Raw genomic sequence first — 144,179 nt, 5'->3', positions numbered from 1 at the left:
TCACCTTTGAGGTTTTATTGATTTTAGAACTGCACTCGGATGATTTTCATGTCATAACAGATTTTAGCCTCAGCACAGAGACAAATTGCCAATTTTGGCTGTTTATTTGAGCTCTGTCAATGTCAGATGAAACCAAGGTCAAGCTATTGGTATGACACTGTATGAAGAAAAGGGAAGCAGGCCATTATTGCTATATGGCTGACCTCAAAGATAATGCTACTTCCTCTTTCCAAAGAAGAAATGCCATGGTTAAAACAGTGTAGAACACAGGAAGTCCTTTCAACACTCATAACTGTGGTAGCAATAAAAATGAAAGATACTTCAGTTTCACCATCATCACGTTCAGCTATGAAATATCCATTCTTTCGTAGAAATGCTTCGTATTTAGATCACAATTTCTCTTCTTCAATGATTCCTCATGTTTAGCAAAATGCTGGATTGCAAAGGGAATCTACTGTGGTACTTCTATAGTTTTACCGTGGAGAGCATTCTGACAGGCTGCATCACTGTCTGGGCTACTGCACAGGACTGAAAGAAGCTGCTGAAGGTTGTAAATCTAGTCAGCTCCATCTTGGGTACTAGCCTACAAAGTGTCCAGGACATCTTTAGGGAGCGGTGTCTCAGAAAGGCAGAGCCCATTGTTGAGGACCTCCAGCTCCCAGGGCATGCCCTTTTCTCACTGTTACCATCAGAAGGGAGATACAGAAGCCTGAAGACACACACTCAGTGATTCAGGAACAACATCTTCCCCTCTGACATCCGATTCCTAAATGAACATTGAAGCTTTGGACACTACCTCACTTTTCTTAATATACAGTATTTCTGTTTTTGCACATTTAAAAAAATCTATTCAATATATGCAATTGATTTACTTGTTTATTTATTATGTTTTATTTAATTTTTTTTCCCTCTCTCTGCTAGATTATGCATTGCATTGAACTGCTGCTGCTAAGGTAACAAATTTCACATCACATGTCGGTGATAATAAACCTGATTCTGATTCTGACTGTCTCGCCTGATGCTTTTTAAACCACTTGTTCCCAGGAGAAGGGCATTACTGACTAAGAAGGTTTATGTTGTTCATCTTTGATTGTTTCTGAATAATTGGTGATGCAAAGCTTCCAGGCCTTGAAGCATTGCAGATCTTGTGCTGGGGATGCTCTCACAAAGCTCCTGGTCAGAAAGTTTTTGGATACTAACCACTTAAGAAATTTTAGTCTGTAGCTGTGAATGATTGTATCCTCGAACCATCCCCACCTGATTGTGTGGAAATGCAATGACAGGGCATTAACACTTTGCGTTGTCACTTAATATCAGCTCCATGAAGCCTGTTGTGAAATGTGTTCAAAGCTAAAAGAGGAACTTTCTGTGGTAACCTAACAAATAAAGAGGCAATCTTACTGGCATTTATTCACATTGCTTCTGTTAAATGTCCTATTTCCGATTAAATATATCATGTGATGTTTCATATATGGCATCCTATTTGCAACTGAATCAGAATCAGAATCAGGTTTAATATTACTTGCATATGTCATGAAATTCATTGACTTTGTGGCAGCTGTACAGTGTAATAAGTGATAACAGAAGAAACCTGAATTACAGTAAGTGCACATAGAGTGCAAAAATAGAAATAAAAAGTAGTGAGGATGTGTTCATGGTTTCAATGTCAATTCAGAAATCAGATGGCAGAGGGGAAGAAGCTGCTGCTGAATCATTGAGTGTGTGTCTTCAGGCTTCTGTCCCTCCTTCCTGATGGGAACAATGAGAACGAGGCATGACCTGGGTGCTGGGGTCCTTAATGATGGACGCTGCCTTTTTGAGGCATCGCTCCCTGAAGATGCCCTCTATATTGCTGAGGGCAGTGCTTCTGTAGGATATTGTCAAACTGTATATTGTCAAAGTTTGTATTTTCCATTTAATGATTAGCGCTGGTTTTAATACCCAAGCTGCCTGGGTGCAAAAGGCGGATTCTGAGCCAGGTAACTCAGAAAATTTAGGAATATCGTAACAAAAAAAACCTCAACATTTAAACTCAGCACAAACAGAGCCTCGGCTAACTTTTGTAGCAATCTGGGCATGCGGCTGACATTTTCTACACCATCATACTAATGCAAAGACTGAGCACTTTTTTTTGGAGGGACTATTGAGAAGCATCTCCACTATATTCATGCCGATGAGGCCTTAGTGACAGGAAATCCATATGTTCCTGTGTAACCATACAGTAACACGACAGATAGGCCCGGCAAATACACGGATACAGGTACAATTTCAGGGATGCTGTTTCATCAGATTACATTGCTATTATGTACAGCATGAGGAAGTATTGATTTGTCTTTTGAAGTAAAGGAAGAATGCTCCATATTGATCCATTTCATGTTTTGCATCTGACACTTAATGCAAAGAATTGACCAATTCTGCACAAGGCTCCTGACAAGATACAGTATACCAAATCACCCTTGTTCTACATCTGACACTTGCACAGTCAGATCAAAGAGTCCAATAAAGAAAGGAATGGAGTATCTGTCTAGATGGGAGATTAGAGGCCAGACATGTGGAGGGATCTGAAGAGGTCGGTTAGTACAGGTGGTGCAGTGAAGTTCATATTCCATTTGAACCATTTCAATCTGCATATAACCTGAGGCACATTTACTACAGTGGCCGATGAGATCATGGTACTTAAAAGTAAATTTTACCAACATCAGTTCAGAAGTTCGTTTCCATTGTGCAATGATTTTGTGTGATATACAATGGAATTAATAAAGAAAATCTGAGCAAGATATCAGAGTGATGTCAACCCCTTGTTTTGATGTCAGGTGCATTTTGTACAGTGAAGTCAAACTATTGTGCGCTGAGACAGGTTGCTAAAGAGAACAGTGCATGGCTGTTCAAGCAGCATCCCCACAGGAACAGACTGTTCAAGTTTGGTTTACTTTATTCAGACTTTGAAAGAGCAATGTGTGTTTAAGACAGGCTCAAAATGGCAGCAAAGATACAAGAGATTGCAAATGCCGGAACATGGAGAAGCACACGAGATGCCTGAGTAACTCAATGGATCAGACAGCATCTATGGAGGACTGCTGTCTGACAGGAATAGCAGTGGCCAGTTTAGAGCTCTAAACGGGAAGATAGAAGGCTGTTTCACCATGGTACAGGTATCAATTATAACTGACATTCCCATGACAAACTCTGCCATCCTCATCAGGGATAATGCCTGGGCATGTCTGGTTTGGTGGAATAAATAGTTCGTCCCTTCTGATTGGTTAGTACTCATTCAATCAGGTTTCCGCTCTGCCACCTTGTTGACAATCGAATTCCAGTTCTTACTTAGAGCGAGACTTACAAGTTTGAAAAAATTCTTTTCCTTGTGCTTTATTTCAATGGCTTCTTTTACCAGGCAGTCCCAAAAGCCATTGGCACGGCACAGTAGCTTTGTGCCGTCAAAGTCAATCTTATGACCATTTCAGGGGTGGGGGGGGGTCACTTTGCTCCTGCCTGTGCATGGGAGGGGGAGTAGGGGAGGCTTTGGGGTTTGGGGTTTTAACTGTCACTCGTTCTTTGGGACACTCTTATGCTTCCATGGATGTCTGTGAAGAACAAGAGTTTCAGGGTGCATGTTGCGTACATTTCTCTGATATTAAATGGAACTAGTGAACTACTGAAGCTCAGTTAGTTTAAAGTGAGTAAGAAATAAACAGGCACGCTGGACCCTGGCTCTTGCTATGAACCCACTCATGTCCACCCTGGTGCCTGAATCCCATTTCCAGCCCTACCTGCACACATACACACATCAGGACCCCAGACCTGGCTCCACTGCGGACACCCTAACTCATTCCTCACACTCTGTTTATATGCTAGGCACACCACTCACGTACAAGACTAAAGAGTGAGGCTGATGCCAGGACATCAGGATTTCCTGTCAATCAGATGTCAGATTATCAGAGCTTTACTTTTGTTGCAACAAACAAACTATGGAACGAACATAACAGGTCGAGTAACATCTATGAAGGCTAAGGGATGGTCAATGTTTTGGGTTGAGAAACTGCATCTAGGCTTTTGTTCCCTTAATTTCAAAGTTACTGATAAACCTAGCCACCCCTGACAGACAATGTCTTCAACCTTCATGTTCATCTCAACCATCTACCTCCCCAATTGCATCCTCTTTAGTCATTCTTCACTCCTCCTCTGCAGTCTCCTCAACTGCTCCAGCCCTTCATGCATAGGAAGTGCTGCAGAAATAGATTAGGTTATTGTTTTTGAATAGAATTTACCAGCCCAGTTTTCAGTGGTGGAAGGAATCACTACTTTTGAATTTTCATAGTAATGGTTATTTAATTCTCAGCAGTTTCCAGAATACTCTCGCTATCACTTCATTCACCTGAATTAGCTTCACCCATCCTACACTTCCAAGCGGGCAATCATGATTTTCTTTTCATTGTCACAAGTAACAGATGGTGAAGCTAAGATGGTGCTGGTGAACCACATTGATGAGGTGTGGGCTGTTTACAAAACTTCTAAATATACTTCTTCTGAATTGCTTTCACTGCAATTTGCAGCCTGTAATTTCCCTTAAAGCAATGTATTTTTGAACTGTCTTAATAAATCCATAAGACATAGGAGCAGAACTAGGCCATTTGGCCCATCAAGTCTGCTCCGCCATTTCATCATGGCTGATCCTTTTTTTTCTCCTCCTCAACCCCATTTCTTGGCCTTCTCCCCGTAACCTTTGATGCCATGTCCAATCAAGAACTTGTCAACCTTTGCCTTAAATACACCCAATGTCCTGGCCTCCACAGCTGCAGTTGGCAACAAATTGCACAAATTCACCACCCTTTGGCTAAAGATATTTCTCCGCATCTCTGTTTTGAATGGACACCCCTCTATCCTGAGGCTGTGCCCTCTTGTCCTAGACTCTCCCACCATGGGAAATATCCTTTCCACATCTACTCCGTCTAGGCCTTTCAATGTTTGAAAGGTTTTAATGAGATCCTCCCTCATCCTTCTAAATTCCAGCGAGTACAGACCCAGAACCATCAAACATTCTTCATATGATAACCCTTTCATAGTGAACTAGCAATTTCACAATCTTTTGAAAGACTCAGCAGACTTAACTCTCAAGCATGCAGGTATGGCACCTTTAAGCAGACAAAGGGACAGCACCATGGCTGAAAGAGAGGGAGAGGAGGAGGACTCCAAACCAGATTGAAACACTGGGGAATGAAACTCTTGCCAGCATCTTGTTAGCAAATGTACAGTTGTTGTAGATCAAGACTAAGGACCTAAGGGCAAGGTCCTTCGGTCCTTCCTGTATCAGAAGGAAATGAGGAATTGCTGTGTTCTGTGATTCACAGAGACATGGCTCATATCAGACATTCTGAATACGTTGGTACGACCCAAAGTATTCTCAATACACAAGATGGACTGGACTGCTAATTTGGATGGCAAAAGTGAGGGGCCTGTGCTTCATGATAAACTCTTTGCAGCACCACAACAACAGCCTCTCACTCGATGTCAGCAAGACCAAGGAGATGATCATTGGATTCAGGAGGAGGAAACCAGATATCCATACGTCAGTCCTCATTGAGGGATCATAGCGAAGAGGGTCAACAACTTTAAATTCCTAGGTGTTATCACTTCAGAACCTGTTCTGGGCATTTAAGTGTCATCACAAAAAAAGCACGGCAGTGCTTCTATGTTCTTAGAAGTTTGTAAAGATTTGAGATGTTATCTAAAACTATGACAAACTTCTATAGATGTGTGCTGTACAGTACATTGACTGGTTGCATCATGGTCTGGTATGGAAACACCAATGCCCTTGTATGGAAAAGCCTAAAAAAATAATCGAAACAGCTCATTCCATCACTGTTAAAGCCCTCCCCACCACTGAGCATATCTACAAGGAGCGCTGTCACAGGAAAGCAGCCTCCATCATCAAGGAGCCCTGCCATCTCACCATTCTCTCTTCTGGCTGATGCCTTCAGGATGGAAGTGCAGAAGCCTCAGGACTCACACCACAGTTTCAGGAACAGTTAATAACCATCAGGCTCTTGAACCAGAGGGGATAATTTCATTCAGCTTCACTTGCCCCATTCTTCAAGGACACTTCATCTCATATTCCTGATACTTATTGCTTATTTATTTATTGTTACTATTATTTTTCTCTTTCTTTTTGTATTTGCACATTGTTTGTTGTCCATCATGTTGGGTGTGGTCTTTCATTGTTTTTTGGCTTTACTGGGAATACACGCAAGAAAATGAATTTCAGGGTAGTATATAATGATATATGAGGGGTGATTGATAAGGTCGTGGCCTGAGGTAGAAGGAGACAATTTTACAAAACCTAGCAAATTTATTTTTCAACATAGTCCCCTCCTACATTTACACACTTAGTCCAGCATACGGATCTTGGATCTCCAGAAAGTGTCCACAGATGGATGATTGATAAGTTTGTGGCCTAAGGTAGAAGGAGATGAGTTATACAGTTCTCGTTACATGCACTTGCAGGTCAATGCTTTGATTGATCATGCAAAAAGTTTGAAGTTAATAACTCATCTCCTTCTACCTTAGGCCATGAACTTATCAATCATCGCCGGTACATGTACTTTGAACTATGAATTTTAAGACTGCAGATGCTGGAGTCTAAAGCAACATTGGAAATGCTGGAGGGTCTCAGCAGGTCAGACTCTATCTACAGAGGGAAATGGACAGTTAACTCTTTGGCTTGAGACTCTTCATGAAAGGTGGAAGGAGAGGTAAAGAGGTGAGGGTGGAGGGTTGGAACAAGAGCTGACAAGTGATTGGTGGAGCCAGGTAAGGAAGGGTGAGAGGCAGATAGGGGAGGAAAGAGTGGAAATAATGATGGAGACAGAGAGGTGATAGGTGGAGGTAAGCATGATGGCATCTGATAGGAAAGGAACGTGGACCATGGAATCAAACGAGGGAAGCGGGGGGGGGGGGGCTGAGGGGCATAGTGGTGGAGGGCATCCTGGATGAGCAGATGGAGTTGCTGGAGGAGTAGAAAGAATGTGGAAAGAAACAAGATGTCAGGGGCTGGTGCGAGTGTAGGGGGTATATGAGGACATAGGAAAAGCAATTTACCTGAAACCAGAGAGTTCAATGTTCAGGCTTTCAGGTTGGATGCTATCATAATTTGCCTGATGAAGCGTCCAGATGAAACATTGTCTGTCTATTTCCCTCCACAGATGCTATCTGACCTGCTGACCTGGTGCATGGCTCCTGATTCCAGCATCTGCAGTCTGTTGTGTCTCTGAGCTGCTGTAGAAATGGCTTTGGAGCATTGTCAACCATGGAAACAATGTTATCATTTGAACGTCATGACTGTGTGGTGCATGCATTGTACATCCCAACTCAGTGTTCCTCTTAGACCAGCCAACACCTTTTAAACTTGTATTTTAGAATTGACTAAGCCCTTCAAAAGCACCAAGTGTCACCTGGTCTGTGTTATCGGGTTGACCCTTCGAGCTTTGTGTCAAAACCCATTCACACGCTGACCTCTTCATTCTTTACTTTCAGGGGACAATCCATTGAACTGTTTAAAATGGTTTCCTTTCAGTAACTCAGTAACAGAACATTTTATGATTCAGTTACTTTCTGCTCCTTGGTGACCATGGTGTTGTTTGAGGTCTCTGACTGTTTACTGTTGCTCAGAGCCCTGCGCAAGTTAAATCATCCGCCTGAATGAAGGAAGCAAATAGCAGTTTAAGCAAAATCCTCTGATGTTTCATCTCATGCCATTTAGAAGAATGTTATGATACTGGAAAATTATATAGTTCAGTGAACTACACAAGGGCCAATTAGGCTTTCATGGCTTATGTGACAAGCAAAACACCGCATCTAAAAATTCACATTTTTTTTCCTTCGGAGCTTGCTCAGAGTATTGGAGACGACTGATTCCTTCCATGGAAACATAGGCAAGAATGACAGGTAGGAAAGTTAGCTTAATGACTGGGAACCCTGGTCAACCATCATTTAAAGCAGGAAAGGAAGACAGTTAGAAGAAGTCTTGAATTTAGAAATGACAGATCAGTGACAAAGGTCTCTAATTACAGGTCTCAAGGCAATGATGGCTGGTGAAATTCCCAAGTTAATTTAATATTTGTTTGTTAAGATTTTGATCCTTGACATAAAACCCAAATGAGCCTAGATAATGTGATAAACTATTAAACATAATGAATAAATTACACAAGAAAATTGTAGAAAAGAATAATGTTATTATGACTCAACATGCTATCATCAAATGTGATCCACCTTTCTGATACAGGCAAAGAGTGCCTGTACAGAAAGTTAACTAACCAGTTTAGAGGCAGCACAGGGCATCCAATCTGGCCAGGTTCAGAATCAAAATCAGGTTTAATAGCACCAGCTTATGTGTGAAATTGGTTGTCTTTGCAGCAGCAATACAAAGCAATACATAGTAATAGAAAAATATGTGAATTATAGTGTGTATATATATTAGTTAAATTGAGTTGTGCAAAAATAGAAATAAAGAAGTAGTGAGCTAGTGTTCATGGGTTCAATATCCATTCAGAAATCAGATGGCAGAAGAAAAGAAGTTGTTGTCCAGGAACCGTTTGTTATTAGTGGGAATTCAAAATATCTGATATTCACTTGAGAAAACGAAATCTAACTGCAGGTGAAATAATATCCAAGTGCAGTTTCACATCATATTACAGATAGGATGTGAGAAAAACAAGTAATGAACAGAGGATTGTTGATGTACTAGTGAAGAACATCTCACTCTTACATGCACCTTCACGAACTGTGCATCGTTACATGGTGCACCGTGGTTCAGTTCAATAGGATCAATCAACCTCATTTGCCCATTTTAGTTAAAAAGATTAACAGAAGTTACATGCGTGGTTGCAGAATTGGGTGAGAGGTGAGAGTTTTGTTCTTGTATCTAGAATACACTGATTGAAAAGGCTGAGCAGTGAAATGGAAGCAGCCATTTCTGAACTTACAAAACTGATGCATTCTGGGAAAACAGTCCTTTAAGCAAGTTTTACCAAACGGAAGGCTGGGTGAAATCTATTCGACTATTGGAATGGTGTGTTCCTTGGGCGGAGAGCAGGGTAAAAAAGTCAGGGAACCGGTGAGTTAATGACATTTTAGTAGAAGTTCATAAATCACATCATCACAATTCAAGTACCTGCATACAGTATAATTAAAAAAGAAAGAAGTATAAACCTACAGGAAGCTTGTAAGAATTAAAATCATATTGGAGGCACAGGCTTAATAGACCACATTCTGAGCTAAGGAGTTTGCTGTGAACAATTTACCCTGAATACAAGAGCTTCTAAGGTAACAACAGGGTTTTAAGCTGACACCGCAGGGCAACCCCACACATCATGTATCTTGCCATTTTGGTAAAGACTTTGAAGTTTGCTCCAAGGACATCTGGGGAGAAGCTGGCTAGGATGAGAAGTATGTTTCACACTGGAGTTAATTAAAGAAGCTCAGCAGTCCTTTGGTGAACTGCCAATCTGCTGAATCGTCATTCCAGAGGATTTCCAGTGCAGCACAGAGGTCTATCACCACTCACCGTATACCTATGCTGCTGGGTTGTAAACATGCCCAGAAGCATTCTTTAATGCATTTAGACTTCACTAACACTTCACCAGAAAAGAATTAGTGCTGTGCTGTCAATCTTATTGGACAGAAGAACGACAGTGCCTGACGATGGAGAAATGGGAGGAGGGCATGAAGCCAAATACTGGTAGGCAAGAGGACAGGGAAGTAGGAGGTGGGGGTGGGGTCATTAATAGAACAGAGAACAGTATAACACAGGAACAGACCCTTCAGCCCACAATGTCTGCAGCAATCACGATGTCAAATTAAACTAAATATCTTCTTCCTGGACATGATTCATATCTCTCCATTCACTACATATTCATGTATCTATCCAAAAGGCTATTAAATGCCACTCAAATACCACTACCCCTGGCAGGTACCTCCACTCTCTGTCTGAAAAGAAACATCCCTGTGCATCTCCTTTAAATTCTCCCCTCTCACCTTAAATGCATGTCCTCTAGCATCTGACTCCCCACCCCTGATGAAATGACATCAGCTTTCCTCTGGAATACCCTTTATTTCCCTCCATGGATGCTGCCTGATGTGTATATGGCCTATAATTTCCTTTCTTCTGCCTCCCTCCTTTCCTAAAGAGTGGAGAGACGTTTGCAATTTTTCAATCTTCTAGAACCATTCCACAATATAGTGGATCATTACAAATGCCTCCATAATCTTTTCAGCTACCTCTTTCAGAACCCTGGGGTGTAGTCTATCTGGTCCAGGTGACTTATCTATCTTTCAGCTTCCCAAGCACCTTCTCCTTGTTAATAGCTACTACACTCATTTCTGTTCCCGATACTCTTGAATTTCTGGCAAGCTGCTGGTGCCTTTCACAGTGAAGACTGACGCAAAACACGTATTAGCTCCATCTGCCATTTCTTTGCACCGATGAGGGTCACCAATTCAACAAAAACAGATGGTAAGCCACAACAACACGTTAGTGCAAGGGGTTTCATTTCGTGCCAGGTGAAGGAAAATGCAAAAGCTGTCCAAGGTTTGTGAAGAAAAAAAAATTATAAATAGACAAATGAAAACAAACATGCATGTACAAAAATTTACAAACATACTGAGGCTTTCTCCACAACACACTTTGTCTTTAACTTTCCAATATAACTGTTCACCAACCATTAAATCCAACCTCCACACCTCTCTAGCAAAGCCAGACTGAGGTTTAAATCTGCTTCCACCCGGCCTTGAAGTCTAGGAAATTCTCCTGTTGGTCCGGGGGTGGGGGGGCATAATCACGTGACTAGACCATAATAACTATTTCAGATGCAGAATTGGAACATTTTAAACAGGCATTATAACATTCTTCAGTTTTATTCCACAACAAATGCCTCAGTTAAACCCATAGATCAGTGTCCACATGCTCAGATGAATATAAAAGAATAATGCCTCCCCACCAGTGGTGTTACCTGCGTAGGGTGTGGTGAGCCTGCTCCCACTAACGCAGGCTCACCAGTTATTTCAGGACTCCCCAAACTGTCCCTCAGGCCATTTGGGATTGTTCTGCTGTCTAAAACCAATGTAATTGTGTGAGTGAAAATAAATGAAAATGTTTGTAAGGCCTGTGTCTAGATTCCTTATTTTTATGAGTTATAAACCAGCAGAGCACATTAACTGAAGGGGATTGTTTTGCAAACACGAGGAAATCTGCAGATGCTGGAAATTCAAACAACACACACAAAATGCTGGTGGAACACAGTAGGCCAGGCAGCATCTATAGAGAGAAGCACTGTCGATGTTTCGGGCTGAGACCCTTCATCAGGACTCACGAATTTTGTGTGTGGGGATTGTTTTGATTAGCCAAGCTAGCAATTGTTTCACTGTTGGGGTGTGTAAATGGTGAACTCCCAAGAACTGCAGAATGAGAGGGCAAAGTGTGTGAACTACTGGGGAAACTAGACCAGGGACAGAACGAGGAGGAGTGACTAACAAGGAGCAAGGTTAGCAGGAGAACTAGCATTGCTAACTTGTTCTGTCACAGCCTCCTAAGGGATCCTTTACCTTAATCTCCCTAATCCACTTTGGTTCATTACATGACACCCAATCCAGATTTGACTTTCTGTCTGTGGGCTCAACCGCAAGCTTTCCCCGCACAATCCGGCACAAACCTGATTTTTACAATCTACATGCATATTAAAATTCCCCATGACTATTGTAACTTTGCCCTTTTAACATCACTTTTCCCTCTCCCTTTCTAATTTGTATCCCACACCCTGGCTACTGTTTGGAGGCCATCAGGGTCATTTTACCCTTGCAGGTTCTTAACTCTACCACCAGGATTCTATACCTTCCAATCCTATATCACCACTTTCTAAGGAATTGATTTGATTTTTACCAACAAAGCCATCTCATCGCCTCTGCCTACCTGCCTGTCCTTTCGATACATTATGTATCCTTGCATGTTAAGTTACCAACCATGATCTTCTTTCACCCACAATGTGATGGCCAGAGCATCATTCTTGCCAAATTCTAACTGCACTTATTCCATGTACTTGTGTGCATTCAAGATAACACCTTCAGCCCTTCCTGTATTCACCCTTTTCGATATAGCCGCCATTTTACCTTTCAACTCAGCCCACTGACTGCAACTTTGCCCCATCGGCTGCCTGTCTTTTCTCTCAGTTTACTGCTAAGTGAGTTTGTCAGATGTTCAAGACTGACTATAATTCCAGTTAAAATAGGTCAAATCTGGAGGTCTCCCTGGAAACATTAAAAATGTTAGCTACTTTTTGAAATTCAAGTATATATAAACATAAAGGGAAAATCTGTCAGTCATGGGTAATGTTGCAAGCAAACAGAGAGCAAGTTTACCAGCTCCGCTGTTTAACAATTATCCCTCGACCAAAGTCAGTTGAATCTGCCATCAGTAGGAGGTACAAGAACCTGAAGTCCCACACCTCAAGGTTCAGCATCAGCTTCTTCTGGTTCTTCTACTGACCTAAAAAACCTCAGACTATGTTTATTTTGCTTTCTCTTAACTTGCAGTATTGCCATTACATTTATTTTGTTGTTTATTTCTGTGCACATATAAGTTTTGTATAATTTACGTTAGTTTAAGTTTAAGCTAACTTACATTTGTCATGTTTGTAATGCACTGTGCTGCTATTGAGAGAGGTCATTTTCATGGCATTTATACCCTGTATATGTTTGCCTGTGAAAATAAACTTGAACTTGCACTTTAGTAGTTGTGTTTGTAGGAACCAGGAAATCGGTTTTATGTTTCCTATAAGAAATGCTGCATTTGAAAAGCATTTCATTGGCTGATAAGTACTTCGAGATCTCTCAGGAGAGGCACTATAGAACTGCATGTCTGTCCTTTTGCATTTGGTACAGAGGGAAGGACGTGCATGTATGGCAGAATGGTGCTGCTAGTGGAGACGCTGCTTCTCAATGCCAGACACTTGAGTCCTAATGTCAAGTGCTGTATATGTTCAAAGTTCAAACTAAGTTTATAATCAAGGTACATATATGTCACCATAAACAATCCTGAGATTCGTTTTCTTGTGGGTATACTCAATAAACCCAATAACCATAATAGAATCAACAAAAGACCACACCAACAGGTGGACAACTAGTGTGTAAAAGACAACAAACTGTGCAAGTACAAAAATAAAGAAAAAATAGCTAAATATACAATTAATATTGCGAACATGAGATGAAGACACTTTGACAGTGAATCCATAGGTTGTGAGAACGGTTCAGCTGGGTGAAGTTATCCCCTTTGGTTCAAGAGCCTGATAGTTGAGAGGTAATAACTGTTCCTGAACCTACAGGTGAGAGTCCTGAAGCTCCTGTACCTTCTTCTTGGTGGCAGCAGCAAAAAGAGAGCATGAACTGGGTGGTGGGCGTCCCTGATAATGGATGCTGCTTTCCTACAACAACTCTCCATGTAGATGTGCTCAATGGTGGGGAATACTTTAGAGTCCTATAAAAAGGTATTCACCCGTAAATATTCATGTTTTATTGTTTTACAACATTGAATCACACTGATCAACAGAAAAAGGCTCTTTCGTGTCAAAGTGAAAACAAATCTCTACAAAGTGATCTAAATTAATTACAAATATAACACACAAAATAATTGATTACAAAAGTATTCACCCTCCTTTAAGAGGACACATCAAATCATCACTGGTTTAGCCAATTGGTTTTAGAAGTCACATAGTTAAATGGAGATCTGTTTTTGGAGACTTATGTGCAGGCAATGTGTTTCAATTGATGGTAGCAAAATTACACCTGTATCTGGAAGGTCCATCTGCTGGTGAGTCAGTATCCTGGCAAAAACTACACCATGAAGACAAAAGATCTCTCCAAGCAACTCTACGAAAAGGTTATTGAAAAGCACAATTTCGCTGAAATTGTCCAGATGTACAAAGCTGATAGAAACTTATCTGCACAGATTCAAGGCTGTAATTGTTGCCAAAGGTGTGTCTACTGAATACTGACTGGAAGGGGTGAATACTTAGGCAATCAATTATTTTGTGTTTTATACTTGTTATTAATTTTGTAATTAACTTTGTAGAGATCTGTTTTCACTTTGACAGTCTTTTTCTGTTGATCTGTGTCAAAAAGCCAAATTAAATCCATTCTGATTCAATGTTGTAAAACAATAAAACATGAAAACTTCCAAGGAAGGAAGGTGAATATGTTTTCTAGGCACTGGTACCTGTGATGCACTGGATTATATCCACTTCTTTTTATAGGTTTTCCATTCAGGGTCATTGGTGTTTCCATACCAGGCTGTGATGCAGCCAGTCAATATACTCTCCACCACACAGTTATAGAAGTTTGTCAAAGTTTTAGTTGTCATGCCAAATCTTTGCAAACTTCTAAGAAAGTAGAGGTATTGCCATGCTTTCTTCATTGGGCTCAGGACAGGTGCTCTGAGACGGTAACACTGAGGAATTTAAAGTTGCTGACCCTCTCCACCTCTGATTCCCCATGGAGCTCCTGGACCTCCGGTTTCCTCCTCCCGAAGTCAATTCTCAGCTCCTTGGTCATTTTCTCCATGTGAAGTTTGCATGTGCTCCACGTGAATGTGTGGCTTGCTCTCTGTGCTCCAATTTTCTTTCACATCCTGAAAGCCTGCTGGTTGGATGATAGGCTAACAAATTACAGGGTGTAGTTGAATGGTAGAATCAGGGGGTTGATGAGAATGTGGGAAGTATAAGAGCAAGAAATTGAATGAATGTAACTGGGTGGTTGATGACTAGCACAGGCTCAGTGGTCTTGTTGGACGTCTCTGTGAGTCAATGACTATGTAAGAATGAAACTCTAGTATCGATGTTTATGGAAAATACCACTTCCCTCTTGGGTTTGAAAGCCTGTCTCTGCCATTCATTCTAAGCATACTTCTAGAAGTCAAGTCCATTAGTTTGACTGATGTCAAATTTCAGGAGTGAATTTCTAAGCCTGTATATTAGCATATCATAGGTTTAGCAGGAGACCAATTTCTGCCAGTTGCAATGCCAAAAGAAATTACCCTATTTTGAAAATTATTTGCTTTTGCTGATTATTTCTCATTTCAATGTCATGTTCAAATGCACATTCAACTGTTTCTAAAAATACACAAATAACACCCTCCAATAACACTAATTGTAGGTTGCCCCAGCATCCTGATTTTTCTCTTTTCTACTTTCAATCGAACGGCACGGAATTCATTGAGCATGGTAATTATCACAGGAGTGAGGCAGTGTAACATTATCTGGAATGTATTGCTTTTTATTGACTTGGCATTTCATTCTCATTTGTTAAACTGCATTTCTATCGGTTTTGTTAAGTTTTTAGGCTCTGTAGAGATGAGAGATGTCAGTTGTGGAGAATTGAACTCTCGATACTTCTACAATGCAATATAGGTCTGTCTGAGTAATCCATAGAATTGTACTCAAAGTTGCAATTGACTGATCAGTTGCCTGAACGCATGGCTCTCAGACTGTTCTAGTGATAGCACTGGAAACTACATCTGATAGAGATTGCAGAAGTAGGTAACAAGTCGGGTAACCATTGACTACTTCTGGCATTGACGCTAGGCAAGAAATATGTTCACCTGCTAGTGCAATATTGGTCCTATTTATATCCCGATCCTTTAACATCTGGATGAATATGTTGATTGGGTGCTGCTATTTAAATAATGAGTTTTAAATGGTCATAAAGAAAAGTCTGCCTCTTTAACACTTTTTGAGTGGATTATTTGTAATGTATGATTTGGTGCTGATGAGGAAGTAGATAATGGTTTTTAAGATTGGGGAATCAAGGATTGTACAGAACTGGCTCTGGAAAAGGAGATGAGCAAATCGGCCCTGATCAAGTTGAATGATGGGGCAAGTTTGAGAGACTGAGAGGCCTATTTCATCTCCTACTTTCCGTTGTGTGAAATCAGGTTTGTGGGGATGGTGAGTGGGGACAGAAGGCATTCACTACTGGTAAGTAGGTATTACAAGACAAGACAGTCACATTCAGCAAACCATTCAAGCTAAACTCAGTTACAAAAACTGACCGTCCAAAGTGGAAGGACTAAACCTACACAAGCAGCAAAGCGTGCACCTGGCACCCTTGACTACCCAAAGACTGAAAAGGGACTACATGGTTACCGCGCTCCAGATTTAAGTGCTACCGGTGCCATGACATCATCAGTTAAGCATAAGTTAGAGGGAAGGGCTGTAATGCTCCCGACACAGGCCAATCCCCACCTCCCACGGGGGAGTGGCTTTGGACGAACAGGTAAGTTAGACACTCACTACCACAATCCATCCGTCGAAAGACAGAACACAGTGGCAACAGGCTCACAGGCTAGTAACAGCTCTACAGATGCCCCACTATACTACACACAAAACATACAGTAACACAATAATAATCAGCCCACCAATTACTTCCTATTGTACATCAGCCTCCCAACGCCCCAGATTCTCCCACGGGGTATAGTAGCTATGAAGCTGGCTGCCGACCGTCCTGATCTTATTAACTGACTACTGGAGAAGGTCAGCCAGGTGAGTATGTTCCCAGACTCATCGGGGATGTAGGTGAAGCACACCTGACCAGTCACAGCACAGGCGCCACCTTTCTCTGCAAGCACCTTTCTCTAAGACCAACCATTATCTCCGCAGACACTCTGGTCAGTGCAATCTCTACATGCTTGAGCACCATGGCCATCTCATTGGCCAGCGTCTCCACCACAGAGGCCATGTGTATCAGATCCCAGGATAGCCTGGCCACACCATACGGCGGAAAGGCTATCATCCGGAACATTCCTACCTCTCTGATACGCTGCTTACTGTGTCACCCTTCCTGGGCAGAGTGCTCATCCAGGTTATTAATATGATGTACTTAAGGTACCCCTTAACCAGGATAGCAGCAGCCGTACCATCCTGCGGGGAGCCACGGATACGTACCATTTAGTATCCAAGCTTTGCTTACTTTCACAACACCATTCAATGTCAACACAGTCGTCCCAGGATACTGCTCCCACTCAAACTCACTGTTGGACCTGTTCTCATCATATCCCCTGCACCAACGCTCCTTTGCCTTCCCTGCTGGCAGAGGGATTACTCTCTGAGTCAGGACCTTGGATTAAACAAGTCGTAAGCAGGGATGTACCAGCTCTTATTCCACCAGAGGTTACTGAGACTCAAATTTTTAAGGCTATTCCCATACCATAGAGCGAGGCTGGCTGAAATGGACTCCTCCTTCCCAGCTTCCCCAAAAGCAAAATGCCAAACACAAGAAGCTGGACAAGTTCCTCCAACAGCCACGTTCTTTTTCATTGAAGAGGATCAGTATCAGTGGCACAGCTTCTACAGCATAGAGTGGTGACTTGATGCAGACCCAACGGTCTGACGTGTTGATGTGGTTTTCATTCTCAAACAACACCCATGGAAACGTGTGCAGGATCTCAGATCAACCACCATCATCGACAATGCCATCAGCATCCTCCACTTCGCCATTCTAAAATGCAGGGAGCCACAAACCCATTCCCTCTTGGTTAGTCACTAGTATTTAGGCAGACCATCGCCCGTACATCCCTGCTCAGTAATGCTATCCATCTCACAGTTCCCAGTCCGTGTGCCTCGATGTCCGCATGCCCTGGTAGCCCTGAGGGTGTTGAACTCAAATCTTCCCCGTTTCCTCCTCCAACTCCACCTCTTCCACCTTTGGAGGATGCAGCACTGCCAAGTGCCACGATGCTGGAGACCCTCCTGGGCCTGCTGACTGGGAGTTCAGGTTGTCCACTGCCTGTTGCAGCACCCTCAGCCACCCCTGAAAGGGATAGGGGGCAGGGGAAGGGATAACAAGTTAATCTGCTGTTTCAACAGCCTGTTCATGCGTTCGATCAGCCTGTGGGTAGGGGATGTAGAACACCATAGAATACTGGACTCTGCAGCCCACGCCTGGACTTTGGCCCCAGAGGAATGTGAGCCATTGTCTGAGTGGCTCGGGTGGGCGTCACCCACTGCGTGACACCTGCCGCTGCTGAAGGTCCGTGAGTGCCTTTTGCAAAGCCTCCCTCGAGGGTTAAGAGGAACCCTGAGTGGAATGAGGGAAATCCTGCTGAGGACAGAATGAACCCTAATCAGGAGAGGGCTTGGAAAATGACCCTTCTCCCTTAACAGTCTCATTTCCTCTCAGTGCTCCTTCCACATGGCATAGAGGATGGCAGTGGGAACCCCATCCACCTGCTCCCTTAGGACACCAGTTCTCAGCAATACCAGAAGCATTTCCTTATGGGTCACGTGGGGCCCTTCACCCCCAGGCCACTTGTCTAATTTGCACACCCAACTATGGGACCATCTCCCATGTACTTTAGTCCCTTCAATAATCTGATGGTGGAGTCTACAGTACCTGTTAACATTGGTCCCAATAAGTGAAGCACCACTCCCTTTAAGGCAGGAAATACTGCTGTAATGAAATATCCCAGAATGGGTGAGATTAACCTATGGTTCTCCACTGGGTTGTTACTATCATAATAGATTCCTGTGATACGAGCCCAGTGGTGAAGTGCTCTGGTCCCTTCTCACACTGCGCACTGCTCCTCCCACAGCTGTAATTTTCCACAAATTCCCACTAATACTATCACTCCCAACACCCCCTTGGGAAGAGGGGGACACTCTCAGGGCATTGTTAATTACCTGGTGGAACGACACCCCCTCCCCAGGACATGCATCTCCCTGGTGGATAGACTCACTCCAGCACCCCCTGCATCCCAGATCCTCAGCAACCACATGGGCAGAGACTCCCCTGGCTTCTGGTTATACATGCCTCCCAATTCTTCCCGTTCCCTTCAAGTTAAACTCAGTTACAGATACTTATCTGAGCTGAGTGTGTGGAGTGGCAGGATAAAACACAGAGTGGCAAATACTTATCTAAAGTGTGCACCCAGGCCCTTTTTACTGCAGCACACCCCCACTGTTTACCGTTTCCGTGGCACCCTCGACCACCCAGTTCATGGTGATCCAGAAACTGTGCACGTGCTAAATTTAAACTGTACTGCTGCTGTGACATCATCAGCTAAGTGTAAGCTAGTGGGGGAGGGGGAGGCTGCAATGCTTCTTACATGAGCCAATCCCCACCTCCCATGCTTTCAATGAACAGGTGAGATAAACACTTACTACACCACTTCCTTATGTTTTTATGTTGGTGAGTTAGTGCCAGTCACTCTGTACTGATGATCATGATGTGTGTGGATGTTAAGACAAGTATGCTGCATTTCTTTAGGAAAATTGCAATAAAGTGACAGAGTATGCATTCGGTGAAGGGTTTCTGGGGGTGCACTGGAACAGGAAGCCTTACAGTGTATGTTCATGGGAACTCTAAAGTCATCAAACAGGCCAACAGGTTAATGATGGTGCTGTGGAGAGAGTGAAGAGCTCAAATCCTTGATGTGCACTAACCTGGACCCACAACACCTCCTCATTAGTCAAGACGGCACAGCAGCGACGATATTTTCTGAGGAGATTAAGCTGTGCAAGGCTCCCTGCCCCCATTCTAACAACTTTCTACAAGAGCACCATCGAGATTGTCCTGTTTGTCTGCATCTTTGTGTGATACGGAAGCTGCAAGACCCTACAAATGATAATAAAATGGCTGAGAGGATCACTGGGGTCTCCCTACCCCATTTGTGACATTTACTGCGAGCATTGCAGATGAAGGTCTCAAAGCATTGTGGAGGTTCCCTACCACCCATGCCACAACCTCTTTGACCCATTACTTTAGCAAGGAGGTACAGGAGCATTGGGATTAGGTCTACCAGACCAGGCAACAGCTTCTTCCCTCAGGTTCTGATACTAATGACTACCCTGCCACCACCGATGTCTTGTCACTGGGATGGCAAGCTGTTTACTGTTAACCTGTGCCGGGCACTATATGCATTTTGAATTATACTTTATTGACTTATTTATGGTAATATTTTGTGGGTGCACCCTTATCCGGAGGAACATTGTTTTATTTGGTTACATATATGTACAGTCAGATGACAATAAACTTGAACTTGAGACTCATTTTCTTGCAGGCATTTATGGGAAAATAAAAACAGTTCTTTTCCCCATGGATGCAGCTCAACCTGCTGAGTTTTTCCAGAAGATGTATGTATGTACAGCAAGTATAAAAATTAAGAGCTCTTATTTCAGTTATAAGGAAGTCTAGTAAAACCATACCAGGATTGTTGTATTCAGAGCTGTTCTCCCTACCATACGAAAAATATATTTGCGATAGTTGGAGTGTAAAAAAGGATTAATCAAATTGATTGCTGAGATTGAGATATTCTTCTATAAAAAGGTTTAAATAAACTGATTTGCATTTTGTGTAGCTTAGAGGAATAGTAGGTGATCTCACTGAAACATGCAAAATTCTTACTGGCATGACAAAATAGATGCAAGAACATTGCTTCCCTTGGCTGGAGTGTCGAGAACTGGGAGTTAGAAACTCAGACTGAGTTCTCCATTTGGGACAGAGGTGTGAAGAAACTTCTTCACCCTGTAGATTACGATTCCAGGGAAGTGATGGCTCAGTTGCTGAGTACGTTCCAAACTAAGATCAATAAATTGTTGAATATTGAGGGACTCACGGCATGTTGTGTTAGTGTGAGGTAATGGCAGTCATGTGAAAGGTCAGCCATCATCTCATTGAATGTAGGTGCAGGTCTAAGGAACTGAATGGCTTATATTCATATTATAATGAAGAATAATTTCTCCCATGTTTTATGCAAATCTGTTTCCTCAAGAAAACAGAATATAAAATTGTCAAGTCATTAGTCAAAAAACTGATATTGAAATTTAATAGATTTTACCCAGCAAAAGGCAAGGACAATGAAAGATGTAAAATGAAAAGGGGGAGAGTTCTTGGCGTCCAAGTCCATAGCTCCCTAGAAGTAACTACACAGTTGATAGAGTGGCAAAGAAGGCACATGGCATGATGGACTTCATTAGTCAAGGAACTGAATTCGAGAGTTGGGAAGTTATGTTGAAGCTTTATAAAACTCTAGTTAGGCTGATTCAGTTCTGGATCCCCTGTTATAGGAAGGATGTTGAAGCTTTGGAGATGGTGCGGAAGATGTTTACTAGGATGCTGCCTGGCTTAAAGGGTATGTGCTATAAGGAGGCTGGACAAAAGTGGGTTTTTCTCAGGAGCAGGGGATGTCAAGGGGAGCGGTTTGACAGCGGTTTATAAGATAATGAGAGACATAGATAAAGTAGCCAGACAGTACCTTTTCCCTAGGGTTAAAATGTCTAATACCAGTGGGAATGCACTTAAAGAGAAAGGGGGAAAGATCAAAGGGTATGTGCGAGAGTGAAGGTGTCCTGAAATGTGCTGCCTGTGATGTTCGTGGAGGCAAATATAATATAGAACATTTAAGAGGCTCTTAGATAGGCAGATGAATGTGCAAGAAATGAAAGGACATGGACGTTAGAACATTCTTGGGGTTAGCACATATAGCAAATAACTTCAGCAACTGACTTCAGCTGCTAGTCTTCAGATGCAAATATAAACTGAGGATTAAATCTAAAATGCTTCTCTGAACAATGTGTTCCTAAGAACCGTGAACCACAGTTGATTGGAACAGGGAGGTGTGAGGGTGGTGTGGAGTTCAAAGGAAGCATTGTAAATATGGAATTGTCCTTTGATCTTTAGCATACAAAATGTCGTGTTGGGTCAGGCAGACCTCTTCCTCTCTGTTGACAGCTTATTTGTTAATGTATGTGTGTATCAAATAAAAAGACTAGTTTTCATATCTACTAACTATGCCTCGCTGTGACTTTGTTCATGCAAAAAAAATTGGGGGCTTGTCCGGGATACCTTTGCAATCCATTGTGCGGCCAGCAATCTTAGCAGTTTAACTGGGTGAGTATTGAAAAGGATCTTGTGCTTTCCTGGTGTATATGATGAATAAACTCTTCTCAGACTTCCAACTGGGTACAGGTATTGATTATAACCTATGCTTTTGATGACAAACTCTGGCAACTACTTCAGGGATAGATTTTTTTAATTAGCACTCATACTTGAACCTTTTTGGGTCAGCAGCTACAGGATCGCTTGGTATCACGAACAAGGTGGAGAGCTGAACTGATAGATATATAAGTTGTGTGTATGTGTGCATGCATGCATGTGTGTTTATGTAAAAGACTAAACTGTGTGTATTAATTTTGTGAGATGGGGTCACCATGTGTGAATGGTGGCTATTAAAGGTTTGGGACCACACTGGGGGCATGTATACTCATTCCAGGAATTGTATTTCAGCCTATGTTTGCACGTTTGTGTGCCTTGGTGTAACAGATGCAAAGGCATACATGAGGTATCATGAGTTTAGATGCACATAAGTGGCACATTGCAGTTTTAAGTGTGTACGGTTTAACTTGTATCCATCATTTATGTTTTGCATAGTATGGAAATTAGTGTGGAGATATTTCAAGGAGAGGTTTTACCCAGATGTATCTGTTGGGATGGCACATATTGAGATCAGGCAATATCAGGTTGAGAACCCTGAAGACCCAAGCAGGCCCTTGACCCTGAATACAACCTTTAATAAGCCCTTCACCCACGGGAAGAAGCAAAGCATTTTGTTAGAGATGCCTTCACTTAAAGGTGCAAAGACCAAGCAACACAACAGCAACATACTGCTGATCAGAGAGAGTGGAGGGAAAGGAGATAGTCCTCCCACTGTCAGGTGATCAAGTCATAGTGAGGGCGCTACCTGCTAAGGCAGGGTTTGCTCCCAGATGGATAGGACCACAGATGGTACTCTTAACCAATGAGACTCGGCGAGGAAGCTAGTGGAAACACTGGACTCAGGTTAAACTGTACGACTCACCTTCTTGTTGCTCCCACAGACAGAGCAGGGGATCATGTGTACTGAGTAGCTGTGTAATTACAGAGAACCTAAGAGAGGAAAACCAGCTGGCCACACCAGATCTGACCACAACAATGTTTCCATCAACAGACCCACAGCAAACGTGAAGGCAGAAGACACCGAGAGCATGACAGAAATCCGTGAATAGCATGTGATGATGACAGTACTCTGTAATGAAGGCTGGTTGCTGTAGGTAGATGATTAGTTGAATAGTATAGAATAGAAAAGATACTGGAGAAAGTAGATGGGGAGGGATTTAAGTCTCTCTGTCTCTCATGACTTTTTTCACACGACAACAATGGACATTGTGTAGGTAGAAGGCATTAGTTTAGTTGTGCTTTAGATTACTAATTTGATTAGTTTGGCACAACATTGTACTATGTTCTATATCCTATGTAATTTGTAAACTTTTATAACCTTGGGTCTATGTAATCCTTTGGGATTGAGGCTAATTTACTCTCATTGCAGTTCTAATCTGTGTGTGAATTCCTTCAAAGTGACATGGGAATTTCACATCAGCTGCTGCATGGAATTGACAAAGTTAGGTCTCAGTCCAGTGACAGTGAGGTCCAGAGTGACGGGAGACCAGAATCTGCTGCACTGACCTAGCAACGCATGAACACTGGTACATGAATAAGCCCTTGGCACCCCACCCTAATCCCAGCCTTCAGTCCCCTCTTCTCCTACCTCGATTATCTTCCCTAGCTGCTTCCCTCATTCTCCCCTGCCTTCAATTATTTCCCCTCTAGGCTCCTTTTCCCTTCATTCACATCACTCTTTTTAAGTTGAGTATTTCATTACTAATTTAATTAGCTCGATACTACATTTATGATTCCCCTGTGTCCCCCTCCAAACTCAGCCTCTACGCACTCTCCACCTGTTATTACTCACGGCCTCCCAGAGTGAGACCAACCTATTAATATGCACTCCCCCTCTTTAGGGCCACTCCTTAATTCAGGACGCAAGTACGTCTTAACTGATGTTGGTACAGCTGCATCTTCAGAAATACATCAGACAGATTCTAGTTGCTGTTAAACCTCTTAAATCCCTCTGTCATATTTCTCTCCACTACCACCCCAGGCAGCGTGTTCCAGGCATGCTCTACACTTTATGCAAAAACCCCTGCCCCGCACATCTCCTTTGAATTTACCCCCTCACCTTAAATGCATGTCCCCTTACATTTTGACTTGGTAGAAACAATACTGACTGTCTATGACATCTACTCCTTTGATGATGTTAAAAGAGGCTACTCCTCTACTTCAGGGAAAACAACCCTTTTTTTCTCCAACAAGAGAAAATCTGCAGCTGCTGGAAATCCGAGCAACACCCACAAAATGCCGGAGGAACTCAGCAGGCCAGGCAGAATCTATGGAAAAAAGTAGATACTGCCTGGCCTGCTGAGTTCCTCCAGCAGTTTGTGTGCATTGCCTTGTTTCTCTAACCTCCCCCTATAGCATGTATCCTGCAATCAAAGATTCAAAGTATATTTATTATCAAAGTATGTATGCAGTATACAACCCTGAGATTTGTCTTCCCCAGAGACAGCCACAAAACAAAGAAGAACTGTGGAACCTGTCTGAAGAAAACAGAACATCAACCTGCACCTCACCCTCATGCACAAAAAAAAGCAAATTGTACAAACGGCAATGAAAAACACGAGCGAAAACACAAAATCAAAATGCATATTTCAGTTCAGGTCTGTGTTTGTTATCTGCAGGCCGCACAGATTCAAAATCACCCAATCTAGAAACAAATAAAAGAGTGACCAGAAACTAGAACACGCCATAAACCTGAATTAGCATCCACAATCCACTAACCTTGTCAATTAAACTTTGCTCCAGCACCATCCTCCAACAGCATCAAGAGTGAAAAAGGGAGGGAGGGAGAGAGGGGGAGAGGGGAGGAGAGAGACAGATAGATATGTTATTTGAATGCAAGAACCTTCCATCAGGGACAGTGATTGAGAGGAAGCGAGAGGTCGTCACATGAAGACACCTTTCTCCAGCAGCAGTGTTGAACACTTCTTGCCTTCTGCACTCACTTCAATGATTTCAATTTTCCTCACCAGTTCTATCAGTGAGAGAGGGAGTTGATCACTGGTTTGCTTCCTGGCCTCCATGCTGCATGCTTTCCTTGTAGCCTCAGGGTACCTTCTTGGAGACAACAAATCACCAGATCACCCGATCGAAACAAAGAACACACAGCCAGAATGTAGGTAACAGTAGCAGAACCATAACTGAAATAAAAATAAGATGTAAAAGAGATGGAAGAAGTTGCTCCCTAACCTGTCTTAAGGATGTTGCCCTTGGTTGTGTTGTTCACTAGTGCGATCTGTTATCCCAATCCCAGGAATCATCCAGGTAAACCACTTCTGACTTCTTTCAAAAGCCTCTACATCCTTTCTATAATGTCCAGTATTGAATGCAATATTCCAGATTAACACTACACCATAAAACCATAAGACATAGGAGCAGAATTAGGCCATTGGAATCAGATCCGCCATTTCATCAAGGCCGATCCATTTTCCCTCTCAGCCCCAGTCTCCTGTCTTTTCCCCGTATCCCTTCATGCCCTAACTAATCAAGAATCTGTCAGCCTCTGCCTTACGTATGCATACAGACTTGGCTTCCACAGCTACCTGTGGCAACAAATTCCACAGATTCACCACTCTCTGGATAAAGAAATTCCTCCATGGCTGTGGTTAGTTACCTCCAGCAGCATGAAAAATGCCAGGGCCCTTTCAGTCTGGGTGTAGTCTGATGGACATAGTGGATATTGCAACAAGGTCTTCATTTTCTGCAAGACCCTGGAGTCACTTCCAATAGAACAATGGAATGATCCCAACGCCTGTGTTGCAGCATGTAGTCATAGGCAGAGCTTTTCCGTGTGTCCAAAGGGAAACAATCTTCCCTGAGAGGTTCCAAAGTTTAGCTGATAACTGTTATGAGATGTAGAAAATCTACAGCACATTACAAGCCCTTTGGCCAATAATGTTGCGCTGACCATATAACCTACAAATGATCTTGAGTCTGATGTTATTTTGCAACATCCTTGAACTGTTTGAAAATTTCTTGCCAGAGTGAGGCAGAGGATGACCTCTGAGGTCAGGGCAGTGGCAAATTGTACTGAGGTGCCCAGACCTAAAGAGATGAAAACAATGATTAGAAGAATATTTAAAGGATGGAATACGAATCTGGCTGATGTTTTCATCATTTTATTGAAGATGGAATGCATTCCCTTTCATTTGCATTGCACAAGGATTTCAAAGTGTAATCTTTCTTGTTTATTTGTGACTGTTCAATGACAGTGGTATGTTGCAGCTTTGAGCTCCAGTTTATGTTGGTACAGGAGAAATGGGCGTTGGAGAGGTAATGCTGACATTAGGCGTGTGCCTGATGCAGGGGAGTCATCAGACATGCTGATAGAAATAGAGTATGGATATATCTAATGGAGTCAATTTCAGCTGAAAATGATCTTTAGAGCGTGATCAACCCTGAGTTTTTACTTCATGCACAACTTGCACAGAAACGTTGAGTGCTGATCAATCCAAATTCTAGGTTGCAATTCAATGGGGTAATGTACTCCTTTGCTGGTTTCCCTGTGCCTGTTTTTATTTCAATCATACTGGGCAGCAGATTCATGTAGTGTGCCTTTCAACATAGCAACAGCGATGACAGCTAAACTGGATCTTACAGGGGCACCACTGAGAGCATCCTGACAAGCTGTATCTCCATCTGGGTTGGGAGCAATAGAACATTGGACCAGAAGTTCCTACAAAGGACTATGAGAATGGATGAGAGGATCATAGGGGGCTTCCTAGCATCCATAGGGGACATTTATCAGGAGTGCTTCATACGCCGGGCCCTTAGCTTTATTAAAGATCCCACCCATCCATCCAGCATCCTTTTTGACTTTCTACCATCAGACAGTTACCTCTGATGCATAAAGACAAGAACGGTCAGGATGGGAAACAGTTTCTTCCCTCTGGTCATTAGGCTTCTGAACTCCTGCCACACTGCGTTTGAAGGGTCACCGTTTAATTTGCTCTGTGCCCAACAATTATTTATTTATGCACTTTATTTACTTACGCATTATTCATTTGTAGATTTTATTCTTACTATCCTAAGTTATTGTGTGTCATACATGCGTATACATGTGTATAATTAAATGACTATAAACTTGACTTGACTTGTTCTGTAATGCTGTGAAAGGATTACACCTGGGGTGCTTGAGTTGGAATGGCTTTGAACCAAAATCTTCTTATTCCTGAGTCACACTGGAATGCTCCATAGGCTAACAGGTTGGAAAGTACACAAAGAAATCACTCAATCAACAAACATACCTCTGCAGTATTGCAATGAATGGCATCAAAAGCACATAATGCTGATAAGAGAGAACAATGACTAAAAGGAGGGAGAGAGAGAGGGGGGGGGGGGGGGTGGGGGGGAAGCCAGTTCTGATTTTCATAGGGAAAAACAATATGTACAAATTAGACTTTTGAACTTATTGTTATTATGGGAGCTCTTTCATATATAAAGATGTCCATAAGCTGGGCATTCTTAACCTGGGAACAGCCTGTACTCTGTTCCCATGACACTGGTTGATGTAACTGCCACACCCTTCAAGTTCCAACAGATAACACCCCCCCACTTAGTAGCTGTTCAGTTTGGACCAGATACACCACAATGGATTGGCTTGAAAATAATTTTTGCTTCCCTTTCCCACAAATGAAATGCTTCAGAGATGAATCACAATAGTTAAATTTGGTTACAATTTTGTACCTCTTATTTTTAAACTATTACAAGAATGCCTTATTTACAAAAAGCTCTTTAGTTAAAGCTTTCAATTAGCTAATGTTGCAGCCATTTACCGTAGATTCCGGACTACAGAGCGCACCTGATTAAAAGCCGCTGGCTCTAATTTTAGAAATAAAATCAATTTTTTACTTGTAAAGGCCGCACCGGATTTTAGGCCGCACCGGATTTTCGGCCGCAGGTGTCCCACGTTGTATTATGAGATATTTACACAGAAAGATATTACACGTGAGGATTTTTTAACTTTTAATTAAATCCATATGGTAACAAAAACAAATACATATTGCAAATGCTTTTTTTCGAACCGTGCCCGTAACGCGGCTACTTTTAAATATACGTTGCGTATACTTCTTTACTGAACAACATTCCAATATCTCCTAATGACTGGTAAAAAATATATATACTGCAGCCTACCAGGAAAAGTTATTGATCGCCTTTAACTTAAAAGCAGCGTTTTCGCTCCGCCGCTCCCCCCCGCCGTCCCGTTTATCGCAAACCGGTATCCCACAAGACGCGGCGAAACCGGGTGTGACGTCATAGCATCCCGCGATGTAGTACAGAAAACAAATATAGTTAAAACTCTTCTAACTTTAACTAGAAAATGAATTACTAAGCGAAAATATTATAAACTAAATAACTGCCATAAAGGCAGCACAATGCTTTTCTTCGAGTGTTTTCCATGTTGATGAGGGTGAGTACAAATGACTGATTTACAATAATTTAATTGTGAAAGTGCGCTTGATTTATCGTACAATTTCATTGGACCTCTGTGAACTACTCATCAATTTTATTGGTCTACTGTTACGAGGCAAAATGTTTTCGGCGGCATGAAAAAAAATAATACATTAGCCGCTCCGTATTAAAGGCCGCAGAGTTCAAAGCTGTTCAAAATGTGGGAAAAAAGTAGCGGCTTAAAATCCGGAATCTACGGTATTTACTTACTGAGACACAGCATGGAATAGGCCCTTCTGACTCCATGAACAACGCCGCCCAGTAACCCCGATTTAATCCCAGCCTAACATTGGCCAAGTACCTGCCACCCGGTAGGACTTTGGACTGAGGGAGGAAACCAGAGCACCTGGAGGAGAACGTACAAACTTACAGGCAATAACGGATGATACCATGTCACCCAGATTCCTCTGTACAAGTGCGCAATAACTTGAAACAGAAATGAAATATACATGGCAGCACTTCAGGTAAACATTACATTAATTTTCACTGCATGCTTTTATTGAACTAAGCAGTATTGAATTGTTGCTTAATCTAGAATCATAGTGGGGGAGGATAAAGGTAATACTGAAAAGGCATTCCATGCCTCAGATGGCCTAAACCCTGTCTCCATTTCAGTCGCAATCAAAGCAAGTAACTGGGTCTAAACCAAACCGACACAAAACAAGGATACAGACTCTCTGAATTTGAACAACATTCCCTGCAGATCAGAAGCAAGAGGGCATATGTTTAAGTCAATCTCTTTCCTCTCATCTTAAACCTAAAAGGAGAAAATCTAAAGGAGATCTGAGGAGTAAGTTTTTACACAGAGTGTTGTTGATATCTAGAAGGCACTGCCAGAGGAGGTTGTGGAATCAGGTGCAGTTACTACATCAGAATCAGAATCAAAATCAGAGTCAGAATCAAGTTTAATATCATTGGCATATGTTGTGAAATTTGTTGTCCTTGCAGCAGCAGTTCCATAAGACCATAAAATATAGGAGCAGAATTAGGTCATTTTGGCCCATCGAGTCTGCTCTGACATTTCATCATGGCTGATCTAATTTTTCTCTCAGCCCCAATCTGCTGTTCTCCCCTAATCAGTCAAGAAACTACCAGCCTTATCTTAAATATACATAAAGACTTGGCCTTCACAGACGCCTCTGGCAAAGAATTCCACAGATCCGCCACTCTCTGGCTAAAGAAATTCCTCCTCACCTCTATTCTAAAAGGACACCCCTGTATTCTAATGCTGCTCCTCTGGTCTTAGACACTCCTACCACAGGAAACATCCACATCCACTCTATCAAAGCCTTTCATCATTCGATAGGTTTCAATTAGGGCACCCCTCATTCTTCTGCATTCTAGGGAAATAGGCCCAGAGACATCAAATGTTTTTCATATATGTTGTTCAATCCTAAAATCACTTTTGTGAACCTCCTTTGAACCCTCTCCTGTTTCAGCACATCCTTTCTTAGTTAAGGGTCCCAAAACTGCTAGTTACAATACTCCAAGTGAGGCCTCACCAGTGCTTTATAAAGTCTCAACATTACATCCTTGTTTTTATATTCTAGTCCTCTTGAAATGAATGCCAACATCACATTTGCCTTCCTCACCACAGACTTAACCTGCAAATTATCCTTCAGGGAATCCTGCACAAGAACTCCCATGGTCCTTTGCACTTCTGTTTTTTTAATATTTTCTCTCCATTTAGAAGATAGTCAACCCTTTCATTTCTTCTACCAAAGTGCATGGCCATACACTTCCCGACACTGTATCCCATCTGCTATTTCTTTACCCATTCTCCTAATCTGCCTAAGTCCTTCTATAACCTCTCTACTTCATCAAAGCCAACTGCCCCCCACCTATCTTCGTATCATCTGCAAACATTGCAGCAACACCATCAATTCCATCACTAAAATTATTGACATATAACAGTAAAAGAATTAGTCCCAACAGAGATCCCTGTGGAATGCCACTAATCATCGGCAGCCAGCCAGAAAAGGCTCCCTTTATTCCCACTCTTTGCTTCCAGACAATCAGCCACTGCTTTATCAATGCTCGAATCTTTCCTGTAATACCGTGGACTTGTAGCTTGTTAAGCAGCCTCATGTGTGCAACTTGTCAAGGGCTTTCTGAAAATCCCAGTACAGAACATCAACGAATTCTAGTTTGTCTATCCTGCTTGTTATTTCTTCAAATAATTCCAACAGTTTTCTCAAACAAGATTTTCCCTTGAGGGAACTATGCTGACTATGGCCTATTTTATTATGCCCCCAAGTACTCCAAAACCACATTTTTAACTATCAACAACATCTTCCCAACTACTGAGGTCAGACTAACCAACCTATAATTTTCTTTCTTCTGCCTCTCTCCTCTGTTGAAGAGTGGAGTGACATTTTCAGTTTTCCACTCTTCCAAAAACATTCCAGAACTTAGTGACTTTTGAAAGATAATTACTAATGCCTCCACAATCACTTCAGCCAATCTTTCAGAACCTTGGGGTGGTTCATTGGGTCCAGGTGACTTATCTACCTTCAAAGCTTTTAGTTTCCCTAGATCCTTCTCCTTAGTAATGGTAACATTCAATACTTTCTGAAGTATTAATAATTTCCACCGTACTACTAGTGTCTTCCACAGTGAAGCCTGATGCAAAATGCTTATTCAGTTTGTCTGTCATTTCTTTGTTCCCCCATTACTACCTCTCCAGTATCATTTTTCAGCAGTCTGTATCCATTCTTGCCTCTCTTTTACACTTGATGTATCAGAAGAAATGTTTGTTATTCTCTTTAATATTATTTGTTAGCTTACTGTCATATTCCATCTTTAGCTTCTTAATGACTTTTTAGTTACATTCCATTGGTGTTCAAAAGCCTCCCAATCCTCTAACTTACCACTAATTTTTGCTCTATTATACACCCTCCCTGTAGCTTCTATGTTGGCTTTGACTTCTCTTGTTAGCCATGGTTTTGTGTCATCTTTCCTTCAGAATACTTCTTTCTCGTTGGGGTGTATATATCCTGTGCCTTCCAAATTGCTTCCAAAAATTCTAGCCATTACTGCTCTGCCATCATCCCTGCCAGTGTTCCTTTCCAGTCATTTCTGCCCAAATCCTCTCTCATGCCTCTGTAATTCCCTTTGCCCCACTTTAGCTTCTCCTTCTCATATTTCAAGGTGAATTCAATCATATCATGATCACTTGCCCCTGAGGGTCCAATCAATTCCAGATCTTTGCACAACGCCCAATCCAGAATAGCTGATCCACTAGTCGACTCAACCACGAGCCACTCTAAAAAGCCATCTCATAAGCATTCTAGAAACTCACCCTCTTAGGATCCAGCACAGACCCGATTTTCCTGATCTGCCTGTGTATTGAAATCCTCCTTGACTATTGTAACATTGACGTTTTGCCATGCATTTTCTATCTTCCATTGAAATTTGTAGACCACATCTTTGCTACTGTTTGGGTGTCTGTATACAACTTCATTCAGTTCTTTTCATTCCTGCAGTTCCTTAGCTCTATCTACAATGATTCAACACCTTCTGACCCTATGTCACCTATTTCAATGATTTGATTTCATTTTTCACTAACAGAGCAATGCTGCCCCCTTTGCATTCCCACCTGTTTATTTGAAATAATGTGTATCCTTGGACATTGAGCACCCAGCTAAAATCTTCTTTTAGCCATGATTCAGTGATGCATACAACATTATACCTGCTAATCTGTAAGTGTGCTACAAGTTAATTTACCTTATTACGTACACTGCATGCATTCAAATATAACACCTTCAGTCTTGTATTCACCCTTTTTGATTTTGTACACCTTTTACATTGCAACTCATCCTGTTAACTGCATTTTTGCCCATATCAATAGGGCAAAACAGCAACCTCATCTTCAGCTCTATCATTCCGGTTCCCATCCCTCAGCCAAGTTAGTTTAAGCACTCCTGAACAACTCTAGCCAACCTGCCCACTAGGATATTGGTCCCCCTTGGCTTCAGATGTAACCCATCCCTTTTGTACAAATCGTATCTTCCCCAGAAGAGAACCCAGTGATCCATAAATCTGAACCACTGCCCCCTACCCCAGTTCTTCAGCCATGCAATCACCTGCCAATATCAGCTTATTCTTACTCTCACTAGCTTGTGGCACAGGCAGCAATCCAGAAATTACTACCCTGGAGGTCCTGTTTCTTTGCTTTCTACCTAGATCCCTAAAATCTCTCTGCAGGACCTTTTCACATTGTCTACCTATGTCATTGGTGCCAACATGTGTCAAACTTCTGGCTAACCTTGAGAATGCCTCGGACCTGATCTGATACATCCCAGATCCTGGCTGCAGGGAAGCAACGTACCATCTGGGTGTCCCCATCACAGAATCTCATCTGTTTCTCTGACTATGGAACCTCCTATCAACACTGCAGTCCTCTTCACCTCTCTGCTCTTCTGAGCCACTGCACTAGACTCAATGCCAGAGACTCGGTCACTGTGGCTCCCTCGGTAGGTCATCCCCCTCAATAGTATCTAAAGTTGTAGACTTACTATTGATGGGAACAGCCAAAGGTGGACTCTGAACTGGCTGTGCATTTCCCCTCCTTCTCCTGACAGTCACCCAGTTACCTGTCTCCTGCACCTAGAGGTGCCTGCCTCCCTGTAGCTCCTCATTCCCCACATGGGTCAAAGGTCATTGAGCTGCAGCTCCAGTTCTCTCAGAAGTTGCAGCTCGATGCACCTGGTGCAGATATGTTTATCTGGGAGATTGGAGGTCTCCCAGGCACTCCACATCCCACACACAGTACAAAACACTGTCCCCGGAACCATTCTCACTACACTACTATGCCCTAACAGATGAGGAATAAACAAATAAGAACAGAAAGAGTGAAACTTAACAGATGCTTTGCCTTGCCCAGGCCTGATCTCGCCCAAGCCCGACGAGCCAAAGCCACTCTAAAACTGGCACATTCAAAAGGATGGCCGCTCCATTTTAGGATGGCCACTCAGAGCAAACGTTTCAGACTACTATCTTTCTTCAAAGTGAAGTGTTACCACCATAGTTTGTGGTTATCCTTGGGACATCTACACTTGTATGCTATGGGTATACTACCCATGAAATTTGGGAAGCCACATCAATCAGCTCCAAGGAAGAAAAATAAATGACAGTGGGACTCCTAGGCATCTTGATGTTATCTGATAGAAGTCAGTGGAAATAAAAAGATGCAGTATTATCACTTGATTGGCTAATATTCATCTTGCAATACTGTGTGAAGCCAAAATCTACCCAGGCATTAAATTCAGACCATGCCTGTTCTCACAGGTGAGCGTAAGTGATTATTTGTCATTATGTCCCCAGTATTCTAGCCAGTATCAAATACTCATTCATTAAATCCAGTATTCTGTCTTTCATATCCTTGTTTTTACTGGGACTATACTGTGAGGTTCCTTAAGGTTGTTATAGCCCAGGTAGTGAGGACAGGTTCCCATTACCTATTAGATGCTTCCAATGGTGTGCACCTCAAATAGAACTCTGACAACCAACTCGAACTCCTGGCCTTCACATGTGGCTTTGCTACTAAGCCCAGCGGAACCACTTCTACTGACAGGAGAAAGGGCAAAGGCAGGTTACTGGTGCCTTCAAATCAGTTGCTTTGGTCAGATGGGGCTCATCAGCTGTGGTTAGCAGTTCACCTAAGAGAAGGAAAAGTCTGATCTCAAAACTGCACTGCCTGGAGCTGGAGTCCCTAAAGCAGTTCAATGCTGACTGGCAACTCCTGAGACACTGCTGGTACCAAACTGCTTTGGTCTCTGCAGGCCTACATTGAGTTCAATGCTGACTGGCAACTCCTGAGACACTGCTGGTACCAAACTGCTTTGGTCTCTGCAGGCCTACATTGAGTCCAATGCTGACTGGCAACTCCTGAGACACTGCTGGCACCAAACTGTATCAGTCTCTGCCGTTCCTTTGGGTTCATCAGATGCGTGGAGAGGCAGAGCTTGTTACATGGGCAACAACTTGCTCTCCATATTGTTCCATCCAGGCTTGTGCATCTAGACACCTAGGATGCAATATCCATGGTCAACTCCAACCAACAGAGGCTTCAGCAGCAGCAGCATACTGTGTGCTAGGTCAGTTTTGTATTTATTGTATGGCAGCGGTAAATACAGTTCCAAAGTATTCGTTTGGCTTGTCCTGAGATTGTGGAAGGGTTATGTGCACGTCTTTCTTTTTCTTTCAGGGGTTGGGGCTCCACAGTTAGTGACGCATGTATGCAGGGCACACATTGATGGTGCAGAGATAAAAGAACACCAACCAACCACCATCATATTCCTTAACATTAATACAATTTTACAAGTAGAAAGATGCAAAAGTTATGTGTTCAGACTGAGTTCTCAACGCAAGTATTTAGTCATGCAGTTGTAAATTAAAAGACCCTAAATTAACACCATAGTCAGAATAAGTTGTTTATGAGGAAGTATCTACTTTAGAAAAATAGAAGAATCAACTCATATCAGAATCAGAATTGGGTTTAATATCACCAGCATATGTCATGAAATTTGTTGTCTTCACGGTAGCAGTACAATGCAACGCATAATAATAGAGAAAAAAACATGAATTATAGTAAGTATATTAAATAGTTAAATAAAATTATCAGTGCAAAAATAGAAATAAAAAGGTAGTGAGGTAGTGTTCACAGGTTCAAAGCCCATTCAGAAATCAGATAGCGGAGGGAAAGGAGCTGTTCCTGAATCATTGGGTATGTGTCTTCAGGCTTCTGTACCTCCTCCCTGATAGTATCAATGAGAATAGGGAATGTCTTTGGTGATGGGGTCCTTAATGATGGATGCCACCATTTTGAGGAATCGTTCGTTGAAAGTGTTCTGGATACTATAGTGGCTAGTTCTCATGATGGAGCTGACTAAGCTTACAACTTTTTGCAGCTTACTTCGATCCTGTGCAGTAGCCAGCACCCCCTCGCCCCACGGTGATGCAGCCAGTTAGAATGCTCTCCACGGTACATCTGTAGAGATCTTCAAGTGAAAAGTAGCAACAAACTTTGAATATTTCCAGCAGTCAAGTAGCATCTATGGAGAGAAAAATAGGATGAAAATTTGGGCAAAGTTTTTAACTTCTGATATCTAGAATCCAAAACATTTGGCTTCTGCAACTTCTATTATCAATTTGAGTTGGTTTGTAACAGAAAAAATAAGTATGTAAGACTACCCCTAAATATTTTCCTGTTTGGCATTCTGATTCATCTACCGAGCATTTGCTAAATTCCTTCCATGAAAACTAGCAGTATTGCCTGCAATTGATATATCTGCACCATAAGTAATTTATGTTACTGACAGTATAACTAATCCAGTTAAAGAAACTGTCAAAACTTTTTATATCATGGAAATAGCATCGTTGAAGAAGATAACGTAAGCTGTCATTTAGAAGTCTTTGAATTATTTGAGAAGCAAAGTGAAAAATGTGCAGGAGTTTAGCAGACCAAAAAGGTCAAAGGATTGACTGAGGAATTAACTCACAACACAACAAGCTCTGTGACTTCCTGTACTTGACGATAAAGCTACAGTTACATGAGCATGGGTTGGGTCCCTGTTGTTCATTCCAAACTGAGAGTTGTGGAATTTTCTTCAATGGGGGTTAAAGCAACATTTAAATGTTTCTAATAAGTACAAAGCATTGGTGAGTTTGCTACATCATGTATAATTTATATTTGAAATGGCGGAGGAGATTTACCAGGATTCTGCATGTTTTATGAGGAAAGGTTGAGCAAGCCAGGGCTATTTTCTTTGGAGCGAAGGAGGATGTGAGATAATTTGACAGAGGTGTATAAAATGATGGGAGGCACAGACAACCATGGTGGCAATGGCTAATACGAGAGGGCATACTTTTAAGATGATTAAAAGGTGATTATTTTTTTTAAAGAGGGGTACGCACATGGAACGCATTGCCGGGGCTGGTGGTAGAGGCAAATACATTAAGAACATTTAAGAGACTCAGAGGCACATGGCTGAAATACAGTAATAGTGGGCTATGTGGGAGGGAAGGGTTAAATTGATCTTGGAGTCGGTTAAAAAGTCAGCATAATATCGGGGACTGAGTTGCCTGAGTTGTGAGTTGTTTTATGTTATATTTATGTTTTAAAAGGTCTTGTAATTTACAGAAAAGTACTTTAGTTAGCTGGGAGTATCCACTTTATTCCGAGGATACTCGTAACCGGGGCGTTCGTGGCTGGTATCCACAATCATGGAAGCACTTAGAAAGGCAAGGGGAAAAGTGCCTTGGGGTAGCTTTTTATACAAGAGCAATGAAAATCACAGACTAAATTGGAAATGGTTTCAAATTTCTTTTTACAAAGCTTAGCTTAAGCAAATCCTTTAGGTAAATCCAGGGATCTCACGGTTGTTTTTGGGAACTAATCTAGAAAAACAAAGTAATCTGAAAGAGAAAGATGGAAGACAGAGTGTGTGACACGTGAATTGATACTAACACAGTGATGGGCGAGGTAGTAAAATGTGACATTGTGATACAGAAAATTTTGGATTTGCTTGTTGACAATGAAGATGCCATTGCAACTTTGCTTCAAGAATAAGTAATATTTGTCCTTAACTGAGGATCTGGTTTCACTTGATAAATGTGTTACAATTGTATTCTTTTCTTGATTTATTGTCATTACCATTCATGCAATGTCCATGGGGTCTCTTTATTCTTTTTGAACAAAGAGTCATAGAACACCACAGCATAGAAACAAGCCCTTCAGCCCATCCAGTCTGTGCTGAATTATTAAACTGCCTAGTCTCAATGACCTGCACCAGGACCAAAGGCCTGGGAGACCATACCTCTCCCATCCATGTAACTATTCAAATTTCTCTAAAATATTGAAATGGAACCTGCATCCACCACTCCTCACCTGAGAGCTCATTCAACACTCTCACCATCCTCTGAGTGAAGAAATTCAAGTTGTAGTCACACCCAACTTCAGTGGATAAAGCCTGCTTGCTGTTACCCTATCTGTATCCCTCATAATTTTGTACACCTCTATTAAATTTCCCCTCATTCTTCTACGCTCTAGGGAATACTTCAATAGTTCCATTAATATCAGAGGAATGTAGCAATATACATCCTGAAATTCTTGTTCTTCACAGAGCACCCCCTGCTTCCCCCCCACACACAGGCAGCAACAAAGCAATGGCCCTCCCCCACCCCCACCCACTTCCGCAAAAAAGCATCAGCACCCTCCACCCACCAAGCATGCAACAGCAAAGCCCCCCCATAAAGACCATGATCTGCAGTACAACAAAACTAATCATTCACCTGACAATTCGACATGCCACAGGTTCTCTCTCTCTCTCTCTCCCTAATAAAGGGAAACAGAGGTGTCCCTTTTCACAGCAAGAGGGGAGACATAGCAAAACAACTGGCTGATTTACAGTGTTTAAAGTCCATTATGTCATTACTTCCCCCTCTCCCCCCCCCCCCCCATCGAGTTCTCCAACAAGAGAATAGGCAACAAACTTTCTCCCACCAATGAGAGAGAGGAAGCATGATTTGCCGAGTACAGAGCCTCCAACAGCCGATCTGCTATTCCATTTTCTCCCGCAACGCTTCAGTCAGTGGCACCATCCTAGAATCAGCCCATCCACAGGGCTGTGAAACCTCTGAACCCTGATGGTGTGCTCATCTTCCAGGCAGCACCTTTGGGACTTTGAAAAGCAGCCGATCATGAACCCCTGGGATCAGGTCCCACCATCACAAAGAACCAAAGTCCAACTCCAGGTCAGGATCTTCAACCAAACCCCATCCACCCTAAAAAGAGAAATGAGAGACATCAAAGGTAGAAATTAAGCTGTTTTCATAGATGAACTGGAAGGAGTCGCTATTGAGTGCCATCATAACTCTACCTGAATAAAGTCCTAACCTATTGAACCTTTCCCGATAACTCAGCTCCTCAAGTACTGGCAACGTCCTTGTAAATTTTCACTGCACTCTTTCAATCTTATTGACAATTTCCTGTAGGTAAGTGACCAAAATCTGCACACAATACTCCAAATTAGGCCTCACCAATGTCTTCAACTTCAACATAACATTCTATTCCTGCACTCAATTCTTTGATTTTAAAGGCCGATGTGGCAAAAGCTTTCTTTATGGCCTTGTCTATCTGTGACACCACTTCCAATGAATTATAGACCTGTATTCCCAAATCCCTCTGTTCTAGTGCCCTCTCTATTGCTCACTATACAAGTCCTATCCTGGTTTGTTGTCCTGAAGAGCAGCACCTCACACGCATCTGCATTAAATTCCATCTGCCATTTCTCAGCCCATTTTTCCAGCTGGTTCAGATACCGCTTCAAGTTTGATAGTTTTTCTTGCTGTCCACTACAGTCCCCGAACTTGGCACCATCTGCAAATTTGCTGATTCGGATTAGCACATTATCATCCAGATGGTTCATATAGATGATTAGGAGGTGGGTACTAGCGGGGATGATGGCAGAACAGAGGTGGCTGAAGTTTCTGGAACTAGTTCATAAGGCACAGAAAAAGTTGTTCTCAAATGGCAGGGCCAGGTGACCATAGTGAACAAGGGAAGATAAGGACTGCATAAAAGCCAAGGATAGGGCATATAAGGTAGCAAAAGAAAGTTGGATAATTGGGAAGCTTTTAAGATCCAACAAAAGGCAACTAAAAAATCTATAAGGGAAAAGATGAAACATGAGAGCAAACGAGTTGATAATATAAAGTCAAATACGAAAAGTTTTGTCAGTTATATACAGAATAAAAGGGAGGTGAGAGTTAATATTGGGGCACTGGAAAATAATAGTGGTGAGGTAGTAACGGGGGACAAAGACATGGCAGATGTCTTTACCGTGGAAGATACTAGCAGTGTGCCAGAGGTCTGTGAGTGTCAGGGAGCAGGAGTGAGTGCCATTGCTATTACAAAGGAAAAAGTGCTAGACAAACTGAAAGGTCTTAAGGTGGATAAATCACTTGGACCAGATGGACTACATCCCAGAGTCCTGAAAGAGGTTGCTGAAGAGATAACAGTTGCATTAGTCATGATCTTTAAAGAATCACTTGATTCTTGCATGGTCCCGGAGGCCTGGAAGATTGCAAATGTCATTCCACTCTTTAAGAAGGGAGGAAGAGAAAAGAAAGGAAATTATAGGCCAGTTAGCCTAACCTTAGTAGTTGGGGAAGTGTTGGAGTCCATTATTAAGGATGAGGCTTTGGGATACTTGGAAACTAATGATAAGTCAAAGCCAGCATGGTTTCTGTCAAGAGAAATCATGTGTGACAGATCTGTTAGAATTCTTTGACAAAGTAACAAGTAAGGTGGACAAAGGAGAAGCATTTACTTAGATTTTCAGAAGGCAATTGATAAGGTATCTCATATGAGGCTGTTTATCAAGATAAAATACTATAGAGTTACAGGAAATACACTGGCATGGATAGAGGAATGGCTGACAGACAGGAGGCAGTGAGTGGGAATAAAAGGGGCCTTTTCTGGTTGGCTGCCAGTGACTAGTGGTGTTCCTCGTGGGTCAGTATTTGGACCACCACTTTTCACATTGTTTATCAATTATTTAGATAGAGGAATTGATAAACTTAGTGGCAAAGTTAGAAGACGATACGAAGAAAGGAAGTGCTGAAGAAGCAATGTGTTTGCATCAGGAACTGGACAAATTGGAAGAATGGGCAAAAAAGTGGCAGAAGGAATACAGTGTTGGGAAATGTATGATAATGTATTCTGGTAAAAGGAGGTGCAGGCTATTACTGAAATGGGGAGAAAATTCAAACATCAGGGGTGCAAAGGGACTTGGGAGTCCTCGTGCATGACTCCCAGAAGGTTAATTTACAGGTTGAGTCTGTGGTAAAGAAGGTAAATGCAATGTTGGCATTTATTTCAAGGGGAATAGAATGTAAAGCAATGAGATAATACTGAGCCTTTATAAGACACTAGTCAGGCTGCAATTGTCAACAGTTTTGGGCCCTTTATCTCAGAAGGGATGTATTGTCATTGGGTAGAGTCCAGAGGAGGTTCAAAAGGATGATTGCAGGAATGAAGGAGTTAAATTATCAGGAGTGTTTGGCAGCTTAGGGCCTGTGTACACAGGAATTTAAAAGAATGTGTGGGGATCACATTGAAACCTACCAAACTTTGAAAGGACTAGATAGGGTGGATGTGGAGAGGATGTTTCCTATGGTGGGGGTATCCAGAACTAGAGGGCATAGAGTCAAAATTGAGAAGAGACCTTTTAGAACAGAAGTAAGGAGGAATTATTTTAGCCAGAGAATGGTGAATATGTGAAATGCTCTGTCACAGACTGCAGTGGAGTCCAAGTCTGAGGGTATATTCAAAGACCAAGTGGATAGATTCCTGATTGGTCAGGGCATCAAGGGATGTGATGAGAGGGCAATTGTATTAGGTTGAAAGGGATCTGAGGTCACCCATGATGGAATGGCGGAGCAGACTCGAAGGGCTGAATGGCCTAATTCTGCTGCAATGTCTTATGGTCTTATGACAAACAAAAACAGACTCAGCACTGATTCCTGTGGCAGTCCTCTAGTCATAGACCTCCAGTCAGAGGCAACTATCTACTACTAATCTCTGGCTTGTCCCACATAGCCATTGTCTAATCCAATTTATTACCTCATCTTAAATGGCTAGTGACTGAACTTTCGTGACCAGCCTCCCATGCACAACTTTGTTAATGGCCTTGCTAAAGTCCATGTAGTCAACATTCACTGCCTTGCCTTCATCAACTTTCCTTGTAACTTACTCGAAAAACTCTATAAGATTAGTTAGACCTAGCTTATCACTCACAAAGCCATGCTGACTATTCCTAATCAATCCATGTCTATCCAAATACTCAAACTGTATCTGGTCCCTTGGAATACCTTCAAATAACTTACCCTCCATTGATGTCAGGCTGATTGACTTATAATTTCCTGGCTTATTTTTAGAGCCTCATCCAGAGCTAAGGAAATTTTAAATATCTCTGCTAGTACCCCTGCAATTTCTGCACTTGCATCCCACAGGATCCAAGGAAGCACCGTGTCCAGCCTGGGAATTTATCCACTCTAATCTGCCTCAAGACAACAAACACCTCCTACTCTGTAATATATATATGTTCCATGACCTCACCTCTCTGTCCATCTTTTGAGTAAATACAGATGCAACAGAAATCCATTCAAGATGTCCCCCATCTCTTTCAGCCGACCAATGGTGTAGTGGCCTCCACATTGGACTTCAAGGTGGTTCCCAGTTCAAAGCCGGCTGGCCCCTCACATGATTTCCATCCGCGCTGGTCTGAGCATTAAACTAGCAGCTTGCCCTAATTAAAAACAGACAAAAATGCTAAAGAAATGGCGAGGTTGCCGCCTGATACACTACAAGACATGGAAAGGAACAGCCATCTCATTTAGGTTCACGTGTAGATTACTGTTCTGCTCTTTCAGAGGACTGATTTTGTTCCCTGCTATCCTTTTGCTCATAATATATCAGTAAAATCCCCTGGGATACTCCTTCACCTTGTCTCCAAGACCAACCTCATGTCTTCTTTTAAATATTCCTGATTTACTTTCTAATATTCCTCAAGTACCTCATTTGCTCCTTCTTGCCTATACCTGCTATGCATCTCCTTCTTCTTCTTAACCAGAGCCTCAATATCTCGCAAAAACCAAGGTTCCCTATGCCTGTTATCTTTGCCTTATATTCTGACAGGAACATACTCTCAAATTTCACTTTTGAAGGCCTCTCACTTACCGAGTACGCCTTTGCCAGAAAGCAACCTGTCCCAATTCACATTTGCCAGATCCTTTCTGATACCTTCAACATTGGCTTTTCTCCAAATCAGAATCTCAGCCCAAGGGCCAGACCTATCCTTCTACACAACTACCTTGAAACCAATAGATGCAAAGTGTCCCCCTACACAAACCTGTCCTGTCTCATTCCCTAATAGGAGATCAGTATCATCAGTAGATGGGACATCGATGTAAGAAAAACTTTCCTTGACACATTTGACGAAGTCGATCCCATGCAGCCCATTTACAGTTTGAAGTCCCAGTCAATATGTGGAAAGTTAATTCTGCAAGATATGCAGAGCCCAAATGCAAACCTGTAGCTCTGTCATTTCACTTCAAAAATTGGACACAGAGCAAGTTTGGAAGAAAAGGATACAAGTACCATTAAAATAATTTCACTGACAAGCTTGCGGGAAAATGTAATAGCAGCTGTTTTATTAGCACAGGAGGATTAAGCAGTTCAATAACCTATCTCCAGTGAGTAGCAGAGCCCAACAGGTGAGCACGGTCCCATGGCTGATCATTGCTCAGTGAGAAGCTGGCTGACCTTTCACTTGGCATCACTTCTGATCGGGGAGAGTAACATTGGTCACCTGATCAGCTCCTTGGAGCTGAGTGTTGAGACAAGCTGCTAATCCATTACGTCCAGATTAGGAGAGGATTAATAAAGATCAGCCAACGTCCCTGCGTGACTTGGTTCCAATTAAGTTGTTGTGAAGGGTTATTTTAGCATGAGTGGCCTTTTCTAGGCACAAGCCATAGATGTGGTTTGTGTGACCCTGTCATACGAGCAGAAGACCTGGAATCAAACTGGCATCCTACCAGCCAGTGCCTGTAGATGGGTAATGCTTGCATCCTTATATGGGATAGATAGCTTCACCAAACTTTGGTCTGTGGATCATCCAAACTTGAGCATCCAAACTTGCACCTTTGTGTCCAGGCTTGGCCAACAGAAGCCATTGCTTGTCATGAGAAATGGGACATTTAAAAAGTGGAACTATCTATTCAGTTTTAAACTGATCAGGTTATCAGGCAATAAGAAGAAGTTAGCTTTAAGCAGAGCCCCCATTGTGAGAACAGCTATAGTTGGACGAGGACAGGTTTAGGTTTAAGAAGGACAGGGTGGAGTGCTGGGGCTTTGGTTTAAGAGGCTGTGGTAAGAAGAGGCAGAGGTTGGGTTGAGGTTTCTGACAAGTTTCTCTTTCTTTTTTATTATTGCGTAGGTAAAGCAGTGAGAATGTATCCCAAGGCAATCGTGTGCTCCTCTTGCAGGAAGTGGGTAGTCGGGGACACCTAAATGTCCCTGAAAGGTTATATTTCTGAGAAGTCCATCTAGCTGCAGCTCCTTGCAGACCATGTAGGGAAATGGAGTGGGGACTGGATGACCTATAGATCACTCAGGTGAGTGAGGAGGTGATAGATAGCAGCTACACAGGGAGGCAGTCACACCTAAGATGCAGGAGGCAGGTAGCTAGGTGACTGTCTGGAGAGGGAGAGGATAGGCAGATGGAGCAAAGTAGCCCTGTGGCTATTCCCCTCAATAACACATATACCTCTGTGGATACCGCTGGGAAGGGATAACCCTGCCGAGGAGAGCTGCAGCAGTCAGGTCTCTGGCACCAAGTCTAGCTCTGTGGCTCGGAAAGGAAGTGGGGCCAGGAGAAGGAGAACAGTGGTGATGACAGATTCAATAGTCAGGGGAGCGTACTGGAGATTCTGTACTGGAGATTCAATAGGAATCTCCAGGGGAGCGTACTGGAGATTCTGTGGATGTGAAAGAGACTCCTGGATGGCATGTTGCCTCCCAGATGCCAGGGTTAGGGATGCCTCAGATCAGGTCCACGGTATTCTTATGGGAGAGGCTGAGCAGCCAGAAGTCATGTTGCACATCGTAGGTAGGAATAAGGTTGAGGTTCAGAAGAGGAAACAGGGAGCTAGGCAGGAAGCAGAACCCCAAGGGTAGCAATCTCTGGAATGCCGCCTGTGGCATGCATTGGTGAGAATAAGATGATATGGCAGATGAATGTGTAGCTGCAGAACTGGTGCAGAGGACAAGGTTTCAGATTTGTAGATCATTAGGATCTCTTTTACATAAAAAGGGATAGGTTGCACATGAGCGGGAGGGGACCAAAATCCTTGCAGGCAGGTTTGCTAGAGCTGTTGGGGAGGGTTCAAGCTAGTCTGGCAGGGGATGGCAATCAAAGTGATAAGTCAGAGGATGGGGCAGTTGATACAACATGTAGAGAGAGTGTGAGGAAGGTTAGGCCCTGGAAAGGGCATAACGGCAGTCAGTTGGATGGGTTGAAATGTGCTTAATGTGAGAAGTATCATGAACAAGGTTGATGAACTTCGAGTAAGGATCAGAATATGGAACTACGATGTTGTGGCCATTATGGAAACTTCACTGTCACAAGGGTGAGGGCAGCTGCTGGATATTCTGTGGTTTAGATGTTTCAGGAGGAACAGGGAGGGAGGCAAAAGAGGTGGGAGAGTTACATTGCTAATCAGGGATAGTATCATAGCTGCAGAAATGGAGAACATCATGGAAAGATCATCTACCGAGTCAGTGTGTGTGGGGGGGGGGGGGGGTGCTGTGTCAGAACCAAGAAGGGAGCTATCATTCAATTGGGAGTTTTCTATTGAACCCCAATAGCAACAAAGTCACAGAGGATCAGATCAGGAGGCAAGGTCTGGAAAGGTGCAAAAATAACAGGGTTGTTTCATGGGTGACTTCAAATCCCTAATATTGATTGGCATCTCCTTTGTACAAAAGATTTAAATGGGACATAATTTGTTAGGTGTGTCCAGGAAGGAACCTTGATACAATATGTGGACAGGCCAACCAGAGGAGAGGGAATGTTGGATCTAATGCTGACAAAGAACCTGGTTAGATGGCAGATCCCTCAGCATTTTGGAGACAGTGACTACAACACTGAGACCTTTAGCATAGTCTTGGACAGGAATAGGAGCAGGTGGTATGGGAAAGTATTTAATTGGGGGGGAGGGCGAATTATGATGCCATTAGGCAGGAACTTGGTAGCACACATTGGGACCAGATGAATGCAGGGAAATGCACAACAGAAATGTGGTGGTTGCTTAGAGAGTACTTGCATGGGGTTCTGGATAGGTTTGTCCCATTGTGGCAGGAATAGGATGGCAGGGTGAAGGAACTATGATTGACAAGAGAAGTAGAAGGAAGCATACATAATATTTGCTTAGATTCAAAGAAAGTAAGATCAGACAGGGAACACGAGAGTAATAAGGTAGCCAGGAAGGAGCTTAAAAAGGGACTGAGAAGGGGGTATGAGAAGACGTGCACAAGCAGGATTAAGGAAAACCCCAAGAGGAAACATATGCCTGGAGATGGAGGGAGTAGAGCAGGGCCGTAATGAATTCTCATTGTCAATGTTCACTAGTGAGTTGGTCCTTGACAAACATGAGGACAGCATAGCATGGGCTAATATACTGGCACAAGTCGACATTAAGAAAAGGGATGTGTTGGACCTTTTGCAACTTATTAGGATAGAGACTTCCCTAGGGCCAGAATGTATATACCCCAGGTTCCTACAGGAATGGTATGTTTCTACAGCTGATGTGACATTTGCATGTCATGACCTTGAGTAAGCTTACTTTGGCACATGTGGATGTTACTCTAATTCTGGACTCCTTCGGACTGGTGAAAGGACAGTTACTTCCCAATGATATAGTTTTATTTTCACTACTGCATAAGCACCCTTACGAGCCAGCTTCACGTAGCCTTTTCTCAAGGTCTTACATTTTGCAGGGCCTAAAGAGATGATGAAAGGGTAGGAGAGAGCAGACCAAATTAGAAGAGCCTACATGATCCAAAGGCGTGAAAATATTTAAGGTCTGACAAATAAATGTTACCTTCAACTCAGGATGAATAGATAAAGTTACTGTTATTTATGGATTCAGTTACTAAACATCCACCCTGCCTCATTGAACGCACAACGCGTGATACTGGTGCAGCACCTCTGAAGTTGTGCTGAAGATCCACAGCTTGCTGTCTCTTGGGGAAGAGGGATACTGCTGCATCGTAGTTGGAGAAGGAGTAACGGCACATAGTCCTCCTGACGGGGAAGGTTAGGGCATTTTGGTAGCACAGTCGTTGATGCTGCTGCCTCATGTTTCCAGCAGTCCTGAGCTCAAGTGACGATGCTGTCATGTGAACAAAGTCACTGGAGAGACACTGAAGCTAGTGGATCTAGAAGTGTCTTATTCAGCAAAAGCAAGCCACAGGCATCATATTGAGACACTCTTAGAAGAAGAGGCTTGCTCAACCCAATATTACATGACATTTTTACATGCTAAAGATCAAAAGTAACAGCAGGACAATTCTATAGTTACACTATCTACAATGCTTCCTTTGAATTACATATAGTTTTCAAACACCTCCTTCTTCACACCCATGCTCAGACACCCAAAATGAATGTTAATCAGCATTGTCTGGTTTGCAATCAACTCCAGTCCCAGCTTCAAGAAAACTGTTGTTCAGGGATGCATTTTAAATTCAATCTACAATCCACGTTCAGGTCTGAAGTTTGTTGTTGGTGAACTTAATATTTGCTCTATACCCTAACTCCAGAATATGCCCTAACACACACTGACTGATCTATAACACATAGTATATGGTACTTGCTCCATCAATGGCTGAACTATTGAAACACATCATGACTGTACTGCTTTCTACGTTTAGTTTTCAATTTGTTTCATGAACCGTCTCACCTCTACCTGACCTCCTTCAGAGAGGACTGGAGGTAGATGCTTCAAACCTCAGAATTAGGAATGCAGATTTGAGATTAATGCTAAAAATTCTCTGGGGACAGAATCAGAGCAAATGTTTGAGACTACAATCTTTCTTCAAAGTGAAGTCTTACTACCACAGTAACACCTCCTTCTTCACTCCCACACTCCAGACACCCAAAATGAATGTTAATCCCCACTGACTCTAGGCTGCATTCATGCATATGTAGCATCTGAGGTCTAAGTGGAATGTTCCTTTGTTTTTGATTTACCCCAACCTGCAACTCCACAAATCCCATTGTTCTGAGCTGTGTTTTAAATTCCATCTGCTATCCACATTCAAATCTGAAGAATGGCTGGTGCTGAATTTAATATTCGCCATATACCCTAACTCCAGAATATGCCCTATCACTGTCTGTGTGGACTTTGCACGTTCTCCCTGTGATTGCATGGACTTTCTCTGTACGCTCTGGTTTCCTCCCACCTCTCAAAGGCATTCAGGTTTTTTGGTTAATTGGCCACCATAAGTTACTTCTAACATGTAGAATCTGGACAGAAGGTGACAGGAATGAAGGGAGACTGCAAAATTAGTGTGAAAGTGTGCTTGATGATTAGCACAGACTCCAATGGGCCAAAGGACCATTTTTCCATTTTATATGACCCTATACGAGTTCAGGGTGTTTCAAAACCTCCATGCCACAAGGACTAGAAAAGCCTAAAGATCATTGCTCAATGATAGAGTTTTATATTAATTTCACACTATGCAATCTGTATTAATCAAACTTGCTGAGTCTGCCAGAATTGGCACAAGTATCATGGTACATTAGAAAACCCAGAACCAAAACAAGCAGTCTGCCACAAAGAAGCATTCAGGATAGTGGAAGTTCAGACTTGGCTCTCCTAACAGTTGTCAGGAAACTATTAAACATCTGTTGGTTTCTTTGAAGTACCTTCAGTTATACGCTGATATTCATGTTAATTTCAAGGCCTTGATTGTTCATTATAATAACCCAAGACATGCATGGAAGTCAGCCAAAAATGGTCAATTTAGTCAGATTGTTCTAAAATCAAACAATTACTTTAAAAACCAGTTTCTGGCACTTTAAAAGTCCCAGTTCATTGCTTAATTCAAGTATAATTAACTTCAGATACAACAGATTAGCAGAACAGCCTACAGATAGACAATTAAGTTCAACATACCATGTGCACTACTTTATTTCCTTTTCCATTGCATTCAGAAGAGTCACTCAGTTTTCCCACCTACCTGGAGCAGCTGAACTCTATGTGAATATATGAATACGATCTAAGGTGCCACTTACTTAGTGGAAGTGGTCCCCTGTGCTGTGATGGCAGGCATCAGTATGTTGACATTGCAGAAGGTAAGGGTAGACACAATTCAGTCAGCTGTCTTGGTTGTCAAGGCAGTTTCCAACACTGAGAATCATAAGAGAATAGAACTTTATAGAGAACAGTGACACAAACACAAGGTTCACCTTCAGCTCACAACCTTCTAGTGCTAGGCAAGTGTTGAGCATTGTCTGTCAGGTGAAATGTTAAAACATGTGTCTGCACAGCTGTGTGTCAGACAAGCAAGACACTACTTGAAGAAGAGCAGGGGATTTCATTCAAGTTAATACTTATCATAAAAATGAGATATAATTCACTCCTCTTTTTCAGTCACTTCAATTTTAGAAAATAATCTTTCTCAGGTTTAAACTATATTTAATTGTTTCCTGTCTTTCAAAGGTAGGGGAGAAGGAGAATATTTCATGGCCAACTCCTCATGGTGTACAAGTGTGGCGGTACTGTCCCAGTCCCGTTCACCAGACCTGGAACACCACGCAATCCAGTGTCGGCCATTTTACCTACTGCGGGAGATTTCAGTGATCACCTTGGTAGTGGTGTACATTCCACCTTAGAAAAACAGGCACTAGACAAACTGAGTGATGTTTCAACTGAGTGATGTAATCAACAGGCATGAAACAACATACCCTGATGTCTTCCCCGGGGATTTTAACCAGGCCATCATGAAATAGTCTCTAAATAATTATTACCAACAACTCACTGGATCACCATTACACCACCATCAAGAGTGCTTACCATGCTATCCGTCCCCCACACTTGATCACATGGTTGTACTTCCACTTTCTGAGTATAGGCAGAGTTTGAAGACTTCAGCAAGGACCAAGAAGGTATGGACAAGGGAGGCACAGGAGAGCTTACAGGACTGCTTTGAATTGGAGGGCTGGACTATATTCAGGGATTCATCTTTGAGTCTGACTAGGAATACCACAGCTGTCACTGACTTCATTAAACCCTGCGTGGATGAGTGTGTGCCTGCAAGAACTTACTGTACATACCTGAATCAAAAGCCATGGAGGAACCAGGAGATTCATAGTCTGCTGAGGGCTAGATCTGTGGAATTCAAGTCTGGTGACCCAGGTCTGTACAAGAAAACCAGATACAAATTGCAGAGGGCTATTTCTAGAGCTAAGGAACAACTCTGAGTCAGGTTGAAGGCGGCATCAGATGCAGGATTTGCAGGCCATTACTTCCTACAAAGCGAAACCCAACATCATGAACGGCAATGATGTTTCTCTACCAGATGAGTTCAATGCCTTCTTTGCTCACTTTCAAAGGGAGAATAAAACTACAGTTATGAGGATTCCTGTAGCATCTGGTGACCCTGTGATCTCTGTCTCGGAGGCTGACATCAGGCCATCTTTCATGAGGGTGCACCCTCGCAGTGTGACATGCCCCGATGGAGTATCTGGTAGGTCTCTGAAAACCTGTGCCAAATAACAAGCAAGGGTTTTCAAAGACACTTTCAATCTCTTATTGCTACATTCAGAAGTTCCCATCTGCTTCAAAAGGGCAAGAATTATATCAGTGCCCAAGAGGAGCAGGGTGAGCTGCCTTAATGACCATCATCCAGTAGCACTCACAACTACGTTGATGGTGCTTTGAGAGATTCGCTATGGCTAGAATCAACTCCTCCTTCAGCAAGGACCTGGACCCACTGTAATTTGCATATCGCCACAGTAGGTCTTTAGCAGACATGATCTCATTTGCTGTCCTCTTGGCCTTAGATCACCTGGACAGTACAAATATCTGTGTCAGGATGCTGGTTATTGACCACAGCTCAGCATTTAACCCTATCATTCCTACAATTCGGATTGAAAAGCTCCAGAACCTGGGCCTCCATGCCTCCATCTGCATCTGCATCCTTGACTTCCTAACCAGAAGACCACAACTGTGTGGATTGGAAATAATGCCTCCACCTTGCTGACAATCAAAACTGGCACACCTCAGGGGTGTGTGCTTAGCCCACTGCTCTACTCTCTATACACCCATGACTGCGTGGCTAAGTACAGCTCAAATGCCATCTATAAGTTTGCTGACCATACAACCATTGTTGGCAAAATCTCAGATGGTGATGAGAGGGTGCACTGAAGCGAGATATACCAGCTAGTTGAGTGGTGTTGCAGCAACAACCTTGCACTCAGACCAAAGAACTGACTGTGAACTTCAGAAAGTGTAAGACAAGGGAACATACACCAGTCCTTATAGGAGCATCAGAAGTGGAAAGAGTGAGCAGTTTGAAATCCCTGGGGATCAATACATCTGAGGTCCTCGCATGAATCCAACATATCGATGCAGCTACAGAGAAGGCATGGCAGTGACTATATTTCATTTGGAGTTTGAGGAGATTTGGTACATATGTCACCTAAAACACTCACAAATTTCTGCAGATGTACTATGGAAGCACTCTAACAGGCTAGATCACTCTCTGGTATAGGTGGTGGGGGGCTACTGCACATGATCGAAGTATGCTGCAGAGAGTTGTAAAATTAGTCAGCTCCTTCATGAGCACTAGTCTCTGTAGTATCCAGGACAACTTCAAGGAGTGATCTGTCAAAATGGTGGAATCCATCGTTAAGGGCCCTCTATTATTATGTATTGCATTGTACTGCTGCCACAAAGTAAGCAAATTTCACGACATATGCAGGTGATATTACACCTGATTCTGATTCTGTAAGTGGCAGATATATAATGAAAAATAAATTATGTTACATTTGGAAACTTTATTTACTCAGAGGAGAATCCATAGAGTCTCCAGGTAAGTCAGAGGTAACTAGCAGGGCTTGAAAACTACGAGTTTCTTTGTTACACCTACGCCCCCCGGCACAGAACAGAAAGCACGCTTATCTTTGCGTCTTCTTATCTTACATTTTAGTATTCATTGGCAACATTATAGCTAAGAGATAATGGAGAGAATTTGTCCTTACTGAAGGAGCAAATCGCTTATGAGAACATCATTTGCCTGTTTTACTCACCTCTGTTCATATTGTTCCCAATAATTTTTTTCCTTTTTAAATATTTAAGAATTATATGCAAGATATTAACAAGGTCACAATATTACCGTATTTCAGAATAATTACTGCTAGAAAGTGCAAAAGTGTAAGTATAACAGAGACCTTTACATGAAAATTGCAGGAGCAATTGAAGAGAATTATGTAAACACATCTCAGCAAGCATTTGGGAGCAGCAGAAGGGAGATCCCTTTTCCTGCTGCCCAGATGTTCAGTGAATAATAAGGCGACTGACTAGTGCAGAGTCAGTTTAAAAGTTGGCAGGACCCCAGTTTCCAATAAACTGCCTCAGGGCCTTTCTGTGCACATTGAAAGAAGCATAAGAGAAGACGAGAGATCCCAAACAATGCCAACCATACATCAATATTGTTGAGTTCTCCAGAACTCAGGGGACTGGTTTGTCAAGCGCCTCAGCTCCAGCTCGAAAAATGGTATTTCTCGGGTGGCCAAACATTTAGTTCCTATCCCCATTCCCCTTTTGACATGGTGGTCCATGGCCTCCTCTTTTGCTACAATGAGGTCATTCTCAGGGTGGAGGAGTAACACCTCATATTCTATCTGGGTAACCTCCAACCTGATGGTATGAATATCAATGTCTCATTCCAGTAATTTTTTTCTCTCTCCCTTCCCTCTTCTTCTATTCCCCAACTCTGGCCTCTTGTCTCTTCTCCTCACCTGTCTATCATCTCCCTCTGGTGCCCTTCCTTCTTACCTTTTTGCCATGGTTCCCTCTCCTCTCCTATCAGATTCCTTTTTCTCCAGCCCTTTCCCACACACCTGGCTTCACCTATCACCTTCTAGATAGTTCTCCTTCCTCTCACCCCAATCTTTTTATGCTGATGTCTTTCCGCTTCCTTTCCAGTCCTGAAGAAGGGTCTCAGCCTGAAACATCCGCTGTTTATTTATGTCCATAAATGCTGCCTGACCTGCTGAGTTTCTCCATCATTTGGTGTATGTTACTCTAAATTTCCAGCATCTTCTGTTTAAACTACATCATTAGCGAGATGTATCTCTTTAGTAGGGAACAGGAACACACCATTCAAAGAGTGCGTATTGGCAGCTGGACCTTGCCACTGAGTCTAGACTTTGAAGGGCAGGTGAGAGTACCTATTAATACCAATGGTGGATAGGGCTTAAAATCTCCTCTTGAGTTTGGGGCTTTATGGGCAGAAATCCAATATAATTGCACATTCTTATATCAGCAGCCTCATTACAAAATGCCTTATTGTGTCAAAAATTATAACTAATTTATTATGCTAGAAACTTGAAATAAAAGCATGCAATTGAGGAAATATTTAACAGGTTGGGCTGTATATATGAGAGAGATGCAAAGCTAACTTGTCAGTTAGATGACCTCTCATCAAAACTGAGATTGATTTGAGTCAAGCATATTTTAATTTGCAGAGAAGGAACAAAAGGAAGGTTTTTGTTAAGGTGGGGTCCAAAGCGATTGAGGGAGATAAGAGTCATGCTGCCATCTGCAAGACCACAATGAGAGGTTTATGTATCTGATCTAGAGGAGAGGTAAATAGAATATAAATGAGGACTGAGGAGAAATCCCCCCATCAAATTCCTAACCCCACCATATATTCTCACACCAATCTTCAATTCACCTTTATCTCTGCAATCATTTACCACCCCCACTGTGCCCAGTTGCCCCACAATCTCCTATCCTTACTGATGATGGTTGTCTGCACCAATTCAGATCCCAGCTTGCTTTCTCAAATCAGCTAGCAATCGCAGTATAAAGGCTTCAGTGTGAACCATGTAGCGTTGGGGCTTTAGTTCCTTAGGCCTCATGTGCGATAGGAAGTACAGACTGAGGGCTCCACTCATATCTGGTGGAGCCCACAGGGTGATGACACTTTAAAACCATTTCAAAAAGAAAACCACAATACTGAAGATACTGGTTGTAGCCTGTTGTAAAACATAATTTTGAAAGCAAATATTTTACATTTCCATTGAAGTACACTGTAAGCTGTTAATGTGATCAGCTCTATAGAATGATGGGTACATAGTGACGATAGGCGGTAGATCAGAGCTAGCAGAATCACAAAGGGTTTGACACCCCACATTCCAACAACAGGGTGTAATGAGCACCATGCAGAAATGGCCAATGGGATGTTGAAGGAAAATGTGCATCATTTGTCTCTGTTCATAGCACAGGCCTGGCTGTTTGCCTCCTGACAGTGCTTTGTAAGAGCAAGTTTTGCCCGTCAGTTGGAAGTCCAGGGTCTCTCTGTGACAGCCAATAAGTTGGAGTTAGGATGTAAAGCCAAACCACAAATTTTGCAGCTACAAACAGTTCCTATCCAGAATGAAGAATATCAGTATTTCCCCCTCCACAAAGCCTCAACACCCTCTGCTGTAAGTAATTCAGCTTGAATGCAAGACCTGATTTCTGCTAAGGACTCGTTTGTGTAAACTTTGCCAATAGACATTGCAAATTGCCTTGGCTTGTTTAGCTGTTTGCTGAGCACATGTGTTTTGCTTGTGTTGTTGTTTCTGTTTGTTTTCAGCTGTATTCTGTGCATCTACTTATTTTCTAGGCATATCACAACAACAACTGTGAGCAATTTAGCAATGGGATAGCCTCATGTCCAATCTGCAAAAGTATTGCTCAGTATATGGAGCTGCCTTTTTCATAAGACGTCTCATGAAAGTGTCTAACACAGCTCTTTTAAGTATGTAGTCTCAGGAACATTAAGCGATAATATTTTTCTTGAATCAAAAATCCCTACTCTGTGGACTCGGGGTAAGAAGGAATGTGCCCCTCCTCACAGGACGTACTAGAGGGCCAGTGTTGGGGAGACAGTCAGCCTAATATTGATACCTTTACTCACACGGGCAGTCTATTGAGACTTGAATAACATCAGCAGCTCACACCAAGTGTAGTAATGAGGTCCTTGGATCAATGCTCATCGATTATCAGACCTCCTGCCTTAGGCCTCACTCCTGGGTAAAAGTGCCACATGGTAGTCTAGACAACATACAGTAGTTCAGATTTCTGTTGTCAGGCCACCTACACAAAACCTTGCCTGCCGAGAGCTCACATAGGCCAATTTCTACAAATTCAGTGCTTAAAAATCAAGGAAGCACTGACTTATATTGCTCTACTACAGAGAAGGAGGCCATTCTGTCCATTAAACTTGTCAGCCCAGGAAGCAATCCTATTCCTCCACTAATTTTCCCTGTAACCTGTTTTCTCAGCATTTCCAATTTCCTTTTCATTTTGCATTTCATGCTACAGGAATCTGCTGTGTCCATTTAACCCACAAGCTTTCATATTTCTGGGAAACCCATGTGGTGGCAGGGAGAATGTGTAAATTCTACACTTATGGCACTGGAGCTACAGGAACTACAAGGCATTTGCTGTGCTACTGTGCTATCCAATAAAATGACAGTCCAAATCTCCAACACGATTTACAAGGTCCATCTGTAACAGTGGCTCCTGCCTATCATAATGGAAAGCTGGAAGACTGTCCAGCAGCCAAACATACAGTGCAGTGCCATCAGAAATTTTAGACCAACAGTTGCTTTTTACATCCTCACTTAACCTTGGTGGCAATAACTCCTGCAAGCTCTCACCCAGACTTATTGGTTAAACAGCTAACAATGCTCTGCTAATATGCTAACATTCTGTGGCACTCTAATATCTGACTGGCTTTAGTAGATATAAATGTCTTATTTCATTGCAAATTCCATGGCCTCTTTGAAATAGGCCGTTATGAGAACAGTTGGAGCCAAGAATTATTCCAAGCTTCAGATTTAAAATCTTGGAAAAGATCCCAAACTACTTTTCTAAGGTCAAAAAAATAACCCCATAAACACCTCCTTCAATGAAGACATAACCAAGCAGTCATTAGCAGAAGGAGCAATATATCTGCTGAGCAGGATATTTCCACTTGGTTCAGGCGACTGTGGTTGCCTTGTCAGTATGTAGACCTCTCTGAAAACATGGTTTATTGTGCTTGTTTGTTTAGGATTGCTATGTTCCCCACAAGTGAAATTAAAAGGACATTAAGAGCAAGGAAGGGGGAGAGTAAAGCTGTAGCTGAGATTTTAGGCTGTCTTCGCATTTTGATTCCATCTTAAAAGTTACAGCATGCTGATAGGATTGATCCCACTGCTATGCAATTGGTTTCTCTTTAATTACTGAATATCCTCTACAATACTCACCCCACTATACTTGCGCAGAAGAGCAAAGGTAGAACTGAATCTGTTGCTGAGCTTGGAAATCATATGAAAGTTTTGCTCACCTTAATCTCTTCACCAAACGTGGCCTAAATTGAAACGGGTGGTGTGAAAAACAATGCAGCGCACTTCAGACTGACATGGATTTAAGTGACTATTCCATTTGATGGAATTAGTTAGGTTTGCATTGTTCAAGGGGGTTTGAGGAAAGGAGGTGCGGTCTGCAAAGATATTTAGGGTGACATGGTGGTGCAGCTAGCAGAGTTGCTATCCCACAGCACCAGAAACCCAGGTTCAATCCTGACCTCAGATTTCTTCCGCCTGTGAGAACGTTTGCAGATTGCCCTATGACCATGTGAATTTTCTCTAGATGCTCTGGCTTCCTCACACGTCCTAAAGACGTGCTGGTTGAGAGGTTAATTTGCCTCCTAGTGTGTAGGAGAATGGTAAAATCTGGGGAGAAGGTGATGGGAATGTGCAGAAATTAAAATAGGATTAGTGTAGGATTACTATTAATGGGTCATTGATAATCAGCATGGACTAGATGGGCAGAAGAAGCTCTTCCTGTACTATATGGTTCTTTGACTCTATTCAGTCACTCCAGAGGAAGGATCATGTTGGAGAAGGAGACAGAAGGTCAGATCCCCATTGCTCTAAAGAGGAGGAAGCTGAGGAACAGAATGAAGATCAAGGAGGTCTTTGACTGAGTTATCTTAGAAAACATCCACCAACTACATTTAGATACATTCATAACAATGCTTCAAGTCAAACAGGTTTCATATCCCTCAGCATGTCATCCACATATGCTTGTTGTCTGAAAAACTCTAATTCCCTCCCACCTGGACAACAACATTCAGATTCAGAATTATTGATCACATCAAACCAGACAGTGAAATATGTCGTTTGTGTGAACATTCAACACATTGAAGAGTGTGCTGGGGACAGCCCTCCAGTGTCACCAGACTTTCTGGCGCCAGCACACTGCAGTTCTTTGAGCTGAAAGGACCTGTTTGCGTTGTATCTGTAAATAAACAAACAAACCAATAAATAAACAACCCAATGTCCAGCAGAACACCACAAGCAGTATTAACAATAGAAATAGAACAAAACAAGACAACAACATCAAAAGAAACCCCTTTCCCACCCTCCCAAAAACCACCCAGACCCTCACACACACAGATGAATCTCCAACCCCACAACAGGTCACCTCTGGGCCTCCAATCCTTGGCTCTGAACTCACAGACTCAACCTTTAGGCTTCGACCTCCAGACACGCTGAACTCTGAGCTTGGCATTTGGCTCTGCTCGTTGGGCTTTGCCGACCTCTGGTAGCGACCCCAGGACCCACCAGTCAAGACTTGGCCTTCAGACCTCGACCCCAGAGTGCATCGTCATGGATTTAGCCTTCGGACCTTGACTTCTGGAGTCACACAGACTCCGACACCAGTGACTCCCATCCTAATGGACCTCAGACTTGGGACTTGCCAACCTGGATACTGCTGATCTCGTCTCCTCAGTCCCTGCCAACCCAACCTCAGGGATCGCTGATATTCCACCATGGAATGCTCCAATCTGGACTGCAAACACCAGCTCCTGACTCGTCGTTCTCCCTAATTCGATCCCCATCTTCCCACATCACCCCCAAAACCATCCCTACAAAACTGCAGTGCTCAAGGTATATATTTCTTTAATTTAGAGAAACAGACCCTTCAATTCAGCTATTTAGAGCTCCTTGCCCTGAATATACAGTGTGTACACATTTATAATGGATGATCAGAAGCTTTCAGCTTGTGTCATTGAAAAGTGACGTGCACCACAACCTTCTGATTCTGAAGTGAGAATGATTCAAACTGGGTCAATGCTGGCAATGCTTGTGCAGGCAACAAGCTTCTGGGGGAGCTCCAGGGTTCAAGCAGCATCTGTGAGGAGGAAAGAACTGTCGACATGTCGTGCTGAGACCCTGCAGCAGGACTGAGAGTGGGGAGGTAGGATAGCAGGTATAAAGAGTGGGGGGGCTGCACTTGATACAGGGGCCAATAGGAGATAGGTGGTCTGAGCTGGCGTAAGGATGATGGGCAGATGGACATTGTGGACAGGCAGTGTTGTGAGTATATCTAAATGATTTTGGCAAATATTTCCAGTGACAATCCTTGACCTTCTCTTGCCCTTTATCCTTTTTTTGTATCTTCCTCCTCTGTGGAGAATAACTAGAAGACAGGTCTGACAATTTATGTTGCATTTTAAAGTGGTTCTTCCTCCGCAGCAGAAATGTCCATCAACCTTCATCTCTCCTTGTTCTGCCTATCACCTACTTGGCACTGGCTTTCTGCCCTCTTCCCCTCTTTTTCATATTGACTATCTCCCCTCTCAGTCCTCATTCCCCTCTTTTTCATGTTGACTCTCTCCCCTCTCCGATCTCAGTCCTCATTCTAGGCCTTGACCCTAAAATGTCAGCAATTCCTTTCCACCCACAGAAGCTGTGTTCCACCAGCAGATAGTTTTTGCTCCAGGTCCCATCATCTGCATGGCCTGCATCTTTAATTTACACATTGATGCCCAAACCCAACAACCTAGCAGAGTACTTCCACCATACCCCAATCAAACATGTCACACGCCAAAGTATTGCCAATGTTAACTGTGAGGGCAGTAATGGATGTTCATTAAGATGGGAATGCTCTTATCTCCAGTGGTGTATCCTACTGGAATGTGCTAATAAATGTAGGCCAGTTGAAGCTCACTTTTGACAGAAGCCATGTGGCCATTCGGTGGCTTTTATCCAGCATTTTCATTCATTGCCCACTTGATTTGTGCCAAGAAACATGCCCAATACAGGGGATGAACATTGCCAAGCCGTCATTAGACTATTTAACCACCCCTGGAGTAAAAGCAACAGAAGCTGCCTGAAGTGAGGACTGTCTGCTGGCAAGCTGTCGACTAGTTCACCACAGACCTAAACATTCCTGCTTAGGACACTGGGGCCCACTGACTATGCACACAGCAAGCAGCAGAGAGTGCTGTTTATCACTGACCCTTGTCAGATTCAGACACTCTCAGTGCCATGTGCTGTACCCAGGTAATAACCTGAGGACAACCAAGAGTGGGTCCTTTGGAATGCTCCGTGGAGTTATGTCTTTTTCATTATAGGCTAACTGTTTGCCAGAATTGCCAATTAGAATCAGAATCAGGTTTATTATCATTGATATACATCATGAAATTTGTTGTCTTGTGGCAGCAGTACAGAAGAGTAATAGCATTCCTGAATTCGTGGATTGTTCAGAAATCTGATGGCGGGCAGGAAGAAGCTGGTCCTAAAACATTGAGTGTGCATCTTTGTGCACCTGTAGATAATAGTGGTGAGAAGAGGGCATGAACCGGATGGTGAGAAGAGGGCGTGACCCGGATGATGAGAAGAGGGCGTGACCCGGATGGTGAGAAGAGGGCGTGACCTGGATGGTGAGAAGAGGGCGTGACCCGGATGGTGAGAAGAGGGCGTGACCCAGATGATGAGAAGAGGGCATGACCTGGATGGTGAGAAGAGGGCGTGAGCCGGATGGTGAGAAGAGGGCGTGAGCCGGATGGTGAGAAGAGGGCGTGACCCGGATGATGAGAAGAGGGCGTGAGCTGGATGGTGAGAGTTGTTAATGATGGGCACCACCTTCTCAAAGCAGCACCTTTCAAAGATGTTCTCGATGGCAAGAAAGCTCATGCCTGTGGAGGAGTTGGCTGAATCTGAACCCTCTGCATCTCTTTCAATCCCGTGCATAGGCACCTTCGTAATACTGCACAGCTATAGACATTTGCTAGAGTCTTCAGAAACATAGCAATTCTCCTCAAACTCTGAATGAAGTACAGCTGCCGGGGTACCTTCTTCATGTTTGCATCAATATGTTGGGCCCACGATAGATCCTCTGAGATATGACACTCAGGAACCTGAAGCTGCTCACTCTTTCCCCTGCCGATTTCTCAATATGGACTTCTGTGTCTTTTTCTGACTTCCCCTTCCTGAAGTCCAGAATTAATTCCTTAGTCTTACTGATGGCAAGTAACAGGATTGTCGTTACAACACCACTCAACTAGCTGATCTAGCTCACTCCTGTATGCCCCCTCGTCACCAATTGAGATTCTGCCCGCTACAATTGTGTCATTAGTGAATTTACAGATGGTGTTTGAGCCATGCCTAGCCACACCATCATGAGTGGGCCAAGTATGCATTCTTCAAATGTGCCTGTGTTGATAGTCAGTGAAGAGGAGATGTTATTTCGATCCGCACTGACTGTGGTCTCGCGAGGAAGAGGAAGTCAAGGATCCAGTTGCCGAGGGCCTTACAGAGGACCAGATTTTTGATACTTGTTGATTAGTACAGAGGGGATGATGGTGTCAAACGCTAAGCTGTAATCAATAACCAAAAGCCTGACATAGGTGTTTCTGTTGTCAGGTGGTTCAGTACCAAGTGGAGAGCTAGAGAGATTGCATCAGCTATAGACCTGCTGCAGCAGTTGGCAAATTGCAGTGGGTTCAACTCTTTGCTCAGCCAGGACTTACTTTGTGTCATAACCAACTTCTCAAACCACTTCATCACAGTAGATAAGAGTGCTACCTGGCGATATTCTTTGAGGCAACTCACTCTGCTCTTCTTGGGTACCACCAGTGTGATTAATGCCCTTTTGATGCAGGCTGTTGAGAAGTCCCTAGCTACTGATATATTATACAAAGTTGGGAAATGTTCAGGTGACATTATTGGTGCAGCAGTTAAGGTAATAGTAAGGTTACAGAAAAGTGGTTATCAAAATATAAAAGCCAATACTAATATCAAAGTACTGTTGTATCGTCTTCGAAAAATATTGTGATGTAACAGAATCAGGGGGTTGGTCAGTTCAACAAGAATGATCGCTAGTTTATAAACATTATCATCTGACCAGGGATCGTAGATCCAAAATGTGGCACAAATACTGCCTAACCTGCTAAATCTTAGTTTCACATTTTTAGCATCGGCAGTTTTTAAATTTGCATATAATATAAATATTAACACCACCATGAAAGAATGCAAGTGATATTATTATTCTGACATGCTGCTTTAGTCGAATCATATTTGAAATGGATGAAACTGGTTCCAGCCTTGTTGAACTAAACAGCAGAAGAAGAGATTACCAGAGTGGTGCGTTAGATGCTGCTAAATCATAACCTTCACTTTGCATTGAGCGGATTACTTTTGGAATCAAAGTGACGATCACTGCTCAGAGGTGTGAACATTTTTTATCCCATGTCTAATGTTGACTATGCTTTTGTAAAGATGGGAGAGACGGACGCGGACAAACACCGAGGATCTGATCTCCAGTCTTGATTAGATATAGAGCAATATTGATTCACGGCTGAAGGCACGCTGCATCATCAGAGTGATCAGCACTTTTCCGCCACAGAGAACTTCTAATGTGGTCCTGACACTGAACAACAACATAAATGATCATGACAGTTCACTCTCAGCTGAGTCACCAGAGAATTACAGCCCCAGCTAGCTTCCTCTCAGCCTGTGCCCCACACTCTCTAATCCTGCGTTAGAAAAGAGAAATAAGCCCACTGAAAGCATGCCCTCTGCAACCTTAAAGCACTAATCAAACATGGTGGATAGCTCTTCTGAAGAACAGGGATGCCCTTAACAGCAAAAGTGTTTTTGCTTCTAATTTGTGCGGGCTGAACTCACACTACCAGACTCAGATACACAATCCTGAAACTTCTATCATCAGGTATAGGTCAGTTTCTGTCCAGTTAAACTCTTGAACTGTCCTCTTGTACAATAAAAATGAGCTCTTAATTACACAATCTACTTTGTCATAGCTTTTACACCATAAAACCAGAATGCCACAAGACATAGGAACAGAATATACCATTCGGCCCACTGAGTCTGCTCCGCCATTTCATCATGACTGATTTATTATTCCTATCAACCCCATTCTTCTGCCTTCTCCCCGTAACCGTTGGCACCCTTACTAATCAAGAACCTATCAACTCTGCATTAAGTATCCCTAATTACTGGGCCTCCACAGTATTCTGTGGCAATGAGGTCCAGAGGCAGAGCAAAGTGATGATGGCGCCAAACGGTGACTCCTTTGCTTGCATCTTAGGGAATAGCTTCCATCTTTAATATCTCTGTTTTTCCCTTTCAAGGTTCTTTTGAAGACCCTGACCTGGAGTTACACACTGACTTCTGTTCTTTGTGGGAATGGGACCCGCTCTTGGGGTTTCACAACTGGCCGTTGTTCAGCACGCCAAGGGATCAGCCTAAGAGTTCAACTCGGATTTGGAGGCCTAGGATCTCAGGGCTCTGGAAATGGGCAGGTTGAAGGTCGGTGTTCCTGACGAGTGTGGCGTGGGAGCTGGGACATCTCTGACTGTGCCCAAACAACCTGAGATCTTTGGGCACAGAGCTAAAAAAAAAGTGATGCAACGGACTTTTAACATCGTAAACCAGCAAGTTGTTTGTTATGTCTCCCCTCTCGCTCTGAAATGAAGATACCTCTTTTTCCCATATTAGGGAAAGAGAGAGCCTGTGGTCTGTCGAGTACCGGGTGAACAATGTAGTCTTTGGGGTAACTGCAAGTCTGTGTCTTTACTGTTACTTTGCTCACACCTTGAGTGCTCGGTGATGGGTGGTGATGCTTTTTATTGCTGGGGGTGAGGGGGATCCACGCTTGCTGGCGCTTGCGTGTGGGAGGGAGGGGAGCTGGGGGGGGGACTTTGGGGTTCTAATAATTGACTATTGTTCATTCTTTGGGGCACTCCTCTGTTTTCATGGATGGTTGCAAAGAAAGAGCATTTCAGGATGTATATTGTATACATTTCTCTGACATTCAATGTACCTCTGAGATTCACCACCTAAAGAACTCCCTCCTCATCTCTATTCTAAATGTCCTTCTGAGGCTGGGCCTCTGTTCCGAGACTCCCCCACTGCAGAAAACATCCTCTGCACATCCACTCTATCTACCGTAGATTCCGGACTACAGAGCGCACCTGATTAAAAGCCGCTGGCTCTAATTTTAGAAATAAAATCAATTTTTTACTTGTAAAGGCCGCACCGGATTTTCGGCCGCAGGTGTCCCACGTTGTAATATGAGATATTTACACAGAAAGAAATTACACGTGAGGATTTTTTAACTTTTAATTAAATCCATATGGTAACAAAAACAAATACATATTGCAAATGCTTTTTTTCTAACCGTGCCCGTAACGCGGCTACTTTTAAATATACGTTGCGTATACTTCTTTACTGAACAACATTCCAATATCTCCTAACGACTGGTAAAAAATATATATACTGCAGCCTACCAGGAAAAGTTATTGATCGCCTTTAACTTAAAAGCAGCGTTTTGGCTCCGCCGCTCCCCCCGTCCTTTCCGTTTATCGCAAACTGGTATCCCACAAGACGCGGCAAAACCGGGTGTGACGTCATAGCATCCCGCGATGTAGTACAGAAAACAAATATAGTTAAAACTCTTCTAACTTTAACTAGAAAATGAATTACTAAGCGAAAATATTATAAACTAAATAACTGCCATAAAGGCAGCACAATGCTTTTCTTCGAGTGTTTTCCATGTTGATGAGGGTGAGTACAAATGACTGATTTACAATAATTTAATTGTGAAAGTGCGCTTGATTTATCGTACAATTTCATTGGACCTCTGTGAACTACTCATCAATTTTATTGGTCTACTGTTACGAGGCAAAATGTTTACGAGGCGGCATGAAAAAAAATAATGCATTAGCCGCTCTGTATTAAAGGCCGCAAAGTTCAAAGCAGTTCAAAATGTGGGAAAAAAGTAGCGGCTTAAAATCCGGAATCTACTGTAGTCCTTTCAATTTTCAAACTTTAGAGCCTCAAATCCCCTCCTCCCTCTTCCACACACAAGCAGCAGCAATAGGATCAACCCTCCCCCTTCCCTCAGCAAAAACATCAGTTCTTCCCCCCTTCCCACCATGCAAACAATAGCAAACCCTCAGAGACCATGATCGAGGGTCCATCAGAAACTATTGTCCATCCCAGCACTCTGACATCTCAACAGGCCCTCTCTCTCACCAATGAGGGAGAGTCAGATATCACTCCTGCCACAGCGAGAGGGGAGGCCAACAGCTTGCTGTTTCGATGTCACATTCTGCAGCATCGGTTATCTGAGTTCTCCTGAATCAGAGCCAACAGACTCTCACTCACCATCGATAGCGAGAGAGAAAGAGATTGCTCGAGTGCAGAGGCCTCCGACAGCCATGCTCGCTGTCTCGGTGTTTCGATCTCTCGTGCTGCTTCAGTCAGTGACATTGGTGAGGAACTGGGTCATCCACAGGGCCATATCCTGAAGGCGGATATCTTCCAAGCTGCTCCTGGAACTACTGAAGCGCAGACTGCTTGATGAGTGCTGAAGAGCGAAAAACCCTCCACCTGTAAAGAAAGCAGTTTGAATGCAGCTGTGGATCATGGACGTCGACAGGACCCTAGCCACCTTGAGAAAGATAAATAAGACATGAAAACAAGTGATTTAAGCTGTTTCATGGATGAACTTGAATAAACCATCTACATCCACAAAAATCTCAGGCACCATCTTTGATTTACATGTTTAGACAGTCTTGCCAGAAATTGGTCATTGCTGCAAAAATGTCCAGAGACAAGGGCAATCCTACCCATAGAGATTACTTAATTTCTTCATGCTTTACTTGATCAATATTTACCGAACAGTAAAACTGTTTTACCTTTCATCCCTAACATCTTCAACCCTTGGACTTTACAAATACAGAGGTGAGGCCTGATCCATTTGGTGCGAGCTATTCTGGATAGGTGTTGTGTGTTGGGGTGTTGGACTAGCGATCTGAAGGTCATGAGTTTGAGCCCCAGCCGAGGCAGTGTGTTGCGTCCTTGAGTAAGGCACTTAACCACACACTGCTCCAGTCCACCCAGCTGAAGATGGGTACCCAGAAAAATGCTGGGGGTTAACCTCGCAATAGACTGGTGTCCTATTTGGCGGGGGGGGGGGGAGTCTTGTACTCTCAGTCGTTGCCACGGAAACCAGCATAAGCACCGACCTGATGAGCCCATAAGGCTCGGGATTTTAACTTATTCTGGACAGGTGCCAAGTTAGAAACCATTTTATCCTGGTTATTAAGAAATGTCGGACAGGATTAGAATCTTCTCCAGCAGCTCATCACATTTTCCAACAGCAATGCCCAGCTGTAGAGAAAAATGGTCCCTTCATGTGTATTTTCAGTGCTCCTGTAATTTTTGAATCTCTGTCTGAAATCCTTCTGAGCAAGCTCTTCCTGAATCTTCATTTCTTCTTTCCTGAGTAGCAACATTTGCTGCCTGCTTCCACAACAGGCCTGAAGCACATACAATTAGAATTACAACATGGTGAAAGGAAAATGGGAACTGTGAAGTCTGAAGTAAAATATGTAAAAGTTGAAAGTTCCCTGAGCTCTCCTATCCACACTGCCTTCTCTCTTCCACTTTCCATAAATTGGACCTTTGTTTATGTCTGACATTTGGCAACCCCCGCAGTCTGTCCAACTTGGGCTCAGTTTCCATCTCCCTTGCTACCCACTGGGACCGCAACTGCACCAATAGCTGCCTTTGAGGCTTTGTATCAAATGTTGCTTGATAACTTCCCCATGAAGTATCTTGGGACACTTCCCTGAATTAAAGCAGCTTTTTAAATAAGGCTGGCAATGCTACTACCCTGAAGCTCTCCCCTGTCAGATATCGCCTACTGAAGTTCAACCAACAGTTTCCTTTACTTATAAATTTTGAAACTATTGACATGAGCCTTAGAAGTACAGTTTCAGTATGTGCAATTTTTGCTTTTAAATATTAATCCTGTGTGATAGCTTTTAGGATGACCTCTACCATTATAAAGAAATTATACATAAGTATGTAGAGGGAGAGAGAGATTGAGTGAGGGTCACGGAACAAAACAGCATAGAAGCAGACCCTTTGGCCCATCAAGTCCATGTTGAACCATTAATCTGCCTATCCCATCGACCTGCACCTAGACCAGAATCCTCCATACCCCTCCCATCCACGAATCCTTTTAAACTTCTCTTAATTTTTTTTTCTTTTTTTGGAAGAAAAACTAACAAAAAAAACTAACGTAAAAGAAAATACGGCACATCCACAAAAACCACAACCATAGCAAAATCAAATTAAATATTGAGCAGTAAAAGAAAAAAGAAATATAAAAGCAAAGAGTAAACATACCCAGCAGAGTTGCACCGCACCAAAAAACCTCAGTCCTCACCCCGTAAGAAAGTCCAATACAGGGCCCCATATCCGTTCAAAGATGTCCCCTCTGTCCTCATTACATAGTCTCAGTCCCTCCAAATGTGAAGTGGTTGCCAGTTCTCTCAGCCGCAGATCGTACGTAGGCACAGAGTCCATTTTCCACATTTGCAGGATCAACTTCTTAGCAATCACCATTCCAAACAATACAGCTATTTTTTCATACTTATTAGCTGAAGATAGGGAGCTTGTTGCTCCAAGGATGGCTATGAGTGGGTCTGGTTCCCATCGCTTCCCATGAGCCTCAGAGAAACAGTGAAAAATACTTTTCCAGTATGCATAAAGCTTACAACATGACCAGAATGAATGTGACAAGTTACTATTCTCAGATTTACATCTATTACAAACTGGTGAAACATCAGGATAGAAGCTGTGCAACTTTTCTTTAGAATAATGGAGTCTAAGTATTGTTTTAAACTGTATAAGTCTGTGTCTGACGTTGACTGAACAATCATGTATACTCTTGAAACACTCATCCCAGACCTCCTCTGTCAGTTCTATATCCAATTCATCCACCAATGCCTGTTTAAGACCTGCAGTATCCTCCATTATGTAGGACCTGATAAAAATAGGATACGGCACTACCAGTAACAGATCAAATTTATTTATTGCCTCCAGGGACTCATGTGTGTCTAAAACTTCGAAGCTAGGTATATATTTCCTAACATAACCTCGAATTTGTAAATATCTAAAAAAAAATTAGATGCAGGGATATTGTGAACTGCTTGTAACTGCGCAAATGAGGCAAGGTTTCCATTAATATATAGGTCACCTGTACTACAGATGCCTCTCTGTTTCCAGGTGGAAAAAACAGTATCATTCAGGGCAGGCAAAAAGGAATGATTGTCACAGATCGGAGTGTCAATATAAGTTTTTTGGGCCTTAATGTGTAGTTGAATCTGCTTTCAAGTTCTTATAGTGCTGTTGACCATGAAGCTGTCACTAAAATATGACTTATTAACTTGTCTTAAATGTTGAGATTGACCCTGTATCCACCACTTGCTTTGGCAGCTTGTTCAGAGTGAAGGTCACCCTCATGTTCTCTTTAAACATTTCACTTTTCACCCTTAACCCATGACTTCTGGTTGTAGTCTCATCCAACCTCAGTGGAAAAAACCTGCTTGAATTTACCCTATCTATATCCCTCATAATTTTGTATGCCTCTATCAAATCTCCCCTCAATCTTCGACATTCTAGGGAATAAAGTCCTAACCTGGTCAACGGTTCCCTATAACTCAGGTTCTCAAGTCCTGGCAACATCCTTGTAAATTTCCTCTGCGCCCTTTCATTCTTAGTTACATCTTTCCTGTAGGTCGGTGACCAAAACCAGACACAATATTCCAAATTAGGCCTCACCAATGTCTTATACAACTTCAACATAATATCACAACTCCTGTACTCAGTACTTTGATCAATGAAGGCCAAAATGCCAAAAGCTTTCTTTATAGCTCTGTTTACTTGTGATGCCACTTACAACGAATTATGTACCTGTATTCCCAGATCCCTTCGTTCTACCCCACTCCTCTGTGCCCTCACTGTGTAGAACCTACCTTGAATGGTCCTCCCAAAGTGCAATACTTCACGCTTGCCTATGTTAAATTTCATCTGCAGTTTTCAGCCCATTTTTCCTGCTGGCCCAGATCCTGCTGCAAGCTTTGAGAGTCTTCTTCACTATTCACAACACCCCTCATCGTGGTGTCATCCACAAACTTGCTGATCCAGTTTACCACATTATCATTCAAATCGTTGATATAAATGACAAACAACAACAGACCCAGCACACCACTAGTCACAACCTCCAGTCAGTGAGGCCACCATCTACACTCACTTTCTGTCTTCTTCCATGAAGCCTCCATGTTTAATCCAATTTACTACCTTACCTTGAATGCCAAATGATTAAACCTTCTTAACCAGTATCCCATGCAGGGCCTTTTCAAAGGCCTTGCTTGTCTATGTAGATAATATCCATTGCCTTGTCTTCATCAACTTTCTTGGTAACTTCCTAGAAAAACTCTAAGAATGGTAGACACAACCTACCATGTATGAAGCCATGAAGACTATCCTTAATCAGTCCATTTCTATCCAAATATATATCAGGTCCCTAAGAATATCTTCCATTAACTTTCCCATTACCGATGTCAGGCTCACTGGCCAATAATTTTCTGCCTTACCTTTAGAGCCTTTCTTAAACAACAGAACAACATTAACAGATGTTGTGGATAGTGTGGAGGGCTGTCAGAGGTTACAGCGGGACATTGATAGGATGCAAAACTGGGCTGAGAAGTGGCAGATGGAGTTCAACCCAGATAAGTGTGAAGTGGTTCATTATGGTAGGTCAAATGCAGAATATAGTAATATTAGTAAGACTCTTGGCAGTGTGGAGGATCAGAGAGATCTTGGGGTCCGAGTTCATAGGACGCTCAAAGCAGCTATGCAGATTGACTCTGTGGTTAAGAAGGCAAACGGTGTATTGGCCTTCATTAATCATGGAATTGAATTTAGGAGCCGAGAGGTAATGTTGCAGCTATATAGGACCCTGTCCAGACCCCACTTGGAGTACTGTGCTCATTTCTGGTTGTCTCACTTTAGGAAGGATGTGGAAACCATAGAAAGGGTGCAGAGGAGATTTACAAGGATGTTGCCTGGATTGGGGAGCATGCCTTATGAGAATAGGTTGAGTGAACTCGGCCTTTTCTCCTTGGAGCAACGGAGGGTGAGCGGTGACCTGATAGAGGTGTATAAGATGATGAGGGGCATTGATCATGTGGATAGTCAGAGGCTTTTTTCCAGGGCTGAAATGGTTGCCACAAGAGGAAACAGGTTTAAGGTGCTGGGGAGTAGGTACAGAGGAGATGTCAGGGGTAAGCTTTTTTTACTCAGAGAGTGGTGAGTGCATGGAATGGGCTGCCGGCAATGGTGGTGGAGGCGGATACAATAGGGTCATTTAAGAGACGTTTGAATAAGTATATGGAGCTTAGAAAAATAGAGGGCTATGTGTAAGCCTAGTAATTTCTACGGTAGGGACATGTTCAGCACAACTTTGTGGACTGAAGGGCCTGTATTGAGCTGTAGCTTTTCTATGTTTGTAACTATTCTCCAATTTCAAGCCGTGGCTAAGGATATTTTAAATATCTCTACTAGGGCCCCTGCAATTTCTGCACTGGTCTCCCACAGGGTCTGAGGGAACTCATTGTCAGGCCCTGAGGATTTGTCCACCCCGATTTACCTAAGCAGCAGCACCTGCTCCTCCTGTATAGGGTCCATGAAGTTAATGCTGCTTTGCCTTACATTTCTAGACTTAGTTGTCCTTCTTCTGAGTAAATACAGGCACAAAAATCCATTTAAGGTCTTCCCCATTCCTTTCAGCTCCACGTGTAGGTTACCACCATGACCTTCCAGAGGACCAATTTTATCCCTTGCTATCTTTTTGCTCTTAATATATCTGTAGAAGCCCTTAGGTTTCTCCTTCACCTTGTCTGCTAGAGCATCCTCATGCCTTCTTTGGGCCAACAACACACACAAAATGCTGGTAGAACACAGCAGGCTAGGCAGCATCTATAGGGAGAAACGATGTCGACGTTTCGGGCCGAGACCCTTCATCAGGACTAACCGAAAGGAAAGATAGTAAGAGATTTGAAAGTAGAAGGGGGAGGGGGAAATGCGAAATGATAAGAGTAGACCGGAGGGGGTGGGATGAAGCTAAGAGCTGGAAAGGTCGTAGGTCCGCCAGAAAAAACAGGATCTCCCAGTGGCCACACATTTTAATTCCATGCCCCATTCCCATTCTGATATGTCTATCCATGGCCTTCTCTATTGTCAAAATGAATCCAAACTCAGGTCGGAGGAACAACACCTTATATACCGGCTGGGTAGCCTCCAACCTGATGGCATGAACATTGACTTCTCTAACTTCTGTTAATGCCCCTCCTCCACTTCTTACCCCATCCCTGACGTATTTAGTTGTTTGCCTGTTCTCCATCTCCCTCTGGTGCCTCCCCCCTCCTTTCTTTCTCCTGAGGCCTCCCGTCCCATGATCCTTTCCCTTCTCCAGCTCTGTATCACTTTCGCCGATCACCTTTCCAGCTCTTAGCTTCATCCCACCCCCTCCGGTCTACTCCTATCATTTCGCATTTCCCACTCCCCCCACTACTTTCAAATCTCTCACTATCTTTCCTTTCAGTTAGTCCTGACGAAGGGTCTCGGCCCAAAACGTCGACATCACTTCTCCCTATAGATGCTGCCTGGCCTGCTGTGTTCCACCAGCATTTTGTTTGTGTTGTTGTTTGAATTTCCAGCATCTGCAGATTTCCTCATGTTTCCTTCTTTTGGCCCTTCTCATTTCTTCACTGGTGTCCTCCTGCATTTCTTATACCCCTCAAGTTTCTCATTTGTTCCCACCTGCCTATTACAGCTCTACACCTCCTTCATTTTCTTAACCAGGGCCTCAACATCTCTCAAAAATTCAGCTTCCCTAAACCTGTTATCCTAGCCTTTTATTCTGCAGAAACATACAAACCCAGTACTCTCAAAATTGAAGGCCTGCCAGTTACCAAGTACACCTTTTGGCAGAAAACAACTTGTCCAAATTCACACTTGCCAGATCATTTCTGATACCATCAAAATTCACCCTTCCCTAATTTAGAATTTCAACCTGAAGTCCAGACCTATCCTTTTCCATAATTACCTTGAAACTGATAGTATTGTGATTATTAGATGCAAAGTGTTCCCCAGCACAAACTTCTGTCACCTGCCCTGTCTCATTCTATAAAAGTGATCTAGTATCACACTCTCTCTAGTTGGGACCTTTATATACCAATTAAGGAATCTTTTTGAACACATATGACAAACTCTTTCCCATCTGGCCCTTTTACAATATGGTAGAGCCAGTCAATATGTGGAAAGTTAAAATCACCTAACAATCTGACGTTACTTGCAAAAGTTTGCGAGCCTCTAAATCCTGCAGACTGTTGGGTGGTCTATAATATAGCCCTATTAACATGGTCGTACCTTTCTGATTCCTCAGTTCCACCCATAGAGCCTCACTGGGAAGATCGTGCCTCACAAGCCTGATTGAGTTTTTTGAAGAGGTAACAAAAGAAATTGATGAGGGTAGGGCAGTGGATGTGGTCTACATGGACTTTAGCAAAGCATTTGACAAGGTCCCTTATGAGAGACTCATCCAGAAAGTCATGAGGCATGGGATAAGTGGAACCTTGGTTGTTTGGATAAAAAATTGGCTTAAAGGAAGAAAGTAGAGGGTAGTTGCGGAAGGAAAGTATTCTGCCTGGAGGTTGGTGACTAGTGGAGTGCCACAAGGATCTGTCCTGGGACCCCTGCTCTTTGTGATTTTTATAAATGACCTGGATGTAGACGCGGAAGGATGGGTGAGTATGTTTGCAGATGACACAAAGATTGGAAGAGTAGTGGATGGAGCTGTAGGTTGTCGAAGGTTACAAGAGGATATAGACAGGCTACAGAGTTGGGCAGAAAAATGGCAGATGGAGTTCAATTCGGACAAGTGTGAGGTGATGCATTTTGGAAGGACAAACCAGAAGACTGAGTACAGGATTAATGGTCAGTTACTTAAGAGTGTGGATGAACAAAGGGACCTTGGGGTTCAAATCCATACATCCCTCAAGCTCGCTGCGTAGGTTGATAAGATAGTTAAGAAGGCCTATGGGATGCTAGGCTTCATTAACAGGAGGATTGAGTTCAAGAGTAGAGAGGTCATGTTGCAACTCTACAAATCTCTGGTGAGACCGCACTTAGAGTATTGTGTTCAATTCTGGTCACCTCATTATAGGAAGGATGTGGAAGCTATGGAGAGGGTGCGGAGGAGATTTACCAGGATGTTGCCTGGTTTGGAGAACAAGTCATATGAAGCAAGGTTAGCAGAGCTGGGACTTTTCTCTTTGGAGCGTAGAAGAATGAGGGGGGACTTGATAGAGGTCTACAAGATTAGGAGAGGCATAGATAGGGTGGATAGTCAGTACCTGTTTCTCAGGGCACCAATAGCAAACACCAGAGGGCATATGTACAAAATTAAGGGAGGGAAGTTCAGGGGAGACATCAGGGGTAAGTTTTTTTTACACAGAGGGTTGTGAGTGCCTGGAATGACTTGCCAGGGATGGTGGTGGAGGCTAAAACATTAGGGGTATTTAAGAACCTCTTGGACAGGCACATTGATGAAAGTAAAATGGAGGGTTATGGGGTAGTGTGGGTTTAGTACTTTTTTTAAAGATTATATATGGGTCGGCACAACATGGAGGGCTGAAGGGCTTGTACTGTGCTGTAGTGTTCTATGGTTCCATGGAAAGGAATGGAGGGTTATGGGCTGAGCGCAGGACGGTGGGACTAGATGAGAGTAAGCATTTGGCACGGACTAGAAGGGCCGAGATTGCCTGTTTCCGTGCTGAAATTGTTATATGTTATATGGATGAGTTCTGCAGTCTGTCCTGTCTGAGCACTGCCCTGACATTTTCTCTCCCATTCTGTCACGTATAAAACAATAGAATCGTGCAACATTGAGTTCTCCGTTCTGCCCTCCTGCAACCAAGTCTCACTAATGGCTATAATGATAATTTTGTGCATTGATCCATGCCGTAAGCTCCTCCACCTCTCCTACAATACTCCTTGCATTGAAATATATGCAGCACAGAATTGCAGTCCCACCAAGAACAACTTTTTAATTCATGTAGGCTTAACAACATCTTTCTCCACAACCACTGCCATTCTGGTTCCCATCCACTTTGCAACTCTAGTTTAAACCCTCCCCCACTCATCCCGTGTAGCACAAACAAACTTTACCTCTAGGAAACCTCATATACCTTTATATACAGTATATATGAAGTTTTTTCATTAAATTATGGATGTGGGTTATTGCCATGTGGTTGGAAAGTCATTTCAGATAATTATTCCTTGAAAACTGTATTCTAGGTATCAAAAACTAGCTTTTTTTCCAATTAAGTACCTCTCTCCACATGGCAGTAATTTCATATCCACATATATCAGGTTAATGAAAACAACCATATATATTTTTTGGACGTCCTCACAAAGTGGTCAATTTTCATGCAATAAGCTTTCCATTCAGTCACCGTCTACAGTCTTCATGGAGAATGTTTGTGTCAGTCCATTTCCAGGTATTGCTCTTATTCCATTAGATCAAACTGGATCCAGTCCAAGTTTGGCCTCAAGGAAACTTTGGAGAAATAGGTGATTTGTAGGTGTATGACACCCATAGTCATGTTTTCACACAAACTAACATATTTCCTACAGAAAGCATATTTATCAGTCCTCATAGTTTAACCAAGGGCCAGCACATAACCTCAGATACTTTAGTGCTTGATTTATAGTTAAGTATGTTTTTCGTAGGCCCTAAGCAGGAAGAATCTTGTATACTTAGACCTTCTCTCTCCACTAGCCTGTAAGACTCAATTTCTTTACTGTAAAATCACCCTCTTACATAGAAAGACATTAAACTGCTTCCAAGTCATACATTACTCCTTAGAAGAATGTCTCAGTTTCTCCACTGTCTCTGTTCAATCATGAACAGGGAATAAATATCTAAAACAGCTCTTCTTTTCAATTACATATTTTCCCATCAGCACATCCACTTCAACTCTAAAAGTCAGCATCCTCCTTGTTCTCAAAGACAACTTGAGAATAACATTGCCAGCAACAACTATGTCCCACAAGTTAAAACTAAAAGAATAAATCTTCACTCCAGCTATGCTTGATCACAATTGCTGAATAAAAGATCAGACCAAACAAATTCATTTCAGTTTATATACATTAAATCAAGACGAAAAAGAACCGGTACAAACATGAACTATTCATATACATATGAGGAGCACTTGATGTCATGTACTTGATGGAGCGTGCGAGGGAGTATCTCATTGAAACCTATTGAACATTGAAAGGCCTGGATATCGTTTCCAGTGGTAGGAAGGTCTAGGATCCAAGGGCAGAACCTTAGAATAAAGGGGTTTCTGTTTAGAACTGAGATGAGGAGGAGTTTCTTCAGTCAGAAGGTGGTAAATTTGTGGAATTCATTGCCAATGAGAACTGTAGAGGCTGAGCCACTGGGTAGTTTTAAGGCAGAGATTGATTGTTTTGTTGATTGATAAGGGGTTTATGATTATGGATTTAAGACAGCAGAAGACTGAAAAAAAATCAGCCATGGTTGAATGGCGGAGCAGACTTGTTGGATGGCCTATTTCTTCTCCTGTATCTTGTGGTCTTATGATCTTATTCCCAGATGTTGTCTGGTCCATCCTGTTGGTCCAATTATTACTGAAGCATGGCTGATGGAAAGCTGCTCCTTGCAATGAAGATTGTTTGAACAACGCTAGGACTCCATCATTAGATCACACGATCTGACCATCAGTGGCCAGGTCAGCTCGCTATCAAGCAATAACAAAGTTGTTGCCTGTAAGGTGTTAGTATCTCATTCAATTAAATTATTCCTTGAATCTACAATTGGCAGTGGTGACATCAAACTACCTAATAATTTGTCACATGCTTATTAATGGTGAGGCAAAGGAAAATGGTGATACATAGAGGCTGCTATAGAGGTAAGATTTCTAAGCATTGTAGGTATTAGTGTGGGAGATATCCTCATAATGGAGGCATAAGAGGTTGCAAATTCTAGAATCTGGAGCAAAAACAAACTGCTAGAGAATTCATTCAGTTAGATGCAATTAACCCTTCCAGCATTTTTCAACAGCCTAATAATATTGGGACCAATGAAATGCTGGATAGTGTATAATACATTAGGATACTACTGCCAAATGATCCTGTAATACTAAAAAGATGCTTATATCCTCATTGTATATATTCAACCATGCAAAATAATTAGCTGCCATCCCATAGAAACTAAAGATAGCTCAAAAGCCCACTATTGACAAAGTAAACAAAGTTGTCTGAAATCTTCTTGCATCCAGACTCTAATGTCTGCATTGCCAAAAATGATGGTGTGAAGACTTTTCCCTTACCCCTGATATACTGGATGGCCAAATGAGAAACACAAATTTAATTTCTATATTTTTATGAAGATGTTGAGGATATTGTACCCAGTAACCACTAGTCTCTTTGAAAAGCTCAGTCTCTTTCTCTTGCCAATGTTAATTACAACAGGGAGAAATCCATGCTCCAGAATCAAAAAAGGTTAAAGAAAATATCCAACCATTCAAAATAATTCTTGCACACAAGTGAAAAGTCCTTCTAAAATCAGACAATTGGAGAATTAGAGAATATACATGCACAGGGCAGCATTGAGTGAGCTACCCTGGCTATTCCATTACTATCCTTTCAATGGAACACTTCAAATGTTACCTTTTTATGTATCCACTTACTTTGTGAAAGATACTAATAAGTCAACACCTCTTCTGAAGTGCATTCCAGTTTAGTCCATCTTTATTTAGTTATTTATTGAAATACAGTGTGGAATAGGCCCCTTCTGGCCCTTCGAGCCACGCCACACAGCAAACCACTGATTTAACACTAGCTTAATCATGGAACAGTTTACAATGACCAATTAACCTACCAACCAGTACATCTTTGGATTGTGAGAGGAAACCAGAGTACTCGGAGGAAACCCACACAGTCCTGACATACAAACTCCTTACAGGCAGCGACAGGAATTGTACCTGGATCACCTGTACCATAAAGAGTTGTGGCTAACCACTATGTTACCATGCCATACATATGTTCAGAAGGATCTGTCTAGATGGCATATGATCAAATGCTTTTTACTTTTTACATGGGGTAACAATAAACCAATTAATTACCAACCAAGCGCATAGAGGTCCCAAAGTTGATCATTCACCTGATATCCATGTATCTTTGGGGTGAGAATGAGTGTGCTGTTCAAAGGTAGAGATAATCTTTTCAGTTTGTATGCAGAAAAAAACTATGCTATTTCAAATGTTATTGTACGTGTCAAACCAGATAGTTTTGTGAATTAATTCACAATGAATCCTCATCTAATTAACATAATTGGCATGCCTGTATCACATATTTTGATAAATAAACAAGATAGCACATCAATATGAAAATTCTGCTCTAATGTTGTTTAAAACTTACTTGAATTTTAATGACTGTCAAAGTGCCAAATTTTGTGTGGTGCCAAAATAGTACCAAATTAGTTCTTTATAAGTACTTTAATAAATTGATAATTGCTTGTTTTAATAGCCACTTATAAGTCTCTATTTTACAGGCACAAAATAATTCTTGATTGATATACTTTTCTATGGGTTCATGGTGCCAGATTTTCACATTAACGTATTTGAAATTAATGCCAACTGGTGTATTAAAGTGAAGAAGTACATCGTTTAGGGATTTCATTCTCTTTAATCGTGCTGCAGTAGACTCTTTACCTTCAATTACTAAAAGCAATCAGAGATATTAATAAAGAAAATTAATCTCTTCTTTTAATGTAGTTGGACCGTCCTGAAGCACATACAACAAAACTTGAAATTAATTGCTATATTGTTGAGGAAAGTGTGATGACATAGAAAACGATGATACCTCTTATTTAAGTTATAGTTTTTTTTATTAATTCTGATTCATTTAGTTTTTTATGGAAGGTATAAAACATTAACTAAAAGTAACTGAAGATTGGATGGAGTTGCTAGAATAGACAATGTAGTTATAAATAGCAAACTTCAGGAAATAATAAACACACAAAAGTCTGCAAATGCTGGAAATCCAGGGCAACAGGCACAAAATGCTGGAGGAACTCAGCAGGTCAGGCAGCATCTATGGAAATGAATAGATAGTTAACGTTTCATCTGAGACTCTTCATCAGGTCTTCTCCAGTCCCGAAGAAGGGTCTCAGCCTGAAATGGTGCCTGATCTGCTGAGTTCTTCCAGCATTTTGTGTGAAACCAAGACTGCATGACTTCTAATTTTATTCAGGTTGAGCTTATGTTTACAAGCCCTTTAGTCCTGCCATGAGAGAGAATATCCTGGTAATGGGAGGTTAATATCGATAAGGTTCCTGAGAAAAGATGATGGAAACAAAAGCCAGTGTGATTGCTTCATTCCTAAGTGGTCATTCTAAATTATTACCGGAACTCAGCAGGCCAGGTAGCATCTATGGAAAAAACCACAGTCAGTGTTTTGGCCAAAAGCACAAAAGGGTTTCAGCTCGAAAAGCTGACTTTTTACTCTTTTCCATAGGTTCAGCAAGCATCTCAGATTTCCAGCATCTGCAGATTTTCTCTTGTTTGTCCTTTGACCTCATTGTCCTTTTTTGGTTTCTTTGTTGTATATAACTGGTAAAATAAAAATAAAAAAGATGCTGGGGAGACTCCAAAAGTAAGGCCAATTCTATAAAGAGGCAACAGAGTTACCATTTCAGGTTGTTGATCTTTCCTCAGAGTTGGAAAGGTGAGAGAGGGAGATATGGAGAGTCTGTGGTAGGTGGAGACCCTTTATTAAAGGCTGTCAACTCTCCACTAACATTTGTATTTGGTGCAAAAATGTACCAAAAGTCATAGCACAATTCCTAAAGGTAGACATATACTGATAACACCCACACTACCTACAATTTGGACAAAATTACTACTTTAAAAAAATCCATCTCACTAGTTACCATCTCAGAGGTGACGGAGAGTTGGAGCAAAGGGTTTCTTCAGTGTGTATTCCTGTTCTTCCCATCTCTTCATTCAAACAAGTTACGGTACTTATTTTCCATGTCCTTCCCTCCATTGACCACACCTACATGGAGCACTGTCACAGGAAAGCAGCATCCATCGTCGGGGAACCTCACCACCCAGATCATGCTCCCTTCTCACTGCTGCCATTAGCAGGAGGCTCAGGAACAGCCTCAACCATCGGGCTTTTGAACCAGTGGGTATAACGACATTCGACTTCACTTGCCCCACAACCACTTTCAAGGACTCCTCAGCTCATGTTCTTGATATTTATTGCTTGTATATATTTTTTCTCTTTTGTTTTTGCACCATTTGTCTTTTGCATTTTGGTTGTTTGTCTACTCTGTTGGGTGTGGTCTTTCACTGATTCTTAGATTTACAGAAAGAGTATGAATCTCAAGAATGTATATGGTGACATATACTGTATGTACTTTGACAATAAATTTACTTTGAACTTTGATTGAAATAATTAGAAAATCCTTACATCAGATCTCTCTGAATCTGAGTCAGTGAAATTAATCATACCAAAGTGCATCAGTCAAATGGAAACAAGTTGTGAGGCTATCAAACAGTCATTTCAAATAGGGCTAACAAATGAATGAAAACATTGGGTTCTCCTGCAAATGCAAATTTGCATTTACTTCCTGACTTTTATATTGGGATGCTAATAAACCGAGAAGCTATTGTTAAATGGGCACTGAACATAGAAATTCCAGGCTATTAACAGAAATTATTGGTATAATAGTTTGAAAAATCCTGCTCTGAATTTATGTCATGCATGGAAAATATTTTTTTTACCTGACCTACAACTAGACTGTTGTTACTATATTTCTGGCCTTAACTACTTAATAGTAGCTCATAATTACAGAATTAGCCCTTAAAGGCTGTGAAATTATTATAAATTGTGTTAATCATTAATGCAGAACACATGCCTAAGGCCCGTCATAACCTTTTTGAAACTGTTTTATTAAGAAACAATTAGCAGTTCCTTACCCAATTATGTTATATTTTAATTTGGCCAAAATGCACCTGAATCAGTTTATACACTGTATTAGAAAGATTTATAGAGGTGCTACCATGGCAAATAAGTGTGCAGTTCTCTGCTGTGACTTGAGTTTTGATAAATCTTTTATCATATAATTTGAATAAAAACACTTTTGATCTGTGTATGATGAATTCCAGAAATAAAATTACAGGACTGCCCACTGACACCATCAATCTAGTATATATTCCAAGGGAAAGTTGTGATAGGAGTACAGCATGATAAATCTCTTCTGAACATGATGCTTAAGGTTAAAGTAACAGAGGAAAGACCACTTAGTTCATCAAGGCTGACCCACACCTTGAGGAGATCAGTAACAGGGAGTAGGTGCTCCTTTCTTATACACCAGTACTCAATTAAAATCTTAGAACATTTTGAGAGGGGTGAACACAGGGGACACCTGCAGTATCTGCCATTTGTTCTTTCTGGTGACCACCCATCAACTTACTGCCTGTACTTATGGTGTAACAACTTCATTGTATTTATTACACATTGTGTCAAAAAACATGCACGAAATAGCTGTTATACATGACTGCACACTATTAAACAGAAGTTAATGTGCTCAATTACTTATATCTTCTTGAATGTCTTAGCTTTTGCTGATTGGGTGATCAATTTCCTCGAGTTGCACAAGTCCGTAAATTGGACACGTTCTGACATTCATCATTTGAATTTAATATTAGGTATTTTCTGGTCTCTGCACACATTGTGTTGATCATAAAAATCATCTTCAGTTATTCCCCAACCCCTGTCCAGAGATGTCTGCCTTTGGGAAACCACATGAAATAAAATCATCTTCTGGATTGCAATCCACAAGGGATTGCTGATTCTGAGTGCTAGAGAAACAATCTGCAGGTGTAACTCTGCAGGTTGAGCTATATCTATTGGGGGGGAAATAGCCAAATATTTGGGCTAAAGCCCTGATTCAAGAATAATAAAATCTTTGTGCAAAATTCACTTTGCCTTTTTCCCTTTTTTGTGGAAGAACATTTATATAATTATAATACATTGATTTCTGTGTTTTAAAACATATTAAAACAGTTATTTAAATATGCTCTGATTTATCGATTGAATTGCTATTACCATACAGAATAGTGTTTGTCTCACAGATCTGGTGTTAATAATATGAGATATCCATGTATATTTATCACCAAAATGTTCCTATTACCTTCTTCATGGAAATATTGAATAGAGCTGATAGATCATAAAATGCATAGAGTTAATGAAGAGCTCTAGAGTTTGCATAATAAGTGTTAGGGCACATTCTGGAGTTTGAGTACATAGCAAATACTAATTTCAACAACAACCAGTCTTCAACCTGAACATGGATTGTAGATTGAGTTTAAAATGCACCCAGAACTATGGTGTTCTTGGAGCTATAGACTGGGATCAAATACAAACAGGGAAACACTCCATTTGACCTATGATGACTGCATAAACATGAATCAGCCAAAGGTTAGTGGGGATTAACAATCATTTTGGGTGTCTATAGTGTTGGTGTGAAGATAGAGCGGCTGGAAAACTATATGTAATTTAAAGGAAGCATTGAAGATACATTGTGATTATAGAATTGATCTGCTGTTACCTTTGACCTTTAGCATATAACAATATCATGTAATATTGGGTCAGGCAGGCTTCTTCTTCCAAGAGTGTCTCCAGTAAGGTTCCTGCTTGTTTGGTCGAATAGAAACTTCTTTATCCACCAGCTTCAGTGGCTCTCCGCTGGCTTCGTTCACAGTCACAACAATAAGAATAGAAGTTGAAAAATTAAGAGTTGTTGTTTCAAAGCTTTTCTGCCATTTATTTTAAATTAGGCTTGTCTCCTATCTGGCCGTGAAAAGACACCATGGTGACAGAATGCCAGGGATCTGAGTTCAGTCCTGATCTTGGTGCTGTCTGTGTGGAGTTTAAATGTTTTCTCTGTGGATGCATAGGTTTCCTCTAAGAATACCAACTTCCTCCCGCACTGAAGAAGTCTTCAGTGTCCTGCCTAAATGACTACCTAAATGTTGCACTTACATCCATCATCATGAAGTGTTTTGAGAGGCTCGTCATGAGGCATATCATGACCCTGCTGCACCCCTCACTGGACCCCCTGCAGTTTGCGTACCGTCCCAACTGCTCAACAGATGACGCCATTGCCATCACCTTCCACCTGGCTCTAATCCACCTGGACAAAAAAGACACATACGTTCGGATGCTGTTCATAGACTTCAGTTCAGCATTCAACACAATAATTCCTCAGAAACTGATTGGAAAGCTGAACCTACTGGGCCTGAACACCTCCCTCTGCAACTGGATCCTAGACTTCCTGACTGGGAGACCTCAGTCAGTCCGGATTGGGAGCAGCATCTCCCACACCATCACACTGAGCACGGGGGTCCCACAGGGCTGTGTGGTCAGTCCACTGCTGTTCACTCTGCTGACCCATGACTGTGCTGCAACACACAGCTTGAAACACATCATCAAGTTCGCCGATGACACAACCGTGGTGGGTCTCATCAGCCAGAACGATGAGTCAGCTTACAGTGAGGAGGTGCAGTGGCTAATGGACTAGTGCAGAGCCAACAACCTGTCTCTTAATGTGAACAAAACAAAAGAGATGGTTGTTGACTTCAGGAGGGCACGAAGCGACCACTCCCCGCTGAACATCGACGGCTCCTCGGTAGAGATCATTAAGAGCACCGGATTTCTTGGTGTTCACCTGGCGGAGAATCTCACCTGGTCCCTCAACACCAGCTCCATAGCAAAGAAAGCCCAGCAGCATCTCTACTTTCTGTGAAGGCTGAGGAAAGTCCACTTCCCACCCCCCATCCTCATCACATTCTACAGGGGTTGTATTGAGAGCATCCTGAGCAGCTGCATCACTGCCTCGTTCGGAAATTGCACCATCTCGGATCGCAAGACCCTGCAGCGGATAGTGAGGTCAGCTGAGAAGATTATCAGGGTCTTTCTTCCTGCCATCACGGACATTTACACTACACGCTGCATCCGCAAAGGAAACAGCATTATGAAGGTCCCCATGCACCCCTCATACAAACTCTTCTCCCTTCTGCCATCTGAGAAAAGGCTCCGAAGCATTCGGGCTCTCACGACCAGACTATGTAACAGTTTCCTCCCCCAAGCTATCATACTCCTCAATACCCGAAGCCTGGACTGACACCTTGGCCCTATTGTCCTGTTTATTATTTATTGTAATGCCTACACTGTTTTTGTGCACTTTATGCAGTCCTGTGCAGGTCTGTAGTCTAGGGTAGCTTTCTCTGTGTTGTTTTTTACGTAGTTCAGTCTAGTTTTTGTACTGTGTCATGTAACACCATGGTCCTGAAAAACATTCTCATTTTTACTATATACTGTACCAGCAGTTATGGTCGAAATGACAATAAAAGTGGTTTGACTTGACTTGACTTGACATCCAAAAGGCGTGCTAGTTGGTTGGTTACTTGGCAGCTACAACTTGCCTTGAATATTGGTGAATGGTTGAATTATCAGATGGAGTTGAACATGGGAGAAGGAATAGATTCCAGTGAAATAACTGGGGCAATAAGGTTGTTCTGTTAGCCAGCATAAACTTGATGGCTGAGTAGTCTCCTATGTCATTATAGAATAAACACAAGAGAAAACTAAATTAATAATTCTCACACTATTCCTGAAACCTATTCTATGCAGAAATGAATGCCTTGAGTGTACTCACTAACTAATAATACACAGCCTTCTGTCTTATAGAATCAGTAGGATGACTAATGAAGATGTTAGTCTCAAACAGCTAATTCCCCTGGTTCTAGACTCTCAAGTGGATGGAAGTGGCCTTCCACAGTTACCCTGTCAGAGATATAGGGTCATCAGGCTCTTTGTCCTACGTACCCAAGCTGAACATAAATTACCTATTCATTTTTTAATCCCTTTCAACTAAATTCAAGGGTTCTGCTAGATACTTCCACTTAGATAATGTGAGAGTTCTCCCCACCACCCACTCAGGCAGCAAGGTGAAACAGATTCTAAATACCCTCTGGGTGAAGAAGCTCAAAACAATAGGAAATTCTTTATCAAAGTGTGCATATGTCACCCTATACTCGTCTGGACTGGTGTTGGCGGCTGAGATGTCGAAGGGGCCGGCTGGGATGGTGGAAAGGGAGCCAGCTGAGGTGATGAAGGAGCTGGTTGGGCTATCAGAGGAGCCTGCCTATGTGTCGAAGGAGCCAGTTTGGGTTCGGAGGAGCTGATCAGGCTGCTGACCGTGTTGCTCCACTACTCAGAAGCATGAAAGTCGGCGTAGTATAACCTTGGAAGATTGTCTTGGACATTTCACTTGCATTCACAAGATTCTGTTGGACAGTGATAATATAAGTTGTACAGGTCTGTTACCCTTGTCTGTGATGCACCATCAATAACTCTCAGAGACGTGAGGCGAGATACAGGCTTTTATTGGCTGGAAGAAAAAACAAGCAGCAATTGACCACCACACTACATCCTGGAGACTGAGGCCGGGGCTGTGTCTCCAATCGCCTTTATACAGGGGTCCGTGGGAGGAGCCATGGTCAGTGGGAGGAGCCACAGGAGCAGTCAGCGGGGGGGCGTGTCCAGACAGGTAAATGTAGTTCACCACATTCACCCCCCCTTTGTTTTAAAAGAGAGTCCCCATGGGGCGAAGTTTCTTACAAGTATATTTACAGGTAAAGTCTATCAGGTGGTCGAATCTGTCGCTGCGATCTACGTAGCACCGGTGGTGATTGCACCGGAGACGGTGGTTGTGCTGGTTCCGGCCTAACTGGAGGTGTCAGCCCACTAGGCGTCAGTGATCCCTCATGCGTGTGCGAGGCGCCTGGTATATGCGCGTGCGAGACGCCCAGTATAGGAGTGTCGTGAGGAGTCTGTGTAGGGCTCGGTGTGTGCAGTGTCACCTCGGGTACAGGGTTCATAGTTACCGTGGAGTGTTCGGGGTAGTGGTCTACTACTCCTGCGGGCGCCAGGTCGCGGACGGAGACCGTGTCCTCCCGCCCATCAGGTAAGACCACGTAGGCATACTGGGGGTTCGCATGTAGAAGGTGAACCCTCTCGACCAGCGGGGAGTATTTATTGCTCCTCGCACGTTTCCGGAGCAGCACTGGCCCTGGGGACGTCAGCCAAACTGGTAGGGTGGTCCCAGTGGCAGACTTCCTGGGAAAAGAGAATAGGCGCTTGTGAGGGGTGGCATTGGTGGACGTACATAACAGGGAGCGGATAGAGTGGAGTCCCTCGGGGAGGACCTCCTGCCATCGAGAGACCGGCAACCCTTTTGACAAGGGCTAAAAGTGTGGCCTTCCACACTGTGGCATTCTCCCTCTCCACCTGTCCATTTCCCCAGGGATTATAGCTCGTGGTCCTACTAATAGCAATACCCCTAGCCGGCAGGTACTGGCGCAGCTCGTCACTCATAAAGGAGAACCCTCTATCACTATGGATATAGCAGGGATATCCAAACAGAGTGAAGAGCTGGCGCAGGACTTTTATGACGGACGTGGCAGTGGTGTCGGGGCAGGGGATGGCAAAGGGGAACCGCGAGTACTCTTTGATAATGTTGAGAAAGTAGACATTGCGGTCGGTGGAGGGAAGGGGGCCCTTAAAGTCAACACTCAGTCGCTCAAAGGGGTGGGTGGCCTTGATAAGTTGCGCCTTTTCAGGACGGTAGAAGTGCGGTTTGCATTCAGCGCAGACTTGGCAGTCCCTGGTCATCGTCCTGATGTCCTCAAGGGAGTACGGCAGGTTCTGGGCTTTCACGAAATGGTAAAATCGGGTGACCCCCGGGTGGCAAAGATCTGCATGGAGGGCGTATAGCAGGTCGAGCTGTGCGCTGGCACATGTTCCCCGGGATAGGGCATCAGGGGGCTCATTGAGCCTTCCAGGCCGGTACAGGATATCATAGTTGTAGGTGGAGAGTTCCATTCTCCACCACAAAATTTTATCATTTTTGATTTTACCCCGCTGTTGGTTGCTGAACATGAACACAACTGAGCGCTGGTCGGTCAGCAAGGTGAACCTTTTGCCGGCGAGATAGTGCCTCCAGTGCCTAATAGCTTCCACTATGGCCTGGGCTTCTTTCTCCACCGTGGAGTGCTGAATTTCAGAGCCTTGAAGGGTACGAGAAAAGAATGCTACTGGCCTGCCTGCCTGATTGAGGGTAGCAGCCAGCGCAAAATCGGAGGCGTCACTCTCTACTTGGAAGGGAATGGTCTCGTCCACCGCATGCATCGTTGCTTTGGCAATGTCCCCTTTAATGCGGCTGAAGGCTGCGCGGGCCTCGGCAGAGAGGGGAAATGTGGTAGACTTGACCAGGGGGCGGGCCTTGTCTGCGTAATGGGGGACCCACTGGGCGTAATAGGAAAAGAAGCCCAGGCACCGTCTGAGGGCTCTGAGGGTGGTGGGAAGAGGGAGTTCTAACAGGGGGCGCATACGGTCGGGATCAGGGTCAATGACCCTGTTCTCCACGACATACCCAAGGATAGCAAGTCGGGTGGTTCCGAACACACACTTGTCCCTGTTATAGGTAAGGTTCAGGGCTTTGGACACTTGGAAAAATCGTTGGAGGTTGCTGTTGTGATCCGACCAGTTGTGACCACAGATGGTGATACTATCCAGATAGGGAAATGTGGCCTTCAGTTGGCACTGGTCCACCATCTGGTCCATTTCCCTCTGGAAGACAGAGACACCATTCGTGACACCGAAGGGGACGCGCAGGAGGTGATAGAGCCTGCTGCCCGCCTCGAAGGCGGTGTAGGGTCGGTCCTCTGGGCGGATGGGGAGCTGGTGATAAGCGGATTTCAGATCTATGGTTGAGTACACCTTGTACTGAGCTATCTGGTTGACCATATCCGCGATGCGGGGTAGGGGGTACGCTTCAAGCTGCGTGAACCTATTGATGGTCTGGCTATAGTCCACGACCATCCTGTTTTTCTGCCCGGTCTGAACAACAACCACCTGGGCCCTCCAAGGACTTGTGCTTGGCTCAATGATCCCCTCCCTGAGCAGCCGCTGCACCTCTGACTGAATGAAGGCCCTGTCCCCCGCGCTGTACCTCCTGCTTTTAGTTGCCACAGGTTTACAGTCGGGGGTCAGGTTGGCGAACAGCGGTGGGGGTGGGATCTTGAGGGTGGAGAGGCTGCAAGTGGTGTCAGTAGTGCAGCTGTCGGCATGGTGCTGGGTGGGATGTGTGGGTCGGTGTGTGTGTGTGGTCAGTAGCGGGGTATATGACGAAGTCCCACAAAACTGAGGATTCCTGACAGTGAGTGGTGGGAGGGGCCCGTCATATGCCATAGTCACACTTTCGAGGTGGCTCTGGAAGTCCAGCCCCAATAGCACAGGCGCGCACAGTTGAGGCATGACCAGTAGCGCAAAGTCCCGATATTCTGTGCCCTGCACCACCAATGTCGCTACACAACTCCCCCCGGATGTCTGTGGAATGCGACCCAGAAGCCATGGTGACCCTCTGGCTTACCGGCCGTGTCACGAGTCCACAGCTTTGCACCGTGTCCGGGTCAATAAAACTCTTAGTGCTGCCCGTGTCAAACAGGCAGCTAGTCCTGTGCCCCTCCACCAGGATGTCCATCATTGACCTTGCAAGCTGGTGTGGGGTGCTTTGGTCGGGGGTTACAGAGGCCAGAGTTGAACTGCCGTCTTGGTGCCCGGTAAGCACCGGTGGGTCGGGGCGGGGCGAGGTGGCGCCGACAAAGATGGCTGCCCCCATGCCTCGCACGAGGTGGGTAGGCAAGATGGCGCCGACAAAGATGGCGGCCCCCATGCCTCACACGCAGCGCTGCTCGACCCCGCTCGTGGTTCAGACTTACAGACCTTGGCGAAATGGCCCTTCTTCCCGCAGCTGGAGCAGGTCACTTCTCGGGCCGGGCAGTGTTTTCGGGGGTGCTTTTCGACTCTGCAGAAGTAACACTGCACGGACTTGCGACTGGCAGCAGCTGTGGTCGGTTTCGGGGAGTTCGTGGACTCGCGACTGGCAGCAGCGGTGATGAATTCGCTCGCGGGCGGCGGGGTCTGCAGTGTCCATGGAACCGGTGGGGGATCGCGCAGCTGGACAGCATCAGCATTGTGCAGAGCAGCCTCCAGCGTGTCGGCCAGCTCGATCGCCGAGCGTAAGGTAAGATCGGCACTTTCCAGCAGCCGCTGGTGCACGTACACTGACCTGATCCCCGTAACAAAGGCGTCTCGTACCAGGAGCTCCGCATGCTGTTCCGCCGTCAGTCCCTTGCAGTCGCAAGTTCGCACGAGTGTCTGTAGGGCTCGGAGAAACTCGGCGCTCGACTCGTTGGTTCGCTGTCACCACGTCACTAAGCGATGTCTTGCATAGACGGTGTTCACCGGCCGCAGGTACTGTCTTTTGAGGGCATCCAGTGCCCCTTGGTAGGTCGGCAGGTCCCTGATAAGGGAGAATACTTTCAGACTTACTCTAGATAGTAGTATTTTGTACATTGTGGTAGGCTCAGTCACTGGAATCTCCTCCAAGTATGATTGGAAGCATGCAAGCCAGAGTTCAAAGGCAAGAGCTGCTTCGGAGTCTTGAGGATCAAGGTCTAATTTTTCCAGACGTAAAATGCTTTCCATGTTTTAAAACTTCCAGCCAATAAAATTGATGCACCATCAATAACTCTTGGAGACATGAGGCGAAATATTTATTGGCTGGAAGAAAGAACAAGCAGCAATTGACCACCACACTGCATCCTGGAGACTGAGGCCGGGGCGGTGTCTTCAATCGCCTTTATACCGGGGTCTGTGGGAGAAGCCACGGTCAGTGGGAGGAGCCACAGGAGCAGTCAGCAGGGGGGACATGTCCAGACAGGTATATGTAGTTCACCACAGTCTGGTGGAGGGACAGACGACATGGGAACTGTGTAGCCTTGGTTGCAGTGAGAACTAGGCTTCAAGCCTCGGTCATGCCTGCTGCTGCAGACCAGGTGAGAGACACGGAAGCATTTAACGCATGGCGTTCAAGCACAGCTGGGACCCGGCCTCTCCTGTCACTGCTGCCCTCCATGCTTGAACAGTGCAATGCCAGGTGGATTGTGTGCATCTTCACACTGCCGGGAGACTGTACCGTCGACTGCTGGACATTGTCGCTTAGGGTTATGGACCATATATATCAATAGGTACATTTAATGTCAGAGAAAATGTATACAATATACATCATGAAATTCTTTTTCTTCGCAAACATCCACAAAAACAGAGGAGCGTTCTAAAGAATGAATGACAGTTCAATGTTAGAACCCTAAAGCCTTAACCCAATTCCCCCCCACCCACACACAAATAGAAGCAAGGCAAAGACACCCCCCCCAAATTCCTCACCAGAAAAAAAGTATAGGCACCCTCCACCGAGCACTCAAGTGTGCAGCAAAGCATCAATAAAGACGCAGACTTGCAGTACCCCAAAGACTACTCGTTCACCCAGTAATTTGACATACCACGGGCTCGCTCTCTCTCCCTAATAAGGGAAAAAGAGGTGTCCCCGTTTCACAGTGAGAGGGGAGAGACAAAAAAAAACAACTCACTGATTTATGATGTTAGAAATCTGTTGCATCATATTTTTGAGCTCTGTGCCCAGGTCTCTGGACACACAGCCCACGGCAGCTAACCCACTGCTCCCATGTTCCATGTTCTTCCATGTTCCGTGTTCTCCCACAACACCTCAGTCAGGGGCACCGGCCTTGAATCAACCCATCTCCAGAGCCACGAAAATCTGGCAACCTGAGGTACGCTAGTCTTCCAGGCTGCATCCTTGGAATATGAAAAAGCGGCCAGTCATGAGACCCCGAGAGCGGGTCCCGTTCCTGCAAAGAACCCAAGTCAGAGTATAACTCCAGGTCAGGGGCTTCAAAAGAACCTTGAAAAGGTAAAAAAAAAAAAGAGATATCAGAGATAGAAATAAAGTTGCTTCCGAAAATGCAAGCAAAGAAGTCGCTGTTTAGCGCCATCGTCACTTCACTCCACCCCTTGAGTGAATATGCTTATTTGCACATTATTTTAAATTATGTTACTCGCTATGTTTGAATATTTTGTACCTTGGCCCTAGATGAACACTGCCTCATTCAGCTGTATCTATGTATGGTTTGAATGATAATTAAATTTGTTTTGATCTATAACCTTGAGATTCATTTTCATGTGGGCCCTCAGAGTAAAACACAGAAATGCAATAGAATCAGTGAAAAACTACACAGAAAGATGAGCAAACAATCAATGTGCAGTAGACAACAAACTGTACAAATAATTATTAATAATAATAATAATAATCCCAGAAACTGAAGGGTTCCTTGTGTCAATACAGGACAAAGTGGTTAAAACAAAAACATCAAAATACATAATAATAAATGACCAACAAACTCAAAACAATAAATGTAGAAACTACCAAGAGAAACCAGAAACAATCCAACACATTACAAGAGATCCTGCAGCAGTTTAACTCAATCTGATTACTCACATAGGCACAATCATCATTCACCAAAATCCTGCTTTAAAATACAAGCTCACAAGGGAGATCACACCTCACTATAAACACAAGCCTGATCCAGCTTTAGAGTCAGAGTCTCACAAGTTACATTATGACTGAGCTGTTATTACAGATAGGGCAATCTATTAAAACTGTTTGGATATAATAGTACAGGATAAACACACAAGAACAAGTTACTTAATAGATATAGCTATCCAAATACACATAACTTACAGAAATAAATAAATGAAAAACACCAGAAATATGCAGAATTAAAAGAGGAAATAGAAAGACTTTAGAACATGTACAGAGTATACATTGTCCTAATAGTAATATCTGCAATTGGTGTCTACCCAAAGGTACTATATGATAGCATTAAATTAGGGCTACACAACAGTATCCATGTAACAACTAGAATAGTCCAATAGTTCCTAGCAATTGAGAAATGTGTGTGCTTTTCCCTGCCCATACCTCAGGTTTTACCAGCTTGAGCTGAGAAAAAAATAAGGGATAATAATAGTAATAATAATAATCCCCATAAACATGTTAAAACAAACAAAACATGAAGTTGCACAAGAGCTAGAAAGACCACCACAATGAAGAAAATAATGAAGATGCCATTCTCTGAAACTCTATTGAAAATGAAATTACTTCAATAACTGTGCCACAACCTGACCAAAATAGCAGTATCACAAATGTAGAGCCTCCACAGAATGCTGATAATGAAGCTGAGCTCACAATCAAAATTATCCTAATATTTAACTCCACACTAACAGAATGAATGACCATGCTGACTTTGTACTACCTTGTCCTGTGTCACTATGTACTCCATAACCTCATCCTTAACAATTGACTCCAACATCTTCCCAACCACTGGGGTCAGGCTAACTCGTCTATAATTTCATCGTTGCTGCCTTCCTCCTTTCTTAAAGAGTGGAGTGATATTTGCAATTTTCCAGTCCTCTGGCATCATGTCAGAGTCCAATGATTTTTGAAAGATCATTAGTAATGCCTCCACAATCTCTACTGCTACCTCTTTCAGAACCCTAGTGTGCAATTCATCTGGTCCGGGTGACTTATGTATCCTTAGGTCTTTCAGATTTTTGAGCACCTTCTCTCTTGTAATAATAACTGCACCCTTCCTTCAAACACTACAACATCAGGCATACTGTTATTGTCTTCCACAGTGAAGACTGATGCAAAATACTCATTTAGTTCATCTGCCATCTCCTTGTCCCCCATTATTATCTCTCCTGCCTCATTTTCTAGTGGTCCTATATATTACTTTTATTTTCTTACATACTTAAGAAAGCTTTTACTATCCACTATGATATTGTTTGCTAGCTCACTTTCAAATTTCATATTTTCCCTCCTAATGATTCGATTAGTTGTTTTCTGTAGGTTTTTGAAAGCTTCCCAATTCTCTATCTTCCTGCTAAGTTTTGCTTCGTTGCATGGTTTTACATTAGTTTTGACTTCCTTTGTCAGCCTTGTTGTACTATTTTTCCATTTGAGTATTTCTTCATTTTTGGAGTACATTTATCTTTCACCTTCCTCATTTTCCCCAGAAATGCATGCCATGGCAGCTCTGCTGACATCCCTGCCAGCAGCTCCTTCCAATTTTCTTTGGCCAAGTCCTCTCTCACACCACTGTAATTTCCTTTACTCCACTGAAATAGTGCTATGTCAGACTTTACTTTAGCCCCATCAAATTTCAAATTGAACGCATTCATATTGTGATCAGTCTCCTAGGAATTCTTTTACCTTAAGCTCCCTAATCACCTCTGGTTCATTACATACACCCAATCCAGTATAACTGATCCCCTTGTAGGCTCAACAACAAACTGTTCTAAAAAGCCATCTTGTGGGCATTCAACAAACTCACTCTCATGAGATCCAGTACCAACCTGGTTTTGCCAATCAACTTGCATGTTGAAATCTCCCATGACTATCATAATAATGCCCTTTTATACGCCTTTTTCTATTTCTTGATGTAGTCTGTGGTCCATATTGCAGCTACTATTGGGAGGTCTGTATATAACTGCCATCAGAGTCCTTTTCTTAACCTCAACCTACAAGGATTCAACATCTTCCGATCCTATGTCATATCTTTCTACTGATTTAATGCCATTCTTTACCAGCAGAACCATGACACTCCCTCTGCCTACCTTCCTATCCTTCTGATAAAACGTGTAACCTTGGACATTTAGCTCCCAACTACAACCATCCTTCAGCCACGATTCAGAGATGGCATCATTCCTGACAATCTGTAATAGTGCAACAAGATCATCCACTGTATTTCTTATACTCTGTGCATTGGGATATAACACTTTGAGTACTGTATTTACTACCCTCTTTGATTTTGCATCCCTCATGCACTGGTACTCACCCTGCTGGCTGCAATTTTATCCTGTCATCTGCCTGACCGTCAAAATAGTCCAGCTGCACACTATTTTTCCTTTTATACCATCCATTCTATCCTGAATCCTTTCACTATGATTCCCATCCCTCTGCCAAATTAGTTTAAACCTTCCCCCAACAGCTCTAACAAACTTGCCCATGAGAATATTGGCCCTTTCAGGTTCAGGTGCAAGCCATCACCTGTGTGAACAGGTTATACCTCCCCCAAAATAGATACAAATGTTCGAAGAACCTGAAGTCCTGCCCCCCTGCACCAGCTTCTCAGCCACACATTCTTCTACCAAATCATTCTGTTTCTACCCTCACTGGTATATGGCACAGGTAGCAATCCAGAAATTACTACCCTGGAGGTCCTGCTTCTCAGCTTTCTGCAAATTCTCTAAAGTCTCTCTTGAGCATCTCTTTGCTTTTCCTTCCTATGTCTTTGGTACCATTATGTACTAAGGCATCGGGCTGCTCCCCCTCCCCCTCCAAAATTTTGTGGATGTGATCCGAGACATCCCAGACCCTGGCACCTAGGAGGTAACATACCATTTTGGTGTCCCATTAATGTCCACAGATTCTCCTGTCTGTTCCCCTGACTATCGAGTCCCCTATCACTACCGCTCCCCTCTTCTCCCTCTTTCCTTTTTGCACCATGAACACATGCTCAGTGCTCAAAACCTCTGTAGGGGAGGTCATCCCCCACAACATCAAAAACTATACTTATTATTGAGGGGAATGCGCTAAATGCCTATTCGCATTTCCATTTCTCCTGAAAGTCACTCAGTTACTCGCCTCCTGCAACTTAGAGGTGACTACTTACATGCAACTCTGATCAATTATCTGTTCACTCTCCCGTACAAGCCAAAGGTCATCCAGCTGCTGCTTCAGATCCCTAACAGTCCTTAAGGAGCTACAGCTGGATGCACTTCATGCAGATGTAGTTCCTTGGGAGACTCTGAGTCTCCCAGGACACCAACATCCGGCATGAAGAACTCACAATGGCCATTTACTATACTAGGTACAGTAAAAGACAAAAAAAGGATCCTTCTACCTTAGGCCACGAACTTATCAATCACCCCTGCTGTGGACACTTTCTGGAGGTCCAAGATCCGTATGCTCCACGACCGCTGGACTAAATGTGTAAATGTAGGAAGGGACGATGTTGAAAAATAAATGTGCTAGGTTTTCTAAAACTGACTCCTTCAACCTTAGGCCACAAATATATCAATCACCGCTCATAACATCATGCATCTCACAACTAATCACCACTCACTGAGATAACCACAATATCCTTACAGAAGAGCAGAAAGAATGCTGTAAAGGAATGAAAGGATGTAAAGAACAACAGATAATAGATTCTACAAGCCCAGTGGAAAAGCAGAGATCTTTCATGTTGCTATATTGACTACTAAAAAGCTTTAGATTCTGTTCCATACTCATGTCTAATAGAAGTTCTTAATATAATATAAACTACACCCAATACTTGTGCAATTCCTTCAACATCTGATGAAGCATTGGGGTACTATAATCACCCTATCTCTTAACAACCAAAGAGTAATAACCATCAGTACCAAAATAAATGGAGGCATTTTCCAGGGTGACTCTCTATGGTTTTGTTTAGCTTTAAACATGCTCTCCAATTCACTGAACCAGACAAAAATTGGGCAACAAATCAGAAATAGCAAATGTATTATACCTTAATATACCTTCAATACATGGATGATTTGAAATTATACATTCTTTCATCAGTAAAACTAAAGCAATTAATTCAAATAGTAGAACTATTTCTGAAAGATATAAACATGAACTTTGGACTGGATAACTTAAATGAAAAAGCAATCCAGAAATAGAAGAAAACGTGAACAAACGGAAAAGTATCCCCATGATCTGAGCAGACTCGATGTCGACAGGAAAGCAACAAATGTCTGGCTCAAAATTGGAGACCTCTTCACAGAAACAGAGGGCTTCTTTGTGGCAATACAGGACCAGGTGGTTAATTTAAAAAAATTATCAAAATACATAATAAAAGGCCAATAAATTCAAAATGATAAATGCAGAAAACGTCAATTAAAAACCAGAAAGAATTTAACGCATTACAGGGTTAACTCAATCTGATTACTTACACGGGCACAATTAAGTGGCAAGCATCATTCACCAAAATCTTGCTTTAAAATAAAAACTCTTAAAATACACCATACCTTACTATAAATACAAGCCTAATCCAATTTTAAAGTCAGAACCTTACAAATTATATTATGACCAATCCGTTGTTACAGTTAGGACAATCCATTATAACTGTCCAGATAAAATATTATAGCATTAACAAGCAAGAGCAAGTCACTTAATAGATATAACCAGTCTAAATGCACACAGCATACAGAAATCAATAAAGGAAAAACACCCAGAAATATGCTAAATTAAAAGAGGAAATTGGACTTTGGAACATGAACAGAGTATACTTTGGCTGAATAGTAATATCTACACTGGTATCATCCCAAAGTCACTACACAAGAGCATTAAACAATTAGGTCTACGCACCATAACAATTGAGAAATGAGTGTGTTTGGCAATGCCCATACCTCAGATTTTACCAGCTTGAGCTGAGGGAAAAATACAAGTGAATAAATCAATAAATAAATAAAGAGATAGGTGGATAGATATAGGCAAATAGAGGAATAAATAAATAAAGCAAAATAATTGAGAACATGAGCTGTAAGGTCCTTTAAAAAGAATCTATAGGTTGTGGAATTATTTCAGAGTTGAGGTGAGTGTACATAGAACAGAAATCTATAGCACATTACAGGCCCTGTAGGTTTCTATTTTTATGTTCTATGGGAGTAATTATCCATGCTGTTTCAGGAGTCTGAAGGGTGAAAGGTAATAACTGTCCCTGAATCTGGTGCCATGGGACCCAAGGCTCCCGTACCTTCTCTCAATGGCAACAGCCTGACTGGTGGGGTCCTTGATAGATGCTGGTTTTTTGTGGGAGGGCTTTGCCTGTAATGAATTGGGCTTTCTATTCTTGGACTTTAGTGTTCCTATATCAGGCCGAGATGCAACCAGTCCGGATTCTCTCAGCTGGGCATCTATAGAAGTTTGTCAAAGTTTTTAGAAGACATGCTGTATCTGCACAAAGTTCTAAAAAAAAAGTAGAGGTGCTGCTGTGCTTATTTTGCGATGGCACTAACTGTACATGGTGGTCCCAAGACAGATCCTCTGATCCAATAACTTTCTCAGATACCCTCCAGACCTTATACCCCTGATCCTAATGTTATGCTGTGAATGCATCTAGACCAACACGAAATCATTATTTTCAGTTTCTACAGCTTGGTTACTACAAAATTCCATCTCTATTAACCATACTCTAACATAATCTGTTGGAATTAAGACCAATGTATTGAAGCTAAAGTCTGAAATTATTCCTGCAGAACCTAGATCAAGAAATGAAGTAGAAAACCTCTCAGGAGAGTAGGTTGGCGCACATGTGATTTCTTAGTCTGTGCAGCAACCTGTGTTTGTAATTTACTGCTTGCAATTTACAAAAAAATTAAGTTTCCTTGAAAATTCCAAGTTTATTGAACTTACTTACATTTACCATAAGAGTTAAAGCCTGGTTCTTGTTTGAATTAATATCTGCTATATACACATAACTCCAGAAAACTCCCTAATCAGTGGTGAGGCAGCAGCACTATTTAATGTAACTGTATCTAAATCCCTTTAAGAAAAAGGCAGTTAGAACTGAACAGTGTGTATGCAATATTCATATAGGGTTGGTATATTCTCCAGTTATGTTAATCTACATTAATCATTTAGCCACTTTTTAAATGCCCACTTCAACAACTCACTGTGACAGTACACACTCTGGCTTATGCAGAAAGAAATTCGTTCCTTCAGTAAATAAAAGCATACAAGAAAGACCCACAGGTGCTGAAATCCAAAATGAAATCAGAAACTGCTGGAAATTCCCAAAAAGCCAGAAAGATGGTAGATGGCAAGTACAGCAGGTCATTGGGTGCAGTTGGGTCAGGAAGGCTGTTCATTGGCTGGAAATTGATCAGGCAGGTACGTCATTGGATGGGGATGGATTGGGAAAGCTGGTTATTGGATGGAGGTGAATCACAGAGGAATTCATTGGATGAAGGTGAATCAGGCAGTTATTTGATTGAGACGGATTAGGCAGGTAGGCTTTGGCCTGAAATGAATTGGGTAGATACATCATTGGAGGGGAGTAGGTTGGTGGGTGGCTGACTAGGGGTAGTGAATGAGTCAGGCAGGTCAGTGGATGTGGATGGACAAAGCTAGAGCTGGTGGGGGGAGGGAGAGAGCAGAGTAATACATGACTTAAATTGTTAGACTTTAAAAAGCATTGAAGTAGGCTGCACAGGTGTTATTTTTGTCTGTTCCTGTATGAGTGACTAGAGCCACTTGGGGCCAGGCTTGTAAATGGCTTATTAAAATGGAGTCCTGAGTTTTTGATATGTTAATGATCAGAGGCCATGAGGACCTGAAAAGAAGATCATAGATTTCTCATACCCTGCAATAAATGCCAATTCCTCATCTTTGATTGCACACAACAAAATGGTTGCAAGGCATGGGAGAAGGGCAGAAGGAAGGTGTAATTTCCTGTCCTGGGCCCAGCACATACGATCACAAGGAAGGGGCACCAGAGTCTTTACTTTCTTAGAAGGATTTGGAGGTTTGATATATCACAAAACACACTAAAAAAATTTACAGATGTATTGTTGAAAGTATCCTGATTGCATCATGGTCTGGCACAGCAAAATGAATGTGTAGAAATGTAAGAAACTGCAAAGAGCAGTGGACTCTGTGGAAAATATCACAGACACATCCCTCCCAACTCAGGGTAGTAAGTACAAGAAATCCTGCCTGAAAAAGACGACATCCAGGCCATGCAACTATCATTGGGCAGGAGGTACTGAGGCCTCAAATCTCACACTGCCAGGTTCAAGGACAGCTGTTTCCCTCAGCCATTCGTTCCTGCATGACCTTCATCACTTCAACAGTACAGCAGTACTATGAGTGTACTTGGCCCTTTCTCCTTGGAGCGACAGAGGATGAGAAGTGATCTGATAGAGCTGTATAAAATGATGAGGGGCATTGATCGTTTGGATAGCCAGAGGCTTTTTCCGAGGGCTGAAATGGCATAGTTTTAAGGTGTTGGAAACAGGTACCGAGGGGATGTCAGGGGTAAGTTTTTCACACAGAAAGTGGTGGGTGCATGGAATGCACTGCTGGCAGCAATCATCAAAGCAGATACAATAGGGTCTTTTAAGAGCCTCTTAGATCAGTACATGGAGCTTAGAAAAATAGTGGGCTATGCGCTAGGGAAGTTCTAGGCAGTCTCTAGAGTAGGTTAGGAGCTGGTGGTGGAGCTGAGGAGGGCTAAGGCACCAGTGACGCCCGTTTCCATCCAAGAGGTCAGTGTGGACATGGTGGAGGATTACAGATACCTGGGGATACGAATGGACAATAAACTGGTCTGGTCAAAGATCACTGAGGCTGTCTACAAGAAGGGTCAGAGCCGTCTCTATTTCCTGTGGAGACTGAGGTCCTTTAACATCTGCCGGACGATGCTGAGGATGTTCTACGCGGCTGTGGTGACCAGTGCTATCATGTTTGCTGTTGTGTGCTGGGGCAGCAGGCTGAGGGTAGCAGACACCAACAGAATCAACAAACTCATTCGCAAGGCCAGTGATGTTGTGGGGGTGGAACTGGACTCTCTGACGGTGGTGTCTGAAAAGAGGATGCTGTCCAAGTCGCGTGCCATCTTGGACAATGACTCCCATCCACTCCATAATGTTCTGGTTAGGCACAGGAGTACATTCGGCCAGAGACTCATTCCACCGAGATGCAACACTGAGCGTCATAGGAAGTCATTCCTACCTGTGGCCATCAAACTTTACAACTCCTCCCTCGGAGTGTCAGACACCCTGAGCCAATAGGCTGGTCCTGGACTTATTTCCACTGGGTATGATTAACTTATTATTATTTAATTATTGATGGTTTTATATTGCTATATTTCTTCACTATTCTTGGTTGGTGCAGATGTAACAAAACCCAATTTCCCTCGGGATCAATAAAGTATGTCTGTCTGTCTGTTATATGGTTGACACAACATTGTGGGCCAAAAAGCCTGTAATGTGCTGTAAATTTCTATGTTCTATGACCAATTTGACCACTTTGCACTACAGTAAATGGGATCTTTTTTAAGCTCCAAATGTGATTCTTCTGGGAAAAGTTTGTGTAATTAATGTTTAATTGATGTTTACCTTGTGAACATTGTGTCTCTAATGGTATGTGCCTGTTTTCTTTGTACACATGTATATATATATATTTGACTCCACTTTGAACGTCATTATGCTGGAGCCTTGAATGTAAAGGGAAGGCCCACTTGCCTACTACGTGACCAGGAGCAGGAGACATATAACTGAGGGAGGTGTACAGAAGAAGAGCAGATTCAAGTAAAGCCCACAACATGCCTCAAGAACAATACTATACCAAGGCACTTGTATGCATTTTAAAATAAAAAAACTTAAAATACTGGACACAGTCAGTGGGTCAGGCTGCATCTGTGGAAAATGGAAAAGTCAATGTTCCAGGTCAACACAAAACGTTAACTCTGTTTCTCTTCCCACAGATGCTGCATGACCTGCTGAGTTTTCAGCTTGTTCTGCTTTCATTTCAGATTTGCAGCATCTGAAGTTTCTGTTTTGATTTTCCCCATAGTGCTTTTTGCTAGATGAAAAGAGTTGGTTTCATCCTTCAACTAATTCACTTGAAGCATTACACATTACATTTTAATTGCACATTAAAAAGCCATAAAATTCAATGAAACCTCAATGTCATTCTCCGCTCAACTGATGAAATCAATAAATGTTGAAATTAAAGAAAATCCCTGAATCCCCCAAGAAGAAGAAGTTGGCTTGCCTTTAATCTCCTGCTCAGGGTCACTGCAGGGAGGGACATGAAATTATGGGAGTATGGCCCAGTCTGAAACAGGCATGGAGAACAATAAATCATTCTTGATGACATTGCATTATGAATAAAGACTATTTTAGAAATAATAACAAGAACTTCAATCTGCAGCTAAAACAAAATCCTGCACAAAAGCCTCCAGCACCACCAAGCACTGCCTCTCAGCACTGTGAAACACAGATTAATATTCCAACAACTGTTGCACAAATATTTATTTGAACAGCCACTTACCACAATTTCAGAACACAGTTCATCCTGTCTCTTATCCATTACCATTGGCCTTTGTTCCTCATGTGCTGTGTGGATTAAGGCCTCGTGCTTATACTTCCCTGTGGCACCAAAGGGAAAGCTAACACAGAGTGGCCACATGCCCAGTATTGTAAGTAGGCAGTGTGATCACACTGCTGTTGTCGACACAACACCAAGGCAGCTCTGTGAGGACTGGAGCATGACTTAACCATTCAGGGAGTGCTGCATGTGGAGAGGATTTACAGGGATATTCTGTCATTGAAGGCTGGAGCAACAGTTGCAATACTTCCAAAAGGGTTCTCCTGTGGGATATCTATTTCCAGCCCATTGAATCCAGCTATGTACTCACACAGACGCACAAGCTGAAAGACTCACTCACACACACAAACACACCGGTGTGTTCATACACTCAACCTCCTTCTTTCATAAACACACACACACACACACAAACACATTCACACACATTCACCTGTACACCGACACACAAACATATACAATTAAACACAAACATTCATTCAGCACATCCAATCGTGCACGGATTCACACACAAACACAGTCATACACAGACCCAAATGCAGCACCTTCACACATAAACACACATGCGCAGTCGAATCGGCGCAGAAGGCCTCTCACAGGTTGGGGAGTAAGTTACTAACAAAAAAGACCTTTTTCAGATTTTCAGTTTTTCTCAACGATACAGCCATAATTATAAGACCATAAGATATAGAAGCAGAAGTAGGCCATTCAACCCAACGAGTCTGCTCCGCCATTCTATCGTGGGATGATCCAATTCTTCCAGTCATCCCTACTACCCTGCTTTTACCCCATACCCTTTGATGCCCTGGCTAATCAAGAACCTATCTACCTCTGCCTTAATTATAACCAATGACATGGCCTGCACAGCCATTCGTGGCAACAAATTCCACAGATTCATTAGCAAGGGCAAATAAAAATAAGGCAGAGTGGCCATTGTGTGAGTGGACCAGTGAGAGTTTGTTTCAGAAGGCTTTGAAGAGAATAAGGTTGGATGGTGCAGGTCTGGTAAATTTCTTCTTCTTCATTATTCATTCTTCATCTGTTAGTGCATAGTTAGAGCAGTGAGGATGGCTCCAGGGGCTGTTTTGTATCCTTTATGTGAAATGTGGGAATTGTGGGAGATCTTCCACCTCCTGGATAAATACACCTGCACCAGGTGCACCAAGCTGCAGCTCCTCAGAGAAAGAGCCAAGCAACTGGAGCAGGAGCTGCCACTCAGTGACCTTTGGAGAAACGGAGGGAAACTGAGGAGATGATAAATAGGAGTTACAGGGAGGTAGTCACCTCTAAATTGGAGGAAGCAGGAAAATAGGAACATAGAAACATAGAAAACCTACAGCACAATACAGGCCCCTCAGCCCACAAAACTGTGCTGAACATGTCCTTAAGTTTGAAATTACCTAGGGTTACCCTAGCCTTCTATTTTACTAATCTCCATATACCTGTCCAAAAGTCTCTTAAAAGACCTTATTGTATCAGCCTCCACCACTGTTGCCGGCAGCCCATTCCACACACTCACCACTCTCTGCGTAAAAACTTAACCCTGACATTTCGTTTGTACCTACTTCCAAGCACCTTAAAACTGTGCCCTCTCATGCTAGTCATTTCAGACCTGGGGAAAAGCCTCTGACTATCCATGCAATCAATGCCTCGCATCATCTTATACACCTCTATCAGGTCACCTCTCATCCTCCGTCGCTCCAAGTAGAAAAGGCTGAGTTCACTCAACCTATTCTCATAAGGCTTGCTCCACATTCCAGGCAACATTCTTGTAAATCTCCTCTGCACCATTTCTATGGTTTCCACATCCTTCCTGTAGTGAGGTGACAAAAACTGAGCACAGTACTCCAAGTGAGGTCTGACCACCAGGAGGGGGAAGGGAAATGGCCATCCAGTACAGAGTACCCTGTGGCCGACCCCTCAATAATAAGTACAGTATTCCATTCTGGATACTGTTGAGGGGAACGGCCCTCCAGGATAGGCAGGGAGAGCACAGCGACTGGGTCTGGTGCTGTGGCAATGAAGGGAAGGAGGGAGAAGAAGATTGCAATGATTATAGGGAATTCTATAGTTAGCGGAGCAGACATGAGATTCTATGGACGTAATATAGACAGATCCAGATGATATGGTGCCAGGGTCAGGGATGTATCAGAACGGGTCCGCGACATTCTAAAGCGGGAGGGTAAGCAAGTCTTGGTACATATTGGCACCAATGACATAGGCAGGAAAAAGGAGGAGGTCCTGAAGAGAGACTTTAGGGAACTAGGTAGAAAGCTGAAAAGTAGGACCCCTAGGGTAGTAATCTCCAGATTGCTGTTCATGCCACGTGCCAATGAGGGTAAACATAGGATGAATTGGCAGGTGAATGCATGCCTGAGAAACTGGTGCAGGGGGCAGGGTTTCAAATTTCTGGATCACTGGGATCTCTCTGGGGAAGGTATGTACAAAGGGGAAGGGTGTTAAGGATCCGGCCTGAACACTGGGTCGAAGGGCCTCTGGACCACAAAAGCCCTTAATTTCTGCCTTCTTTCACCTGGCCATGTGGGTTTTGACCCAGCCCCTTTCCTTATTGGACTTTCGCCAATTACCCACATCTCCTCACTGGTACCCACCTGTTTCCGTTTTCACTCATTACCCGGTCCATTTAAACCCTGCCTTGACTCACATTCTCTGCCAGTTCGTCCCAGCTCTGACCTGAATCGTTCTAGCCTGCCATCGCGACTGCTGCCACTGATTTTGCTGCACTCCGTGTTTCTGGATTTTGCCTGTTTTGGAACCTGATTTTTGCCTGATGATGGAGGAGCAGGTAGTGTTTAGGAAACAGGGAAGCTACATATGACTTGGACAGAGCAGGAGAATGGGCAAAGAAGTGGCAAATGGATTACAGTGTCAGGAAATGTATGGTCATGCACTTGGTAGAAGAAATAAAAGCATAAACTATTTTCCAAATGGGGAGAAAATTCAAAAAATCAGAGGTGCAAAGTGACTTGGGATTCTTCATGCAGGATTCCTTAAAGGTTAATTTGCAGATTCAGGCAGTGGCGAGCAAGGCAAATGCAATGTTAGTGTTTGTATTAAGAGAACTAGAATATAAAAGCAAAGATGTAATGCTGAGGTTTTATAAGACACTGGTGAGGCCTCACATGAAGTATTGTGTGCAGCTTTGGGCCCCTTGTTTAACAAAGGATGTGCTGACATTGAAGAGGGTTCAGAGGAGGTTCACGAGAATGATTCTGGCAATGAAAGGCTTATCATATGAAGAGTGAATAATGGCTCAGTTCCTTACTCACTGGAATTTAGAAGAATGAGATGGGATCTCATTGAAACCTATCAAATGTTGAAAAGCCTATATAGAGAGGATATGGAGAGGATGTTTTCTATGGTGGGGAAGTCAAGGACCAGAGGGCACAGACTCAGAATAGAGGAACGTCTGTTTAGAACTGAGATGAAGAGGAACTTCTTTCGCCAGAGGATGGTGAATGTGTGGAATTTTTTTGCCACAGGTGGCTTTGGTATATTTAAGGCAGAGGTTGATAGATTCTTGATTAGTCAGGCAGGAGAATGAGATTGAGAGGGAAATGCATCAGCCATGATGAAATGGTGGAGCAGGCTCGATAGCCCGAATGGCCTAATTCTGCTCCTATGTCTAATGGTTTTATGGACTTACACATATGCAAGTACATGCATAAAGTCATAAAGTCAAACACACTCTTACATGTGAGCACGTGGTCACAAACCCACAGGCTCAAACACAGATATGTGCACACAAACACAAACACACACAAAACCACTCGTACACTCTCACACATACACAAAACTTAATATACTCACATGCAAACACACTCTTACAGAGAGACACGTACATGCACAAACACAGCTGAACACACTCACACACACAGGCATACATGAATACGCTCAACCACTCAAGCGCAAACAAACACACAGGCATATATTAATACACAAACACACACAATCAGATGTAGACACATACAGTACATGCACAGACACGCATAAACACACACATCCTTAACCATTTTTTCCTCACACACACCCACTCATGCACACTTTTATACATGCCCTCTCACAAACACTCATGTTCTTGCACATCTCTTCTTGGGTTGTCCCTCAGAATCCGATGACGACATCCACTCCTTTAATGATGAGATCTTTGATGACTATTGTTATGAAACCTGTAACTGGTTTCACTTACCAGCAAAGATAGATATGTCAGTTGAAGTCCAATGGTACTATTTTCAAAAGTTTTATTAATAAAGGGGCACAAAAATTAAGGTTAATACAAACATTCAGATAACATGCGTCAATACTCAATCTAAAACGCAGGTACATTAATAATCACTCAGAAATAAGCTCTTTCGTTGTCTAGGGTATAATACTGAGTCCAATTGGAAATATAAAGAGTCACTCTGAAGTCTGCAGGCTTTTCCCTTTTGGTTTCACGTGTTGGAGAGAGAGAGAGATAAACGGAAAAACTTGCCCAAAACATCCATGGAATCAGGGGAGCGATCTTCCCCGTTGTTAGTTAAAAGCGATCTTCCGTTGGTTCCAGCCACAAACCCCGCATTCGGAATTTAACGCACGTGGCTTACTTCAAAATGGCTTCCCGTTCCCACGGGAAGCGTTATCGTTCTTCTTGGTGTCTCCTTGGTGCGTCTGAGGGTCGTCCTCTTTCAGACCCTTCTTTATACTGCCTCACGGGATCTCAGGTGTCAATCAGGTTGCAGGTGATGCAATCTCTCTCAACCAGCCCACTTTGCCCGAGGGCTTTACAATGTCCCTGCGAGTTGGCACGTCTGCAGTTCCCAGGTGTCTCCTGAGAACAATGCCACAGTCACCAGCTTTTGTCCCAGTGGAATGCGGTATCCAGCACGTCGCTGTCTTTCCATTTCCTGTGTCCATTCAGCCTGTCTCTCTCTCTCTCTTGCTCTCTCTCTCTCGGGTCATTGACCCCCCTTTCACTAGGGCTGTTGCAATTCTCACAAAGGAGGGGGCTGGTATCATAACACTATACAGTCCTATCCTGGACCCACAAGCTCTATTGCAGGTGGGACATGTATATGTGGTAGTGGTGGTAGTGATGGCAACCATGGCTGCATTTCTCCTGGCTCTCTTCTGCTGTCTTCTGGTTGTTCTTTCCATCTCCAGAGTATGAACCCCATCCCTACACAGCAATTTCTTTTGAACTTGTAGACCTTTAACATCTTTGGACTACTTTTACTGTGCCCGTGGTCTGTTTTTATCAATTATGCTATTGTTTGCACTGTTGTAACTATGTGGTTTTGTGCAGGTCTTGTAGCTTTAGTTTTTGGTCTTGTTTGTCTGGTGGATTTGGAGTTCCTTTCCAGGGAACGTGCTAAGACGGTAGCGCGATATTAATACGCAGCAGCCTCTCCGGAATCTGGATTGGGGATTGCCAAATGTTATGTGGATTTTCTGGTGTAGTCTGTTTTGTCATTTGCTTTTGCGATATCATTCTGGAGGAACATTGTCTCATTTTTTAACTGCATTGCATTTGTGGTTTCTAAATGACAATAAACTGAATCTGAATATGTCGCCAAGTGTTACGGTCAGCAGCAACATCCTCCAGGTCCTCGGGTCTGATCTTGCACTTCCTTAAAGCATTCTTCATCTGATCCTTATAGCGCTTCCTCGGCCCTCCAGCTGAGCGTCAACCATGATGTAGCTGGCCGTATAACACTCTGTGGGGTAGCCGACATGGGGGCATCCTTATCACGTACCCCAGCCACTGCAGCTGACGCTGGGTGATCATGGCCTCAATACTTCTGCAGTTGGTCTTTACAAGTATTTCGGTGTGAGGCACCCGCTCACGCCAAGTAATTCCTAGGCAGCTTATGTGGAAGCACTCCAAGGACTTGATGTGATGGCTGTAGGTTACCCAAGCTTCACAGCCATAAAGGAGGGTGGTGACACAGACCGCTTAGTATATGCGGTAAACTATGTATACCTGTCTGGACATGCCCCTCTGCTGACTGCTCCTGTGGCTCCTCCCACAGACCCCTGGATAAAGGTGATTGGGGCACTGCACCTCCCACAGTCTTCAATATGGTCGTGCCCATTTTCGCTGTTAATAAAAGTCTATCATTTTGTACTCTACTTCCAGTCTCCTAGAGTTATTGATAGCTCATCAATTTTATTAACAGCAATTTTAAAACATGGAATCCATTTTATGACCCTCAATCCCAGGAAGCCGGCAACGCTTTCGAACTCTGGCTAGCCTGCTTCGAATCATACCTCGAGGAAATTCAAGTGACCAAGCCTGCCACGATGCATAGAGTTCTCCTCTCCAGGGTCAGACCAAGGGTCTACTCACTGATCAGGGACCAACCGAGCTACCAGGGTGCGATGGACGCCCTCAAACAACAATACCTGCGGCCGGTGAACACCGTCTACGCAGGACATCGCTTAGCGACACGGCAGCAGTGGGCAGGAGAGTCAAGCGTTGAGTTTGTCCGGGCCCTACAGACACTCATGCGGGCCTGCGACTGCAGGGGGCTGACAGCGGAACAGCATGCGGAGCTCTTGGTACGAGACGCCTTCGTCATGAGGATCACACCGATCTTGCCTTACGTTCGGTGATTGAGCTGGCCGACACTCTGGAGGCCGCTTTGCACAACTCTGATGCTCTCTAGGTGCGCGATCTCCCGCCGGCCTCGTGGACGCTGCAGACCCCGCAACCCGCCGGGGAATCGACCACGGCTGCTGCCAGTCGCGAGTCAGTGAAGTGTTACTTCTGCGGACTCGAGAAACACACCCGAAAACGCTGCCCGGCCCGAGAAGCGACCTGCTCCAGCTGCAGAAAGAAGGGCCACTTTGCCAAGGCCTGTAAGTCTAAACTGGGAGCAGGGTCGAACAGCGCCGCGTGCGAGGCACGGGGGTCATCATCTTGGTCACCGCCATCTTGACCCACCTACAACCAACAGGTGCTTACCAGGCACCCCACCGCGCAGGACCAAGACGGCGATTCAACTCTGGCCTCCGTGACCCTCAACCAAAGCGCTCCACACCAGTTCGCAAGGTCAATGATGGACATCCTGGTGGAGGGGCACAGGACTAGCTGCCTGTTTGACACGGGCAGCACTGAGAGTTTTATTCACTCGGACACAGTGCAACGCTGTGGACTCATGACACGGCCGGTAAGTCAGAGGGTCGCCACGGCTTCTGGGTCGCATACAACAGACATCCGGGGGGGTTGGGTAGTGACACTAGTGGTGCAGGGCAAAGTATATCGGGACTTTATCTTACTGGTCATGCCTCAACTATGTGCACCTGTGCTATTGGGTCTCGACTTCCAGAGCCACCTGAAAAGTGTGACAATGGAGTATGACGGGCCCCACCCACCAATCACTGTCAGAAATCCTCAGATCTGTGGGAATTTGTCACATACCCCACTACTGAGCACACACACACACCGAACCACACATCCCACCCAGCACCATGCCGACAGCTGCGCTACTGACACCACTTGCAGCCTCTCCACCCTCAAGATCCCTCCCCCACCACTGTTCGCCAACCTGACCCCCGACTGTCAACCTGTGGCAACTAAAAGCAGGAGGTACAGCGCGGGGGACAGGGCCTTCATTCAGTCGGAGGTGCAGCAGGTGCTCAGGGAGGGGATCACTGAGCCGAGCACAAGCCCTTGGAGGGCCCAGGTAGTTGTTGTTCGGAATGGGGAGAAAAATAGGATGGTCGTGGACTATAGCCAGACCATCAATAGGTTCACGCAGCTTGATGCGTACCCCCTACCCCGCATCGCGGATATGGTCACTCAGAAAGCTCAGTACAAAGTGTACTCGACCATAGACCTGAAATCCGCTTACCATCAGCTCCCCATCCGCCCGGAGGACCGCCCCTACACTGCCTTCGAGGCGGGCGGCAGGCTCTATCACTTCCTGCGCGTCCCCTTCGGTGTCACGAATGGTGTTTCTGTCTTCCAGAGGGAAATGGACTGGATGGTGGACCAGTGCCAACTGAAGGCCACGTTCCCATATCTGGATAACATCATCATTTGCGGTCACAACTGGCAAGATCACGACACCAACCTCCAACAATTTTTCCAAGTGGCCAAAGCTCTTAACCTTACCTATAACAGGGAAAAGTGCGTGTTTGGAATCACCCAACTTGCTATCCTTGGGTATGTCGTGGAGAATGGGGTCATTGACCCTGATCCCGACCGTATGCGCCCCCTGTTGGAACTCCCTCTTCCCACCACCCTCAGATCCCTCAAAAGGTGCCTGGGCTTCTTTTCCTATTACGCCCAATGGGTCCCTCACTACGCAGACAAGGCCTGCCCCCTGGTCAAGTCTATCACATTTCCCCTTTCAGCCGAGGCCTGCGCGGCCTTCAGCCGCATTAAAGGGGACATTGCCAAAGCAGCGATGCATGCGGTAGACGAGACCGTCCCCTTCCAAGTAGAGAGTGACGCCTCCAACTTCACATTGGCTGCTACCTTCAATCAGGCAGGAAGGCCAGTAGCATTCTTCTCCCATACCCTTCAAGGCCCCGAAATTCGGCACTCCGTGGTGGAGAAAGAAGCCCAGGCCATAGTGGAAGCTATTAGGCACTGGAGGCACTATCTCGCCGGCAAAAGGTTCACCTTGCTGACCGACCAGCGCTCAGTTGCGTTCATGTTTAGCAACCAACAGCGGGGCAAAATCAAAAATGATAAAATTTTGAGGTGGAGAATCGAACTCTCCACCTACAACTATGACATCCTGTACCGGCCTGGAAGGCTCAATGATCCCCCTGATGCCCTATCCCGGGGAACATGTGCCAGCACGTAGCTCGACCGGCTATACGCCCTCCATGCACATCTTTGCCACCTGGGGGTCACCCAACTTTACCATGTCGTGAAAGCCCGGAAACTGCCTTACTCCCTTGAGGAAATCAGGACGATGACCAGGGACTGCCAAGTCTGCGCTGAGTGCAAACCGCACTTCTACCATCCTGAAAAGGCGCAACTTATCAAGGCCACCCGCTCCTTTGAGCGACTGAGTGTCGACTTTAAGGGCCCCCTTCCCTCCACCGACCGCAATGTCTACTTTCTCAACATTATCGACGAGTACTCGCAGTTCCCCTTTGCCATCCTCTGTCTCAAAAACCACTACCACGTCCGTCATAAAAGCCCTGCGCCAGCTCTTCACTCTGTTCGGATATCCCTGCTATATCCACAGTGATAGAGGGTCCTCGTTTATGAGTGACGAGCTGCGCCAGTACCTGCCGGCTAGGGGCATTGCTACTAGTAGGACCACGAGCTATAATCCCCGGGGAAATGGACAGGTGGAGAGGGAGAATGCCACAGTGTGGAAGGCCACACTTCTGGCCCTTAAGTCAAAAGGGTTGCCGGTCTCTCGATGGCAGGAGGTCCTCCCCGAGGCACTCCACTCCATCCGCTCCCTGTTATGCACGTCCACCAATGCCACCCCTCATGAGCAACTCTTTTCTTTTCCCAGGAAATCGACCACTGGGACCACCCTACCAGCTTGGCTGATGTCCTCAGGGCCAGTGCTGCTCCGGAAACATGTGAGGAGCAATAAATACTCCCCGATGGTCGAGAGGTTTCACCTACTTCATGCGAACCCCCAGTATGCCTACGTGGTCTTACCCGATGGGCGGGAGGGCACGGTCTCCATCCACGACCTGGCGCCCGCAGGAACACCAGGACCCTACTCTGAACACTCTGCGGTGACTATGAACCCCGTACACACTGATGTATATACCCATGAGACCCTGCGCACTCCAAGGCCTACACGGACACCTCACGACACTCCCGTATTGGGTACCATGCACATGCACACACATGAAGGGTTACTGATGCCTATCGGGCTGGCACCTCGAGTCAGGCCGGAGTCAGCACAACCACCGTCACCGGTGCTACATAGATCGCAACGACGGACTCGACCGCCTGATAGACTTGACCTGTAAATATACTTGTCAGGAACTTCACCCCGTGGGGACTCTCTTTATTAAAAAAAAAATGAGGGGTGAATGTGGTAAACTATGTATACCCGTCTGGACATGCCCCTCTGCTGACTGCTCCTGTGGCTCCTCCCACAAACCCCTGTATAAAGGTGATTGGGGCACTGCTCCTCCCTCAGTCTTCGACATGGTCGTGCCCCTTTTCGCTGTTAATAAAAGCCTATCATTTTGTACTCTACTTCCAGTCTCCTAGAGTTATTGATAGCGCATCAGTATACAGCGATGTTTGTGGAGGAATGAAGGCTCCTGTTCTGAAAGACTCTACGCTGAAGTCTCCCAAAGGCAGCTGATGCCTGTTTAATGCGGCTCTGGATGTCGTTGTCAATGCCGCTATCCTCAGAGAGAATGCTCCCCAGATTTTTGAAAGATGACACTACTGACAGCTTTTCATCACCAACAGTGAAGGCAGGTAGAGTGGGTGGGACACTGGTACTCCATTGGCAAACCACTTCTGTCTTGGTGGTATTGACAGTCAGCCCCATCCTGCTGTATGCTCTCACTGCCACAGCAAGGACAGTCTGAAGATCCTCCAGAGTATGGGCCACAAGAGCACAGTCGTCTGCATACTGCAGCTCCAGGACCCGCTCTCTACGGAGTTTGGTGGTTGCGTGGAGCCTCCTGATGTTAATCTGACGCCCACTGCCACACCGCTGCTATCCTCAATCTCGTTGTGGAGAAGCTTGGTAACACACAAGAGGGAGATGTTAAAGAGCACTGGCGCTAGCACACACCCCTGCCTCACCTCTATGCGTAGAAGGAAGGGCTCAGACTCTCGTCCTCCTATGGTCACCTGGCAGTCATCCCATTGTGGAACTGGTGTGTGGGTGGGAGTATTTGCTCACAGGGTGTGTGTGAAGCGTCTAGTGCAGTAATGTAATAGTGCTTGTAGTTAGTGCATGTTGCATGCTGTATGCCGCATAGTGCTCTCTGCTTACAGCTATTGCCGCTGGCTAGCCCTCACAACAGAGGGTGAAAAGAGCCGAGTGTGTAAAGGCTGATTTATACTTGTGTATCGCACGATGCCATAGGTAATGTGTACCCTACGCCGTACCTACACTGTAGGGTGATGTGCACCTCTCCAGAAAAGTAACTCGCGCATTGCGGCGATGCATACCGCAACAACTGTGATTGGTCCACTTGGTAGCATCGCATTCCCGGTTGCTTCTTCTCCGCCATGTCTGTACACCGATGCAAAACAGATGAACCAAATCATCAAATCTACCTGCCAACATGCGAAAATGTTTGAAATGCATTTCCTTGTCCATGTCTCTCACGAAGAAACTCAACACAGTGGCATAGAAACCCCACTGCCAACTAACGTTCTCGCACACACCAACGCATGCTCCCTATGGCGTAGAGCAACGCAGAAGTAAAAACCAGGGTTACGGCATAGGCTGTGGCGTAGCCCGTACACACAAGAATGAATTGGCCTTTAGCCTCCTCCTGCTAGTACAGAGCCTCTCCAACACCACCCTGCAGTGCCTCCTCAGGGCCACACACGGAAACTGGGTATCTTATGGCCCCAGGCTAAACTACAGGAGATCTCGGAGCAGCAGTGGATCCCAGAGATGTGATATGCAGGCCCACCACTGTGTGGATGTGCCCTGGTGCCCGTCAACCACTGTCCCAAGTACATGCCTGTTACCAGTGAGGGTACAAAGATCTTCATCAATGTGCCTGCAATGTCTTCTCCTTCCTCCTTCAATAATTTGGGATATATCCCATTAGGTCCTTGATCCTCTTCAAAATACCCAGCAGCACCTTGTTTTTGATCAAAATGCTCCGGCACACTAGCAAGCCTCACATGAAACTCACTATCCTCATGTCCTCCTTAGTGAATACTCACTTGGCACCTCACTCACATCCTGTTACTCCAAGCCCAGATTCCCTCCTTCATCCTTCAGTAATCCTGTTTGCTCCCTGATTACCCTCTTACCTTTGTAGAGGACCAAAGATAGAGGATCTTTGTTTTGCAATGTTATACTTTTGCTCTTGCCCCTACTATTTTCTGTCCACCCACTTCAGTGACTCAATCAACAATTATATGGAGCTTAGCAACTGCAGCAGCTCACTGTCTCTGTGCTGCAGCTTCACAACTGAAGTAGGGGCAACCTTAGTTCCAGAGTGAAGAAGTTGATCAGTTACAATGAAACCTCAATGTCGTTGTCCGCTCAACTGATGAAATCAATTTATGAAATGATGAAACAAAGAAAATCCCTGAATTCCCCAAGAAGAGGAAGTTGGCTTGCCCAGAACCTCCATTCCAGGGTCACTGTAGAGAGGGACATGAAACTATAAGGAAGAGGTTATATGGCCCAAACCGAAACAGACACTACAAACTACCAATCATTCTTGATGGCATTGCACTCAGTAGCTAAAAAAAGATCTGCCCCAGCACCACCAAGCACTGCCTCTCAGCACTGTGAAACACAGATTAATATCCAAACAACTGTTGCACAAATACTTCATTGATCACCCACTTACCACAAATTAGCAACACAGTTCATCCTGTCTCTTATCCATTACCATTGGCCTTTGTTCCTCATGTGCTGTGTGGATTAAGGCCTCGTGCTTATACTTCCCTGTGGCACCAAAGGGAAAGCTAACACAGAGTGGCCACATGCCCAGTATTGTAAGTAGGCAGTGTGATCACACTGCTGTTGTCGACACAACACCAAGGCAGCTCTGTGAGGACTGGAGCATGACTTAACTATTCAGGGAGTGCTGCATGTGGAGAGGATTTACAGGGATATTCTGTCATTGAAGGCTGGAGCAAAAGTCATTCACCTTTGTTCTTCTTGAATGTCAAATTTAAAGGCAGAATACACAGTAAATGGCAGGGTTCTTAATAGTGTATATTTGAAGGCAAAATGCATGGTTAATGGTGGGATTCTTAGTAGTGTGGATCTTGGGGTCCACGTCCATAGGTCCTTCATAGTTGCAGCACAATTTGATGGGGCTGTTAAGAAGGCTTATGCTGTGTTGGCTTTTATTAGTAGGGGGAATGAAGTTCAAGAGTAATGTTGCAGCTCTATAAAACCCTGGTTTGGCCACACTTGGAATACTGTGTTCAGTTCTGGTCACTTCATTACACGAAGGGTGTGGAAGCTTCAGAGAGGGTACAGAGGAGATTTAAAAGGATGCTGCCTGGATTAGAGAGCATGTCTTGTGAGGGTAAGTTGAGCAAACTTGGGCTTTTCTCTTTGGAGCGAAGGAAGACGAAAGGTGACGATAAAGATGTACAGGATAATCTGATTGCGTGAACAGCCAGAGACTTTTTCCCAGGATGGAAATAACTAATATGAGGAGTCATAATGTTAAGGTGGGAAAGTATAGAGAGGTATATCAGAGGTAAGTTTTTTACACAGAGTGGTAGGTGCATGGAATTCTCTGCCAGGGCTGGTGGTAGAGGCATTTAGATAGGCATATAGATGGTAGAAAAATGGAAGCTATGTAGGAGGGAAGAGGTAGCTGGATCTTGCAATAGGTTAAAAGGTTGATACAACATCATGGGCCAAATTGTCTGTACTGTGCTGCACTGTTTTACATTCAATGTGTCATGGTCCTGATCATTAATTTCCTATCTTGATCCTAATTTTCTTTGATTATGCCATGGTCCTGATCATTAATTTCCCTAATTGCTTCCAATTCTCTTTAATGATGGCACACCTGGATTCCATCAAAAACTCAATAGAAGAACCTCTATGTCACAACCACTAGTCACCAGTTTGTTGGGCTTTTTTTCCTGTGAGTAAACTATGTTTTCCGACTGCTTAGAACTATTTGTTCTAAGTTTAACTCCAGTTTCAAGGTTTACCTATGAGACTCCGTTTCTCTAAGTCAAGTCTCTGTGTCAAGATCCCTCCTGCTTGCTGTTTGGCATTTATGCCGTGTAAAACATCCAAACTCAATCTCTGTGCCTGTGGCTGTCAGGTGGTGCATCACTTGTTGAAGTAATGTAGGAAAGGAGGTATTTCCAAATCAAGATGATTGTGATTCAATCTCTGAGTTGCCCAGGTGGCCACTGTATCTGTGGTTGGTTTAGTTAAGTTGATAATTGATGATATTCCTTAGGATAATTTTACATAAGATTAATTAGAAACACAAAAATGGTCACAGATTGGAATGGAAGGGCAGTGAGAAACTAAGTTTTCGACACACACATGCAGTGCTGACATCAGCATACACCTGACCTGACACCTCGCCCAGTGAACTAGGTCCCCATGAAAGAATGACAATACCTCTCCCCCCACCAAAACAGGTCCAAATAGGAATGGCCTATCCCACCAGAGGAGGTGATCAGGTGTCTCCAAGGCATGCTTCTTCCTTTTTGAGGTCAAAGATGCATCCGTTGCCACCAACAACATCTGCTGAAGGTGCAGAAGCTCCAATGTAGTCTCCAGCCCACTACTCCTGGTACTGGAATTACATTTCAAGCCCAGCACTAGGAGAAATAAATCAGCCATGATGGAATAGTGAAACAGATTTGATGGGCTGAATGGTCTAATTCTGCTCCTATGGTCTTATGGTTTTGAGAGGCAGCTATACTTGAGGGCCGCCACTTTAACAGCTGCTGTAAGGGCAGGAGACAGGGCAAGTGATTTTGCCCTAGGTTATTGTACATTGCTGCAGTGAACCTCTGAGACTGACACTGATATGATATATGGGGATGACGCCAGTGAGAAATTGAAGTGCCTTATGGCCAGGAAAAACCTTCACTATCATTTTAGTGCTGATTCCCACCCTCTATTCTAGTCCGGGTTTGTACATTCTATTCTAATCATTTCATCTAAAGTATTTACTCTCCCAACGTGTTGTAAATATTGGACTTTAATGCATCCCCTTTAACTAAACTCTAATTTGTAATCGGATGTTGAACTAACTTTACTTCTCATTTTCGGATTTGATCTCTTCTTAGGCAGCTGCAAGTTCGGAGTATGTCCCCTGACAAATCATTTCAATATAATGAGAGTAATAGCCCTAGGGCTGTAGGGGAATTTCAGATTAGTTCTGGTAGACCACGTGGCTGAAGGAATTGCATAGAGACCACAATTTAACGATGATAACCTCACTGCTTATTAGCCAAAATCAATAACTTGAATTTTTAAAATCTGGATAAACAAAAGATATCATGTAACTTTTTAAAATTCAGTTTTGTGACCTCCGTTCATAGGAATTCCTCTAATTTGAGGTAGTAATTTGAGTTTTATGCTGCCAACTATTCAGCCAGGCTGCAGTAGAATATGCAGTCGCACACAGTCGAGAGTTGCCTTTTGCTGCTGTTGATTAAACTACAGACACTCATTATCCAGACTCACACAGATATTGGTATCGGTTTATTATTGTCGTAGGCACTGAGATACAGCGAGAAACTTTATCTGCAAGTCATCCATACAGGTCATTTCAAAGTATCAGTGCTTTGAGATGGTATAGGAGGAAGGCAAGGACAATGCAGACTGAAGTGTTACGGTTCCAGAGAAAGTACAGTACAGGTAGACAATCAGGTCCAAGGGCCATGATGAGGAAAAGAGTTCATTTGCAAAAATCTTATAACCACAAGGCTCAAGAATCTGTCCTTCAGGCTGGTGGTGTACATCTTCAAACTTCTATACCTTCTGCCCAGTGGGAGGGGTTGTGAGGGTTTTTTGATGATGCTGGCTGCTTTTCCTAGGCAGCAAGTATAGACAGAGTGTAGACACATCTGATTGGAAGAAGCAGTAGAAGGTAACTGCTGTCTATGCTACAGTGGCTCAGAAGTGATAAAAAGAGACTGTGCAATGATAAAGTATGTTCCATGGCCTCAGGGCAGCCCAAGGCGTATTACAGCTAATGCAGTACTTTTGAAATACAGTTATTGTTGTAATGTGGGTAACATGATGACCAATTTGTAACAAAACAACCTCCCAAAACATTTCTGCCTTCTTAATCTGTTAACAATGTTGGAAATCAGAGAAAAGATAATCAATATAATGCAAGCCCTAAGTCTCAAGTTCCACATTCACTGGTCTGTTTACAGCAAATGTGGTCATGTCCTTGATTATCGCCACTGGGAAGAGGCCAGTTTCTTGCTTTAGAGGAAGATAGTGTTGGAGCAAGGAATCTAAACTTTATTTTCAGAAAAAAAATAATGTATATTTATAAATCTATAGACTGGCCACTGGTGTAGAGGCAGCAGCACTGAACTTCACAGCAGATAGTCCAGAGTTCGAACTGGCCAGGTCCCAACTTTGGCAGCAGCAGTATCTGCGTGGAAGAAAGGCCTGGCAATCTACTTCTGTATCTTGCCACGAAAACCCCATGGACAACTAGACTACGCATTGGGTCGCCATAAGCTGACAATGACTCAAGGGAATTCAACAACAACATAAATATAAATATGCTTCTAAAGAGAAGCTCCAAGAATACTAGATAAAGTTACCAAAGAAAGTGGAAAAGGAGGATTGACCATCAGCAGAGAGGCAGACCAAATGTATGATTGTCACAAAAAAGAAAGAAATACAGAAATGCAAACTGAAAGTGACGACAGAACAAGTAAACAAACATGGAAGTTCAATTACTTAGGGAGCACGATAATGTCTGACTGTAGGGCTGATGTTGAAGTTAGAAGAAGGATTGGGATTGCTACATGCATGTTTGAGTGTTTGAGCAAGATGCTAAAGAGTAACATAATTTCTACGGGCACAAAACTCACTGCTGCAGTGCCTCCTTCATTCCACACCAACATACGGAAGTGAATGTTAGACAATATCAGATCAAAGCGAGGGAATACTCAAAACTGCAGAGATGTGGTTTCTGAGACAAACTATGAACATATCGTGGAAGGACAGAGTAACAAATGAGGAAGTGTGAAAAGCCGGAATAAGAAGGGAGCTGATATCATCAATCAGAAAATGGCAGATGGAATTTCTAGGATATGCACTGAGCAAAGAGAAACTTGACAGGAAAAATTGATGGGGGAAAAAGTCACTGTTGACCGGGTATGACATTCATGAGTTCCATCAGTGGAAGGACAGGCAAAAGTTTTGAAGAGCTTATTCAAAATTCATAGAATAAAGATAGATGGAAGACAATGACCGCCCACATGATAGGACAGGGCACATGATGATGATGATATTTTATATATAAAATATAAATAAATATACACTGTGTGTGTGTGTGTGTGTGTGTGTGTGTGTGTGTGTGTGTGTGTGTGTGTGTGTGTGTGTGTGTGTGTGTGTGTGTGTGTGTGTGTGTGTGTGTCTTTCTCTACTTTTATTATAGCTTAAGTTCCATACATTATGTTACAAGGTATCAATGACACATGTTTCCTGTTTAAACAATACACCCACAAAGTATTTGAGTAGTTGTGGCACAGAAACCAGCCCTGTGTGTTCGATGGTGGCTGAACCCTAGACCGTGGTCATTTCCGCACTGAGCTTCAGTGTATCCCCTCAGCATATCCTCCTCCACTCTGGAATGTGCCAGCCGGCAACATTTACTTGAAGACATGTCCTTACCCTGGAAGACCAACAAGTTTCAGGCAACTCCAATGTGCATCTTACACCGAGTTTAAAGGTTTAAAAATTAGCTTTATTTGTCACGTGTAGTACATCGAAATTTTGAAATATACAATGAAACGTATCATTTGTGTCGACGACCAATACAGTCGGAGCACGTGCTGGGGGCAGTCTGCAAGTGTCACTGTGCTTCCAGCACCAACATAGCATGCCCAGAACTTATTAACCCTAACCTGCACATCTTTGGAACGTGGGAGGGAACTAGACCACCCAGAGGAAACTCATGCAGTCATGGGGAAATCACATAAACTTCTTAGAAACAACAATAGGAATTGAACCCTGATTGGTAATTGTTACGTATTCAGGCAACAATAAATATATGTGAGTTAGGCAAGGGTTTTTATAACAAATAACACGTTTATTAAACACTGAAAACAAACCCCCCAAAAGTAAACAAACACTAACGTAACCGGAAAACAGCTGCTGTGCGGCAGCTTAACAGCTCTTAAAGCAATGCAGCTCTAACAGTTCTTAAAGCGATGTTGCAAAAACAGTTCTTTAAAGCGATATTGCCAAAAGTTCAAAATGCTCAGTCCATTTAAAAGGAGAGACTTTTTAAGGCGATTTAAATTCTCTTCCACGTAGTTTTCCTTCGATCCCCGGCGTCGAACTCTTCCCACGAAGAATTTTATAAAACGTAACGGTTTAAAGGCACTGACCTCTTCTTCCACACTGTCCTCAATCTCCTGCTATCCCGCAGAGATTAACACGAGAACAGCCAACGAAATCCTTCCGAATGAGGATCACACAAGGTCGAAACCATTCCACCGTCGAAATTCAATTCTCCTCGATCTTTAACTCCCGAACTTCTATCTTCACTCTCCACTAATTCTTAACTAGCAGTATTGTAAAGAAACTGCTGGCAATGACCTTTTAAACTTTAGGCATTAGATAAAACTTCATTTTTCAACTAAACTGCGTCATCACGTTAAATCACGCAGTGGCATGAAGTCAGCTTGGCAAATCCAGCCACGAACTGCCCCTCCCCACAGGGTGGGGTCCTCCTCTTATACCCTGTAAAAAAAACCTGTCACATGATCTCTACTGGCGGGAAAATGACATCACTCCACCATCACAAGCCCATTACCTCAAGTCCAGTATAGCTTCAACCCCAGTCACGTGACAAGGGTACCACTGTCACATGTCACGAGTACGTAACAGTAATCTCTGATCTGTAAAGCATTACACTAACTGTTACGCTACTGTATTGCCCCATGAGCTGATGATCTTCCAGCATCATCTGATGTTTGTATTTATTATGAGTCTCTGGGAACAGCCTGTAGATCTCAAGATCCTCTGTTGTGGGCCTGAACGAGGATACAGCAGCCCTGTTTACAAATATAGAGCCCATGAGGAAGTGGACTCTGCATCTCATCCACACTACAACCATCTTGAGAGCCGAATGCAGTGGAGATGAGATTCCCGTTGTACAGGAAGGGTCAGGTGGTGAGGACCAACCAGTGAGAAGGAACTCTTCTCCAACATTCCCAATTTCTGGTTCACCTGGGTTATCCAATCCAGCCAATTCTAGCCACAAGTCCTTCTCCTCCAGACCAGAATCCAGCTTCTTCAGGTCATCAGTCCTGATAGTAGAAGGACTGGAGGATCCTTGAGGCCAGTGGCAGAAGAACATGACCTCTCTTTTGCTGTGACTGATTCTGGGCCTTGAAGCCAGTTCAAACTGGTCCCAGATGCAGATCAGTCATGAGTCTGAACAAAACTTGGTGACACTGTTCATGTGCAGGGAGGCTTTGATCTGAATGCCCCCCCCCCATTACCAAGCATTGTCTCCCCTCTTATGTCCACAACATTCCTGATGGATTCAGCAGAGGGCTTCATGCCATACTCAAATAATAGAGCGGAGTGGGCAGCCTTGCCTGACTCTATTTCCCCTTTACTTTGGACTGCACTATTGTTGTCTGTGTAGAGCAGTTTGATCCATTTCCTGACTCTTTCCCTAGAGCTCACATTGGACAGCATGTACATAATCTATGTGTGCCATACCCTGTCAATCTCCTTCTCCTTGTCCATGCGATCAGGCAGCTGTCCACATCTGTCCCACACTTAGGCAATGGTATCCCTGACAGTCGTGATTTGGGTCAATCACCTCTCCCAAAAGAGGCTTGATTGGCGATGACATTGGACAGAACCTTGAGATATGGATCACGAATGTTCTCTGTCCCCTCTTTCTGCTTGCAGATGAGCAACATGATGTCCTTCCTCAGGGATTCTAAAAGGAATAGTGCCATGCATTTCCAGTGGGCCTGTGCCCACCCAGTCCCACGGAGCCAAATTCAAACTGGCTGGTACATCAGTATTTCCGGCAGTTTTATTCTTCTCGGAGGTACAGATGGAGCCTGTCTGCTCTTCAGGATCAGTCAGGTACCCAGAGTCTCTTGTTTACTGTTGTCTAAAACATAGAAAAATAAAGAACAAGAAGTTTTGAGGATCTGTGCTGGTAGATAACTCTCTGTCACTGAAGCATCTGCAGATCCTCCATTCATCTGACTACTGAGGGAAGTTTGTTTTTATTTTGAAAAATTAGATACAGAGAATGCAGTGCAATCAGTTCATGTCCTTCTTTATGCTCATAATATCATCCAGTCAATGCATTAATTGTGTCATCAAACCAGTATGAATGTCCGTAAAACACCAATCTTACTTTTTAGTTGTTTTTAAAATAATAACACAAATGAGACGTTTGAGCGGTTGACCCACACAACCAGCCTCTCAGTGTCCAGTGACAGCAGGAACAGAGACTAGTATCTTCCTCCACAGAGGTTTTACAGTGGCTGTACTGAGCTTCAGCACATCCTTCTGACCCTGAAATGTGCCAGTCAGCAGAATTTGCTTGTGGACATCTTGATACATTGAAAGACCAACAAATTTCTAACAGAGTGAAATGCGCCATTCACAGAGTTAATCTTCCAGCTGAGGAATGTGTTCACTGCCCACAATGCAAATTGTGGCAGCCTGTTTCCTCACTATTCCAAAATTCAATATACAGACCCGCTTCTTGCATATTTGTCAGGATGTGGTGCTTTACGTTAAAAGACCCATGTGAAAGGGCTGAAGTAAATGCATAAAAGTAGTTTAAGTATCAGTTTGTTCACTCAAGTGCTTATCAATGTGCTACTATTACAGAGGAGCATATTTTGCTGTGGAGATTCACCTTAAATTTGATCATGTAAACTACTGACCTTGAGAATCAGCATCAAAAAGAGGACATTCAGTCCATCGCTCCATACACTAGCTCTCTGAAAGATCCATACATCAAACATACGTCAGGTTCATGCTTATCGACTACAGCTCAGCATTCAAAACCATTCATTGTACTGCTGCCATAGAGTTAACAAATTTCACAACATATGATAGTAAAATTGATTCTGATTCTGTACCTCCCTCTGCAACTGGATCCTCAATTTCTTCATTAAGAAATCATAGTCTGTATGGAGCAGTGATAACATTTCCTCCTCACTGAGGCACACCTCAAAACTGCATGCTTAGCCCAGTGCCCTGCTCTCTCTACACTTTTGACTGTATTACCAAGCACAGCTGAAGCACCATCTAAAAGTTCACAGATGACACCACTGTTGTTAGTAAAATCTCAGGTGGTGATGAGAGGGCATACAGGAGTGAGGTATGTTGATTAAGTAGTGCCACAACAAGAACTTTGCACACAATGTCGGCAAGACCAAGCAATTGACTACGGACTTCAGAAAGGGGAAGTTGGGAGACCATTCACCGGTCCTCATCAAGGGGTTAGTTATGGAATGGGTGAGCAGCTTCAAGCTCCAGGTTATTAACATTTTGGAAGATCTGTCATGAGCCATACACTCATGCAGAAGCCATGCCAGCGGCTCTACTTGGGTAGGTAGTTAATGAGATTTTCTCTGTCCACAGATGTATGATGGAGAGCATTATGATTGGTTGCATCACCGCCTGGTATGGAGCCTCCAACACAACGGATTGCAAAGGGCTGCAGATGGTTGTGGAATCAGTCAGTTAAATCACGTTACAACCCTCTTCCCCATCAAGGACACCTCCCAAAAAGGAGGCAGCTATCGTTAACGACCCTCACCATCTCACCAACATGCCCTCTTCTTGTTACTACCATCAGGAAAGGGGTATAGAGCCTGAACACTCAGAAACAGCTTCTCCTCTCTGCCATCAGATTTCTGAACATCCTAGGAACCCTAGATTACTGTCTCATTATTTTTTACCCTGTTTGTTTGTTTTGTAATTTATTTCAATTTCATGTCTTTGCACTAAACTGCTGCTGCTGGAAGACAGCAAGCTTCATGTCATAAACACAAGATTCTGCAGATGCTGGAAACCTTGAGCGACACATCATGTGTAAGACAGTGGCAATAAACCTGATTATAATTCTGATTCTCAATTCACTCTGTTTCTCTTTCACCGACTTATTTAAAAAATGTTTCTCTATTATTTACCCACTTCCCTTTTAAGAGGAATCCAAGTTGAACTTTCAACACTGGTTTTGATACAACCCGCTTCCACCCCACCCCCACCACGTAGACAGGCCTCCAAAGCTTCAGAAGTTCCTCATCAAATATTTCCAATTCTATCATTCTCTCCTATGAATCTTCCTAAAGCACTCCCCTTCATCTAGGTCATTAGTCAGCAGTCATTATACGCCTTATGCATCTATTCTCTTGTTGGCAATTGAACCATGATGCATCTCAGCATATTTTACTCATCAAAGACACACCACAAGTAATGGTGAAGTCATGAAGCAGGGTTACAGTCTGAACATTAATCAGCCCTTGGCCTCCACAGATGCTGCATGACCTGCTGAGTCCTTCCAGCAGTTTGCTTTTCTCTCCAGATTTTAGCATTAACAGTCTCTTCTGTCTCCAAACAAATTTAGCTTTTCGTTGTTGTTTAGTAAGACTTCCTCCTCTTTGAGATTATTAGGGCATATTCTGGAGTTAGGGTATATAGCAAATATTAGTTTCACTAGCAACTAATCTTCAGATTTGAATGTGGATTACAGATGGGATTTTTAAAACGCTGCGTAGAACAATTAGACGTCAGACTCCTGCATATGCATGAACGCAGCCTAGAGTCAGTGGAGATTAACAGTCAGTTTGGGTGTCTGGAGTGTGAGTGTGGAGGAAGTGCGTGAAAACTATATGTAATTCAAAGGAAGCATTGTAGATACAGTGTAACTATAGAATTGTCCGGTTGTTACTTTTGATCTTTAGCAAATAAAAATGCCATGTAATATATTGGTTTTAAAGGTCACTTCCTCCAAGAGTGTCTCAATATGATGCCTGCTACTCAATTTGTTGAATAAAACTCGTCTATATTGTTACATTCCCAGTAACCGGGTGACTTACCAGCAAAGATAGAGAGGTCCGCTGAAGCCTGATGATACTATTTTCAAACATTTTATTTATAAAGGGGCACAAACGTATGGTTAATACAAAACATTCAGATCATATACATCGTCAAAACTCAATCTAAAGCACAGGTATAGTAATAATCAATCACAAATAAGCTCTATCGTTGTCTAGGGGATACTGAGTCCAATGGAATATAAGAGTCACTCAAAGTCTGCAGGCTTCCCCGTTTCGGGAACCGCTGGCATTTCACGTGTTGGAGAGAGAGAGAAGGAACACTTGCCCGTCGTCCTTGCGAAGCAAATCCCTGTTGTTAGTTAAAGTGGTTTTTCCTTTTGGTTTCAGCCACAGACTCCCGATCCGGAATCTAATGCACGTGGCTTCCTTCAGAATGGCTTCCCGCTCCGACGGGAAGCGCTATCGTGTCTTCTTCGTGTGTCTCCTTGGTGCGTCTGAGGCCCCACCTCGGCAGCCCACCTTTTATCTGGACTGGCAGGGTTGTAGATGTCAATCAGGGTGGGGGTGAGGCAATCTTTCCCCCATCACCCATCTCACATTGCCCTGAGGGTTTGCACGTAGTCCAGTTCCTTATTCCACAAAGGTGTCTCCCAAGACAATGGCTATGTCCAAGGCTTTTGTCTTGTTGAGCGGCCAGTCCGCATTCCAAACCGTAAGGCTCTCTCTCTTGCGATTCTCACAAAGGAGGGGGCTGGGGTTATAACAATATCCACTCGCTTCAGTGTTTCTCCGGTGACTTTGTTCACGTCAGAACAGGGATGTCCTCCCAGTTGATATCTATTTATCTGGGAGAGGATTCTTCAAGGATTCATGTGTGCTGGACACAGCTGGATTCACAGCGCCAAAGGAAAACTCACCAGCGTCCCCAAATGTTGCCGCAGGGAAATGTGCTGAAGCAGCATCACAAAAGACAGTTCAGCGTTTAAAGTGACAGCTCCCTTTTTTCTTTTATGTCAAAGCTATCCTTAATTGCCATTGAATTGGACAGCCGGCTAAGACATTTTACAAGGCAGACGAAAGTCAGCCAAATTGCTAAGAGCCTGGAGTCACATGCAATCTGGGCAGATAAAGGCCACAGATTTTCTTCTCTAAAGTACATCAGTGATCAGATGTCTCTTCTAAAAGGTACATTTCCTATAACAGTCCCATAATCAAAAGTGAGGGTAATGATTTTGTATCTTACTGGAATGATAGAAATCCTAAGAAATTCCAAATACAGTCAAAATATCCATTAGCAGTTTCTGAACAAGTTCAACTTAACTGATTACTTTTAGCAGAAGGTAGGAAAATAATAATTTACAAAACCTTTTTTACTATTTGTTGATGTCCATTTATTGAGTAGTGCCAGAGGACATGTTACTTGTGGAACTACATCAGCTGACTGTCATTGTCAAGTCAAACACATTCAGCCCAGGCAATGACCCAAGTACTGAATAATCTAGAGACCAAAGTAAATGGCTCACCTGAGGTTTCCGTTCCCCTCTTTCCTGGCTTTCGGCTGCTACACTAAGGAGCAACCAGGGGCGAGGAATATGGTGCAGAGGTGCAGCTAATAGAACTGCTGTTGCTCTACAGCTCCAGTGACCCAGGTTCAACCTTGACCTCAGGTGTTGCTTGTGCAGAGTTTGTATGTTCTCCTGTGACCACCTGGGTTTCCCCAAGAGCTTCTGTTTCCTCCCACGCCCCCATGTTTTGCAGGTTAGTAGGTTAATTTGCTGCTGTAAATGTGGTGAAAGAGGTTTAATGTTAGTGGGAGCTTGATGTTTGACACATTCAGCAGGCAAAGGGCCTGCTTACATGGTACATGACTCAAAGACTCTATGACTGCATGACTTGTGTAGCAACTACCAAGACACAAAGGTCTTCCAGTATTATGGGGTTTGGGGAAAGGGAATGGAGGACAAGGTGTTTGAGATGGTTCTCGGTTATATTGAAGTAATTTGTCATCTTCTTTCAAGGTCTTTACAAATACCTTGCACAAGCAATTCTACTAGATTTCTTTCTCTACCTTAATGAAGAACAAGAAGATGGTAATAGGGAATCAGAACTCTAAATGTTTAAAGAGAAGAAAGACTGTACATTTATTTGTTGCTTTTCACAACCTTAGATTATTTCCAAAATACTTTACGGGCTGGCAGCCATATTATGCAAAAAGTAATGTGAGATTGGTGTGACAATGGTTAATGTATAAATGGTGGCCAAAATGTTGAATGAACTCCCGTGTTCTTCTTCAAGATTTAAGATTCAAGATTGTTTAATGTCATTTCCAGTACACAAGTGTAAAGGAGAACAAAATAATTGTTACTCCAGATTGGATGCAATACAAAGAATAGATAAAGATAATAATACTTAAGATAGCTTATTATACAGATTGGCCGTACCTCCATTAGGGAGTGTCTGTACATAAGGTGACTGACAGGGAATGATAAAGTACTGATGCTTGGGGATGTGGAGGGGTGGGTTAGTGGCTGGAGGTGCTTGGGGAGAGTAACTGTTTTAGAATCTGGTGGTCCTGGCTTGGGTGCTATGCAGCCACCTCCCTGATGGGAGTGGGACAAACAGTCCATGAACCAGGTGGATGGGATCCTTCATGATGTTACTGATCCTTTTCTAGCACCTTCCCATATGTATGTATATATCCTTGATGGCGGGTATGCTGGTGCTGATGATGCATTGGCCAGTTTTGATTACATGTTGTAGAGTCTACGTGACTGCCACAGTGCAGATTCTGTACTATGCAGTGATGCAGCTCTCTACTGAGTACCCTCTACTCTCTACTCATGTCTCTAGAGAGTGATATGAGTATAGACGTACATAGTCCAGCTCAGTTCAGCCTCTTCAGGAACTAGAGGCATTGGTGAGCTTTCCTGGCTGTTAAAATGTGTTCTGGCACCATGAGAGGTTGTCTGAGATATGCACTTCCAGGAGTCTGAAACGGCTCCAGTGTCCACTGCTGTGCCACCGATGTAAAAGTGCCATCCAGTGCCTTTATAAATAGGTGAGGTGACCGACCTGATCTTGGTTTAAAAGCTCACCAAAAGAGAACACCAGTGACAATGCAGCATGCCGTCAATCCTATAATAGAGCATCAGCCTATGTTATGCGCCATAAATGAACCTTCAGGTTTTGTTATGTTTAATTACCCCATAATCGTTTACAGCAACCTATTGTGATGGTAGTGGATTTTAAACAAGTTGATTTGAAATAGAATTTTTAAAAAAACACTTCAATTAGTGAAAAGTTCCCATAATGGTTTGTTTCTGTCACTGTTTCAACAGAACCTCAAACCATCAACTGAACAGAATAGTGTTCTTCAATTGAGTTTAATCAGAGCCATTTCAAAATTCTCAACACAAATTGTACATTAGAACCTCTCTCTGCAGAAACATGCAATCTATTTATTAAAACTGGCATGTACAAGAAAGATGATTATTGTTTTTGAGAATTGAGCCTACTAAACAGACTTTGCAATCCATCCCATCTATAGCCACAGAGTAAATATTTACTTTGCATGTACCCGAATGGATGTTGGCAGCCATTCCAGGAACTGGAAAGTGGATTGGCATCACCAATTAAACTGTTCTCAATCCTGTATAAATAAAATGTCATAAAGAAATAAAATAAAGATATAATTACTACAACTGTAACCATGTTTATGAAACTATCAATATACTAAGCAAAATATTTCTGAGAAGTTAAATACTGAATTCATCAGAGGCCAGAAGACCTCTCCAAGTATTTATTCTGGGCTTATATTTTTACCTTTCTACTCATGTGTTGTTCCTGGAAAAAGAACAGTGTCATTGAGAGGAAGGTTTCCAGAGATTTTTCTTACTACTGACAGATTTGTGGTCTTTTCCCAATAGGTGTGAGTCCAATATAATTCAAACATCATATTGCTTGTGACTTATACTTAATTTGATGCAGGACCATCACTAACCATCAATGTTCATTCAAACATGGGCCATCCTAAAGGCAAGTGTCTTAGTGCTGTGACAATACATACCTGGGGTCTCAGAGATGTGAAATGTATTGCTTTTCCCTTATAAAATGTTAAGTCTGAGAATGAACTCGTGCCTTAACGAAGGTGATGTTTTGGAGGTAAGCAAATTGACAAGTCAGCACAGGCAGGCACTTGCCGATATCCACCCTGCTAACAGGTGACACCTGCCATTCGTTTCCAACTCATCACCTGCAACCTATTTAATCCTTGTTAATTCATCAAACCAGTCAGTTGTTGCCAGCCTTCAGTTACCTTGTTGCCTGTGATGTTTAGTACCTGTTCTCTTGTTTCGTGGCCCCTTGTGGCTTATTATTTTGCAGTTTATTATTAAATTTATTGCTCCCTGTTAAATTGTCTCAGCTGTTCTGCATTAGGGTCAAGGCTCCTCTACATTTCCTGACAGGATGAGTGAACCAGTGATTGACCGAGCAGACTTTGCTCGCCTAAAGGAGCTCGTTTGTAAACATGAGCACATGATGCAGAAGCAGCAGGAAACCATTGAGCATCTGCTCACCACTCTCAACCAACTCTCCATCTCGATAGAGCAACCCCTCGCCAGCCAGCCTCCTCCATCAAAGCCCTGGATTTCAGTGTCCATGTGGTTTGACGGATCCCCAACTTGATGCTGCAACTTCCTGCCCAAACGTACCTTGCACTTCGAGCTTCAGCTATCTCTTTATTTTTACAGACTGGGCAAAGATTTGTCATCTCTCTCTTGACTAGTGAACTCTGACCTGGGCTGCTGCTATCTGGGACAATAAGACCTGCAGATACAACAGATACTAGGACCTCTCCGCTGAGATGTATCGGGTTTATGACCATCTGGGAAGTGAGATCAAGGCAGTGGACTGCATACTTCACCTGTGTCAAGGCTCATGCTTTGTACTGGATCACACGGTGGAATTCGCAGGGTAGTGCAGCTGGAATGTTGAAACAATGCCGGTCCATTACTCGGAGCATTTGCAAAAATGGGCGTCTACTTGGGAGGTGCTCACCAACCTCGAAAGCATCTTATGGAACGATCCTCCATATCACCAGTTCCACTCCCAGAAACATTACAGGCTGTAGGACCCTCATCAACACACCCTCAGAACCCATATGGTTATAGAGAGCTTCCTTAATGCCCTAAGACGGTGACTTGTGCACCTGCTGCGGGGCAGCCAACCACCAAAACATCATTTGCCCTCTGTGTCTTGGAAGCGTCACCACAGGTAGAGACAGGGACCTTCTACCTGGTAAACCATTCACCCCAAGGCATAATGATGGACACAGAGAAAGTGCGTACCTTTGTTAAATAGCCCATTGGCACTCCCTCAAACAGCTACAGTGCTTCTTGGGCTTCTACCGCCATTTCATTTGAAACTACAACCAAATCGCCAGCCCTCTAACCAAGTCACCTACCTCATAGATAAGCTGGTCTGCTGCCACAGGCCACACTTTTCAGGAGCTCCAACTGCTACAGCACTGCTCCCATTCTCTGCCATCCAAACCCCTCGGGACCTTTTGTGGTACAGGTGGCCTGGGCACCCAGGCCATCCTCTCCCAGCGAGGACCGAACAGGAAGATGCAACCTTTTACCTTCTTCTCATGCAAGTTCAACTCAACACAGTGTTATTCTGCAGTAGGAGACAGAGCTACTTGCCTTGAAATGGGTCTTGGAGGAATGGAGGCATTATCTGATAGGAAACACTGAGCCCTTCCTGATCTGAACTGACCAGCAGGACTGCATATCCATACAACAGACCCATCAACTCAACCCTGATGAGGCTCACTGGGCCCTCATCTTCAAGCAATTCAACTTCACCATCTCTTACCAACTCAGCTTCTAGAACACTAAGGGCTTTTCACCACTCTTCAATCAGCTGAAATGGAGATCGACCCTCATATCATCATTCCATCCTCCCAGATTCTCACTCAACCATCTGGGATTTTGAGAACCGGATCCGCCAGACCCTACAACACAAATCTGCTCTGGCCAATATATCTGACAACCACATGTTCACATTGTAGGCCATGCACTCTGAGGCATTCCAGGGGGCTCCACTCCTCATCCCCCTCTGGCCATCTTGGGGCGTGATGGACTCTGGATTTTCTGTGAAGTCGGTTCTGGAAGCCCAAAATGGTAACAGATGTACATCAGTTTGTTGCTGACTGCCCTTAAAGTGCTCAGTCAAATTCCTCCAACCTGTGGCCCTCTGGGCTCCTGCAGCCCCTACCGGTCCCTCGACACCATGGATTTCATCAGGGGTTTGTCACCTTCCAACGAGCCACAGTGATCATGACAGTGGTGGACCGGTTCTCCGAAGCCAACCACTTCGCTGCCCTCCCCAAACTTCTACCAGACGTTGAGAAGGCAGACCTGGTTCTCTAATATGTGGTTCACCTCCATGGCTTCCCTTGGGATATTGTGTCAGACTGGGGCCCACAATTCGTCTCCCACTTCTGATGTGCCTTCTGTTCCTTCCTCTGTGTCTCAGTGACTAATTCGCATCCGCAGGCCAATGGACAGTCAGAAAGAGCCAATCAGCAAATGGAGAAGTTGCTACAATGCTTTGCCGCTGCTAAACCTACCATATGGAAGAAGTATCTGTTCTGGGTTGAACTGTCCCACAGTTTATGTACCTCCTCTGTTACAGTATGTCACTCTTTGAAGTGCTTCATGGCTCCTAAACCCCATTGTTCCCTACAGTGGAGCCAACAGTGAAGGTCCTGTCCACAGGGCCCTGGTTCATCCACCACTGCTGAAATGCTTGGAAGAGGGCACAGAGAGCCATCCTAGCTGCCAACCGCGTTTTATGCCACCAAGCTAACCATCAGCGGTGCCCAGCCAGACTCTGGCCTAGTGACCATATCTGGCTGTCCGCCAAAGATCTGTCCCAGCACACTGATTCCCAGGAGCTTTCACCCTGGTTCATTGATCACCCATTGCATCAATTCAGCCTCTTGCCATCTCCAGCTGCCACCATTCCTCAGGATCACACCTACCTTCCACATGTGCTGCTTCAAACCTGGTGTCCGCAGACCCCTCAACCCACCTGAGTCCGCACCCCTGTAACCAAGGATGGTGGAAGGTAGTCCAGGGCACACGGTACTCCGGTTGATGGATTCACAGTGTCGTGAGCAGAGTGGGCATTACCTGGTCAACTGGAAAGGGTAGTGCCTGGAGGAGAGGTCTTGGATGCCATCCAGTTTTATCTTGGATCCGTCACTCATTGAGTTGTCCACTGATCCCATCTGGATTTCCCTGGCCGTCGGGTGCAGCCGTCGTGGGGGTGAGGTCCTGTCAGGGCAATGCAGATGGGCACCTCCCAGTAAATGGAATCACCTGCCAGTTGTTTCCAACTCATCATCTGCAGGCTACTTAAACCCAGCTCTCGTCCACTGCCCTTAATCACTCAGCAAACCAGCCAGTTTCGACCAGTTGCTGCTTGCCTTCTGTTAGCACGGTGCCTGTGATGTTTAGTACCTGTTCTCTCTTATTTTGTGGCCCCTCATGGTTTATTATTTTACAGATTATTATTGAAGTTATCATTCACCGCTAAATTGTCTCCGCTACTCTGCTTTTGGGTCAAGCCTCCTCTACACTTCCTGACACAAACAGGTGTTTCCCCGTAATGCTGCAATGAAGCAGGCGATCGGGCAGAATGGTCAGAACAGTCATGTTTATCCAGCTTGTGAGTCAAAAATTCCAATATTGGAAGTCTAGATTCAAAACAAAAGATGCTGGAAGCATTCATGCAGCACTTGTGGAAAGGGAAACAGAGTTGAAGTTTTAAGTCAGCGGTATTCAGCATGGAACATTATCTCTGTTTTTGTTGCCTCAGATGCTGTCTGAGCTGCTAAGTGTTCTCATCGTTTTCTGTTTTCATTAAAGATCTTGTATTAGGTTCCCATTTCACTCACAGCGTTCTGGCATTGGAGCTGAATTTGAATATTATGTCATGTTCCAAAAATTTACATGCTTTGATCATAGTGGTAATACAACAGCAAGCCAGAGTAGAAATGATTTGGTAATTTCCTTGCCATTCAAGCTTAATGGCCACTCACTAAAAGGAGATTGAGGTTGATTTCATCTACTCATTTTTCACGTGGCTACCTTCCACTCACTTCAACCATACTGTTATTGAGAGAAGTTACTGCGGATTATGTTGCCTCTGTTTGAACAGATTCTGATTATGGACTAAATTAACTTGGTGCTAAAGACTGTTGTAAATCATATACTTGCAACAGATTGCCTGGCACAGCGTTGTCAATAAATATTCTTCGCAAGTAACAACAGAATTTCCATCTGATTAGGGCAAATCTTTTTGCCATCATGATGCAGTCTCATGGAAAGTTTTTGGGGTTGAAGCTGGCTTGCCAGTGAGTCAGCGCCTGTCACATGACTCTCCCTATTTATTAATTATTAGCTTCTCTGATAATCATTAGCAGAGTTGTATAAGGAAGGACTCTTTGATTAGCCATAATCTGTATTACAGTAACTCAGGGAAATGAGCTCTGCCTCAATTGAATTGCCAATTATCCCATCTTCCTTTCATCATAGTTTTTAGTCTATTTTATTTCTACTTTGTTAGTTTTCATGGTTCTTTAATCTGTTCATTTTGTACATTTTTCATCTATTTTGTGCTTTGATCTGAATATTAGGAAGTATTCACGCTGAAGCAAAAACAGCTGAATGTCATCTAGACGATCAGCAGAAAGTTCACTACAAGTGAAGCATTTTGAAGATTTCAGAAGGATAGCTAAGAGCTTTATAAAAGAACAGGCCTGAAACCAATAAGACATTACAGGACACAGACTGTTTAAAGCAATATTGTGTGGCTTTAAAACATTCCAGATGTAATATTTCAGTGGTAGTAGTATGTATCTTTAAAGTGCTTCCTGCCTTGTTTGATGTGTTTTCATTCACTGATTGTTTTTGTGATATGTAGTTGATGTAGTGGTTGATGTTGGTGCTTTCAGTGGAGATAAGGAAAGGCAGCAGGTGTTTCACAATAGCCTAGCTGTATTGTCTGTTTTTGTTATCTCTGTGCTCACATTATTTCCAAGGCACGGCCAATTGTTTGGGACCGCAGGATGACGTAAGTAAATGTGGCTACTAGAATTATGCATTTATTGAGATACTGCACAGAATAGGCCCCTACAGCACTTCGAGCCATGCTGCCCAGCAGTCCCTTGATTTAGTCCTAGCCTAATCACAAGACAATTTACAATAATCAATTAACTTACCAACTGGTACGTCTTTGGACTGAGGGAAGAAACTGGAGCACCTGGAGGAAGCCTATGTGTTCACAGCGAGAAATTCCTTACAAGCAGTGGTAGGAGTTATATTGGATCCTACTGTTTAATTCTTAGATTAGACTGTTCAATTGTTATATTCTTTGCATTTTAACAATAAATTGCCTGCTTACATTTTAAGTAGTTTTTATATACAAGTTACAGTGTTAATATGTAGCTATTTAATATATCTCCTTGTGGTTACATATGTATGATTCTGGAAGCTTCTTTCGGTGCTGCATTATTTGAATAAGATCTCTCTCTGTGGTTTACTCTTACCTACAAATTTGAATATCCTTATCTATGGTTATAAAAACAGTTGACCTCAAGGCAGGACCCTCTTACTGTTAGGACACACACTCAACCACACCAGCTTCTGGGTTTTAGATGCTCTAACTCTCTGGAAAATAAATAGCTGGCACGGCCCCTTTAAAGACTCAGACTGCCCCGTTGATTGGTCGCCATGTTTAGGCGCCAGCATTTAATATTTAAAGAGAGCATGAACTGAGGTTCGGCGTTCAACCATCAGCTTAGCTTTAGATTTTCATCTAGTTTAGACCACGACTTCACTTCAGTCTTGTACCATGCCTCAATTCTCATCTCCGATACTCCAGCACTCAGGTCCTAACCAACCTTGCCTAGGTCTTTTGTCACACTTAGTCACTTTGTCCTTAAGTCTTCTGCTACTAGCTTCTGCTCTTGTTACTGTCCATTTCCATTTTCTCTTTGTTCTATTGATGCTTAATAATAGGATTGTAAAGCAAAAAGTTTCGTGCCACTTTCCTGATTACTGAAAGGACCTTAGATATTACACACACACACACACACACACACACACACACACACACACACACACACACACACACACACACACACACACACACACACACACACACTGCCATGTCACATTGACTCTGACTGGGGAACACATTTCACTAGGAGTTTTCTTCAGGAATTATATCAATTGATGAACATTAAATGGCCTTTTCATTGTGCACAGGAATGAAAAGTATAGGAATAGAATGAGGTGGAGGATAAATGCGTGGCTGAGAGATTGGAGCAAGAGGCAGGGATTCAGATTTCTGGATCAATGGGACCTCTTTTGAGGCAGGTGTGACCTGTACAAAAAGGACGGGTTGCACTTGACTCCCAAGGGGACCAATATCCTGGTGGGGAAGTTTGCAAAGGCTTTTGGGGAGAGTTTAAACTAGAATTGCTGGAGGGTGGGAACTGAACTGAAGTGATGGAGGAAGGGGCGGTTGGCTCACAAATAGAGAAAGCTTGGAGACAGTGCGAGAGGGAGGATAGGCAGGTGATGGAGAAGGGATGCGCTCAGACCTATGGGTTGAGATGTGTCTATTTTAATGCAAGGAGTGTTCTGAACAAAGCAGATGAGCTTAGAATCATGGATCAGTACTTGGAGCTATGATGTGGTGGCCATTACAGTGACTTGGATGGCTCAAGGGCAGGAATGGCTACTTAGAGTGCCAAGCTTTAGATATTTCAGAAAGGACGGGGAGGAGGGCAAAAGAGGTGGGGTGTGGCACGGTTGATCAGAGATGATGTCATGGCTGCAGAAAAAGAGGAAGTTATGGAGGGGTTGTCTACGGAGTCTCTCTGGGTGGAAACTAGGAACAGGAAGGGGTCAACAATACTGCGTGTTTTTTATAGACCACCCAATAATAACAGGGACATCGAGGAGCAGATAGGGAGACAGATTCTGGAAAGGAGTAATAATAACAGGGTTATTGTGGTGGGAGATATTAATTTCCCAAGTATTGATTGGTATCTCTAGAATGAGGGGTTTAGATGGGGTGGAGTTTGTTAGGTGTGTTCAGGAAGGTTTCTTGACACAATGTAGATAAGCCTACAAGAGGAGAGGGCGTACTTGATCTGGTATTGGGAAATAAACCTGGTCAGGTGTCAGGTCTCTCAGTGGGAGAGCATTTTGGAGATAGTGATCACAATTCTATCTCCTTTACCATAGCATTGGAGAGGGATAGGAACAAACAAGTTAGGGAAATGTTTAATTGGAGTAAGGGGAAATATGAGGCTATCAGGCAGGAACTTGGAAGCATAAATTGGAAACATGTTCTCAGGGAAACGTACAGAAGAAATGTGGCAAATGCTCAGGGGTTATTTGCATGGGGTTCTGCAAAGGCACATTCCAATGAGACAGGGAAAGGATGGTAGGATCCAGAAACCGTGGTGTATAAAGACAGTTGTAAATCTAGTCAAGAAAAAAAGAAAAGCTTATGAAAGGTTCACAAAACTAGGTAATGATAGAGATCTAGATTATAAGGCTAGCAGGAAGGAGCTTAAGAAAGAAATCAGGAGAGCCAGAAGGGATCATGAGAAGGCCTTAGCAGACAGGATTAAGGAAAACCCCAAGGCATTCTACAAGTATGTGAAGAGCAAGAGGATAAAACGTGAGAGAATAGGACCAATCAAGTGCGGCAGTAGAACTGGAGGAGATAGCGGGTAATTGATGAATACTTTGCTTCAGTATTCACTACGGAAAAGGATCTTGGCGATTGTAACATAGAAACATAGAAGCATAGAAAATAGGTGCAGGAGTAGGCCATTTGGCCCTTCGAGCCTGCACCGCCATTCAGTATGATCATGGCTGATCATCCAACTCAGAACCCTGTACCTACTTTCTCTCCATACCCCCTTATCCCTTTAGCTACAAGGGCCATATCTAACTTCCTCTTAAATATAGCCAGTGAACCGGCCTCAACTGTTTCCTGTGGCAGAGAATTCCACAGATTCACCACTCTCTGTGTGAAGAAGTTTTTCCTCATCTCGGTCCTACTTTGGTGGGTTGCAGATGCTAGGTCATTGGAAATATTTAAGAAGGAGTTAGGTAAGTTTATCAAAAAACAGAGAACTGGGGGTTTATGGGGATCTGGCACAGAAGAGGAGATGAAGCCAGCATAGATAAGCCATGATCAAATTGAATAAATGTTTTCAATGACCTAGCATACTGATCAAAGGCGGAGCTGAGTGATGATAGCGCTAAACAGCGACTCCTTTGCTTGTATCTTCGGAAACAGCTTTATTTCTATCTTTGATATATCTTTTCCTCTCTTCCAAGGTTCTTTTGGAGTTACACTCTGACTTAAGTTCTTTGCAGGAATGGGACCTGCTCTCAGGGGCTCATGACCAGCCACTTTTCAATGGCCTTGAAGACGAGCACGCCTTCAGGGTGTTGGATTTTGCATGGCTCTGGAGGCGGGTGGATTCAAGGCTGGTACCACCGCTGATGACTGATGCATCACGGGAGAACAAGGAAGATCGGAAGCAGTGGACTTGCTATTGGCAGTGTGCCCAGTGGCACAGAGCTCAGAAAAAGTGACGCAACAGACTTTTAAACACCATAAATCAGCGAGTTGTTTTGTTATGTCTCCCCTCTCGCTGTGAGAGGGGGACACATACTTTTCCCTTATTAGGGAGAGGGAGAGAGAGAGAGAGAGAGCCTGTGGTATGTCGAATTACCGGGTGAATGAGTAGTCTTTGGGGTACGGCAAGTCTGTGTCTTTATTGATGCTTTGCTGCACGCTTGAGTGCTCAGTGGGGGATGCTGATGATTTTTTGCTGGTGGTGGGGGGTTGTTGCCTTGCTGCTGCTTATGCGTGGGTGGGAGGAGTGGGGGGGCTTTGGGGTTCTAACAATTAACTGTTCATTCTTTGGGGCACTCCTCTGTTTTCATTGATGGCTGCGAAGAAAAAGAATTGTATACGTTTCTCTGACAATCAATGTACCTATTGAATAATGGAACAGGCTTGAAAGTCCTAGTAGCCGAGTGTTGCTCCTATTTCCTTACGCTCTGGAACAGAAATGTGTAGGCACATTTAATGGCATCAATGGCCTAGGGCATAGGCACTGTTGTCCATAATTGATTTATTATTGTCACATGCACTGAAGTACAGTAAAGAACTTTGTTTTGCCTGCCATCCATACCAAAGAAGGACAGAGAAATAATACAAGGGAAAAGTGTTTTCCCTTTATTGTCCCTCAGGTTTCGACAACTGTCAGTGGTGTTGGTGGGGAGTCGAATTGTTTTTGTCATTACAAAGCATACAGCTGCAGTAACGTCTTCTGGCAGCTTTGATCAGATAAATCCTGTGAGAAGGGAGTACGAACCATAAAGGTTTTAGTCAGGAAGTCCAGAGATTAGGATCTTGGCAGATGAGTCCACGGTTAGAACAGTTAAATTCAAGGTGGCATAATCAATAGAGCACAACATCAGTAGAGGTCATAGTATTGGCGAGCAGGGCCACGAGGGACTTGCTTTACCAGGAGCCAGTGTAAGTTGTAAAGCACAGGATGATTGTTGAACAGGGTAATGAGGATTAAGACTTGGGTGGCAGAGATTTGGAGACCTGAAGTTTAGGATGGGGGGGGGGGGGGGGCAACCAGAAAGACACTAGAATAGTTCAAGTGCAAAATTAACAAGGACATGAATGAGAGTTTCAGCAGAGGATGAGCTGAGTCTGGGGGCAGAGGAGAACACAGCCCCTTGGAACCAAGGCATCATTGATCAAGAATGCCATCAAAGAATCCAAGTAAAGCCAGTGAAAAGTAGATATGGTCACTGGAGATCAATTAGCTCATCCAAGGGACACTGCTGCTAGAGTTTCTCAGGGCCTGGACAATCTCAGCTGCTTCTTCAATGGCATCCTTGCGAGGTGGGGTAATTAGTGGGAATACTCACTGATGGCTGCACACCAGCCTGCTTGACCTGCTCCCTTCCAATTTGTATTCCTGAGTTCACAAAGCAGCTCAGAAACACAGGCAATGAAGTCTGTGTAACATTCAGGTGTGGACTGGCAACTGGCAATTAACAGTTATCCACACAGAAGTTCTAGGCAACGACCAGAAGCAAGAGAGAGTCATGGGCCAAAGGACTTATACTGTGCAGTAATGTTCTATGTACAATGTTCTTAAGGGGCAGTCTGATAGTCACTCAACAATAGACATACAGTCATCAGTCATTATCAATAACTCCTCCTTTTCTTATGATTTCTGGTTGCTCCTTTTTTTTTTGTTTTTTTTGGCAGCCTGCAGATAACGAACACTGAGCTGAACTGGACTCTTTCAATTTTGTGTTTTGTATTCTGTGCTTTTCAGTCATTTCTTTTGTTGCTGTTTGTGTGATTTGTTTGTTATTGCTCATGGGGGGAGGGTTTGATGTTTATCTTTGAAGGGGTTCCATGATTTTCTTTGTTTGGTGGCTGTCTTTAGGGAAGATGAACAGGGTTGTATACTGCATACATATTTTACTAATAAAAGGACTTTGAATCCTTTGAATTACAGTGTTTCTCAAACTCATAACAATCATTTGTGTTTGGAAAAAATCCAGAAGGAGAGGAGTTCTGTAAAGCCCATAGTGAATGCAACATTTCTTCATGTATTCACTTCAACAGAGGACATTGCTGGGGTCTGCACATGTGGATGCTTCAAAGTGACAAAAATCACCAGAATTCCCTCCAAGTTAAATGATAGGTGGCAATTCCTGTGGACCGTAAAGACAAATAATGCCTTTCAAACCCTAATGATCTTGGAATTGCGTATGGTACGTCATCCATGATAGACAGATGCTGCAAGAGAAAAGAACAGGACACACCTGATTAGGCCTGAATGTAGTTGGAACTCAACCACTGTCACCCTGGGTCATTTCCTGCTTAGCTTTCACTTTCATGGTCAACTTGGCATTAAGAGAAAGAAACATCAGTTGGTCCGGAAGTGCAGCCGTTTTGCTTCCTTTCTTTGAAAAGCACACTGCCCCTTTTGTTTTCCTAAGCAGTATAACAAGGTATATCCTGTGGATTTGCTCAATGGGTCTTAGTAAGGAATACTCAATATTTGCAGATAGGAATTAGATATTGTTTTACAAAGGCAATAACCATACACTCAATTGCTAAGTGACTTTGAAAAAATCAGCAACAACAGCATAAAAACACCTGAATTTCAGACATCGACAGCTGTGAGCAATTAAAACTGGTCTGGTCCACAGGGAATCATTCAAAGAATGACTTGCCCATGAAAGACCAGGAGAATGGCTGAAGGCACATTGAGAGCTAGCTCACACTTTATTAGTCTATTACTAGTGTTGGCAGGAGTCTCGGGCTTTGTACTATTTCACCAAAAAGGAAATTGTGTGAGATGAACCAGTTTTCAACTTCTAATTTGAGTTTGGCTGCAGAGTAAATCTCACGTTGCTGCTTGTAACCCACAAGTGGCTCAACATCACATAATCCAAGTCACAATTTTGCACCAGTTGTTCCTTAGTCAGATGAAATTTGAACATATTGTAAAATAGTACAAAAAGGACTTTCACCTCACAATGACTGCACTGAACATGATGCCAAATTAAATGAAATCTTTTCAGTCAAGATAGTGCCAAGCTACAGCCAAGCTACAGCCTCCATTGAGGTCATGGTTCAGACATAGTTGTTTTTTAAGTTAGTAGGGATGGTTTTGAGACAGAGAAGGGAGTTAGGAGTCAAGTTAGGGTTTACAAACAGGGATTATGGGCAAGTTAGAGGTCAGATTAGGGTTTAGGAACAGGGATGTGAAGGAATTAGAGGTCAGGCTGGACTCTAGCCCTCAACTCCGTGCTCCTTGTTTGATGGCCAGTGACATGGACAGGGTGACAAAAGAAATCTGGAGTGTAGGCCTCCACTCCACACTCAAAGGCTAGTGATGTAGATGTGTGCTGAAGCACCTCCGTGGATGTCATGCTGGAAAGTGTTATAGCTGAGAAGCAGCAAGGATGAGGGCTGGTGGCCCACCAGGACATTGAGTCCCTCCAGGCCTGTGTGAGGAGGAGTCATGGGGGTAGTGATGTCTAGGTATGCAAGTTGGCGAATCCGGAGTCCAGGGCCGAGAGTTCACGATCCCATCAGTAGCAGATCGGGGGGCTGATAGCGAAGATTGAAGCGTAGAGGACAATTGGAAGTCTGGAAGTCAAAGCTTAATGGCTGAAGCCCTGGATCTACGAGTCTGAGAGTGCAGTGGAGAAGATGGAGGCCCGTTGTCTGCAAGTCCATAAGCCCACTGTAGGATGGAGGCCCAGAGGCTTGCTTTGCTGATGTTTCATTGCTTGTTGTGTTCTATGTTGTTCTGCCGAGCATTATGGCCATGTTGCATTGCCCCCAGAATGTGTGGTGCACTAGTGAGTTGCTCCCAGCACATCCTTAAGTTGTGTTGATTGTTAACACAAATGCCTCATTTTGCTGTATACTTAGAGGTACACACGTGACAAATAAATAAATAAATCTGAATCTGAATATTTTGTGATCCATATCCCACAATCCTCTGAATCTTCAAGTGTCTACCGAACAGTCTAAGAATAGTCACTGTCTTATCCATTTCCACCGCTATGTTTAGCTATCCGATCCAAGCATCCAAAACTCGAAGTGGAAAAAAACATAGCTTGCACTTACATCCCCTTTAAACTGTCCCCATTTCACATTAAATGTATGTTCTCTGTCTACACTTCTACCCTGGGAATGAGATTCTGACACTGTACCCTATCTTTGTCTTTTATTATTTTATAAACAGCTTTCCAGTGTCCCCTCAGCCTCTGAAACTCAGAGGGTTCCCAACCTTTTTCATGCCATGGACCAATACCATTATGCAAGGGGTCCGTGGACCCCAGGTTCAGAACCGTTGCTCCAGGCACATGCCTTTGGTTACACCTTGGATATAGGTAAAGTGGGAGGAGGTGAAAGATAAATTATTGACAGTGAGAGTCAATTCTGACAGCCAGAGGAGGGTGGTGGTGAAGGGGAACTTGCTAAGTCTGTTTATTAGAAAGAAGTGGATAGTTTTAAGGACTTCCTGATGGAGGATAGAAGTCTATGGACATTTATAGTGAAAAAGAAGTGATCAGGGCCAGGGAACTTAAAGCGATTGAGTGTCTGAAGTGTCATGAATGGGGTTCAGAAGAAACTGGACCAAAGACAAAATTAAGTTGAGGTATACGGACGTGAGGTCGGTGGGACAGGAACAGTCAGAAAGAGTGGGCCTATACAGACAGTCAGGCTTGTGGATCTTGGGCTGAAGGTAGAGTAAGGGAACCATAAGAATGGTGTCAGAGATCTCTAGAGTGATGAGGTTGGTGATGGTGCAGGAGACAATTGCCTAATGCTCTTTATTGGGGTCCTGTTCAAGGAGCAAATAGGAGGAGAGGAGGTGTCCGAGGGTAGCTTCAGTAAGGTAGTGGTCAGTTCACTAGACTACAACATAACCCCAACCTCCCCCATCGAGATATTAGGCCTTGTCAGTACTAATTTAGGTAATTCTCAGTTTAGGCCAAAAAGGAACATGCTAACTAACACTGAAAATTAACCTATGTAGAAGTTCATTATAATGTACTTATTATTATAGACTGTATAAAAAGTTAAATTATTGTTTGTTTTTATTGATGTCCTTTCTGTCTTTTAATTGATTTAATACAGTTAATACTTTTTTTATACTTCACATTGTGCAACTGATTTGACATTATTGCAGCAGTCCTGCTCATTAACAGCTGAGGGGAGAACTTGTGAGCTCCATCTTGCTTTAACTGCTAAAAACAGGTGCAGTTCTTCGTTGATATCCAGTGAACTAAATTTCTACTACCCAACCATATAATAAATGCAAATTCCTCCACAAGGCATTGGCGCTATGATAAGTGATTGTTTTCCCTATCCACACAAGGCGCCAATGCCTTGTGGAGGAATTTGCATTTATTATATGGTGGGGTAGTAGAAATTTAGTTCACTGGATATCAACGAAGAACTGCACCTGTTTTCAGCAGTTAAAGCAAGATGGAGCTCACAAGTTCTCCCCTCTATCTCCATCAATACCTCTAACCACTAACCATGCCATCGGTCTTCCAGTACACCCACCATCATCTTGAAGGCAAAGGTCTCATAGAAACATCATAAAGCAGAAAAAAGAGACACCAAGGAATTTAAAAAGTCATCAACCTTCTGTGCTGCATCTAACTTGGAGGTTGGGCAGCACAGTGGCATACCTGGTAGAACACCAGAGACCCAGGTTCAATCCTGACCTTGTACTGTCTGTGTGGAGTTTGCAGTTTTCTCTTTGAGAACTCATGAAGATCCCATCGGCTCTTCATGCAGCTTTAGACAATACGAATACCTATGCCAGGTTGCTGTTTATTGACCGCAGCTCAGCGTTTAATACAATCATTCCTACAGCTCCAATCTGACCTAGTTCCAAACCTGGGCCTTTGTACCTCCTTCTGCAACTGGATTCTTGATGTCCTCACCGGAAGACCATGATTCATGTGGACTGGAAATAACATCTCCACCTCACTGACAATCAACACTGGGGCACCTCAAGGATGTGTGCTTAACCCACTGCTCTACTTTCTCTGTACCCATGACTATGTGACTAGGCATAGCTCAAATGCCATCTATAAATTTGCAGATGGTTGGCAGTATTCACATGGTGATGAGGAGGTGCACAGGAGTGAGATAGATCAGCTGGTTTAGTAGTGTCACAACAACAACCTTTCACTCAACATCAGTAAGACCAAAGAACTGTTATTGTAGACTTCAGAAAGGGTAAGATGAGGGAGCACACACCAGCCCTCAGGGAGGGATCAGAAGTGTAAAGAGTGAGCAGTTTCAAGTTCCTGGGTGTCAACAGCTCTGAAGATCTATCCTGGGCCCAACATATCATTACAGATATAAAGAAGGTATGACAGCATTATATTTCATTAGGAGTTTGAGGAGATTTGGTATGCTAGCATCATGGAAATCTTCAAGGAATGATGCCTCAAGAAGGTGGCATCCATCATTAAAGACCCCATCACCCTGGACATGACCTCTTCTCATTGCTACCATCAGGGATTAGGTCAGGAGTCTGAAGGCACACACTCAATGATTCAGGAACAGCTTCTTCCCTACTGCCATCCGATTTCTGAATGGATATTGAATCCATGAGCACTACCTCACTACTTTTCTGTACTACTTATTTAATGATATAAATATATATATATATATAATTTCACAGTTTTATTATTATTATGTATTGCAATGTTTTGCTGTTGCATAATGACATGTTTCATAACATTTGGCAATGATATTAAACCTGATTCTGATTCTAATTGTGCTAGTTTCCTCTTGGTGCTCCAGTTTCTTCCCACATCCCAGAATCATGAGGGTTGTTTGGTTAATTGTCCACCTCAAATTGCCTCTAGTACTAGAATCTGATGTGGGAGTTAATGGGTACTTGGGAAGAATTTTTAAAAAGGATTAATGGTGGATTAGTGTATATGGGTGATGGTTGGTTTATTTGATGAGTCAAAGGGCCTATTTCTCAGCTGTTTTTCTACTATACTGAATAGAATGGAAAACAACTTTGTCTAGCATCATCCACAGCACCAATAACCTGAAATAATCTGCTATTTATAGTGAACCAGTTACAACATTCACTCCTGATAGAGAGCAGATTTGAAGTGAGGGCAAGCATCAGCAGTGGCCTTTAGTAACCTCTACTGCACCAAGGCCTAACCTGTAAATTGTAACCTATGATACCAGCCAAGTGTTTTCACCAAGGACATGACAGTGTCTGATCTCTTTGACTGTCACAGTGGTTCCAAGCAGGATCACCAGTGTTTCTGCATTGAAGTCCTCTACCTTCAGCAGAAGTCTAAATACACCTGAACACTGTATTGCTGGAGTGTTCCATAACACTCCATAACCCTCTAAGATCTCTTTAGCTCCAATGGGGATTCCAGCCTTTTGGGTTAGGTATTAGTATTTTTATTATTTTTGTGTAGTCTCATGTTTAAGTCATTTATTGATGTTGCTATGTAACTTTATTTATTCACTGAAATTTAATTTTTATAATTGTTTACTTCAAAATTAATAGCTTTAGATGTCTTTGAATATCAGTTTAGAATTATGAAAAGGATTGCACAGGCTTTAAAGTCAATAGAACCAGAAGAGGGTAGAGCTTTCAGGAGCATTCTGGGATTGGGGCTGGGCTCTGATACCAACCAGAAGGCTTTTCTGTTCCACTTCAGCTTATTCTGGACAGGACAGGGGTCTAGAGAGGTTGATCCTTTGAGATGGGGGCATCAGTCCAGCAGGATCTGGATTACCGGTCAATGGCAGCTCTTTCAAACTTTGAACCACTCCAGGAGAAGAAGAGTAGAGTGCTCCCCCATGCTAAGTACAAGCACCCATACTTTTCAATGTATACAGTAAACCTCTGGTAGTCTGCCATTTGACTAGTTAAAAAACCCAGTGCTTTGCCAAATGCCTCAGCAGATGATGTTACTCCTGGTCTCTGCTGATCTGTCACCCAGGGCCCCTGTTCTTACACATCCCTTATGTGCACCAGTGTGGAAACTGAGGCCTGACAAGTGGAGAGAGAACACAGGAACCTGTGCAGCCCTTTCACTCTTTTGGGCCTGGTTCCTGTGCTGTCTTTAAACTCATATGGGCCCCAGTCCCCAGAATCCTTGTAATGTACTTCGTTCTGTTTACCAGGCTCCTGTTAAACTTGCAGTGTTTACTCAGAAGTACATTCTTAAGATAAGTGAATTAAAAGTCTGTGGGAGCCACATTAATAAAATAACATGCCATGGTCTAGAAAATTGACTTTTCCAGTATCAACAAAGTTGCAGCTTGATAGATTAACAGAGTCTTACTGTATACTGAGTGTTTTCCATGTATAGTATCCGAGCAGTAAACTACAATAGTTCAAAGTGTAGAAATGACAGGACTGGATAGAACACACCTCTGATTCTGCTTGAGTAGCCCATAAACATGGAGTAGTTTTATATAGGTCACCACAACATCATAAATCAAAGGACCCTTACTGTGCTGTACTGTTCTATGTTCTATATTGTAGCCCACAGCCCAACGTGTGAACATTGAATTTTCCAGTTTATGGTAACTCACTCCCCCTGTGATTCTTATTCCCACCACTTTCCCCAGGATTGACTCCTCCCACTTGGTTTTGCTTTTCCAGTTCCTCCTCCCTCTTTACTAGACCCATCACCCTCCCCCATCTGGTTCCATCTAACCATCACCCACAAAACCCTACCTGGGTTTCTTCTCCCTTCGTTTCTCTTTCCTATGTCTTCCCCTACCTGGTTCCATCTGCCCAGATCCCATTGCTGGCTCCACCTGTCACTCTCCAGCTTCTGTCTTAACACTCCACTGCCCTCCTCTCCCCTCCCTCACCTGGCTTCATCTGCCCATCATCTCCTCCTCATCTGGTTTCACCTGTCTCCGACCTGACTCCCTTTCTCACATGTCCCTCTCAATTTTAATCTTCTCTCTGCATTCTGAGTCTTGATACAAGGTCTTGATGCAGAATGCCAACCATCCCAGTGACTCCACAGATCCTGCTTGACTGGATGAGTACTTCTGGCAGTTTTTTTTCTCTAAAGGATTGGAAAAGATGCATTGCTGGAAAATCACCCCAAATTAATTCTGCTAATTATGCTATGTATAGTCTTGCCAGCACTTCATACACTTCCTCAAAAATTCTTTCCACAGACTCACACATGCACACATGCACTATACCTTGGACTCCATCGCAAGCTTTAAACACTCAGTGGCCACTTTATTACGTACAGGAGGTAACAGGTGGACCATTTTCTTGAATTAGAATCAGCATACCGACATGTGCCGTGAAATTTGTTAGCAGCAGCAGTACAATGCAATACATGATTACATAGAAAAAATTAAGTAAATCAATTACAGTAAGTATCTATGTACAGTATATTAAATAGTTAAATTTAAATAGTGCAAAAACAAATAATATACAAAAAATAAAAAAGTGAGGTAGTCTTCACAGGTTCAATGTCCATTTAGGAATCGGATGGCAGAGGGGACGAAGCTGTTCCTGAATCGCTGAGTGGGTGCCTTCAGGCTTCTGTATCTCCTGCCTGATGGTAACAATGAAAAGGGGACATGCCCTGGGTGGAGCTGACTGATTTTACAACTCAATCCTGTTCAGTAGCCCCCACCAGGGAGTGATGCAACCTGTCAGAATGCTCTCCACGGTACATCTGTACAAGTTTTCAAGCTGTGAAAGGCCCTTCTGGTCCATGAGCCTGCACCATCCAATTAAAGCCATGTGATCCATGTACCTGCTGAACGGTATATCTTTGGAATTTGGGAAGAAACTGGGACACCCAGAGGAAACCCACTCAGC

At 43.4% G+C, this 144,179-nt stretch overlaps 1 long non-coding RNA gene across 1 annotated transcript; it reads right to left on the bottom strand.

Moving 5' to 3' along the window:
- Positions 1 to 35,036: 35,036 nt before the first annotated feature.
- Positions 35,037 to 98,939, bottom strand: LOC140713957 (uncharacterized). Its single transcript, XR_012095781.1, has 3 exons — positions 98,695 to 98,939; positions 48,339 to 48,453; positions 35,037 to 35,528 (listed from the first exon to the last, which is right to left on the bottom strand). It is a non-coding gene; the product is annotated as an uncharacterized lncRNA (long non-coding RNA).
- Between the last annotated feature and the right edge of the window lie 45,240 nt (positions 98,940 to 144,179).

Source organism: Hemitrygon akajei, chromosome 20 (assembly GCF_048418815.1).
Source record: "Hemitrygon akajei chromosome 20, sHemAka1.3, whole genome shotgun sequence".
NCBI classification, from domain to species: domain Eukaryota; kingdom Metazoa; phylum Chordata; class Chondrichthyes; order Myliobatiformes; family Dasyatidae; genus Hemitrygon; species Hemitrygon akajei.
The sequence above is the reverse complement of the archived record's forward strand: the minus strand, read 5'-3'. Positions and strand labels throughout refer to the sequence as shown.